Consider the following 106,300-nt stretch of genomic DNA (forward strand, 5'->3'; position numbering starts at 1 on the left):
CAAGAAGAGAAGGGACTCCTCAGCACTGGTGGAACTGATCAAAACGCACTGGGTATGGCTTAAACAATAGGTGTTCCTCTTTCAATACAGTTTAACAAATTTTCACAGTCAGGCTCTGGGTTAGGCTCTGTGGGACAATATGAAGTTGAGTAGGAAAGCTTCTTTGTTTTCTAGAAATTCGAGACCATGGGAGAGGAGGGCTAGAACTAAGTAACTTTCAACTGCACTACAGAACACAGCATATTTAATCTTCATCTGATTATGTTATCTCCTGCATTCCTTCACTCAATAACTCATTTATTCTTTCAACAAGTGTATTCTCTGGCAAAATGGTACCAGTTGAATCCAAGAGGGAAACACACTGGATCCATCTGACACATAATTTTAGAATACAAGCATTCTGTAATATCACTTCAATAATTTTAAGAAAAAAGTGTCTAAAAATAGTTGTTCCTTGTTCTGATGAAACACAGGTGAAAATTCAAATTCACAAAATATAGAGTATGAGGGATTATTAATTAGCATGGCAAATTTTTTCCCTTTACAAAATAATTAATTGCCATTAAAAAGGCATAACAGTGAATGGATGCCGATATTAATTAACTTCCTTAAATAACGAAATCACTGGACAAAGAAACTTAAGGGCAAGTATCCACAGCCACGTGAAGCACCTGGAATTACAACGGAGATAATCAGAACGATGTGGCTTGATTTACAAAATTGGGACTTAAGGACAACTTTTTGGAATAAACCCACTGGACACCGCAAGGAAAGGAACTTAGTTATCCACGAGGCTGAAAGAATGCAAGGGTTGGGGGTGGGGAGAAGGGTAACTGGGATCTGCCTGGTTTTCCCGAGCTTCCTGGGCTTCCTTCAGTCATGCCTTCCGCTTGCTACGTGGAAGAAAATGCGTTTTCGACTAAGGTTTTGTATTTTAACAGCAAATAAAGTTTTTCTGCTTTCTTTCAAGCCACAAGATTACAGCATTTAAAACTAACAAAACATACGATAATTTTCTTCTTCTCGGTCCATTCAATTTTATCACCCTCAGCCTGGGCTCCTACCCTGGTTCTCAGTTTTAATGTCAGGCACACACTTGTGTCTCGACCCTTAACAGCTCCCTTTGAGATACTCTGCTGCCATTTAAAATCGGGTTGCCCTGCTCGTCGTATCAGTGAATGCGGGAGCTGCACTCGGCAGCGCTCTAAACTGCCAGGCCACACATTGTGGAGTAACGTGACCCAGTGGCTCTACTTTGTTCTGCTCTTCTTACAGCGGCAGGGCCACCGAGGCTCCAGAGCGCACGCACAGCGCCCCCCCGTGGTCATTCCCGAGCGTCTCCTCCCCGGTCCGGTCGCCCCCGCGACGAGCTGCTTGGGCCACGCGGGCTTTCCCGGGGTCCACTTGCAGCCTTAATCGGGTCCGAAACTTCGATCAGCGGCCCCCGCCCCGAGAGAGCCCTTTCTTCTTCCCGACCGCTCCCAAAGGGAGGGACAGCCGCTCCCGGGAGGCGATACGTGCCCTCGCTCTGGCTGAGTCCTGCGCGGCTCCCACGCAGGGCCGGGGTCGCCGGGCTGCCCCAGGTCGGCCCCCGCCCTCGCCGGAAGTCCGCGCGTGCGCGCTGGCTGTCCGGGAGCGCGCGTCCGGCGCGGAGGGGCGGGGGGAGCGGGACCGCGGCAGCTCACAGGGTATCCCCGCCCCCGCCCCCCGGCGTTCCGCGGTCGCCGTGACAACCGGAGCCGCGGCAGCGGCGGCGGGCGCGCGAGTCCGGCGCCACCTGCCGGCCGCACCGCCAGGCAGGCAGCCGACGCCCGGCCTTGCAGCTTTCCCCGCCTCCCCGCCGGCGGGGAGGGGCCGGCCCGCCCTCCGCCCGCCCGCCCGCCGGAGAGTGAGCGGCGCCGGGGCCGCCCCGCCAGCCCGCTGTTCCCCGGCCGCCGTCCGGGCGCGCGCAGCGAGCGGGCGCGACTATGCCAAGATGGTCCTGCAGGCGCGGAACAAGCACCGGGAGGCGGCCCCCAAGCCGCCCCAGCCACCCCGCGCCTCGCAGTCGCCGCTGAGGGGGGCGCCAGATGTCGGCGCCGGGGAGCCCGGGCCCGAGCGCGCGCCCCCGTCCCCTCGGCGCAAGGGCGCCGCGGGCAGGAAGGGGCCCCGCGCCGAGCCCGCCCCGCCGCTCTCCGGGGGCGGCCTCGGGGGGCGCTTGGCGGCTGGGCTGCGCGGGGCGCTGGGCCTGCGGCTCTCGGGGCGCGGCCGGACCTGGACCACGCTCCTGCTAGGTGAGCAGCCCAGCGCGCGGGCGCCGCCGGGACGCGGAACTTTGAGGCGCGGGCCCCCCTCTCTCTTTCCCCTCCGCTCTCCTCCGGCTTCCGCGCCGCCGAGCCCCGCCGGTCGGTCCCTGCCAGTTCGCAGCCCTCTCCGACTTTTCCTGGGACATCCTTACCTCTTCCTTCCCTCTCCCTCCCCTAGGCTCGGTCTTCCTCGCTCCCTCCCTACTTGCTCTCTGTCTCTGCTTTAAAAAAAAAAAAAAAAAAAAAAAAAATGGCCCCGAGATCAACAGCTGCCCGGCCTGGCCTCGAATTGGCAGGTCTGCGCTAAAGAGATTGGATGCTGCTGATTGGCGCGGGCCGGCAGCCTTCCAGTTGTCTCGCCTCCTGTCCGGGAGAATGGTTTGCTTTGGGTTGGAAGTGATTCCGCTGAACTCAAAGGAAAAGCACGTCCCCTGTTCTAGAAAGTTGCTAAACTTATAATTAAATTTTGGCGTGCTGTTTTTCTTCTTGGCTGCAGACACCGCCGATGGCACTTTATTTGTGATTCCCTTCCGCACGTCACCTTCCCGTTTGTGTTGTGTTTTGGGCGCCCAAGCTGGGACCCTGCTGACCTGGGAAAGATTGGTATGGAGGGCTCCCCCTCATCCGCTGCCTTGACCTAACGGATGATATGTAATGATGTGCTGAAAAAAATAAAGTTGAAACGTTCACATGTTGTGGACCAACTTCAGGTTTCCCTTGTTTTCTGATCGACATTCTGATAAGGCAAGTTATAGCAGTTTGGATAATAGGCCTAATTTTTCTAAGTCTAAGTCAGCAAGTAAAATGCTGTAACACTGCCTTTCCTATATAATGTCATTAATGGGCTTTGGCTACTGAATTATTTAACTCTTGGTCCTTTCAAATTCCTTTAGTGACCCCAAAGAATTTGGAGTTCAGTATAGACCAAGAAATAAAATAAAACAAATCGGCTTCCCCTGAGATCACAGCCACTCAACCATAAAAAGCCAGTCATCACCGTGTGTGTGTGCCTGTACACACACACACATTTTAATGGGCTCAGAAATGTTGATATTGCTTTTGGGGTACTTTTTTTTTTCTATTGTAGATTCAAGCCTAGCGAAATTCAGTATTTTCGGTACATTTCTCCTTTTTTTCAGTTAGCGAGCTTGAAAAACCTTGCCAGTGTGCAGGTTAGTTAAATTCACCTTGGGGAGGCAGCATGGTACAGTGGATGAGACAGAGGCTCCTGAGCCAGTTCACTGTGTTTAAGTTTGGTTTAAGTTTCAAGTTATTTCCTTTGCGAGCCTTGCCTTCTCTGTGACATGGGATTTTCACCTGCCCCACTTACTCCAGGGCACATCCTGAGGAGCAGAACTAAAAGGGGTGGGTACTGTATGGCTAGACACTTTGTATCTAAAACATATAACAAGTTTTAGCTGCTATTAAACTAAAAGCACAAGCATAATATTGATTTGATATCTGGTGACAGAATGAAGTTGCATTTTTCTTGAATAGATAGCTACTATAAACATTAACCACTTTGTAGCAAAATATGGAACGGCATCACTCCTTCAGGGAGGTTACAGTAACAAATCATAGAATAATATCTGTTGCCATTTTCTTATGTGCATATTTTCTTTGCTTGTAATTTTGTTTCCTTTGAATCTTATATTGGATGGCTTATATTTGGATCTAGTAATGGCTCTTACCTAAGTTTTGTATTAATGTAACAGTGTGACACTTTACTTGGCTCATCCCTTTGGGTATTGGAAAGAGTCACAGTGAAGGTGCTCTCCCACATTTTTGGATGTACTCTGGACACTGGCCGGCAGATGGAGGTTGGATGACCAGACCAAAGTCTAGAGACGTTCTGCCCTTGCTAACCGTTTACATGAGGACACGGGGCAGCTTGAAAGATGATTCTGGAGAATAACCAGACCTGGAATGTTTGGTTCTTTCTCTGGATCTGTACTCTCAAAACTTGTAAAGAGGAGCAGAGTTTAGACATTTTTGAAAGCTGCCTCATTTTCAATCTTCTTCCCTCCCAGAATGAGTGAGAACTGAGCTGACATGATATGGTTTTTTAGTACAGGATTTTGCTATGACAAAAACTGCTTCATTTGTGTTTTGGAAGAAATTTTACAACTTGAGGCTCCCTGATAGAAGCGCACCTTTTAAAGAGAGGCTGAGTAGGGGTCCCTAGTCTCTCATCTCCTCCATGTGTGTGAAGCACTGATGGGGAACTCACTACCTACCAGGATGGCCCTTTCCACTGTTGGGCAGTCTTAAGCCCTGTTAAAAAAATCCATTTTAATAAACATGTTTTTCTTTTTTTTAAGACATTATTTACCATTTAATAGTAACAGTCATAAAGAAGGTCTTTGAAATGTTTATTTTTAGATGTTTCAACCCAGTAGCTCCCTATATCAGCCAGGAGAGGCAGTGGTGTAGTAAGAAGAACCATGACACTGTTTTCGTAACTTTTTTGACCACAACCCGCAGAAAGCAACACAATTTACGTTAAACTGCTCACACTTCTGAAAATCCAACCCTGTATATTTATGCATGTGTCTCTCTGTCTGTCAAACTGTTTATGTCAGTGTCCTGGCAGGAAACAGATTTAACAAGTGGCTTATTTTCAAAAGTGTGAGCAGGTTTAAGGAACCCACAAAGGACACTGAAGCACCCAGGGATTGTCACCAGTGGGAAGGTGCTACCACCTCTGGGCCTGAAGGGAAAGGGAGCTTCCTCTGGAGCTGAACCCAAGGAGAGCTGTGGAGTGGGGGCAGGATCACCCAAGAAGAGTGACCCCAAACACTCTGCCCACCCTCTGATCTCCCACTGGTGCCTCTCACTGGCTCTCCAGTGGTAAATCCTTAGTCAAGGGGCCCAGCTGAGTCATTCTGTAGGGTCAGCCTCCTGGGGCTGGGAACAAGGCAGAGAAGGGAGGAGAATTGATTTGAAAAGGGAAATGGAGACTAAGAGCAGTATGTGCATACATTTAAAATAAAAAGGTCATGCACTGTACTCACCCTATAATATACAGTGCCTTTTGATTTTCTGTTCTGTCCTTTTTCTTAAAAAATGCTGTTTATAAACCATTAAGCTGATTTCACGATCTAGTATTATGACCCACAGTTTGAAAACACTGCCTTAGAGGAACTGTTTTCTGATTATGTACTTGTTTCAAACTCATTGGTGCCTGAGCAAAGCATTTAGCTTCTCTGAGCCTCAGTTTGTACACATGTAAAAATGGGAGACCTGGACTAGACTAGTGGTTCTCAACCTTAGCTGTATACTAGTGTCACCTGGAAACTTAAAAAAAATCCCCAAAGCTAAGCCACACATCAGACCAATTAAATGAGAATCTGGGGTGGGGTGAGGTGGAGGGAAGCATTAGTAGCTTTAAAGTCTGATGTTCTGCTTCCCTTTAGGAGCAGACTGTCTAGCATCACAGAGTGACATTCCTACTTGACAGCAATCCCCTGGAACTAAGTGTATCTACCCCTCCCCTCTTTTAAATGGGGACACAGACAGCCCAGTTTGCCAGAGTTTCTTCTAATCTCTATTGTTTTCCCAAAACGAGCTGTGAGTTGCCATTTATCATCTGATATGTCTGTTATTTTAATTGGAGTAGCATTCACAGGGATGGTGAAGACTTGGGGTGTGGTGAGGGGACAGATTTAAGGGAAAAGATCAAGAATTCTATCTTGGACATGTTACCTTTGAGACATTCATGAGATGTCCAAGTAGAAATGTCAAGTAGGCAATGGGACATAAGAGAAGAGATCTGAGTGGGAACATAAAACAGGGAGTCATCAGCAAATGGGTGGTATTAAATTCATGGGAATTGATGATAGTATCTTCTCCTGATATGGGGTTTACTCTGTGCCAGGCATAGTTCTAAGTATTTTAGATTAACTGACTTATCTCAAATTCATTTAACTATTAAGTCAGTCCTCACCATGACACTGTGATTTTCATACCCATTTTACCAGATTGGGGACCTGAGGCACACCGATGTTAAGTAACTTGCCCAAGGTCACCCCGAGAATGTGGAAGGGCCAGGAATTGAACCCAGGCAATGTGGCTCCAGAGTTCATGCTCTTAACTGCTATGCTTATATTTCATCTTCTCTAGGGTGAGTATAGCAAGAAGAGAAATGAAACCCCAGGGTCCAGTTCAGAGAAACCTCAACATTTAGTGCTCAGTAAGCATTAGCTTTCTTGTTTCTTCCTTCTTCAGGGGAAATAAGGAAGAGAGGGATCATAACTAGAGATAAGGGAATAGAGGTGGAAAAAGAGCATATTGGGGTTGGCTTAGTGGACAAGAAAAGCTGAGGAACCGAGAGGCACAGGGGCCTCTGGCCATCTTGTGGGATGGCTTTCAAACAAATGCTTAGACACACCTGAGCACCAGCCCTGAGGGTGTATTAATACATAGATGTTGGGCCAGTACAGTTCCCTGAAAGCCAGTGAGTTGGATGGGTATTTGGGCTTTTAGAGTTTCCTCTGTTTAAAACCATTTTTTTCTTTCTAAAGTACACTTCTGGTTAACTTTAAAGAATGTTTATAATCACTTAAATATATGTTATTATTAAAATATACAATTAGGAGAGTTCTGAATATGTGATATTCATGAGAGCTCAAATAAATAACAAATGTGATAAGTTTAATTTGTGTAAATATAAGGATATATTACCAACTTGTGATTGATTTTTGGCCCAATATATGGCATCAATACTGAAAGCAGGTAAAATTTTATTATCTACATGTTTGTATTTGGATGTTGCTAAAAATGCACTATAGCTATTTTTGTAAGCTTTACACACTTTGTGTGTAAGATTAGGCTATATTATAATGTCTCTTATAGCTTATGTTAATGAGATATTTACATTATCATAGAGACTACAAGCCTGTGTGCTTGTTTCCAAATGGGATAGCATAGGCTTTATAATTTATATGTTTAGTCTTTTGTTTGTTTGTTTTTAGTGGTACGCGGGCCTCTCACTGTTGTGGCCTCTCCTGTTAGCGGAGCACAGGCTCTGAATGCGCAGGCTCAGCGGCCATGGCTCACGGGCCATGGCTCACGGGCCCAGCGGCTCCGCGGCATGTGGATCCTCCCGATCCGGGGCACGAACCCGTGTCCCCTACATCGGCAGGCAGACTCGCAACCACTGCACCACCAGGGAAGACCTATATGTTTAGTCTTAAATTCTTGTTTTGCTAGTTCATCTTTTACCATCAGATTATACTTTGCCCAAACCATTGGAACATTATTCTTCCAGGGAAGAGTCTGCTAGTTTTCTTTAGTTACCATTCTGATGATTACTAGTCATAAAAGTTAGTAAAAATTACATTTCTTTCTAGGTCAAAACCTTTACATTACTGTTTAATCCCATAAAAAGCAGTCCTGTTTCATAGGAAAGATCAGTTCTCCATGGGTGATCTTTCATAATTCATGAATCATTGAGTACGATTAAGTTTAAAAAGTGGAAGAATTAATTTTTAGAGTACATAAATCTACAACTATTGTAACTTTTATTTTTGTTTTAATACTAATTTTCATTTTCGCAGCATTATTACTGTCTCTCCCTCTCCCCCCCCCCCCGAATACATTTAAGAGCTCATATATCTTCATGTTTTCCTGGCATATTTCCTCATATTTGACTTCATTTTCAAAGTAACCAATTATCAAGTGTGTTTTTCAGTACTTTCACTACACGTAATTGATTCTTGGATGGCATTTTGTATTTTAATCGTAGCAGCAAATGTTAACATAACAGCATAGTCACCAAAATCAGTCACAGAAGTTCTGAGTGATTCATTGTACTGACCAAGGATGGAGGTGATTTTATCTTCTAGTTTACAGTAGCACCAACTATATCTTAAAACACAGTTTATAAATCACTTGGCCAATAACTTTTGAAAACTTGCCATCTTGACAGATTTTTAATTTGAGAATATTGTTATAATTGAGAAGAGTGAGGCTTTATTCATATGTTCACGCCAACTCAAATTTGCCTAATATACTACTGCTCTGCATTGCATTTTCCTATTACTTCCTAACAGTAACCACTGCTTTTTGTAGTGTAGCCTTTCATTGCTGCAAATGTCACACCTCAGAATATTTTCCCCATGTTTTAATACTAATCATAAAGTACTTACATAACTAGCAGAGAGCTACCGTTTTCTACTAAGTTTAAAAGTTTTTAAAAAATAAGACCTGATTCCTCACTCTTCTCATCTTTGATCTTCATGGAAGTTTCATGGGAATCTAGAACTTAAAAGTTAACTCCTGGGGCTTCCCTGGTGGCGCAGTGGTTGAGAATCCGCCTGCCGATGCAGGAGACACGGGTTCGTGCCCTGGTCCGGGAAGATCCCACATGCCGCGGAGCAACTAAGCCCGTGAGCCATGGCCGCTAGGCCTGTGCGTCCGGAGCCTGTGCTCCACAACGGGAGAGGCCACAACAGTGAGAGGCCCGCATACCGAAAAAAAAAAAAAGAAAAAAAAAAAAAAAGTTAACTCCTGGAATTTTATATGTGAGGAAACTAAAGTGGGCCAGATGAATGGTCTAACATCTCTAGTGAGTTCACTGGGTGAAGTTTGGGATTAAAGTTAAGGTATCTTGGCTTGTTAAGCACATCTGTCAAATCGTAGGTTTCAGATCTACAATCTAAGGCAACTGTCACAGATGCTTTAATGGGAAGATGGTCTCATGTGTTCCAAGACCTGATAACTTCTTTAGCAAGAGCACTACTTTGGTGGCTTATGCTCATTTGGGAAATTGCTCTGATTGTTAAATCCTTATGGTCAGCCTTTGACCTATCAGTCTCCATTTTGTCTTTGCATAAACTTTTTTTGGAAACTACTAAATTCTGAATTGTTTTTGATTGTGTTAGTTGGTTGTTTGGCATTGTTACAAAAAAGCAATAAAATAGTAAAAAACAGTATCACAGTTTTCTTAATCATTTAAAGGCTAAGCAAAACATTGTGCTACCTAAGGGCAGTTTGCAATTTGGGGAGAATGCATAACCTTGAGAATCCATAACCATAGCCTTAAAACTTTAAGTGGCTTATCGATTAATTAACTTGTTAAAATCTCTTGCTTAATAATATGCTGGGCCTGGGTGTATATTGTGTATATATGGATCTTTTTTTTTTTTTTTTTCCCTCTAGTGAAAAGATGCAGCTTCTACATTGTTTTACATTAGATTTATTAAAGCTTTACAGTTCCATTATGATTGCTCAGGGGCATTTAATGAGCTAGTGTATTATTTCAGGTGTATATTTTATCTAGCTACTTGTTCTTTAAAAACTGAAATGGAATTTTTTTTCAGCAAGGAGAAAGTTACTTTATGAAAATAGGTAATGTAGGTTACTGTTTGATTTAGAAATATTTGTGTCCATATTATGTGAGGATATGATTTTTAAAAGGAAGTTAGAATTTATTGCTTTAAAAACCCATATGTTGGGTAATTGTATTAAGTATTGCCTACTTTAATATATGTATATACATACTTTTTTTTTTTTTTTTTTTTTTGCTGTACGCGGGCCTCTCACTGTTGTGGCCTCTCCCGTTGCGGAGCACAGGCTCCAGACGCGCAGACTCAGCGGCCATGGCTCACGGGCCCAGCCGCTCCGTGGCATGTGGGATCTTCCTGGACCAGGGCACGAACCCGTGTTCCCTGCATCAGTAGGCGGACTCTCCACCACTGCGCCACCAGGGAAGCCCAACATAAATATTTTAAATGTGAAAATTTTCTTTGTCTATTTCTTTGTTTAGAGGCCTAATTTTATACTGTTTGGGGGCGGTGATATACCTTTTCCAGGTTCTGTTTTCATAATTTCACTTCAAAATAAACCTTTGTCCTTGATTTTTAAATTATTTCTAAGAAGTTTCCTCCTTTATGTCAGTGTACCCTTTTGGTAAATGTGCTTATTAACATTTTTTAATGCTTAAGCTTCCAATCAGAAGGGCATCAGAGGCATAGAACCCAGGCAATCCGTGAGGCCTTGGTTTATCCCAATCATGTGACCTTTGGCCTCATGGGAAAATAAGAGCTATTTTTGCCTCAAAAGGGCTCCTGGATATTTTCGCTTAATATGTGAAAGTGCTCTGTGAACTGAAACTGTTAAAACAGTTGTTAGACTTACTCATTATAAGTGAGAATTTCTTAATTTTTCCCTAACTGTTGTAAGGTATTATTTTGCTCAATGCCAAATATATGGAGGAGATTCAAATTAACTAAGGTCAACGTCACAAGCATTAGTACATAGACCACTGTGAATTCTACCGAGGAGCTATATAGTTTCTTATAGTCGTGATGGAATTTTAAAGTAGTCCTATTTCTCACTTTGAGACTTAATGTCCCTATTAATAAACTGAGTGCATTCCTTTTTTCCCTATTGAAAAAACAAATTAAAAGAGTCAAACCTGCCAAGGCTTTTAGTTTGGGGAGCAGAAAGATCTGAAAGGAAAACAGAAAATAACCATGGAGGCCCCTTGGACAGTGTGAAATCCTAAGTATTAGTAGTAGTAATTGTAGCTATACACGGTCATTACATGCTGGGAATAGAGATAACCAGGTGAAAAGCCCTCATTTCACATTTGGTGAAAATGAGACTGAAGCTAAATAAGTCATATAAAATCTAAGGAATATTTCTTCTTAAGAATGACTTTCTTACCATGGAAGGTAAAAAAAAGAATTCGATTCTTTTTTTTTTTTTTTTTGTGGTATTCGGGCCTCTCACTGTTGTGGCCTCTCCCATTGCGGAGCGCAGGCTCCGGACGCGCAGGCTCAGCGGCCATGGCTCACGGGCCCAGCCGCTCTGCGGCATGTGGGATCTTCCCGGATCGGGGCACGAACCCGTGTCCCCTGCATCGGCAGGCGGATTCTCAACTACTGCGCCACCAGGGAAGCCCCGATTCTTAATTTTAATTCTTTCCCTTTCTTAATCTTTATTTTCACCTGTCAGGATTTTGACATCTTTTCCTTCAGAATATCTTTTGAATTTATATTTGCCTTTTCATAATAAAAATTGTTAAAAATGTAGATTTCCAAGCCCCAAGTGAGATCTGTTGAATCAGGAACTCTGAGAGTGGGGGGGCAGGAATGCAGTCTTAACACGCCCCCCTCCCACAGATCAGTGTTCTCATCCCTGGCTACATGTGAGAATCATCCCCAGTGCTAGATCTTACAATGTTCAAAGTTCCCTGGTGATTCCAGCATGCTGTCAGTGTTGAGACATTGCCCTTAAAAGTGTTTATAAATCACCTGAGGGCTCAGAGGATTTGGGATGGGACCTGAGAGTCTGAATTTCTAATAAGCTCCTAGATGACCCAATTATTGCCAGAAAACATGTGCAACACAAAGCAGCCAATTCTTACATTAAATTTTGTGAACAGCTATGGAGATTTTGCTCCAGTCATTTCTGTACCAATGATAATTAACCTTGACTGTATATCAGAATAGCTCAGGTATTAAAAAAAAAATCCCTGGAGTTTCAGATTTAGGAGCCCTGGATTAATACTCAAACGTCTCTAGTTTTATTTAGTGCCACGGACGATTCTAATGCAATCCCACGGTTTAGATCACCTTGGCTCTATATTGCTGCTTTATGATGTTCTCTCTGAAAGTTGCTCTGTCTCTTTATTGACTAGCTCAGTGCTTCTGAACCTTTTTTATATCGTGGCACACATAGAAAATGATACCGTTTGCGTGACATGAGCAGGTGGTCTCTTCAAAGCGCAGGGTTACTGGCCTGGGGGGGACTCTGGTGGCTACCGTTCTTGATACCACTGGTAGAGTGACTCTGCCCAACTCCCCTCTGGAGTTCCTCGAGCTCTGAGAGCCTGACACACTATATATATATAGTGAGTGAGCCTTCACTTAATGTCTCATTATTGTCAATATCATGTGTATTCTGTATCACCAGTATCAGTGTGGGAATTCTTTTGTGATGTTGGATCAGCGTCCACATACAGCCTTATTGTAACTGTCTTCTTTTCTGGCTATGCACCATAAATCCTCACCTAAATTGTAATCATGTCCTGTAATCCATCCCCCCTCCCCCCCCCCCCCCCCCAATCCCACTTTAATAAATCCTGTGCTGAGAGGGCCACTATTTTTTTTGTTTGTTTTTGTTGTTGTTTTTTGTTTGTTTGTTTGTTTTGTTTTTTTCTGTACGCGGGCCTCTCACTGTTGTGGCTTCTCCCGTTGCGGAGCACAGGCTCCGGACGCGCAGGCTCAGCCGCTCCGCAGCATGTGGGATCTTCCCGGACCGGGGCACGAACCCGTGTTTCCTGCCTCGGCAAGCGGACTCTCAACCACTGCGCCACCAGGGAAGCCCCAGAGGGCCAGTATTGATCTGCCTTCTCAGATTTCCTATAGTTCATAGACTTTGTGCTATTTGCTTGGGTGCCTAATGTGTTCTCTCATTTTATGCACCTAAATCTTCTCTCTCGAAGATTTTATCTTTTAAGGGCCCAGATGCTGGCTTTAATGCCCTCAGTTTCTAGGAAAATGTGTTGTGCATCTAGGAGGCATTTAGGTACTTGTTGGCTTTAAAGCCCTTGATAACACACAATCTTGGTGTAGAAAGAAGGAAGGGGCCAAGCCTGAGGTATATACGACCGTTTTCTCTTTCCCAAACTGGGTCCTAAAGAATGTCTGTTTACTTATTAGTTTACTACATGGAAACTGGGCTTTGATTTTTTTCTAGGTACTATAGACTAGAAACATGATTTTTTTCAATATATTAATTATGTTATATCTGTTTTACCTTCACATAATGGGAATCCTTTGAGCAGTTTGGAATGCTTAGATAATTGTCTTTAGGTGTTTAGGTTTTGACTTAATTGAGTATATTCTCTAATTTCTCTCACATGGTGATAGTCATTTAACAGTTCAACCCAGTGAGGTGCCAGGCACAATGCTAGAAGATGTAGATATTAAGATGAATTAAACACAAGCTCAGCCTCAAGGCTTTGCATCCTAGCATAGGGAGCTGTTCAGGTGCTCTAATAAAAGTGTAATAGCTATGTTGGCAGGACAAGCTTCACAAAATGCCACATTTGAATTCCTTTGACTTTGAAGGATGTATTCGTAGTTTTCAGGCAGGAGCAAAGGCATAGCATCATTAAAACACTTGGTAGGGACTTTCCTGGTGGCACAGTGGTTAAGAATCTACCTGCCAATGCAGGGGACATGGGTTCGATCCCTGGTCCGGGAAGATCCCACATACCGCAGAGCAACCAAGCCTGTGCACCACAACTACTGAGTCTACGTGCCACAAGAACTGAAGCCTGTGCATCTAGAGCCCATGCTCTGTAACAAGAGAAGCCCACGCACCTCAACGAAGAGTAGCCCCCACTCACCGCAACCAGAGAAAGCCCACATGCGTAGCAATGAAGACCCAACGCAGCCAAAAACAAAACAAAACTCTTGTCATTTTAGGGGATCATTGCCCAGAAGTCTCAATGCAGCCAAAAAGAAAACTAAACAAAACAAAAAACACTTGTCATTTTAGGGGATCATTGCCCAGTGCAGCCAAGCATGAAGGGTCTGTGGTGGGATTAACTGGAAAAAGGCCAGAATGTGGACTCCATGGTGTGAGCCATGGAAAGTCATGGGACTTCTTAGACAGGGGGAGGAAATGCTTAAGTCTGTACATTTAGAAACTGACTTCCTTCTCTGGGAAGGATTGTTGGTGTGGAATAGGGAGACTATTTATTGGTGACTTCAACTTCTGGGAAGAAACTTTTAAACTCTGAATGGACCCTTGAGAACAATTGTTAGTAATACTAGGAAGAGGTTGAGTGTGGAACGTGTCAAGGTTGATTTGAAAACCTTGTCCAGTGGATTTAAGAAGAGTTCTTAACTTCTTTTTATATCATTTTGTTACTTGAGCATTAGGGAGGCCAAAACTGTGCAGAATGCTTTAAGTATGGATTAACCTCAATTTAGGAATAAGGTGTATTTTTAAATTTTGCAAGTCATTTTGGACTTACAATATATTTCTCTATATAAATATTGTTTTGAGATGACGTCATCAAATGCCTACAGATGGGAAGGGAGGCAGCTCTGTCACTGTGGAAAGAAACTGAGGCTTGGAATTAGAACTTCTGGGTCCAGGTTCTTGCTTTTGGGGAAATAACCTCTCAGAGGCCCAGTTTTTCATTTGTAAAATGGGAATAAATACAGGATTGTTGTGAGACAGATAAGAGGGCTTGTGAAGGTATTCTGTGAATTAAGTCAAGTACTAGTTACGAAGTACAGGCGTAAGGGATTAAATGTAGAGTAGATGGGAAACTGTAGTCCTGGCTGTGGTTGCAGGAGGGTAGCTGGCAGGTTACCAGAGAGGGGCAAAAGGGGAGAAGCAGCCCACCTTGGCTTCACATTTCCTGCTCTCCTGCCTTGAGGAGGAGGAAGAGAGAAAGGACAGTGGGTCTCCAACTTTAGCGTGCAGAAGACTCAGCTGAGGAATCTTAGGAAAGCAGGTCGCGGGGCTCGACTTCCCAGCAATCCTAACTGGTTGGGTGGGAGGACTTCTGAGTCACCTGCTGGGGCGAGGCGACCTCGGGGAAGGTAGGAGGCTGGGAGAGTTTGGTGAGAGAGGTCTGGGGAATCTGCTGCTGGTTGGAGAGGGGATGGGATCTAGGAGCCCTTGAGGACTGAGCAGAAGAGCGTGGAAGGACCCCCTCCTCCCTTTCTTTCCCTGTTCCTCCTGCCCTCTTTACTGCTGCAAAGCTCTGCGGGCCAGGCAAGGTCGAGAGGGGAAGCAGGGGGCATCCCCTTCCCACATTCAGAGCCGTGGCTGGAAGGAGGGGTGTCAAGAGGGAGCAGAGCTGGGTCAGGACCTCGGGACCTCCACGGCGCCCGGGTTCCAGACTGAATGGGAGGCGTAGGCAGCGGGCTGCACGTAGGCGAGGGGTCTAATCTGCACTAATCACTGGGAGTTTATTTTTGAAAAAAAACCAAAACTATTCTATGCACACGAGTGTGTGTGTGGCTATCCATCAATCAAAGTATATCCAACTTTGGTTTATTATGTGGACATGGTTTAGGATTATTTAATTTCCCATCTTAATTATATGCGTTAATTCAGCAAACATTTGAGTCTGGCTATGTGCTTAGCTTCTTGCTAAGTACTACTATAGTAAAATTCAGTGAAACATTGTTTGTACCCTCAGGGAGTTACATTCTATTTTGTTTATTAAACAAGATTCTAATAACAGGAGAATACTTTCCAGTGAAGAAGCAGCTCAAATCGCATAAGGCTGAAAATTGATATAATGTGATATATAATCTTGTACAAAATTTCTTTAATCAGAAAGTGGAAGGAGTGGCCAATTTAGTTTCAGAGTATTGGTAATTTGTGTGCTTTTAGCAAAACTTAAGAGCCTTTCAGAATTCTCAGCCGCAGGATTGCAATCATTTGGATTAGGTTACAGAGCAAACCTTCTTTCCTTGAACATCTTTTTCTTATAGAATAGTTTTGGATTTTTTTGAAAGTTTTCTTTATCTTCTGATTTTTAAAAAAATGCTGTATTTACCTCAGTACCTTAGAATGACAAGAATAGCATATGTGTTAAACTGGAAAAATTGGTTATCAATTTTGTGATACTCCCAAAAGACTATACACAGGATTGATAATCACTGGAATACATTTAGAGAAAATCATTTATAATATTTTCTGTAGGCAAGAAGGCAAGAAAAGCTCTTTAGGGATACTTGAGGAATTTTTTGTCATTTTATGTCCTTATGCTTAAATTATGCTCACAAGACAGTATCTGCTTTACTTGCTGGGACTTTCGTTTTCAAATGACATATGCATATGATTTATCTCAATTTTGAATAAATTGAAGTATAGCTCTATACTTTTATAAAAAAATTAATAGCTTCTATAAAACATACTGCCTTTATCAACAGGTGAATTGCAACTTTTTTCTTTTGTGTTTAAAATTAAAAAAGAAAGAGGGAAGGGGAATAAGATACTTAGGGTAAGGAGACTCTGGCCTTTGTGTCAGCCCCTCCCTCCTCCACAAGAGGCCACACAGTACAGGGATCTTAGGTCAGAATTCCTGCTTCCAACCTCCTTTTCTCTGTTTATCCACTTTGTTTCTTGGGCAAGTTCCTAAAGTTCTCTGGGAATCAACTTTTATTATCTGTATACCAGGGAAGTTTGGTACCTAACACATCGGATGGTTGCGAGGATTTATTGAGTTAGTTCAAGTAAAGCACTTAAAAATGCCTGGCAGGTAATAAGAATTCAAATGTTAGCTGCTTTATTACTATTATTAAATTGAAATGAACAAAGGACTTCAAAACATTGGGAAGATTATGAATCGACCCTGGAAACTATGAAAGAGGGTCATTCAAATGCCAAGAAATCCAGGAATTGTCTAGTGCTGAACGGATTGAATTAAAGGAAGGTACCAAAAGGCGCTTTGTATCTTCCATCCTTCTGAGAAGTTGTAGTATTCTGAGGAAGTAGAGAGATGATGATCTTAAGAAATCCTATGTATCGCTGCAGAATTGTGAAGGTCAAAGGCTAATTTAAAGGCATAATGTGAAATGCATTTCTGTTAAAGTCAGCAGAATACTGGATGCCCTCTTTTATCAGAATTGCTTAGTATTATTCTAGAAGTTTATTATTATTGTCAGATGGGAAGAAGAAGCTAATAGTAAAATTATAAAACATGAGCAAAGTTATCTTTTAAAAATATTATTTAAAATGGAGAATTGAAGATGATAAACCAAAAAAAAATAGAATTAATAGTTTAATAAATAAGCCCAAAAGAAATACATTACAAAATAAATACACTTCGGGCTTCCCTGGTGGCACAGTGGTTGAGAGTCCGCCTTCTGATGCGGGGGACACGGGTTCGTGCCCTGGTGTGGGAGGGTCCCACATGCCGCGGAGCGGCTGGGCCCGTGAGCCATGGCCGCTGAGCCTGTGCGCCCGGAGCCTGTGCTCCGCAACGGGAGAGACCACAGCGGCGAGAGGCCCGCGTACCGCAAAAAAATAAATAAATAAATAAAATAAAAAATAAATAAATACACTTCAAAAATAAATACATTAAAATATCCAGTAAAGTATAATGAAAACAAAATTTCATGGTCATTAGCAGGAACAAAAAGATGTTAAACTCCCAGGAAAGACTTAATAAGAAATATGAGTTAACTATGTATTATGTATTAGCTCTACTGATAGGACTTTTGTCGACGGCAGTTGAAAAGAGAGTTGAATAATTGAAGTTATATATCATGTTTATGGATACTAACATATACATATATATTATAAATACGTAGATTCTTCCCATATTAATTTATGAATGAAATCAAAATTATAATCTCTAAGGGATTACCAAAGTATAATGTGACAAGTCTTCAGTATGATAAGGTGGTATTTACATTCTATGACAGAAGAATGATTTATTCAGCAACATGATAGATCATTGAGAAAATAAAGCCCAGATTTTATTATGGTGGTGTGAAGTCTTTAAAGGTAAAAAAAACCAAAAAGGGAGTGGATAGTAGATTTGTCAATAAGAAAAAAATATCAAAATTTCAAAAGGTCAAAGTACCATGTACAAATAAATGTCAAATGACAAACCTAGTTAAATATTTGTAGTTTCAATGATCTGGAAAGAGTAAGTCTTTTTCTTTTGTAACCATTAGTATCTTCTAGGTAAAATGCATTTTTTAATTTTAAAAAATATAAATACTTCTTTAAAAATAAGACAATAAGATCTGAGCTGTTTGTCTTTCATTTCTAAGAGTACTTTATAGTTCATTTCCTTAGTAGTTACTTAATCAGAAGCCTGCAATACAGTGAATCTTGTGATACAAGGAAACTGAATGGTATTTTCTGGATTCATTTTAATGTGTTCTTTGTACTTATACAGAAAGCAAACTATTGATTCTCGTATGAGACTGATTTTATTACTAGCTTGTTTTCTCTCTCTTTTCTATTTTCCTCCCCCCCATCTCTTTCTTCCTTCTTCTTTTGTTTTAAATTTGTTTAAAAAATAGTAAAATGTATTATAGAAATTCAGATATTGCAGCATACGTTGAAAGTAGTAGTTCCCTCTTTTTATCCATCCCTGAGGTCACCGTATTTCTTTATTCTTTTGCCTCTCACCATTGGTTCTATTCGCTTTGCAGTTGAGTTTGTGGAACTTTCCATCGGAGGGTTTCTTGTATAGTTGTTGGCAAATAATAGCTCCTCATTTATTTTGTTGAATGAGTGTGTGAATGAAAATTGTAGATATATGCTTAATTCTTTTATAATTCAGTCTACTGGTATTTTAAGCAGAGCCCTGGGACTTCTTTTGAAGAGTCCCTATTCTTTGCCCCGTCCCTAAGAGTTCAAGATTCACAATTCCCAGACTTTACCATGCTTATCTTCGTAATGCTTTTCTGTAGGGTGAAAACATTTTTTAATGCTAAAATAATAATTTACGTTTCTTTTTTCTTGCAGCTGCCTTTGCAGCAGTGTTGCACTGGTAAGATTGTTTTTCTCCTATGGTATATTTTATGCAGATGTTTATAGCCTTCCAAACTATTTCTCATATATATGAATAATTTCAGTTTAAGGATGAATGTATATTATTACATGCAGCACACTAGTCTGAAAATGTAGTTTAATTGATAAATCAGCGCCAGAATAATGCAATTTTTTAATAAAAAAGAGATCTATTATTAAAGAGGTTATATTTGAGACTCTCCTTCCCTTAACATTAATATAGTGTTCATGTTGAGAGGAAGATTCATTCTTTTAATTTTCTGGATAGAAAGAAATATGAATTTCATAAATCAGACATTTCTGAAATGGTAACCTAGTGACATTTATAGTTTAATCTATAATTTTATTTTACTTGGCTTAAAACATCATTATTCTGGTTCATTCTAATTTTAAAATCTAATTTGAATTAGATTTTACAATTCTTGTAGAACGAAAGTTTAGTAGAAATGTAAGATATACTGAGTGGAAGAAACAAATATGCATACCGTTGTGTTTGAGTTTTATCACAAAATGAGTTGCAAATATATAGATTTTTTTTTTTTGCTTTTAGAGTTTCTTTTAAAATTATACTTAGTATAAGTTTCAACACTGTTGCTTTGTTACTCTTTTGTTTTACAGGAGCCATATCACACACCTCTTTGAAAATGATCGTCATTTTTCTCACCTCTCAACATTGGAAAGGGAGATGGCTTTTCGCACTGAAATGGTTAGTTTTCATGTAATATTTTATTATAGTAGTTTAGTAATCTAAACATTTTAAGCTTTCCATCCTGGAAATTTTCAAAGATGTTCCAAAGTAGGAAGAGTAGACAACTCCCCCTACCCATTCTCCCAGCTTCAACACCTGAGGACACATACCCATTTTTCTGTCATCTACATCTTCACATACCCATCTCTCTCTTTTTTTTTTTTTTTTTTTTGTGTGTGTGTGGTATGCGGGCCTCTCACTGTTGTGGCCTCTCCCATTGAGGAGCACAGGCTCCGGACGCACAGGCTCAGCGGCCACGGCTCACGGGCCCAGCTGCTCCGCGGCATGTGGGATCTTCCCAGACCGGGGCACGAACCCGTGTCCCCTGCATCGGCAGGCGGACTCTCAACCACTGCGCCACCAGGGAAGCCCTACCCATCTCTTTTTAAAGGAAACCTCAGATATCATTTCATCTGTAAATATTTTTCATATGTGTCTCAAAAGAAAGGACTTTATTTTGTTAACCACAGTATCATTGTCACACTTGAAAATAATGAACAACAATTACTTAATATCATCAAAGATCAACCAGTGTTTAAATGACCTGGGGGAATGGGCATTTAATAACCATAATTCCTCTGTAAAGAAGAACTTTTCCACGATACTTAATTTGGTTTGTTTCTCAGAGGTACACTTCACATGAAAGAGAGGAGAATGCTTGATTCTTTCTTTTTATTACAACTTTTCAGAAAAATGAGTTGGTTCCCTAGCATCTCCTAGTGGTGACCAACGGAGTTCTGTTGGTACTCCTTTTGGAATACCATTATGGCCTGATAGATTTTAACATATGTTTTAAACTTACCTGTCTTTAGCTGCTGAGAGCCTTTGCAGTTCTCTCTGTATCCTTGACATGACCTCACTAGTATTCTGTAGCTTCCTTACTTGCTGGTAATACAAGACATTTCCTCTCCAGACCTGGAATCATCCAGTTTTCCAAGGAGCCCTAATTCCTTTCAGTAGCACATGGTATTTAGAGACCACAATTTTGGTTCTAGAGGTGCTCACTGATAATATTTTATATTAGATTGGCCATTGTGTCTAGGCCTTTTTAGTAAACAGAATTAGGAAACAGTTTTTTAAAAGGAGAAAATAAATTATTGATTTATATTTCTAAATTCAAATTTAGTTTTAGGTGGTTTTTACTTTTTTGATATTAAATTTGTATCTTTTCTGTTAGCTTGAGAATCTTGGTTTCAAATTACTTACACTTGAGGAATAAAAGTATCAAAGATATTATTAAAAATGATTACTGAAAATAATTTAAAACTTTCTTGCAGTTCTTTTTGACTTGATATATTCCATTAGGGGTGTACAGTAAAATTACTATTGATATATCTTAAAGTTGTTTGAAATCCTCTCCCAACTAGATAAATAATTAATTCTTCTTCTTTTTAAATTTTTTTTTCGCTGTTTAGGCATGTAAAATTTCTTGTTTTTAAATTTTAATTATATAAGATATTTACATGGTTCCAAAATCAAACCTACAAGGTAGGTTGTAGTTTCCTGGGGCTCTAATATCAAAGTACAATAAACTAGGTGCCTTCAAAGAGCAGAAGTTTATTCTCTCACGGTTATGGAGGCTAGAAGTCTGAAATCAAGGTGCTGGCTGTCCCATGTTCTCTCTGAGACTCCTTCTATCTTCTCATGGTTCTGGCAATCCTTGACTTGCATTGGAGGTACAGTCACTCCAATCTCTGCCTCTGTCTTCATGCAGCATTTTCCCTTATGTCTCTGTGTTTAAATTTCCCTGCTGTTATAAGGATACCAGTTATTTTGCATTTGGAGTCCACCTAATCCAGTATTACCTCATTTTATTTTGATTACATTTGCAAGGAACCTATTCCACATAGGTCACATTGCAAGGAACCTTTCCACATAGGTCACATTCATAGGTTTTAGTGGACATGAAATATTGGGGGACATTATTCAACCTAGTACAGTAGGAAGTATTTAAAAAAAACAGTGATATGAGAGCTAAATACCATGGTATCAAGAACCATTCTTTTCCTTTTCTGGGTAGGCAAATCACTTTGATGTTTATAAACCTTAAGCTGAGTTTAGAGTTTGTTAGCTAATGGTACTGGCTGCCAGGGGAGCTCTAGACAAAACTGTGTAGCAGATGGAATTGGTTCATCTGTTTTGCCCTATGCTGCCACTTCTGCTCCCTCATAAGGCTTCTAGTACTTGCTTGTTTTTTGTCCCATGTAGTATTCCAACCTTGATATCTTTCCTAATTAGCATGTCAAAGTAAAAAATTATTTTCCTCAAAACGGGAGTACTACACTGTCCCTCTCTTCCACCCTCAGAGCCCCGGTCCTGCAGGGTACTTACCTTATGCTGAGCTGAGAAGAAGGAAAATAGTCTGTAAAACTAGCTGGCATCTGAATGTAACTTATATGTAATACATCAGTGTGTAGCCTTGCTAATATATTTGTATTTTTACATATAACTCTGGAGGAATGGTGGCTGATAGTACCATTTTGAGGATTCAAATAAGCATTTAGGGGGAAACGTTTTTGGCTGAGGATGATTGCTTGGTTCATGGTAAACTTAGGTACCATAGTAAACCACTCACTCATCCTGTTCATAAGATAGCCTTTACTGACACTTCAATTAGTATGGGTTATAGGGGTTTCTTAAATGAAGTGTGCCGTCTGAGTTATATTACTTTTTAAATGTTGAAACTATTTTTGAAGCTATTTTGAGATCAATTGTTTCAATTAAGACAAGGTTATACTAAGATATGTAAATTTTTTGCAACCTGAGCATTTATTAGTGATCAGAAACCTGTGAAATTAATTGTAGCTGCTACTTTCTTGATTGCTTTATTTTTCAAAAGCAGTATATTTAAGGTTTTTTTAAGCTAATAAGAGGCATAGTGATTATGTACTTTTAATCATAACATGTGCTTATTTCAGGGACTATATTATTCCTACTTTAAGACTATTGTGGAAGCACCCTCATTTTTGGATGGAGTATGGATGATAATGAATGATAAGCTGACTGAATATCCCCTTGTTATTAATACATTAAAAAGGTTCAATCTTTACCCTGAGGTAAGATACTTTTTCAATTGTGATTTTTTTTTTTACTTTTTAAAGTATTACTTATATTAAATGCTGATTCTAAATCTAAGATGTAATTCAATATATTAAATTTTATCATTTTTTAAAGAAAATGTGTATCTTTTCTTGGAAAGGAATATGGAAAAAAGATCATTATTAATTTTGGGGGTCTTTAACTGATTTAATGGGAATGATTAGTATGATTGCATGGTTTACAAAGTATGAAAGCTGTCTAGATTTGGTATGTTTATAGGGATTATAGTAGAGGAGCGCCATTATTTGTACATGTCATTTGCCAAGTAATGTTTCTTCCTTATCTGGGATTCTTCATTTAATTGAAAGCAATTTTCCCCTGTGGGAATGGAAGAAAGGAGCTGAGATAGGAAGGCAGTGATATCAGTAACCTTTGGCCTCTCCTTCACTATCCCTCCTTCATTTGATGCATCCCTAAGCATTCTCCAGGACCAACCTGAGATGTAACTTCCTTAGTGACTCCTTGAGGTTCTCCTGTTAAGCGCACATCCCCTGGGCTCCCCCTTCTTAGCATGCTGATGCTGCTAGAAGGCGTGCTGCCTGATGCCAGGGCCATGGTCTCTGTGGGATCTCAAGCCCGGGCTCAGTACCAGCATGAAGCAGGGCTTTTGGTCATTTCCCATGGAATGAGAGGAGTCCAACTTCCAGATCAACTGAGTTAGCCTGATTGATTAGTAAAGCAATAGAGATAGAGGAGATAGAGACCAATAAATAAGCACCAAAGTACTTATTGAGTACTTTCTGTAACCATGTACACATTTACTTTTATAGCAATGGGATCACACAACACATAACATTTTTTATAAGTGCTTTTTGTCTTTTAAGAATATTTAAAACCATCTTCCCAAGTCATCTTTTCTCAACAGCATCATGTTTTATGGCTGTATATACAATTTACCATTGTTTATTTAGTCCATCTTTTATGAAAACGTTGGTTGTTTTCAACTTTTAAAAGATCTAAAGCTGCAATAAGCATCCTTGAAGCGAAATCTTTACACATATTCTTATGTTTTATTAAACTATAAATATGTTGATGTGGAACTATTTAGTTCAACAGAATATATGCTTTAATGATTTTGGTACATGTTGCCAAAATGCTTTCTAGATAGGTTATATTCCCACTTGCAGTTTTTCTGAAAATGCTTGTTTCCCTGCATCCTTGCTAGTTTAATAGGCTGAAAAAAGTTAAGATCACATGAAGTATTTTGTTCATTGCTGTATATATGTATGTATGTATATTTTATTCAATATTGTATCTTAAAATGCATTTTCACTTTTAAAAATAGTTGCTTATTCATGCCCTTTGTCTATATTTTTATTGATATTTTACAAGAGCTCATTTATTATATGCAGGATGTTAATACTATGCTATATGGATAAGATATTTTCTCCAGCTTTTTGTTGCCTTTTATTTTTGTACAGTATGATGAGAATGTATTTTTTCTGTTCAGAGATGTCATGTCTATGAAGCTTTTAGATTTACGGTTTTTATTCATTCATATATGTAAAAAATCTTCATTCTTAATTGTTATAATTATGTTTTTGAGATTTACATTTTTAATTTATCTGGAATTTGTTTGGATGCTCAGTGTTGGGGTTGGAATCTAACGTTATATTTTTTCAAAGCGGTCGTCTGTGTAACCTAACACTTGGATGAGTGGTCCATCTTCTCCCTGCTTCTTTACTATATCCAAAATTATTATACATGTATGCTTGCATCTGCTTTTGGACTTTGTGTTCAGTGTTACTTTAGGTTGAGGTCCTGGGAAAGAGGATATCTGCACACAAGAAGTGTATAGGGGAAAGCCCTTGGGGGCAACATCTGAAGGGGGATGAAGGAAGTAGGAGGAGGAGGAGGAGAGCTGAGCTGTGATGCAGTCACAGCAAAGGCCTCAGCCAATCCCCTGGGAAGCTCTGGAACTGGGATGACCCTGCAGAGTTGTCCTACCTGAGGCAAGGGCCCCTGGCCTTTATATCTCCCCCTGTTGAGTCGTTAGACATTGGATGCAGTTGCCCTTGGGAGGGGGCATGACCTTTAGTGAATTTACTCTCTTCAGCAGAGGGTAGCTCCCAGAGAGGGACTCAGCTGGGAGCTGTCAACCACCAACCCTCCCAGCTGCTAGGGGAATGAGTGCCTCAGCCTGGAAGGGGGATCTGAGTGGCACTCCACTGCCTCCACCATGGTTACTTTGATCTGTCTGACTATTCTTGTGCCAGCATCACACTATTTAATTATGTAAGTAACAAATCTTGTTATCTGTTAGGACATTTTCTTCAGTTATCTCCTTTTTGTCATTATTCCATGTAATACATCTCAGTAGACACTTGGGATTTTGCTTAGCATTGTGTTATGTTTATGAATTAATTTGAGGAAGAATTCACATCTTGAAAAATTAGATCTATTCAGGAAGACAGAGTATCTTTCTGTTTGTTCAACTCTTTCTTTATGTCCCTTAGTCGAGTTTTATAGCTTTTGAAAATTACAGATTTGCATATTTCTTGTTATATTTTATTCTTACCCATGAGAGGCCATGCACTCGTGAAGACTGACCAGTGAAGGATCTACATAGGGGATTGTGAAGGTCCTTTTACTAGATTTAAAGGGACCCAAGTGGATGGTACAGGAAGGGAAAATTTGATAATTATCAAAATATCTCAAAAATATTCTAGTAAGGAAACAGTTGAGGATAATATTTTTTCTTATGATGTCTCTCTTTTTTTAAAAAAAATTAGGTAGTCTTAGCCAGCTGGTACAGGATTTATATCAAAATAATGGACTTGATTGGTATTCAAACCAAGATATGTTGGACAGTTACCAGAGGAGAAGGACTCAGCCCTATTGAAAGCTGTGAAGGCAAGTTTCTATGGTATTGTCCAGTTGTCTGTTGCAGCATAATAAATTTCCTGCAAACTTAGTGGTGTACAACTTCTGCAAGTGGGGAATTTGGGCAGGGTATAGGATGGTTGGTTGGTTTCCACAATGTCAGAGGACTCTGCTAGACTCAGATGGCTGGGAAGACTGGAATTAACTTGGGGCTACTTCACTTACAGCCAGAATGTAAGTACCTGCATGGTACTTGTACCTGCAAGGGCTGGGCCCAGCTGAGACTCAACTGCGACACCTACATGTGCCCTTTTCATGTAACTTGGGCTTGTGTGTGGCATAGTACCTCAGGATTAGGCTTTTCACGTGGTAGCTCAGGGCTCTAAGTTGGATACTGCATGGCATCTTCTATATGGCTTCTGCCATGGTCTATTGAAGCAGTCACAAGCCCATCCAGACTCAAAAGCAGGGGCATAGACCCCATACCTCTACAGGAGGAGTGTCCATGAATTTGCAGCCCTGTTTTGAAACCACAGTAGCTACTACTCTGCTCTCATCTATGTTCCACACTAGTGTCATGTGTTCATATGGGAGCCAAGGCAACCGTTTAATATATATGGCAACCATTTTCAAAATAAGCACATTTTAATGTAAATTGCCAGACACATAATTTATAGTTAGAACATATTTTTTTCTTTATTTTTAAAGGATTGGGAGACCCTGCTTGCTTTTATGTTGCTGTAATTTTTATTTTAAATGGACTAATGATGGCATTATTCTTCATATATGGCACATATTTAAGGTAAGACTATTCATTTTTAATATATGTTTAAATATTATATACTAGAATAGTAATAGATAATGATTGATTTATAGTTCAGTTTTATAACATGTCATTTCTAATATATCTATTTGTAGATATAAAATTATCTCCCATTTTAATGATTTCACCATTGGCATAGCTAGCCAAATTTAAAATAATTTTAAAGTTTTAAATAGAGCAGGATGGGGATATTTTATAAATATTAAATATTCATAGGCATTTGTGCATAAGCAGTATATACTGTTTACATAAAATATAAGGGAAAGAACCACTCATTATCAAATGGTGTTAATGACTTTTGCTGATGTTAAATAGAAATATGTTCTATACACATATTTAATATCTGACCTCATTTACTTCATAGTTGAGCAACATTTCTAAAACTAAAAGATAGACAAATTTTCTGAGTTTTGTATTTCTGTTTCTTCTTTTTTTTTGACCATTCCTTACATTACTTGCTTGAACTATTTTACCTTCAGAGTATCTTTAGAACTTTCTTTTTTTACTTCTTATTGATTGTTTGCAGTACAGAAGTATAGCGTATGTATGTGATTTTCAATTTGGGTTAATGAGTGTGAATCTGCTATTATCCTGTTATCTTCTTTGCTTTGGAAGTGTGACATTCTTAGTTTAGTGCCTCAAAATTGTCTATTGCATCTTAGCTCAGTGTTTGAGTGTATAGCAGTTGCTTGATAAATATTTGTCAAATGAGGAAGCTATTAGAAGATCAACTTAAAATATATTTGCATAGAGATTTAAGATAGAGCAAAGTCAGAATATTAGCATCAAAGAAAGTTCTTTTAATTATGTAATTGGGGGAGACCGAAATGAAAACTCATGATTAAAAGATGATGTGAAAAATTTTGTTTTTGAAACAAGACACACAGAAATAACTTAACCAAAAGTATCTGGTCATCAGGAGAGGAGGCTGACTTGAAGGAAAGCAAGGCCAGTGTGCCTTGTCTCACGAGAAGCCAAAGTTAGATGAGGTTGAGGGGCTCTATTCATTTGGCTAAGTACTGCCCAGCTGTCTTATGGATAGCTTTATTACATTTGGGAAATTAGATTTTAAGTAAGAGAAGTTAAAACATGGAACATGGAATTATTACTAAATTGCTAATCTATAGTTATGCTGTGTTTTAATTGAAAGAATTTCTAAACATTTACTAAACATTCAGTATCATTTTCGTATAATGCTTGCTCTAACAACTGTTTCAGAGGCTGAAGGCACAATATCTGCCACAGAGAATATGAGGTTCTAGTTTTGGTTGAGGGATTCTTGGTGGTTTGGGCCCTGGCCTGAGACTTTTTAGTCCACAGACAGCAGTATGCTCCCTACATGTTCATTTGTTCAGTCAGCACATAAAGTGCATACCAAGTGGTCTCTTTTTGAGACTGTGTGTTTGGGTTCTGAGAGCATGGTGGTAGGGTGAGGTGAGAGATGGCAGGGGTGGTAGGTGTGTGTCAGTAGAAGATAGACAGCAAGGATAAAGTGCTTACAGTTCTGGAGGCAGGAGACATTTGTTCTGTGTGGAGCAGTCGATTTAGCTCCGCCTTGGAGGGTCAGAGCATTTTGGACAGGTGGAGGAGAAAAGAATCCCAGGGAGAAGCAAAGGTGGAAAATCTGGGATATGGAGGGGTTAGCAAGCAAATCAGTTTTACTGGGACGCAGATGATTGAGCGGGCGTTGTGGAAGATAAAGACTGGAGAAATGAGTTGGGCTGGTTGATGAATGACCTTAATGCCAGACTGGTTTGAAACCTCTTCCAAAGCAAGTGAAGGAAATCAGAAATTTGACCAATAGAGGGACAGGATGCAAGCTGAGCTATGATCTCATGGGACCCTTGACACCCACCTGCCCCCAAAGTCAGCCAGTGACTACTTCAGCACAGAGTCTGTCAAATTGCAGGGCTTTACCTAGCGGATTTAAAAATCAATTTAGTGAGTTAGGCCCAGCAACTTTTTTACATGAAAAAGAAAAGAATACAAATGTAAAAAATAAAGTATACCATTATAAAACAGGTGTTATTTAGAGAAACTTCTGTTTGTTGCTTATTGTATATATGTATGTAGACGTACATGTGCTGAGTTGTGGTGTAAAGTCTAATTTCTTATTGTAGTTTTAGGATTAAAAAAAAAAAATCCATAGACCATTCACTGCTTAGGGTAGCAAGAGGGAGTGACTTTACCTTAAGAGGATTTGGGTCTTTCCAACTAGCTGTCTCTGGTTCTTTTCACAGCTCTGAGGGCTGCATCCTGTTTCAGCTTCACCGCTTTACTGCTTTGTGCCCCAGCTGACCCCTTTGATGTTGTCCGACTCTTGTACCTGGTGGTCTACCCTCTGGAGCTGTGCTTGGATATAGAGACCCCACTAGTGTCACACATTTTCTTTTCCCTAAATAATGTCTTTAGTCCTGTCCAAACACATCCTAAACTCTAGGATCGTCCACCCATCCCTAAATGACACCCAGTTCTTATGCATTGTGGAGCCACTTGTATTCTTTTGACTGTTGCACTGCACCCTGGGGGCCCAGGTGTGTAAATTATACTCCAGTAGTGACCCTGGTTTATAATATGTTGAATCAAGTCTTCTGTCACTTTTTCTATCAGTTTTTTTCATTGCATTTTTAAGTGTCCTTGACATGAGTATTTTTAGAGGTGTCCAATTACTGAGGTAGTTCTTAACGTTTTCTTCCTTGATTGTTAGATTTGTCACCCTTCTAATTTTATAAAGTGGGATAAACCTGCAGACTTCGTAACATGTAGGTTAAGAATAAAGAGGAGGATATCTTCAATCAAGTTTAGAATCTTTTTTATAAATTGTGTTTCTATTGAGAAATAAAAGTTGATATTTGTTTAGCAGATTAGAAATTTATAGGCAGATTGAGTATGACATTTTAAAATCCAGAAGTATATTTGTTTTTAAACTATATATATATATATATAGTTTATATACACACACACACACACACACACACACACACACACACACACATGCACGGGTTTTCTGAAGTCAAATAAGCCATTTCGTTTCACCGGAAATGGAAGTAGAAGGGAAAATAGAAAACATAGCCAAATGGTGAAATGGGGCTGGGCTGCCAACCTCTGACTTAAGGAGATGAAGTAAGATGTTTTTGCAAACACAACCTATTTCTGATCTACCTTTTTGTCTGGAATTCTCAGGATTTTGGTATTTCTTTAAAACACCTATTGTTGATTGTTGTTTAAAAGCTGTGTTGTGAAGACATAGTTACAGTTATTTATTTCATAAGATACCCTGGTATTTCTCAGCCACAGACTAACAGTTTCTGCAGGTCAGTTTCTCAAGACCCCGTGTGTGCAAGTCTCTGTTATGCCGGTGGGAGGGAACGTAGGGGAGTAGTTAGTAGGCTGTTAGGAAAGTCCCCATTGCTTCTTTTGAGGGGAATTCAGTACATTCCTGAGGAGTGGAATCTCTTATTGATAAATGCAAGCTTTTCTTGTTGGACCTGAAGGGCAGATATCATGCAAATAATATTAATCCTTTTGTTCTTTGTCATTCAGCTTGATTTTAGTATTATTCTAGAGTGTGGGATGCTTCTTCACTAGTCTATTGTGCATTGTTAAGTAAGAGTAGATTGGATGGTATGTATAGCTATTAATATTTACCCGGAAGCAGTGGTGTGCCGGTAAATTAATTAACAGCCAACTCTCGGGAAAAAATATACATATACCTAAAATTTATTATAAATTTTATTGATATAAAAGATGTATACAAATAATAACAAATAGAGTTTCTAAACAGGATTTTTTATTCTTTTTGGAAATAGCTCACCAGAAATACTCTGACTAGCTCAAATAAAAGAAGGAGTGTGGTACTGGGATACAGAGGTCTTGTGGTATTAGGGACAGGAGACAAAGTATTTGGGCCTCATAAAAACTGTAACTGGGAACTTGAAAGCCCTTTTAACCAAGGAGGGCTTTCTTTTCCATATCAACTCTGTCTCCTTCCCTCCTCCTACTCCACTTGTTTCCTGTCTCTATTATTTCTGATAGAGGTGTCTATCTGGGCATGTGTGTGTCCCAGAAGTACGTGTATTTCCCCAGTTAGTTGGTTTCATCCTTTTGCCTTGCTTTGAAATTCAAAGGAAGTCAAAACAAACTTTGTTTTTTGAGGGTGAATATTTCTATTAGTGGAAAATTAATTTAGGACAGAATTAGTCCTGAAAGAGGGACGTCCATTTGAAGATGTGTTTTTGTTTTAAGTCTCATCCCCCTGTTGGTGTTACGGAGTTCATCCCTACTTGCTACCAAGTAGTTATTCTTTATTTGTTATTCTTTATTTGTCACCATCCTTCAGTCTTGTCTTTCTTGGTTCCTTCCCTTCTGCCAAGGAATATGTGCATCTCTTACCTTTCCCTCTCAAAGGACAAAATTGAAACAAGATTTTTTAATTGGACTACCCCTTGGGTATCCTTGTCACCCCCAATCTAATCTTTAAAACTCCTGTTCCTTCCTCTACTGCAATCTGGTCTCACCAGTGGTGAGGATGTGGTCCCATCCACCTGTACCACCTGCCCCTTTTACAGTGATTACCTGGAAGCCAGCCAAGCCATTCTTTTGTTTGGTTTTAATCTAGGGATGGTAAAATAATGCATAAAACCACTCAAGGTTTTCACGGAGAAGTGCTGTGAACGGCCTATAGGGACTCTGTTTCTGTCTCTTTGTGCTTAATTTTCTCTTTAATCTCTCACTGATTATGGCTGCCACCATCTTTAGAGTTTCTACACCTCTCATAAAAACTGTAGCTGAAGGATGGACAAAAATTCCTTTCCCACAATTCTTTTTTTAAAATTAATTTAATTAATTAATTAATTAATGGCTGCATTGGGTCTTTGTTGCTGCAAGCGGGTTTTCTCTAGTTGTGGTGAGCAGGGGCTACTCTTCATTGTGGTGTGCAGACTTCTCATTGCGGTGGCTTCTCGTTGGTGGAGCATGGGCTCTAGGCACGTGGGCTTCTGGTTTTTAAATTCTTTCAGCATGTAGCTCTCCGTTCTAGATCATCTGAGCAGATCTTCTTTAGAAATCATTGAGCGTTGAGTAGAGTTGATGACTCTGAGTCCACTTATACAGTCTGGTGACTCTCCAGGCCCTGCTGCCTACTTGCACACTTGTTTGTTGTCCTCCGTGGAAAATAGTTTTACTGAACTTTACCTTTAGGATCTTAAAAGAAACAGCTATATGAAATTCCTTACTTTATGTTCCTTGTGTCTCTGTGATTTGAGTACATTTCCTACTGTAGCACCCACTATCCTCTCTTAGAAAACTTTTTTATGTGTGAAATGTGTCCTACCTGTGGAATTGTATAAAATATTTACATATATTTTTAAACAATAGTAAAGTAAACACCTGTGTACCCATCACTCAAATTAAGAAATGTCATTATTGGAAGCTTTCATTCACTTAAAATTCCTCCTAATTCATTTTCTTCCCTTCTCCCAGGCCTCAGACGAAACGGCATCCTAACTTGTGGTCTAATTTTTTCCTTGCTTTTCTTTATAACTTTACCACCTATGTATATATTCTTAAATATGGTATACTGTTTAGTTTTGAAAAACTGTGGGCATTGTTTTTTTAGTTTGACACATATAAGTTTACTCTTTTTAATATCACTACTTTTTAGGATCCTATTTTGCTCTGTTTTTAGTACTCATATATGTGATTTTGTGATCCGTTAATTTTTCTTAGAATCATTTTGTTGACACATTACAATTGAAATGAAAGGTAGCATACTGTGTGTGGCATTTCAGTTTCCCTGAATGTGTATTTCTTTGATTGCACATCTCTCCCCAATTCATCCTCCTCCATATAGAAGTGTGCCCTGTAGTTTTGGATGGTCTGATGATTTGTGATGTTTCAGTCTGTTTTTTGAAGTTTCTGTTCTAATGGTTTTTCAAGCCAAAATTAATAAAATATACTATTTTATTTCCTTTGGTGATGAATAAGAACATCTGTTTTAATGTTGTCTGGAAGATTTTTATGATTGTTTTACTCATAGCTCTTTGTCTGACAAATATCAATAGGTCCCCAAATAAGTTTATTGAACTACTTTTTTATTATATTCTACAGCTGGGTAAGAGACTTATTAGTGTGTTTTTAAAGTTAATTGTCATTATTTTGTGTGTATGTACATGACGTTGGCTTATTGGCTTTTTGTTATAAAATGCAGCAGCAATTTCTTACCCCGTCTGTCTCCATAACCCATCCATTCCTTTGTCCAGAGAAACCACTTTCACATCTTTGAAATCTCAGCAATTCTACCATGGAAACCAGTAGTCCATACTTACGTTATTATAACCATGTAGATGTTGCTCACTGCTGAGTCAGTTAGGGTAATTAATTGTTTACGTGGTAATAGTTTCTTTCCTGTAGTTAATAATTGCCTATTATTTTGTTCTCCTTCGGTTTCTGTACACTGATTAATTCTAAACCACAACTAAACTCTAAAACGCTTAATATGTATGTTGCCAAATGTATAAAAATTCACCATTTCAATTCTCCCGCCCCTACTCCCTGCGGCCTCCCTCTTAGAGTCCTCTGTCTTCTGGTTCCACACTAGACTGATCACTCTCTAGGCTTGCATGTTGGAACTTTATATTTTACTGTTTCACTTGATTGCTGATTTGACTGATTTTAGTATTTTATTTTCCTCAGACTTTGTTCCACTGTCTTCTAAGATTCAATTTGGCTTTTCAAAATTAAGTTCTGTTTTGCCATCAATCCCTTTTGTACGTGGCTTTTTTTCCCTCTGGCAGCTTTTGGGTTCTTCTTTTTCATGTCTTAAATAAAGGTCATGATGTGGTAGATTTTGTTTCATTCCTTTCATTGGATACCCTGTGGGTTCTGTTCATTTGGACATGTGCATTCTTCTGTTCTGGGGAAAATCTTCTAGTATTATTCCTTGGATGACTTTCTCTTCTCCATTGTCTCTGTTTTTCTCAAAATCCTATTGTTTGGATATGGAACTCTTGGATTGAAATCTAATTTCTAGTTTTATCCCTCCCTTATTTTATCTGTTATACTTTATTGTACTTTCTATGAGATGTCCAACTCTCCTAAAGAGTTTTGAGCTTGAAGTTTTCTTCTGCTTCTTTCATTGTCTCTTGCCTGCAGGTCGCCCTTCAATTTTTATTTGTTTCTGTTTTTCACGCTGAAAGCTTCCTCACAGCCTGGTGATCCTTAGCTTGACATTTATTTTTAAGAATGAGGTAGCCTGTAAAAGCCGGTTGGAAGGGTGTAAGGTGGGATGGGACTAACTGACTAGTGGCTTTTATTATGGAATGAATAGGTCGGGATCATCTTGTAGCTTCTTCATTTACCAGCCTCAGAAGCCTCTGTATACGGAGAGTGGAGGCACATTGGATTCTTAATCACTTCAGTGCAGAAGTGACACCAGGTACCAGTGACAATTGCCCACCCCCACCTCTTGTGGACACTTATTTGTGAGGGCTCAAGTGCACTCACCAAGGCAGGAAGCAGTATTCCCCGTCTCTCTTTTCCATTCCCTTTATTGCATTAAGGGAGCTTTTTGAGGAGAACTTTTAAATTATTTTCTTTATGAAGGTCTCTACATTTAATGTTTGCTGCTCAGTATCTCTGTGACCGCTCGTATCTGTCCCTGACTCTTCCTTCTCCTTTGTATATTTACCTTTCTCTACCTGTTTCTGCTAAGTTCTTCACTGCTTCTCAGCTTTTGTGAGAAAAGCCTGGCCACTCTTTTGTAGACATAGCTACGCGTCAGAAAATGCCTTCCACATGAGGAACCAACCACTCACAGAGTACAAAGAAAATCCAAATCTGGTTTTCTGTTTTTCTCTATTATCTTTGACCATTGGCGGTTCATAGTGGCTTCTTTGATTCCAGAATTTTTTTTAGAACTACTTTATTTCTAGATAGGTTCCAGAAGCCTTGAGGGACTGGAAGATTAGTCTGTATGTCAAACCCCCCTTTTAATTTTGCTTAATAACCCCCTTTCTATACTGAAGTGAGTAGTCATAATTAATATAACCAGTTTCCAACTCTGTCTTCTCATGATCCAACCCAAGTCACCTATGAAGTGACTCTGTTTTTTTTTAGGCTCTGTGGCAGAATAGACTAACTTTTAACATCAATTTCTTACTCCTTCCCTGCCCTCCACCTGTTTGAAGGAAAAGTTGAATTTCTTATTCTGTATGCTAATTTCACTTCCATTGTTTTATTTGACATTTTTTTATTCTTCATTAATAAATCAAGCATTTACTGTTTATGCAGGTTGGATTTTTGGTTAAAAACGTGTCTTAAGTAGGCTGTGAATTGAACCAGCTCAAACTTTTCCAGCTCCATGTTTTGGTTTTTTTTTTTGGTTTTTTGAATGCTCTATAACTTGGCCAGCTAGCGTATCTTTAATCATTTGGTCTAATAGTTGTATATGAATATTTAACAGATATGTATTTCTCTTCAGCATGCCTAAATTGATGAAAGTTATTGGTTGAAAATATTGGTGTCATTTCTACAGAATCTGCCCCCTTTTATGTCATTATCTCAGCAAATGACATATTTTTTCCATTTTTTTAAAATTTAAAATTTTTGGCTGTGTTGGGTCTTTGTTGCTGTGTGCTGGCTTTCTCCAGTTGTGCAGGCTGGGGCTACTCTTCATTGCTATGTGTGGGCTTCTCATTGTGGTGGCTTCTCTTGTGGTGGAGCACGGGCTCTAGGCGCACAGGCTTCAGTAGTTGTGGCATGTGGGCTCAGTAGTTATAGCTCGCGGGCTGTAGAGCGCAGGCTCAGTAGTTGTGGCACATGGACTTAGTTGCTCCACAGCATGTGGGATCTTCCCGGACCATGGATTGAACTAGTGTTCCCTGCATTGGCAGGCAGATTCTTAACCAGTGCACTACCAGGGAAGTCCCTCAGCAAATGACACTTAACCACACTGTTTGTTGTCCAAGTCTAACCCTGAGAAGATATCCATGACTATCCCCTTTAGTTACCTCTGAAATCCAAGTAGTTACAAAATCCCATGTTTCTTCCTTCAGAATATCTCTGGCACCCTTGCACTTCTTTCTTTGTACCCTATCATTCTGCCTCCCTGGGACCCCCTGGCATTCTCTGTCTCTCTGGGACATCCCAGCATCTCTCTTACTAGGATACCATGGTATTCTCTCTCCCTAGGACTGCCTCAGCTCTTCCATCAGTCCTGTCCCCCACAAGGCTATTTGCACACTGTGCGACTGTGACGAGGTCAGTGCAACTGGAGCACAGGTTTTGGGGAAGAAGGAAGAATAGTGAAAGAGGTCTGGAAGTGTATGCAGGACCAGATCCTACATGGCATTTTAGACATGTTTAGGGGTTTGAATTTCCTCCTGAGAACAATGGGATGCCAATGAAGGACTGAGTGGATAGTGTTAGTGTGATCGTATTAATTTATTTTTAATGATGTCATGATGTAGAGAATACACTGGAGGAGGAGTGAGCCTGGATACAGTGAAGCTGTGCAGGAAGGTGCTGCCATTGTCCATGTGGAAGGGGATGGTGACCTGAGCTAGTATAGTGGGGGTGAGATGGAGAGAAGCGGACAGACTCCATGATATTTGGAAGGCAGAGTTCATGAGGCTTTGTGATTGAGTTTTTGGGTTTTTTTCAAAATAATTTTAGGACAGCACAGGTTTGCACGTTGGTGTAATTTTCTCCAGTGGTGCTCAACAGAGGGTTAAGAAGCTAGGTGTGCCTGTGAGGAAGGAGAAAGCTGTGAATAGGGGGGAATGAGCTGGAGTGTTGGGAGATAGCAGCCCTGAGGAGGGCAAGTGAAGAAATGAGCTGAGATGAGCAGGGTTTAATGAAGGGCTCAGGAGCAGTGTCTGGAAGTGACAATAGAGGTGGCTGCTGGCCTCGCCTCCAGGTCTAGAGCTAATATAGGAGCATGACAGAGTGACTCTCACAACAAGGTGAGGTTTCAAGGAAAGAAAAGAAAGCATCTGGGTAGAGGCTGAGGCTGATGGGGAAGGAAGTTTTTCACTGTGGAATGGAGGTCCCAGTAGCAATGACATGAGATGTTGTATGTTTGACCGCAAGGTTCCCCCAAAATGAATGCCAACAGTCTTCTGATTGAATAGTTTTTATGTTTTCACTTACTCTTCAGATACCTTTTGAATCTCTGCCCTAGGAGAGGCTCAGTATTAGGCACTCCAACAGCTGCAGTGATGTATCGAAAGTTCACAATCTAGTAAATAAAATATTCTTTTCCTTGGCCCTGGCAGACAAAGAGTTAAATTAAAGGCATTAATGATTTGCTTATAACAGACTGGCAGGACCAAGCTGAGAACTTTTCTCAGCCTTCCTGATTCTCATTCTCTTTTCACCTTTACTTTCTCTTTCCTTAATGCTCCAAAGTATCCCTGCCTCTAAGTTTAAGGGAGGATGCTCAGCTCTCAGCCAGGCCTGGTGGGCTACCAGGTGCTGACGATTACATCTCAAACTTGAGACTGGAAATTCTCTTAATTGATTTCTTTCCAAAATATTCTCTCATATTCTCTTTCTTAAGCATTTACACAGCAAGAAAACTCACTCCAAGGGTAATTTAATATCATTTTGAATTACTACTTTCGTTTTCTCTTTAAACTTTGCGTGTTTCATCATTCTTTGGTAAATAGAGGCAAAAACCTCAGGGGTTAACACAGCTTACCAAAATGGGGTGATTGGTTTGAATCTGATTCACTGAAAGGTTTGGGAAAGAAGAGACTTATAAAATTATTAAACGTTAGAACTGAAAAGTATTTTTAAGATCTTTCACATTCTCACCCCCTTATTTTATATGTAAAGAAATCAAGGCTCAAAAGATTAATGGGATGTATGAGTAAATGTGGTAAATGTTTGCCAAGCTCAGAATCCTTTCAAATTTGCACAGTAGGAACTTTCATATTTTCTTACAGGTGGTGGAATATTGTAGAAGAAACTTTTTTTTTTAACCACTAGGGAATGCTGAAATATCAACTGATCAACTGTAATGAAAAAAAAAAGTCAATTTAAGTATTCTGATTACTACATCTTTTCTCTTTAGCAAAATAAAATGACCTGTGTGATAGTCATTAAGGATCGGAGGGTAGGAAGGTAAATGCTGGGAACACTATTTTGGATTTATTACAAGTCACATCATTTCCTAGTGATTGTAACTTAGAACATTCCTCATAGATAAGCAAAGTTTATTCTCTCCTCCTGGCTATGCAGGACCTGAATATACCAGAAAGTCTGCCTCCCTGCTTTATTAGTTAAGCAAGGCTGTCTATATAATCATGGAAGATGCTGCACCATAACCTATAGTATATTAGAACACTATATAATTTTGAAGTAAGGAAGACCTTCACAGACAAGACAGGTAATGCAGAAGAAATAAATTAAAATATTGACATTTTACTATGAAATTAGCTACATAAAATTAAAAATTTTTTTCTGACAATACACTGTAAATTATATCAGAAGATTTTGTCACACATGCCAGTAAAATATTTGTATCCCTAATCTTTAAATAGGAAAACAGAGGATCCAGTAGGAAAACAGACAAGAATGTGAACATAAATTCACAGAAGAGTAAATGAAGAAAACAGAACAAAACAAGCCACTAAAATGATGCTTTGTTGTAAAGCAGCTATACTCCAATAAAAATTAATAAAAAAATTTTTTTAAAGTAAAATGATGCCTTGTACAAATAGGCAGGAAGAACAAATCAAAATAACAGTGAGAAAAAAATTTTCGCCCTTCTTATGGGCAAAATGTAAAAGGATCTGGGCATATTGGGTGCTGTGTTATAGAGATACGGACCCCTCATACATCAGTGAGGGTGTGGACTGAATGGCTTCTCTGGAAAGTTCACGTTCCTTGACTTGGCAGTCTCACAAGTCTATTCAATAGAAATAAAGGCACCATTTTTTTTTTACATGTACAATGATGTTATTTTAACATTTTAAAAATTATAACAAGGAATTGAAAAACATTCTTATGACCAATAACAGGAAAAGGGCTGAACAAATTGCAGTGTGTTTGTACTGTGCAATATTTGACATCTATTACAATAAAAAGAATGCCTTGGGTTACAAGTATTGATTAGGAATAATCTTCATAATAGATTAATTAGAAACGGAACATTTCTGAGGGATATTAACAGTACGATCACATTAAAATATATGCTTTTATGGTTATAGAGAAAGATTTGAAAGGATGGACACAGACACAAATGTTTTTACTGATTATCTTAGGTGAATAGGCTTGGGGGAGGGTTGCTAGGAGGAAACCATTTTTTAAAATATATAGACCTCTGGACTTTTTGTCTTGTTAGAATATGTTCAAATTGTTAAAATATATTTATCTATTTAATGTCTAATATTTAAACATCTAATTATTTATTTAAGCCCATAACTCATTCTTAAGCTTTCTAAAGTCTCATCACTTGCTCTGAGGGCTGCGGTTTGCCTATTGCTGGTCTTTTGAAGTAGCCGTGCTGTGCCGCTGAGGAGAGAACTGACTCCCGCTTCCTGGCCTGTACTACTTTTTAGCTCCTTTATCTGTCCCTCTTATTTCTGTGATCCATCACTTCACTACTATCTGGCCAATATGCTGTTTCTTTGCCCCTTTATATTTCATTTGTGCCAGTCCAGGTTAATAACCAGTAGAGTAAAATCACACAGTCCTACCATTAGTGTCTCTGAATTTGTGATCTTGAACATAAGTTGATCCCTTAAAGATGGCTCTACAGTCCTTCTGTTTTCCCTCCTTACCTCTCTCCTTAAATGCAGGTGGTATTTCAGACATCCCCTTGCCCCCTTTCCTCAAGCCTTTAGCCCTGCTACCTGTTCTCTAGAGCAGCAAGTGGCTCTGTGCCCTGACTCTAGGGAAAACGGCAACTCTGTAAACTCCTTGCCACTAAACATGCAAACTTCACCTTCCTCTTGGCTGACTGGCCCCATGTGCTGGGGATCCCAGCCCTTCCTTTCTCCTTCTGGGGGTGATGCATAGGGTGTATGTTCTTGCTACATGGATTATCCCTGCCATCTCATATATCTCTTCTGTGTTTCCTCATTCATACATCCTGAAGAATAAATATAATGGCCTAGAATACCTATGTCTGATTCTTTGTTACTTCTCTGTGTTATACACGTATTTGCTGGATGGATAGAAAGAAGGAAGGATATTTGGGTAAAATAACAAGAAAGCAGCATGAGCTAAAGAGAGTAAAAAGACCTCAATAGTAGAGATGAAAGAAACGATGAAACAAACCTAAAAACAGCCTTACTTTCACCTGCCCAAATGCTTCTGGCCAGGGGAGGAGGAGAATGGGGATGTGTTTCACTCTTACCTGATCAAATGAAGGTTTAACTGTTAGGACTGCCAAACTATACCATTGTGGTTTCTTAGCTAGAGTTATAAGCCAGATTCTTATATTTTGTTATTTGTGTTGTATTTCCCAATTTTTGGAAAACAAATGAATGATAAAACTTTATCTGTAAACTAGGTTTCCCAAGCATGTATAAAAGTAGCTTGGGTTTGGGAAGTACTGAATTAATTAAATCTTTAATGTGCTAACATGCTTTGTGAATTTCCAAGAGCAGGAGACAGTGTGATGATTTCCAGCTTTATGACCATTAAGCATTTTTCTGTACTTGCTCCCATCCCCTCTGCTGAATATATATTATATGCAAAGAAAAATACTTTGAGAAATGCTGAGGGAAACAAATTAATATGTGTACTAAAGGATAAAAAAAAAAGAAGAAAAAGAAAGGTCAGGTTGCATGACGCACAGTAACATGACTATTAAGAATTTTTTATTTCTTGTCAGTTTGTGTTTTTCTGTACATTTTGAAGATGGAAAATGATTTTTAAAAAAATAAAACTTGTTTTGACTAATGATACCTTAGAGGAAATAAGCTGTTTTGTAAATAAGTATAGTAGAGTTCTAGTGTGGCTAAAACTTCTTGTAGTACTGGCAGATTATCATGCTCTGTTATTTCAAGGTTTTATTAGGATTGACCTGCTTTCTGTTATTCAAGTTACATTTTCTTATTCTCTTTTCCAGCGGCAGTCGATTAGGAGGCCTGGTTACAGTGTTGTGCTTCTTTTTCAATCATGGAGAGGTAGGTAGTCAACAAATATTTTCAAAATCTTTAGGGAATTTTACTTCTGGAAATATGAGTTTCTTCTTTAGGTAGTCAAGTATTTTTTTAAATTTTAGGAGATTTTACTAATAGAAATATAAATTTCTTCCTTAATTTCTTTAAATGTTATCTATAGTAGCATTCTTTAAATGTTTGATCTTATTTTGATTTCATTTTTTTAAACACTAGCACTTATCTTTAGTTAACTTTTCATGACCATTATATCTTTTATCTGATACATCTCTTAGTGGCATGAAGAATTAGTGGGTCTGTGTTAATTCTATATATATTAATTCTATATATAAAATTTAACACTGTGTTTTAACTATGACACAAATAGGCTAGCCATGTATCCATTAACTTCCTGTGTCGGGGTAATTTTTTGATGTAGGAGCTATAGCGTATGTTTCTAGTTTAATGCATTTCTATTCAACTTTGATATACTTTTGAGTATCCTTTGCAGAATATTTTATTGTATCTATAAATTTTCATGTATCCAAGGGCTTTCCAAAGAGAACAGCATTGTAAAAAGCATAGACTGGATCCAGGTTACTCTTGTTCAAATCCTGGTTCTTCCATTTAGTGACTGAGTGACCTAGGCAAGCCATTTAATCTCACCTTAGTTTCCTCTTTGTAAATGGGCAGAATGATGTTATCCATTTCATGGGATTATTGGGGAGATTTAAATGAATTCATATGTGTAATGTGCCTAGAACAATGTTTGACACACAGTTACTGCTAAGTAATTATTAGTTTATGTAATTGTTTATATTATTAGTAGTAACATTTTAGATTAAATTTTAATATAAATTCAAGATGCCAGTGAAATCCTTCCATGAAATTAATTATAGTTGTAAATGAATTTCTAGTAATATATCTCTGTCCAGTTTTCTTTCATGGTAAGTTTTGTATGAAGGGAAAGAAAAGAAAGGTCAGGTTGCTTTGTGTGAAGCAACTCATTCCTTTCATGTGTTTCTACACTAAGTGTCTACAGCATTTGAATATGCACATGCTACAAAGCTCTAAGAGTGGTCATGCAAAAACTTAACTGTAGACTCAAGGTTGAATTTTTTATTATTCAGTGGATTACTGATGGAAATTGAACTAACACATGCTTAATATTTAGAATCACAGAAATTTAAAGCTTTATGGATTAGAGCATTTGACAAATGATTGCAATATGACATCAATTAATTGATTTGATCTGAATTTTGAGCAAAGAAAAAAGAATTATTTGGCTCTTTTTGACTGTGAATGCTGCTCAGTGCCATCATTGGACCATAAACCATTTGGAAGCACAGATCTGTGAGAATGACCTAAGAAATAGGAAATAACTGCTTAACAATGGAAGAAAGGAACATTGAGTGTTCACAATGAGATGTTGAGTGGAAAGGGACTGTTAAAAATTTTGAAGCCAAGGCACAGTTTTAAATACTACTGTCTTTTAAGCAGAAATATTCTCAGTGTGAATTAGAGGTTATTAATTCCTGATTTTACATTTTTCTAATAATTTTGATACTCATGTAGCATGAACATCACTCTTGACAAAGTTTTCAGTTTTTAACAATGAAATTCAGACAATTCAGTTCATTTTTCAGGTTGAGAGGGTTTTTTTGATACTTTTCAGCTACTTGGTACACTGAAACATGCTTAGGGAACACTTTCCACTTAGGAAAAGGTAAACTAAATGAGATTAGAATTAGAATTGTGGTTTTACTGAATTAGTCAAGTAGATAATTGTACTTATATCAGTAACTATAGCTTTAGAGTAGAAAAGTAACCGTTTTGAGTAATGACATATTAAAATTTAGAACATAAACTGCAGTTTTGGGTAAAATAATCTTGAGAACTCAAGTAACTAAAAACTATTTTATTATAATTTTATATTTATTTTGGTTTTCAGATTGTATGATTTTCAGACCCTTATTTTCTTCTGATTTTTAAATATGTTGCCTAAAGTACATAGTTTTTATAAGGGGGGGAAGCATCTACTCTGATAGTACCTATTCATGCACTTAATGAACTTTTCCAGAGAGTCAGTATTTGCTTCATGGGAATTTCTAGCCAGTTTCTAATTGGTACCCTTCTTTCTTAGAAGAGTTATTTAAATCATGTGAGTGAGTGGTTTATGTGCCAAAAAATAGTTGTGAATTGTTACCTGCTTTTTTCTATTTCCATTATTTAGTTTGCTCTGTACTTGAGTCTAAGATAGTGTAAGATGTACTTTTAAAAATATTTTTTTCTCAGATGATTTTACAAGGGAAAATAGTTGCTTTAATAAAAGAACTGCAAATTATATAGTATAAATGATTAATCAGATTATTTAAAACAAATTTAAAAGCTTCAAATCTGAAAAATGTGAAAACACAATAAAGGAGCTATTAATTGCTCATACTAATGATCAATAATACTGAGGTTATATATTTCATAATAAAAATTATGCAGATGTTTTCACTTATCAAGCTTTTTAATTAAATGTTGATTCTGTCCCTATTGAGAATTATTGCTAAGATGAAAGCTAACAATTTTGCTTTGCTTTTAAAGCATTTAGATGGGTACATTAAAAAAAAAGAACTAAATGCAATATTTTTTGCGATTTTTGACTGTTAATTTCTTTTCCTTCCTCCCTCCCTCCCTTCCTTGCTTTCCTTTCTAATGATGGTAAGGTTTTGGCCAGGATATTTATTCTGAGTCTTCTGTTTATTCAACTCAATTAAAACAACATATACTGAGGTCCTACTGTATGTCAGAACTTTTAGATGCTGGGGATGTATCAGTTAGTAAGACAAAGACCCCTGTCTTTGTGGATAATCATGTGAAGGTGGGACAATCTTCTGCTTAAGGTGGGGAAGTACTGGTTTATTAGGGGAGAAGCAAGGAGGCCATTGTGGAAGAGCAGATAGTGGAAGGGATAAGGCCAACAGTGAAAGATGGGAGGTGGCGTGTGGAAGGAGCCGATTCTGTAGTCTTGTCAGTCATTGTAAAGTTCATTTGGAGCACATGGAAAGGCCATGGAGGGTTACCTGCAGAGGAAGGACATGATTTAAATATTTTTTACATTAATTTGGACAATAGTGTAAGTGCAAGATGTGTCACTTATTCAGGCTATTGAGTGGTGTGCCTATTTGTGAAACTTACATTAACTCCAAAAGTCCAAAAACAGAGAGTGTGCTAGTCTTAGCTGGAAATGAATCTGTTGATGTAGATTTGAAAACTAGCTTCTAATGTAGTAGAAAACTAACCTGCAACATCTTTCGTGACCTGGCCCTTTCTATGTCTCACCACTCCAGGGCATTTTCTTTTTGCCTCAGTCCTGCTGTCCTTCCTTCCTCTAGTTCCCAGAAAGGACTGTTCCTTTTCCTTCCTCAGGGCCTTTCCACATGCTGTTTCCTAGCCCTACATCCTTCCCTCCCCCTGTATATCCTAATCTGTGCCTAGTTAATTCTTAGTCATCTTTAATAACAGGATGTTTTAGTTTGGGTTTCAGTGGTGTTCTTCATTTCTTCCTGCAGATCTGGGTTTCCATCTGGTATAATTTCTCTTTAGTCTTAAGAACTTTATTTAGCATTGTGGTGAAGATCTGCTGCCCATAAGTTCTCTTAGCTTTTGCCATTCTAAAAACATCCTTATTTTGCCTTCATTTTTTTAAGGTATATTTTTTCTGGATAAGAATTCTGGATTGAAAGCTTTATCTTTCAGCACTTTAAGTGTAATTCTTTTGTATTCTGGCTTCCATTGTTTCATAAGTCATCTGTCACTCTTATTATTGTTGTCCTGAATGTAATGTGTATCTTCTGTGGTGGTTTGAAGCTTTTTTTTTTTTGTCGTTGTTGTTTTTTAAATTAATTAATTAATTAATTATATTTTTGGCTGTGTTGGGTCTTTGTTGCTGCATGCAGGCTTTCTTTCTCTAGTTGCCGTGAGCAGCGAGCTACTCTTCATTGTAGTGAGTGGGCTTCTCATTGCGGTGGCTTCTCTTGTTGTGGAGCACGGGCTCCAGGTGCATGGGCTTCAGTAGTTGTGGCTCGCGGGCTCTACAGTGCAGGCTCAGTAGTTGTGGCTCACAGGCTGAGTTGCTTCACGGCATGTAGGATCTTCCCTGACTAGGGATTGAACCTGTGTCCCCTGCATTGGCAGGCGTATTCTTAACCACTGCGCCACCAGGGAAGTCCCTAAAACTTTGTTTTTATATTTGATTTTTATTGGTTTGATGGTGATGAACTTAAATTTGGTCTTTTTTGTATGTATCCTGCTTAAGTTTCACTGAACATCTTTGTTCCATGGGTGTTTGTTTGTTTTTTTTTTAATCAGTTTTTGGAAACCTTTTAGCAAATATGTTTTCTTCAAATATTTTGTCTTCCCCATTCTCTCTCTTAATGTCTTTGAGCATTCTAATTCCATGTATGTTCAACTTTTGATGTTATCCCATAGGTTTTTTGATACTCTCTTCATCTTTTTTTTTTTCATTTTTTTTCTCTCTTTGTCTCTATTTGGATATATTATTTTGCCATATCCCTGAGTTCATTGATATTTTATTCTGATATTCAGTCTGCTTTAATGCCCATCCAGTGACTTGTTTATTTTAGATATTATAAATTTCAATTTTAGAATTTCATTGTTTTCCTGAGCTTCCATTTCTCTGTTGAAAATTCTTGTCTGTTTACGCATTCTGTCCATCTTTTTCTGTAAATTTTTAAACCTAATTATTATAGTTATTTAAAGTCCTTGTCTGCTAATTCCAACATTCACATTATCTGTGGATTTAACTAGAATTTACCTTTTGATCGTGGGTTATATTTTTGTATTTTGCATGTCTCATAGATTTCTCTTTTATGCAAGACATTTTGTATAAAAGAATGATAAAGCCTGAACTAGATAATTGTTTTTGCTTGTTTTTTTCCCAGAGAGGGATTATCTTTTCCTGTGTCAGGTATGTAGGGTAAGGGCCTGAGCAATTTGATCCCACCATGAGTCTTGCTAAGCTAGGCAGGGCTGTGGTTTTAATTTGTTTTAGTTTACCTCCAGTTTCAAATGAATTAAGGAGATTTCTGCTCTGTGGCTCATCTCGTTTCCCAGATGCTCAGCCAAGGGCATGATCTCTTTGATCTTACCAGCAATTGAATTTAGAGGCGGTGAAGTTTTTAGCTTTTTAGTTTCAGTCCATCACTGAATTCGACTTCAGCAAGTTCCTGGAAGCTAAGCACTGTGTGAGATTGTGACTTCTCTCTGCTTCCTCCCTGTTCTTCACTCTTCTTCACCCCAATCTGAATATCCAATTAACTTAGTACTGTTTGTTGAAAAGACCATTCTTTTCCCATTGAATTGTAGTGGTGCTTTTGTCATTAATCAAGTAACTGTATATTTGTAGATTTGTTTCTAGACTCTCAAATCTGTTCTATTTTTCTATTTATCTTTAAGCCAGTATCACAGTATCTTAAATATTGTAGCTTTAAACGTTTGATATCTGGTAGTAAAAAGTCTCCAACTCTGTTCTCCGGTGTTGCTTTAGCTAGTCCAGGTTTTTGTATTTCCATATAAATTTTAGAATCAGCTTTCCATGATTCCTCCTTCCCCCAATAGATTTACAACCTGCTAGGACTTTAGTTATGATTGCCTTTATCTCTAGATCAATTTAGGGAGAAGTGACATTCTATATCAGATCTTCCCATCTATAAACATAGGTATTCTTTGATTTATATCAATCTTCTTCAATTTCCTTCAGCAATGTTTTATGTCTTGCAAATTTTTTATTAGATTAATTCCCAACAAATGTGTGTGTGTGTGTATTTTTTGGGGGGAGGGGTGCTATTCTCTGCCCTTTTGATATGTCCTCAGTGTTCTCTCAACACTTACTTTCTTGCACAAAAAGGTGTTTCAAGATCACCTCGTACTGTCTTGCCCCCAGATGTGGAATCAGCTATTTTCCAAGGAATCTTGGATCCTGTTAGTGGAAAATGGTAACTAGAGACCACAAGTGGGGTGCTTGATGTGCTTATTACTGCTTGGATGTAATCACTTTTAGATCCTTTTAGCAAAAATCATTAATTCATACTGATTCCTCCAATAATTCTAATCTAGTAATCTAGTAGTATAAACCCTGCCTTCTCCCACTCCCAGGAGATATTTGTATCTCCTCCCTCCCCACAATCTAAATGTATTTACTTACTTGCTTTATTCTATAATATACACAAAATAGATTCAGAATTAATATACTACGATTACCAATAGCAAACCTACTAAGTAAGGTTTAAGATTTCATTGCTATTCTTTTTTTTCTTAAGATTATATTCTACTAAGGGGGTACAGAGTTCAAAAGTAAAACAGCTTAAAATATACCTAGATTATATTTGCTTCTCTGTTATGTTACCATTTAATACAGTTAGAATCATTTGTTTCAGTTTATATTTATACTGCCTTTGTATCTTGATAAATACCTTCCTACAGAATTCTGATTGTGTTGATAACCTTGAGAAGTTTAGTTTACAACCACATGGTAAAGGTGGTAGAGTTGGTATTGATAACATCTTGTCAGCTTTTTATATTTTAAATAAGTAGGGAATGGTCAGGTTGCGTCATTGCTATAAAGGATAGAGTCATGAACATGTAATTTATTGCTTATCCAACAAAGCTGACTGATTTCACAGAAGTTCTATGCAAACTTTATAGTAGGATATGGTGATATCCTAGAAGTTCAGAGACAAAAAAAGGTAATTGTTTCTTTTCATAGAACCAGTAGAAATTCTTTATTAAGATGGTAAAGCTTAATAGCAATTATACCTCACTGAAACATTGATTTTCATGTGAGCCAAAATTGTATTACAAATTCAAATTGTAACTGACTGGTTATTTGGGCAGCATGTCAGTACATGGTACAGAAAGAGACAAACTCCAAGAAAGCTACCTGACTTATTATCAAGGTGCAGTCCCGTCAGCCTCACAAAGCCCATGCCAAGCTAAGGGTCTACCTAAACAATGGGACTGCTCTAAGTAACATCAGATAGAAGATGTTCAAACGATAGCTGTTGCACCTAGCGTTATTATGGTTGACATCTGGATAGTTGAATCCTTAATCCTACACCATTCTCAGAAAAAGAGTAGCCAAACCCATGGTGGTCAGAAATCTTTTTTGGAATCGCTTGTAAGTATAGTGTTTAAAGCAGTATTATAGCTAACATAGCAGTGCAGCAGTCAGAGGTGGGATAATTTGTTTTAAACCCAAACATTATACCAACAAGTTACAATTGATCCTACAAAGGTTAACTCTAGTTAAAACTCTTGAACAAGACTTAAACATGATCTGTTTGATACTAACTATAACTTATAATTGAGTAGTCAGTTCTATTCCTATTTTTAAATTGTGAAGAGAAATCAATTAGATTATGCTAGATCTCTAATAGTATAAGTAAACTATTTGAAAGTAGAGGTTGAAAAATGAAGCTGTTTATTGCTAAAATTCTTCATTTTTGATTATTGAATACATGATTAAAACATTCAGCCTTCACCAAGCAGAAAATAGGTTAAAAGCCTATTGTCATCACTATCTAGGCAGTGTTATGTTGCAGTATTATTCAGTGCTATGAAATGTGTGCTAAAAATTATTTAGTGGATGATGACAGTTAATGGATTTAGTGGGTGATGATGATGATTTCCTCCTTTGATTCCTACATTTGAACCTATAAAGAGAACTATAGATTTTTATTTTCTATTTAAAATTATAGTTAAATAAAAAATACTTATTTGTTGAAACTTAAGGTATGATTAAAACAAATCTGTTTACTATTCTCATATTATATGGTGTCATCTGGAATGGCAATTATGTTAGTACCAGATCTAGTAAAGCACCCTGTGTTATTGGAGAAACAATAAGAAGCACTTTCACATACATATGAATTCATTCCCTCTTAACTTTTTAGAAGGAGAAAACCTTGCTCTTTGTTACTAATTTATAATTGAGCCTTCTTATCCTTACTTTACAGAGGATGTAATCCAGTTTTAGCAAACTGAGTGACTCCTACTATTAAGAGAAATGAATTTCTAAGAGATGACAACATAGTTGTATTTGGTAACAAAATAAATATGGGTGAACAGTCTGTACAAAGAAAGTTTTCAAATTGTGTATTACATAGTTTAAATATCTTCTTATTGGTTTTTGCATAGAGATTGGTAGACTTACAAATTTTAGTTATGTATCTCTACAGTCAATCATACTGAAATCTCTAGTTAATCTAATAAACTAACAGATTTTTAAATTTGCATTTCAGTAACAACAAATATACATTTTTAAAGACTTATTCAATCTTTTCATATTCTCTTGTATGTACAGTTCATTTATAAATAGATATTTATGTTAATTTCATACAGAATGGTGAGTTTTGGTAAAAAAAAGAGGAATAAATTGGCTCAGACTTTCTATAGCAGTAGAAGAAATATCTAATAGTCTGAGGTAGAGCTAAAATAAAGGAAAGACTTATTTCCACTGTGGTCTTTGTAATACTATATAGTCTCTAAAGTAGCCCTGCTTGACGTGAAAGATGTAATGATTTCTTCTAGTGTGACTAGCTTAGTAGTAGTAATATCAAATTGTTTACATTTAATCCAGGGCAGTTTTCTTTAAATTGAAAGATGGACTTATTAATATATTAAGTATATATGCAGAAACATGATGGAGTCTAATACTGGGATACTACATTATTTAATTAAGTCTAAAGTAAGCTTTTCAGAAAGGTTGATACTTGACTATTTTAGGACTTTTGTGATTTTATTTGATCCCCTGTGCCGCTTTTAAATATTTTGCAGCCCAGGGTGGCTTGTTCAAAGAAGAAGTAAAAACAAAAATGGAGTGCTCCTTTTAAGCAGCATTGTCAATAAAAATACTAACAGTGATGACCACAGGGAGTTTTGAAATACTGGTTATGGATAGTTTTGCTGAAATTCATGTGAAAGAAGACAAACTATAGTTCATTTTCAAAACCAGTTCAAATGTAGTGTTTTTACTTTTGGCAGAACATTTTCTTGCTGGTGCTTTCCCTACTTTTAGGCTACAGTTGAAGTTTTTTAGGACTTCGTTGTTGATAATTCATGATGTTACTGTTGCTCAAGATCTTATGCCATGTGTATCTTCCAGTTTTGCTGTTGGTAGAAAAGTTAGTAGCTTGTTTTCCAGCACACCGTTAAGTTGTAGAAAAAACTTCATAGCAGCTTTCACTTGGTGTTTCTTACTCAACAATTTTAGCAAAGATACCATATACTATGAATTTTTTTTTCAGTGTACCCGTGTGATGTGGACACCTCCTCTCCGCGAAAGCTTCTCGTATCCATTCCTTGTACTTCAGATGTTGCTTGTGACTCATATTCTCAGGTAACTTTGTCTTATCTTTAGTAGTTGTTGTTTGTTTTGCATTGAATAAGTTAAGTTAGAATTTTTTAAACTTCCGGTATAAAAAGTGTAATAAAATAATTAAATTGATGCAGTTGCTAGGTTGAATTCATAAAGGGGTTTTAAGAGTATAACTTCAAAATATTTACTACCCAAAACATTTTCTTGATCTGCCTTTTAGTCTTGTTTCCTTTAATTAGTGGTCCACGGGTACTGCTCAAGGAGCAGCAAATCTGCTTCCACTTCTTCTGCCATCTCTACTTTCCCAAGCCATTTTCTGCCACCACAGCAGCCTCCCAAAAATAGAAAAAAGAGGGAAAGCTGGTGGCAGTAGGGTGTATCCCATAAGCTGTAGCCCTTCAAAGCAAAGAACGGTTCATAGAATAGGTGCATTAATACACGTAGTTCTTCTTTCTGTGTTTGTTTAGCATCCCTGAGAATTGGATAGTAGGGGTAGAAAGAAACCACATGAGTAGACAAAGGTATGCTAGGATAATTCCTGCTAGAAACTCAGGATTGGATTGAGCCCTCCCATGTTTCTCATTACAAGAGTGAAGAGAGTTGGACCGAGAACAGTTCCCTCCCCTCGTTATTGACAGATATCGAATTTAGGTTGATGCTGCCTTGTTTCAGAGGGTGAAGATAAAACAAAATGGGGTCTATGAAAGAACAGGACAAAGCATGATGAAAATCTGAAGATGACCCAGACTAAGAACTCCTTTCAGTGATCTGCGGAATTCAGGAGAACTGGTTGAAGTCTGTTACATCAAACCCTTTGAATGATCTATTTCCCCTGATGATCTCAACAGGAACAGAGCCATTACATGGCTTTGTCTCTTATGTAGGGTTTTTAGACCAGCCTTTCACAGAATGTGGGATGGGTGGCAGCTTTTGTATTAGCTTTTAACGTCTCTGCAACTCCAGCCTGATTGCTGTCCCTTAAATTCCTCTTTTATTATGAAAATTAAACTTCTTTAGCATCTTCAAATAAGATGAACTCTGAATTCATAACCTTTAGCTCTGGGGCACTTTGATAGAGGTTTCCTTCTCAAACACTTCAGGAGGAAGTGTTGTGCCATATGAGTGTCTGATTCATCACTGCACGTGCTGTGTTTCCACACCGGCGTTCTTGATCTTGGCTTTTTTTCTCCAATACAATACAATACAATACTGTATTCTCCAATACAGGATTTTCTCCAATACAGTGGACTGCCCATCAATCTCTGCTTTCTGCTTTTCTTCTACCTCTGCTTCTGTCTTAAATCCAGTGATGGCAAACTTTTGATTCTTCTCATATTCCCTTGCTGATGTGCTGTGATCTGAGCAGCTGTGTATGGTGCTGCTCTACCTGCTAAGTGTTGCTTCCCTTAATCCATCCCGAGGGGTGTACTGTAGAAGGTTCTGCTACTTTGCTATTGCTGCTGTAACAAATCACCACAAACAGATTTATCACGTTACATCTTACAGTTCTGTAGCTCAGAAATCCTAAGATAGAGGTGTCGGCAGGGCTGCACTTCTTCTGGAGAGTCTAAGGAAAAACCAGTTTTCTTGCCTTTTTTTAGCTTCTAGAGGACTGCTTGCATTCCTTGACCTGTGGCCCCCTCTATCTTCAAAGCTAGCAATGGTGGATTGAGTTCTTAGCAGTCATTTTACTCCAACTTTCTTCTTTGACTTTAAGGACCCTTATGATTACATTGGGCCCACCTGGATAATCCAGGATACTCTCCCTATTTGAAGGTCCGCTGATTGGTAACCTTAATTCCCCTTTGCCATGTAGTGGGTCTCTTTGGAGGCTATTATTCTACTGACCACAGTGGAGCTACTCTAACTCCTGTTTCTTGGCTTCAGGAACTGCTTTCTGTTAGGTTCTTTTGTCTTGTTTGTCAGGTGCTTTTGTGTTGAGCTCTTTATGTTTTCTTTAGCCTCCTAATCATTGTCATTTCAGCCTCATCCACCTCCTCATTCTTGTCTTTACTTTTGGTTTTTATAAAAAAGTGTTAGGTAAGGGAATTTCCTTCCTTCAAGGACTTTTATCATTCTCTTTGTTTTTCTCTAGTTGACATCTTTCTTCTGCTTTCTTGGCAACTGCAGTCCTTTTTGCTGGGGAAAAGCACATCCTCCTTTCCTGGAGTTGTGGTAAACTTCTTACCTTTCTTCTGAAGGATGACAGCCTAATTTCTAGTGGTCATTTAAGTCTTCTGATATTTCATCTTTATTACTGAATTCTCTCTCTTTGGCAGAGCAGCCATTTCCTCTAGTTCTCGGTTTCTACCGAGAGTTGACATCTCATGATGTGGGGCGGTGGAGAGGTGAATGCCTTGAGTGAGCCAGGAAGAAGCTGAGCAATGTTCATGTGGGCTGCAGGTACTAAGGATACTGTTATAAAGCTAGAATAGACTTTTCCTCATGCTAAACATCATTTACAAATAAAGTTAGAAAGGTATTTTATCCTAACAAATAGGTTTTGTCCAATTTTGAATTTTAAGTATTTTTAGAAATTCAGTTTTGTATAAATCACGTAATACCAGCCACAGTGAAGATGTTAGGCATGTTGGGGACTCACACTGGCTCACTGATTTAGGAGAAAAGTACTTCTTAAAACGAGCATGAGAGATAAAATCACCTCACCCTCCTAAAAATCCCTTGCATACAAGTCAGGACCAAAGCAAAGCCTCTAAATGTGACTCCAGAAGGGCCCCTGCCATTGCCTCTTTTCTGTGTCCTACCTGTGCAGGACTCAACTTTTATCTCATATCCTCCACAAAACCTCCCTCAGCTGCCCAGCCTGTATCCTGAATACTTGCTTGCTTGTCTGCAGAATACTTAGCACTTAGAATCTGCTACTTCTGTGATTTTTTTCATAGACATCGTTCGTCTCTCCAAATGAATCTGTTGAATGCAGCTTTAAATATGTTTGGTTATGAATTCACCAAAATGTAGTTTGAAAAATCTCAGTGGGTACACTGACCTAGGTGCTGTCTCTCTCCTTGGAAAGCTTTGTTTTTTACAGTTATATTGGGGATTTACTTTTCATAGGAAATTGTTGTAATTGAGTGTCAGGAGGTATAATTTCTAATCCATTGGTTCATTTTATATCTGGTTTATGTTATAACCAGATCATGTTTCGAGATTCTAATTTGCAGTGGTTTGGAGCTATGCTAGAATATTTTCTGGTTAAACTTATTTATTTTATCTTTTTAAGGGCTACAAAACTTTATAGAGGAAGCTTGATTGCACTCTGCATTTCCAATGTATTTTTTATGCTTCCATGGCAGTTTGCTCAGTTTGTACTTCTTACTCAGGTAAGGTGCTTATATTTTTTAAATGAATTAAGCTTAGTGAGCTTGATTATGAGAACTCATTTGTCTAAAATTATAGAACTGAGATGTTATGTGATTCTAAGTCCTAAAAAGATTTTTAGTCCATATTTTGAAAGAAATTTTGGGATAGGGAAATATATGATTTATTTATTAATGGGTGTTAATTATTTACTTACTAGTAGAATACATTTATTGAACTCAAGTTTATAAGAATGCTTATCTTTTTTCTTCAATATCAGTTTGCTTAAAAGAGAACTAGTGTTATAACATTAAGTATTTCTCTTAAGGAGACTGTAGTATTTATCTTAAGTAAAATGTTTTTGTGAATAATAGTGGACTTGCTTACACATAGGATAAATACACATAGAATAACATAGGAAAAATAACTAAACAATTTATGTTTTATATAACTCCCTTACCAGCCTGTAATATATTTATCATCTTTCCACGTACTCTTGTCTGTCTCTTTCCCTTCAAATAGAGGTCTATAAAGCAAGGTAAAGGTCGCTTGTTGAGAGAGGGAGTAAAATGTGTGCTCATTTCTCCCTGCCACCACTGTTTCTACTTCTTTCTTATACTGGCCATATTCATATTCATATAAAGCAGTATAAGGGTTGCTTTTTAATGTTCTTTGAGATGTCTTGCTTGAGAAATGAAGTCAGACCTGGATTTGTGTCCTAACTATCTTCACTGGCTGCTTCAGTTGGGCAAACTGCTTAACTTTTCTTAGTTTCAGTTTTCTCATTTATGAAGTAGAGAAAATGAAAGACCCTACTGTATTGGGTTGTGTTTAGGATCAGATGGGGTCATGTATGTAAGAGTCTTAACACATTACCTGCTACTTAAGATATCAAGTTAGCTGCTTCTATCATTTTTTGTAAAGAGGCTCTATTTGTACTTCATTCTTTCTTTGATCTTATCTTTTAGACTCCTTTGTCTTCTTTAGTTTGAGGACATTTTAAATGTTTCTGGTTTAAAATGTCCCTGAGGGTCACTCCTTAAGATTCTACCCTGTAGGCCTGCTGTGTATTGCTTAGCCCCTGGAGTGGAAAGGGAGAGTTCCTATCCTTTCACTTATTGAACATGGCCTGCTTTTTGTTTTTGTTTTTGATTATTTGGTGGGGGAGGGCGAGGAACTGGAGGGAGGTGCATGGAGTGAGGGTAGGCAGTACTGTGCTCCTCTGTCGGGCTTATGTTGAATAACAACACACTTATCCACAGTTATATCTGTCATATCTGTCACCCTTCAGCAGTGCCATGTTCCTCATGGGGAAATCTGGGTCAAGGGAGGCCTTGTTTTTCTTGCTACTGGGAAAATTTGTTGTAGATAATTTGGAGACAAAAAACTTGATGAATGGAATTTCAGTTACATGTTTAAGTTTCAGCTGTTTTGCCATTAGTTTAAACCGTATTTGTGTAGTGGGAGAAGCGTGGAATTTAATTTGAATTGCTTTTTCCATGAAGAAAGGTGGAGAGGCATTGTTTGACATAATAACTCTCTATACTTTACTGAGGTAAATTATTTAATCAATTAATTCATATAATCAATTAATGCATATAAATAACTCCAGTAATCTTAGAATTCTTGGTAAATACATACACAGTTTTCTTCAAAACTGTTAAAAAAGTTAAAAATACCTTTGTAGTGAAAGTACTTCTAGTTTGAAATTTGATAAATTTGATTATGCCCAACACTTGAATAATTGTATAAATGAAAGAAAACACTAATGGAGATACTCATAAAGACTGACTAGCAAGCAGAACTCAGTGTATTTTTACACACACACGCATTATATAATATTTTTTAGTTTAATGTGCCTTCCCCAATTATGTATTGTCACATGTTATAATTAAATTTTTATACTTTTTGATTGAGCAAGGCACTTTGTAATTGTACATGTTGGCAATAGAGTCACTCTACATTAAAAGGAGTATTGTTTGGATAATCCGTAAAGTAGATAATTTACATGGTTAATTGAGAGAGATGTGAAGGGAAGAGAAAAATCAACTGGTATGTGCTATATTAATATGTTGACCATAATAAATAATAAATTAGCAGGTAAGAGGGAAACTAAAGAACTTACTTTCAATATAAATTTGAGGCAAAATAAAGATAATCTTAATTTTTAATCTATTCATTATATATATTATTTTAATTTTTAATATAACTTCTTTTTAAATTTCAGATTGCATCATTATTTGCAGTATATGTTGTGGGATACATTGATATATGCAAATTACGGAAGATCATTTATATGCACATGGTAATGGTTTAAAATTTTTTTTTTTTACCATTTACCTTAACCTTAAAACAAACTCCTGCTTAGTATTTCATTTATTCATGGTTGCAACTAGTTTTGACATAATTCCATAACTAAAACGAGTGTTATTCAAAAACTGTGATATAATTAACAGAGCTTGTTTTAAATAGGCCACCCAGAAAATTTAATTATCTGATTTGAGTTTGTGCCCAACTTATACATTATCAGTAAAAGAGGTAAGTCGTGAAAGAGAAACATGGAATTGTATATTATCCAGGAGCCTTCTGTTAAAATGAAGTGGAATATTCAGTTATTGAGTGCAAACTATCCAGCCATGTGGGACATATCAATGAATAAAACTGCAAAGATCCCAGCATATATGTGGATTACATCCTAAAAGAGTAGAGGAAGAAGACAGAGGATAAATAATAAACATAGTAAATGGGTAAATTATATAGTATGTTAGAAGGTGGTAAGGGCTATGGAAAAGGACAAGTCATGGTACCCCAAGGAGGTCAGGCTGGCCAAGTGTCAAGGGATGGGAGATTGAGGTGTCACATGAGGAGGTCAGAGGAGGTCTTATTGAGAAGGGAGTAGTGGAGCAAAGATTGGAAGGGGGAGAAGGAGTCAGCTAAGTAGGTGTCATGGAGAAGAATATTCTAGCTTGATGAAATAGCCAGGGCAAAGGTCTTAAGGCTGGATGGTTGATTTTGATGAATACTGATTTTTAAAAACATTTGTCTTCTGTGTCATTATTTCTTACAATTTTGATATTTTCTTTTTCCTATAATTTTAAGGTAATTACAGCAGCTGTTGTTTTGTGCTGGTCTCAGCCTATCAATAACAATGTTGTGGTTGGACAGGCACTTGTGGTTCTTATGATTGCAAGATGCCCTTCAGCAATAACTATCAGGAAACTTTGAAAAAAACCAAGGTTTATTACTTACAGGACCTGGAAATTACACAGCACACCTGGGACCACCCAGGTTGTGGTGTGTGGGGGGAAGCATGGGAGAGTTAGGGAACAAGCATGCCCTGGAGTTCTGCCTTTATTGGGGTCCAGGATGGGGGCATAGGATTTTTTTTTTGGTGAATTTAAAACATACCAGTGGGAATTTAAATCACAGGAAGAGAAAAAACTGGCCCAAAGGTCAGTTGTTTAAATTAACCAAGACCTCTAAAACAAAGGAGCCTCAATGGAGGCAGGTAGCCTGACCCTTTATCTAGTCATGTGGCTGGCAATATGTTTATTCAAGAGATAGCCATGTTTGGAGTGGATCCAAATAAAAGCTTTAAGTCAGACACTTGTATTACAAAGAAGAAAATATTCCCAACTCTCAGGGTTTATACTACAGCCATATATTTTTTTATTCTCTAATAATTGATACTTATAAATAGGACATTTATAACATACAGAGAAGTTATGAACAGAGTTCTAAAATGAACAACCATGAGTCTACCCTCCAACTGAAAAATGGAACCATCATTACTTTGAAGCCCTTGTGTGTCCTGAACACATCCCCTCACTTCTCTTGGAGATAACCACTATCCTGACTTTTAAAATTATAATTAACTTGATTTCCTTTATGACTTTACCATCTACTTATTCCTTAATAATGTATTTTTATTATTAAATATTAGTATTGTTTTTAAAGTTTATAAAATGGTATCCTTTTTGTGAGACATATGTTTTCACTCAGATTTTTGAAATTTATAAGCTTCTGGAGTTCAGACATTTTCTTTGCTTTATGTTTTGCATTGTATAAATAAAGCATGATATATTTATCCATATTCTTGTTGAAAGACATTTAGGTGTTTTCCTTTTATGTATAATGGTGTACATTCTTACACATATCTCCTGGGGAATATATATTGAGTTTCTCTAGGGTATTTACATAGTAGTAGAATTTTTAGGTGGTAAATGAAATACATGTTCAACTTCACAATTTAATGTTGCATTGTTTTTCAAAAATGATTAGACTACTTTGAACAGTAACATATAACAGTTCTTGTTATCCTATATCTTTTTTTATTTTGTCAATTTGGAGAGTATAAAATGGTATCTTATGGCCTTAATTTACATTTTCTCTGGTTTTCAGTACAGTTGAACATCTTTTTGTATGTTTATGGGCCCTTTGTGTTTCCTTTTTTGTGTCACTCCTATTCAGATTTGTCATCAATTTTTTTCTTATGTCCAAGGAAAAAATGGCATCTGTTTTATTCACTGCAGTGTAATCCACTATTTTCATTATTTGCTTTGATGCTTGAATTGTTCCCAATTTGGCCAGCTACTTCCTGCTGGCTTCTTTGTTCTTTTAACATGTCCTCATTATGCTTTGAACACTTTTTCAAAGAAATTAATAAAGACTCAGCTTCGGGCTTCCCTGGTGGCGCAGTGGTTGAGAGTCCACCTGCCGATGCAGGAGACACGGGTTCGTGCCCTGGTCCGGGAAGATCCCACATGCCGCGGAGCAACTAAGCCCGTGAGCCATGGCCGCTGGGCCTGTGCGTCCGGAGCCTGTGCTCCGCAACGGGAGAGGCCACAACAGTGAGAGGCCCGCATACCGCAAAAAAAAAAAAAAAAAAAAAGACTCAGCTTAATCAAATGCTTTTCTGCATCTGTCTAGATGATCCTCTGTATTTTTCCCTCTAATATGTTACTGTGGTGAATTACATTAATTGATTTTTTACATTACGAAACCATGCTTTTCTGGACTAAATAATTTTTATATTAATTATATTGCTGGATTCATTTTGCTATTATTTTGTTAGGGCGTTTTTTTTTTTTTTTTTTTTGCGGTACACGGGCGTCTCACTGTTGTGGCCTCTCCCATTGTGGGGCACAGGCTCCGGATGCACAGGCCCAGCGGGCATGGCTCACGGGCCCAGCCGCTCCGCAGCATGTGGGATCCTCCCAGACCGGGGCACGAACCCGTGTCCCCTGCATCGGCAGGCGGGCTCTCAACCACTGAGCCACCAGGGAAGCCCCTTTGTTAGGGTTTTAAATCTCTGCTCATGAATTGTATTGGGCAGTACTTATCCTTTTTTAGACTTGAGTTTTTTTCTGCAAACTGTTTAATATGTTTTTTTTTTTTTTACATAGCAATAAAAATTCAAGTAATTGTTAAGCATTTAGAGTCTGTCAGTCACACAGTCACACAGGCAACTATTGATGAGGACTCTGACTCAAAGTTATAGTTATAAAAGTACTAACATTACACAGGTTTAGTTTGTAGTAGAACCTATCCTGGGTAAATGATATACGCTTTATGATGTCACTTACTGACTATGGAACTAGTTACTTATTATCCATAGTTGCTTTATAAACTCCTAAATCTCTATAGTTAAAAAGGAAAAAAATATGGAACTGTTTCCAAAAATTTTTCCATTTTTTATTGTGATAAAATACACATAAAATTTACTGTCTTAAGCATTTTAAGTTTACATATCAATGATATTAAGTACATTCTTATTGCTATGCAAACATCACCACCGTCTATCTCCACAAGTCTTTTCATCTTGCAAAAATGAAACTCTATACCCTAGAGAGTTATAACTCCCTATTCTCCTTCCTCCCCCCAAGCCCTGGAAACCCTTATTCTGCTTCCTCTGTCTATGCTTTTAACTACTCTAAGTACCTCATATAAGTGGAATCATGCATTATTTGTCTTTTCCAGAATAGGTTACTTCGCCTGGCATAATGTTCTCAAGATCCATCCATGTTGATGCAAATGGCAGGGGCTTCCATCTTTTTTATAGCTGAATACTGTTTTATTGTGTATATATACCACATTTTCAATATCCATTCATCCATGGATAGAAACTTAGCCTGTTTCCATGTCTTGGCTGTTGTGACTAATGCTGCAATGAACATGGGAGTGCAGATATATCTTTGATATCCTGTTTTTGTTTCTTTTGGGTATATACACAGAGGTGGATTTGCTGGATCATATGGTAGTTCTATTTTTAATTTCTTTTTTTTGAATTTTATTTATTTTTTTATACAGCAGGTTCTTATTAGTCATCCATTTTATACACATCAGTGTATACATGTCAATCCCAATCTCCCAATTCATCCACCCTCCCACCCCCCCGAGGCTTTCCCCCCTTGGTGTCCATACGTTTGTTCTCTACATCTGTGTCTCTATTTTTGCCCTGCAGATTTCTCAGGGAACTTCCATACTGTTTTCATAGTGTACCAATTTACATTCCCACCAACAGTGGGGAAAAGGGTTGGTTCCCTTTTCTCCACATCCTCACTAATACTTATCTCTTGGCTTTTTGATAAAAGTCTTTTTAACCGGTGTGAGGTGATGTCTCATTGTGGTTTTGACTTCCATTTACTAATGATTAGTGATATCGAGCACCTTTTCATGTGCCTGTTGGTCATTTGTTATGTCTTCCTTGGAAAAACCATCAATTCAGGTCTTCTGCCCATTTTTTAATCAGATTTTTTTTTTTTTTTTTTGGTACGCGGGCCTGTCACTGTTGTGGCCTCTCCCATTGCGGAGCACAGGCTCCGGACGCACAGGCTCAGCGGCCATGGCTCACAGGCCTAGCCGCTCCGCGGCATGTGGGATCTTCCCGGACCAGCGCACGAACCCATGTCCCCTGCATCGGCAGGCGGGCTCTCAACCACTGCGCCACCAGGGAAGCCCAATCAGATTATTTTGGGGTTTTTTGCTACTGAGTTGTAAGAGTTCCTTGTATATTTTAGATATTAACTGTATCTGGTATATAGTTTGCAGATATTTTCTCCCATGCTGTAGGTTGCTTATTCTTATCATTGATTGTTTCTTTAGCTCTGCAGAAGCTTTTTAGGTTGGCCCCACTTGCTGTGATTTTGCTTTCATTGTCTGTTTTTAAACTCATGCATGACTGTTTGCATTAGGGCTGGTTTATGAGGGATGGGTAGTTCCATCAGATAGTTTGTCAAGTTGCATTTGTTGTCCAGGTGGGGAGACAGATTCCTAGTGCTCCCTATGCTGCCATTTCCCCAGAATCCTCCAGCTACACTTGCCTGATTTTGACATCAGATTTATTCTAGCCCCATAGAATTAATTGTGTTTCTACTTTCTCTGTCTGTGGTAGATTTTTTGTAAGATTGGGAGGATATTCCCTGAAAGTTTGGCAGAGCTTGCCTGTTAAACTATATGGACCTGTTTTTATTTTTTTTTGTGGACAGATTTTAAATGACTGATCTAAGTTGTTTAATGATAATAGGATAATTTAGATTTTTTTCCTGAGTCATTTTTTAGCACTTTTATGTTGTTAGGAATTTTCCCATTCATCTCAGTTTTAAAATTCACTGACATGAAGTTGTTCACAGTGTTTTCTTATTTTTTTTAATCTGCTAAAATATAGATACTCAAAAAAGATATAGATACTAAAATAACTTGTAATATCTCTTTTATTATGTACCTTCTAAGTTCTCAATTTTCTCAGTATAATACTCAAATTTTATTCTTCATATTTAAATTAAATGATGTTTTTGAGCACCAGTTTGTCAAACATTTCCTAGGCCCTTAGCATACAACAGTGATAAAAACAATTTAAAAAAATCTCTTCCCTCGTGGAGCTTATATTCTAGTGTACATAGACAGAAATAAATCAAATATATAAGATAAACAGTATGTTAAATGGGAGTAAACACTATTATGGAAAACAAAGCAGACAAGGAGAGTGGGATTTACTGAGTAGGTAGGGGAGGTGGTAATTTAAAAGAGTGGGAAAAGAAGGCCTCACTGAGAAGGTTACATGGGGTTAGATGAGGGAGCATCCATTAGGTTAAAAGAAGCAGCAAGCATAAGTGCTCTGAGGTGGGGATATACTGGTATGTTCTAGAATCTGCAGAGTGTGGCTGGATTGGAGTGACAAGGGAAAGGGTCATTAGAAATCAGGTCCCAGAGGTTAGTGGGCAGACTCTATAGGGTCGTGTACATCTTTGAAAGGTCTTTGGTTTTTTCTTGAAGTGAGAATCAAAGCCCTTAGAGGGTTTGAGCAGAGAAGTTACCATAGTTGGGAATGGAGGTTGTGCATATTGTCCTTTATATCTGACCTGTGACTAAAGCAGTAGTGTTAAGACAGCCTAGGAAGAACATCAATTTCCTAACATTAGCAATAGGAATGGTTCATAAAACCCTGTGACTCTATCCTGATGCTGCATGGCACTTATTTTGTGTGGTCCTAAATTGGTTCGTGTAAAATAGTTCTACTTCCTCAAGAGGTACCACTGACAATGTTGCAGATGCTGCAGTTGCCCTTCAAACCAGATGTGTATTTAACTCTGTGTTATATAACTGCTGGTTCCTTTAGCCAAGATGCCAAGTCCAACTTTTTTTTCTCCAGTTAATCACATCCTGGGATTGATTATAAATCCAGTATTGCATGTCTTGTGTGTAACTGTTCTAAAGAATCTAATTTTATGTACTATATGTTTCAGAATAGTATACATTGCCATGTAATGTAAAAAAGAAAATCGACATAAATAATGCAGCCAACTATCTAAGTGTTATACCGACTAAAACAATAAATAAACCTTGAACAGTGGAAAAAAAAATTGGGGGAGTGGACCCCAAATATCTCTCCAGACCCTTGACGCATCCTTTCTTAATACTACCTTTTATTTCTCTTGAATACCCTTAGCAGTGCTTTGCCTGATTCTTGGTTATGTATCTGTTTATTCAAAGTGATGATATTTTGCTAGTTTTTGCCAAAATTGATTGGGAAAATTTTAAAGTTGGTTTTAAAATGTGGCACTTAAGGAAAAAGGCTATTGTTATAAAATTTTGAGAATTTGGTTTCTTACCCATTTGAGATAGGCTGGGACCTGGTATCTTCTACTGCAGTGCTTGCACCTGGGCAAAAGTCTCCATTGAGCAATAAGTTACAAAGAAACTATAAGTGACTAAAATAACTACACCATGCACAGTTGGAGCAATTATGAGCAACAGGATACAAAAAGGCCAGAAATAAACTACAAGTTTTTGAGGTGCTGGGAGCAAAAAGCAGGATACTGCACATGATTCCTGCACATAGCACCTCCAAGGGCATGGACAGACCACCTAAGTTAGGCCTCCTGCCCAGCCCATGGGTCCACCCCCATTGTTACCCCATGTAAGGATCCAAGCAGCTCTTCTCCGGGAGTGGGCAAGGGTACCTTTTTCTCGCTTTTGCTCCCTTGTGCTGTAGCATGAGCCCTGATTAAGCATTGCCTGAAATCCTCATCAGGCCTCTTATCAATTTCTATTGGTTAAAGAGTCCAAGGACCTGGGCAGTTAACATTTAGTAAGCATATAAGAAAAAAATAACATGACAGTAAATTTATTCCAAGAATGCAAGATTGGCTTATTATTAGAAATTATGTTAACATAATATATCTCATTAATAGATTTTAAAAAGATCAACAATGTGATCATTTCCTTTGATATTGTAATGACATTTGATAAAGGTCAACATCTGTTTCTGATTTTTAAGATCTTAATTAAATGAAAATAGGTGGATATTTCATTGAACTTTTAATACATACATATACTTTAAACCAAAAGCTAGTATCACACAAAGTGATGAATCAGTAGAACTATTCCCATGAATGCCAGAAACTTGACAAATATGCCTACTGCCACTCTTAACATTGTTGCATAAATATTAACTAATAAAATTGACTAAAAAAATAAGAGTTTCAAAAATAGGAAATAAGATGTAAAAGTATCATTGTAAGTATGCTTTTGAATACTTTAAAAACCCAAATTAAACTAACTACTACTAGAAACAATGAAAGTTTATGTTCACTTATGCATATTTAATGTAACTTTTCTAAATATAAAAAATCAGAAAATATGAAAAGATTTCTGATACAATAGCAAAACAAGTAATATACCTTGAAATAAACTTAATATGCAGGATCTATATAAAGAAAGCTTTATACTTCTACTGACAGAAGACTTAAAGATATGGAAACAGGAAATTCCCTGGTGGTTCAGTTGTTAGGACTCTGTGCTTCCACTGCAGGGGGCACGGGTTCAATCCCTGGTCTGGGAAATAAGAACCTGCAAGCCGCGTAGTGTGGCCAAAAAAAAAAAAGAGGAAATGGAAACAACATGTATTATTTTCAGATGTAAAGATTCAATATTGGACAGATATAACTAAAATATAATATAATGTACATTTGTAGAGTAAGGCAATTATAATAAAAATGTCAATTTTTGAAACTTAGGCTGATTATAAAATTCATATGGAAATTTATATATGTGGATCAAAAATAAAACTTCTGGAAGAAAACATGGATTATTTTATTTTTAAAGCCTTTCTAATAATGGAGTTAAATCCTGAAGACTTAGAGGAAATGAATGAAAAACTGACTAACATAAAAATGTAGAAAGAAACTATAATAGAGAAATACTACAAACAAAGATAAAAATGAACTGGGACAATATTTATAATATGTTTGCTTGGTAAGGAGCTGTGTTCTATCATATATGAAGAGAGTGCTTAAGGAAAATACCAAAGCCCAATAGAAAAATGGGTACTAGGAATAGACAATTCATACACACGCAAAACACTATAAGCAGTAAATAGAAGAAAAGATGCTGTGTCTCACCCACTAATAAAAGAATGGAACAATGAAACAATGAGGCAACATTTTTTTTTTATTAGACTGGCAAATATTTGAAAGAATAATACACAGTGTTGGCAGGAGTGCGTATCAGCAGGAACTCTCATGCCCTGTTGGTGGAGAGTACAATATTTTGTATGGCAATTTGTCAGTATTTTCTCATTTTAAAATATGTGTATTGTTGATTCATTTATTCCATAATAGTAATTTATCCCATAAATAAATGTGTTGACATGTACATAAGATACATAAATAAGGCTGTTTTTCATAGCGGTGTTTGTAATAGGAAAAACAAAACTAACAACAAGACAAAACAAAACTGGAAAGCACTTAAGTTTTCAGAAGTAGTCAGAGGACTGGCTAAATACATTATAGTACATCTCTAAAGTAGAGTACTTTTTTCCGTTATTCAACAGAATGAGTTAGATTGGTTTGAATTGATAGGTAAAGCTCTTTGAAACAAACTAAGAGTAAAAGCAAGCAATAGCATAGCTTCTGGGCCAAGTTTCCATTTGTGGTTTTAAAAAATTATAAACTGGCAACTTCCCTGGTGGCGCAGTGGTTAAGAATCCACCTGCTGATGCAGGGGACACAGGTTCGAACCCTGGTCCAGGAAGATTCCCACATGCCACGGAGCAACTAAGCCTGTGTGCCACGGCTACTGAGCCTGCGCTCTAGAACCCGGGAGCCACAACTACTGAGCCCACGTGCCACAACTACTGAAGCCTGTGCACCTGGAGCCCATGCTCCACAACAAGAGAAGCTACCACAATGAGAAGCCCACGCACCGCAACTAAGAGTAGCCCCCGCTCGACACAACTAGAGAAAGTCCACGCACACAGCAACGAAGACCCAACACAACCAAAAATAAATAAAATCGATTCTTTAAAAACAAAAATTATAAACTGGAATTTGTACATGTGAATGTCTATAAAGATGCACAGAAAATTGGTGGTGGTGATCTCTGGGGTTTTGAAGTGTGGCATAGAATTCGGGCTGTTTTCCTTGCATATTCTCTTTTGAACAGTTTGAATTTTGTTTATCATGGGCATGTGCAATTTTCAGAATAAAATCATTTTTTTTTGTTTTCTGTGTATTAATTATATTTTTCTTGGATTTTTCCAGATTTCTCTTGCACTTTGTTTTGTTTTGATGTTTGGAAACTCAATGTTATTAACTTCTTATTATGCTTCCTCTTTGGTAATTATTTGGGTAAGTGTTCCTTAAGTAAATGTCTGTTTTTGAAACTAATGGTTTACCAGTTTCTTTATCACTGGCTTGAGATTCGTGAGGGATTTTCTACAAGAACTGTTTCAAGTGTCTTACTGAATACATCTGTATGTGATAATGTATTTAAGTTCTCATTTCCAAAGGAACCCAACAAAAGTTAATACTGGAAAACATAGTGCTTTGCTTCACAGTCCTAATCTGTCCTTTCCTCATCTTTTCTGTCACCTAACTTTTGGTCCTAGGGTTCATTTTAGAATGGTTTCTATGCTTTCCTCTTTTTCTTGTTTCCTCCTCTCTTTTCAGAGTTCATCCTATTCCTGCTCCACTTTCTGACCCCCTTTCCTCCCTCTGGCATCTCAAGCAGTCTCTCCTTGTTCCACTGTGATCAGAGGCTTAAGGCCTTGTATTTTTGGGTTTTTCCCCTCATGTCTATTTGTATGAATTATTCAGATAGTTTAAATCAGATGATGATTCAGTTATATTTTACTAGATCACTACCAAGAACAGATTTAGATTATAGGGAGACTGTCTTATAGAATTAGAGCAAAAGGTAAAAGGTTATCTAACTCTTTCTGCCACTTTTGGCAGGATGACTTTCTAAATATAAGTCTCTCTAAATTTAAGGACTTCCAGAGGTGGTTACTCCTTTTTTTTTTTTTGCCAGTGGGTTTCTCCATTACAATGTTTTGCAAACCTAAGAGGAAAGAAATTATTCCTTATATTTAACATGCATGTGCTTTAGTATTAGGCTGGTTTTTTGAAGATGAAAGCACACTGCACTGTCTTAACTGAAATGTATTCTACTTCTTGAATAATCATTTAAGTAACTCAGATCATTTTGTCTTTCTTGATTTCTAGAACCCATTAACAGATTTGGAATCTGCTCTTTCTTTGTCTGATTTTACAAGTAATATTTATTTAAGATCCCATTTCCCAGGAGTATGCCTCTTCCCAGTCTGGGCCACCACCCTTTTCAGGTTGTGTGACTTGAGTATACTTAGGCACAGAAATTAGCAGTTAGCATGTGGTGATGCTGTGTTTTCAACAATGACAGAAAAAAAACCAAACAAAAACCCAGTAACTGAGTTGCTGTGCTGTGAGATTAGTGATAGTCCTTAACAGTCATGAATTTTGTTTGTAATTAGGAAATGTGTCAATGGACTCAGTTCTATATTTAAATGTGTACATGGGGAAGCCCTGCTATTACTCAGAGTAAAGTACATGACTCTTGTTACTTGTGTACAGTACACAAGTACATTGAATGGAAGATTTCCTATCAGTAAATCTAATCTTAAGTACATTTTGCAGGAAATTTCTCTTCAGTTCTATTGAGCACCTACAGTGTGTCAGGTTTCCTACTAGGTGCTTGACACTGAGGTGTGTCTTAGGTATGGATTAAGCATTATGCATATTTCACGTATTTTGGTGGATAAAAATAAATGATGGCAACAGGTACAGAATATAGCATGTTTTTTCATATTTAACTATAAAAACACATTTGCCTGTTTTTATTTCTAGTTATCACTTTGAAACCTTAATCATAACACATTTTGTGTTCTCAGATATTCAGAAACTTCTGAAAAGATTTAATTTGGGTTCATGTATTTATGTTTTGACCTCTAAGCATATTTTTGCCAGGTCTGAAGTAGATTTAGATCTGTATAGGTACTATACTTTGGGAGTCTATTATGTACCTGGAAAGAAATAAGATTTGATAGGGGAGAAGTATTTAGTTGATCTGTTAAAAACTCATTTGTAGTTTATTCAAGGAGTTAATAATATTTAACTTAAGGAAAATCTTATAAGACACCTGTCTAAAATTCTGAAATTATTATATACTTCTTGGTTCTTAGGTAAATCAAAACTAGTCATAGAAATCAATCATAGAAATTTACGTGTGGAGATTCTGTTTTCAGCTTTACAAAGTGACTAACTGATCTAAAATACTCTGGCTAAAACAGGGCTTCTTGAAATCAAATGAGCTTGTGGTGATTCTATGTGAAACACTGAAAGTGTGCTAAATTTAGATTCTTGAGAGTCTTATTATTTAGAAGTATTTTTTTGGTACCTGAATATGTGTCTATAAGTATTAACTGTATGCTATGTTATTTTCTGCATGCAGGGTTTACTGGCAATGAAACCATGTTTCCTGAAAGTAAATGTATCTGAACTTAGTTTATGGGTAAGAATCAATCTATTTGAATGTATATGTTTTTCCTTCTCTAAAATATGTCATTGGTTTTATGTTTTACTTTCAAGGAACTATCCTATATAATGCAGAGGATCTAACAGTTTTATAACATATTAGGGCTCAATTTTAATGTACCAAATTGCTCTTTTCGTGAAGCAAGTTAAGATTAATATTGGATAGGTAGTTAAAGAATTTCAGTTTTATGTATTACTCTTGTTTTTTCTGCGGAGCAGTGCATATGTAAGAAACTGTTAGTAGAAGGGGAATTTAACTGCAATTGCTGTATAAATCTCCTATAAAATTTTGACAACAAGGTTGTGTATTTTTTTCTTTTTGATGATAGCCCCTTGATTTTGGAGTAACACTTTTAATTTAAGGTGCATTTTTTTTTGGCATTTTCTCTTGGATATAGAGATAATTACTTCACGTGTGATTAAAGCATTTATTTTTTTCTGCCTAGGCTATGTCTGTGCAATGGCTATATGATGCATCAGTTTCGTTTTGTTTTGCTATATTTTTCTTTTGTAGGTTATCCAAGGATGTTTTTGGTTATTTGGAACTGTCATACTCAAGTATTTGACATCTAAAATCTTTGGCATTGCAGATGATGTAAGTGTATTTTTGCTTAAACTTGGAAGACTTGAAATAAATCAAACAGGCTAAGAATGAATTACTAGAGTTGTTAAAGTGCCACTATTTAAGCCAAATTCTAAGGTGAAGTCTATTCACCTGTTATTTTATCTATTTACTATAATAGAGAGTAAATATGACTATGTCTATAGTCTGTTCTCCAAAATTAATTTCTTGACATAACTCTCATATTTTATTGGTCTTTCTATATCACAAAGATTTAAAAATTTTAAAGTAAGAAAGCTCTAGAGACTTAAGCTCAAATTTTAAGGCCTCTACAGTCATTTTTCTCTGGTTTCTTTATAATCCCCTTTTGTAACAGATAAAGATGCCACCTTCAGAGACTCTTAATGAATAGATCATATAACTTATTCTTTTTTTCTTCCAGTTTTCTAGTCAATACTTGTGAAAGGTTTGTAGGTAATTTAATCCAAGTTAGTCTTATTAAGAGACATTTTTATTATTGTTATTGGTTTTGCTTTTTTTTTGTATTTGGGTAGGAGAGAAAATAAAATGAGAAGAATTCTGCTTTATTAATGTAAAAGATTCACTCTATCTATAATTTTGTTTTGCCTATTTTATTTTGATGTTTTGGTAAGCACATTAATTAAATTAAAAGAGAGAGCAGGACACCAACCAACATGGAAAGAGTAAAGTAAGCCACATATTTTTTTCTGTAATTTATTTTAATTGACGGTCTTTCTTCCTTCTGTAATAGATTAAAGTTGTGGTTTTGAAACTGAGTTCTGTGAAGTTCTGGGACTTCAGGGACTCTTTGGTGGGGTCTATCTACTTCTCAGTCCCCCTGCCAGCCCCTCTTCACCCAGGATAGTCTTGCTTTAATCTCTTACATAATGGACATTTATACATGTTTTCATATGAACAAAGGAATTGTTTGCTTAAAAAAGATTGAAAACAATGGGCTATTAAAGGGGTGGTCTACAACCTGTGGAAGATATTTTAAAAGTTTAAAACTATATTCTAAAATGCATCTATTTATACATTCATTCAATGTACCTGCTATGAGCCTGGTAGTAGAATGCATCCTAGAGATACAGAACTGAATAAGACATGGTCTAGTGGGAGACAGGGGCAATTTCTAGCAACTGTAATACAGTGTAGTGAAAGCTCTGATACAAATAAGTACAGAGTGGGACTTCCCTGGTGGTCCAGTGGTTAAGACTCCATGCTTCCACTGCAGGGGGCACAGGTTCTACCCCTGGTCAGGAACTAAAGATCCTGCATGCCACGTGGCACGGCCAAAAATAAAATACAATAAAATTTTAAAAATTCAAAATGTATTTTTAAAAAATTCATTAAAAAAATAAGTATAGAGTGCTGCAGGAATACACAGGAAGCGTCAGAGAAGGCTCCTAGGTGTCAACTGTGAAGATGAGCACTAAGTGGTGATTGAGTCAGCCAGGATGCAGAGAATGAGCAGGAAGAAAAGGGAAAGAGCCCAAGTCCTGGATTTATGGAATCTGTCTACTCACTGGGGGAAGACAAGCCAGTTAAAGTATTAATTCAGGTTAAAGTGACTATTGTCATTTCTGTCACAACCTGATGTTGCACCAGGGCCAAAAAAAAAAAAAATGCTGTAAAAAGTTATTTCCAAATCAGAAATAAGTTAGTTGCAGCTTTAGTATTTCTAGAAATCTGTAACATTGATCAAGGACATCAGCTCATAAATTCTTAATTTTAACATTGGTCAAAGGAAGAGAATGGCAAAGCCACACAGCTCTTGAGAAGCATTTCCACCCACCCTTCTCTGTTAATTAGACACACACTTCCTGTCCTTTAGGAACCCAGCGAGGCATTTCTCGATCTATCCTGGATTTCCCATCCTTGCTCCTATCAACATTTTTCGTGGTAAAATCCAGGGAAGCTCAGTACTAAGTGCCCCAAGGTTTTTATTGGGGGCTGGTAACATAGCATCCTCTGCCTAGCACGTTATCAAAATTCCAAACTTCCAGAAAGAATGTAGGTGTTCAGTGTAAGCCACTATTATCATTTAGGGTGATGGAAGCCTTCTGGAATTCAAGTTTCCTGATGCCAGCTAAAGGTCAACCTTGCAAGCAGGTTTTTCAAAGGATCCCCTTCAGACCTACTATGTTAACTCTCATCTGAACAGCAAGTTTGTCTCATCTTTTTCTTTCTGCCATGCCCACCTTGGATCTCCCATGAATATGCATACCACCTCCCAGTCAGTCATAGATTTGTAGAGAGCTTGAGCTCTCTTGGATCCCCCAGCGTCTGTGGACAGCTTTCCAGTGCACCAGAGATGTGAGAACTTGTCTCCCGTCATTGGTTGTCTCCTTTTCAGAATCTCTGTAAAATGTCTAGCTAGTCTGCCAGTCTACTGTTCACCAAACGAGTACTGTAACCCTAAGCTGGCAGAACTGTGAACTTCCACTTTTCATTTCCTCCTGAGTTTGCTGCTTTTACTGATGGTGCATAGATTTTTTGCTCTCTGCCCCCAGACAAGTCAGCTCCTTGCAGTAGCAAAGGTTCTGCATTTCATGGCCAACCCCCACCCCGCGTAGGACCATTTGGCTGACCAAGCTGGGGGAAGCAGAGGTGATGTAATGGTGGGTGGGAGCAGCCAAAGCAACAATGACACAGACTCCCACTATTTCCACCCAGAGCTTATCAGTTTTTCTGGGTTTTTTTGGCTGCTTTGGGTCTTCATTGCTGTGCATGGGCTTTCTCTAGTTAAGGCAAGCAGGGACTACTCTTCGTTGCAGTGTGCGGGCTTCTCATTGCGGTGGCTTCTCTTGTTGCAGAGCATGGGCTCTAGGCACGTGGACTTCAGTAGTTGAAGCACGCGGGCTCAGTAGTTGTGGCACGTGGGCCCTAGAGCATGCAGGCTTCAGTAGTTGTGGCACATGGGCTCAGTGGTTGTGGTTTGCAGGCTCTAGAGCGCAGGCTCAGTAGTTGTGGCGTTGCTCCACGACATGTGGGATCTTCCCAGACCAGGGCTCGAACCCGTGTCCCCTGCATTGGCAGGCGGATTCTTAACCACTGCGCCACCTCGGAAGTCCCTCATCATTTTTTTTTGTGAATGCATGCTTCTCCATTTGTTTTCCTTTTGATCAATTACTTGATCCTAATATGGTTTTTGACAGTTTTGTCCAATTTCATAGTTACTGAAAGAGGGGATTTACTAACTTCTTCCTCTGCCATATCTGGAAGTCCCCATATTCATTGATTTTTGAGTGTTGATCCAGCCTTGTATTTCTCAGATAACCTCACTTATTTACAATGTATTAGTTTTTCTAAATATTGCTGAATTTGGTTGGCTAATATTTTTAAGGACTTTTGCTGATATTTGTGGGGATATTAGTCTGTAGTTTTATTTTCTTGTAATGTTTTTGCCTGGTTTTAGTTTCAAGGTAATGCAGCCTTCCAGAATTATTGGGAAATGTTCAATCTCCTATTTTTAATGAGAATTTATATAGAATTGATATTATGTCTTCCTTAAAGGTTTGTTAGAATTCAACAGTGAAGCCCTCAGGATCTGGAGTTTTGTTCATGGGAGATTTTTCTACTACAATTCCACTTTCTGTAGGAATCTATTGGTGTTTTATGTCTTTAGAGGAAACTCGCCCATTTCATATATATCATCAAATTTTAAAAAATTATTGTAGAATTCAGTTAGTGAAAAATTCTTATTGAAATTTTTTGCATATATGTGAATTATCTTTTATGCTCTTTAATTTTCCTTATTTGGATTTGGAATCAATATTATATTAATCTATAAGGACCTGCTTTTTATTTTTTTGCTATTTTTTCTACTTTCTATTATATTAATATTTTCAAAGTACCACTTCTTTAAAGTCTTCCTTGGTTTTCTTGTATTTCTCTTTGTAATTGAATTCTGTCACCCTAATTTCTTTTCTTCTCATTTCTTTGGGATTGTTCTGTAGCATTTTCTGATGCTTGAGGGAAAGTGCTTGGCTCTTGTTCACCTCTCTTATTTTCTGATAAATGCATTTTAAATCTATAAATTTCCCTCTAAGTAGTACTTTTTTGTGTGTCTTACAAATTAACTATTTTGCAACTTTCTTTTTAACCTAAAAAGTTTTATGTTATTTAGTTTCTAGCTGAAAGGATTTTTAAAGCCATTCCTAGTTACCATTTTCCAATTTTGCTGTATTTATGATTAGAAAAAAATAATTTGCATTATATAATTTCATTGAGATTTATTGTGGCATAGGATGTGAAAATTAAAAAAATTTTTACTTGTGTTTGAGGGTAACATATAGTCTCTCTTTGTGAAGTTTGTATTCTCTGTGAGCTTATTAATATTATTCAGATTTTATGTTAACATTTATCTGCTTTTTCTACTTTAGAGGGAAATATTTAACATTTCCAATGAACACTGTCAACTTTTTCTTCCTACAGAGTTTTTCAGTTGTTCTTCTATACACTTTGAATCTATACTGTTAATTGCAAATACTATATGTTCATGATATGTATAACCTTGCTTTGCTGTTTGTTTTATCAGCATATAATGTCATTTTGTTTGTTGTCTTTTTTCATATATTTTTGTTTGAATTTAGTTTTGTGAGACAGTACAGTAGCTAACCCAGATTTCTTTGGTTCATTTTATCTGGTATATCTTGTTCTCTTCTTCTGTTTTCAGCCTTTCTGCATACTTTTAAGTTTGTCTTTTGTAGACAATATGATATTGAATTTTTCCCCTTAAATCCAACTTGAGCATCTGTCCTTTAGTTAGTGAATTTAACCTCTTTACATTTATGGCTGTTATCATTATATTAGGACTGACTTCTTTCATTTTATTTGAGATTTTCCAAACATTTTACTTTCTTTTTAGATTCTTTTCCTTTTCAGTGGATAGGTAGTTTGTGTATGCTATTTTAGACCTATGTACTCTGCCTATTGATTTCTTAATCTTATCAGAAGACGTTTCTTCCCCAGGAGACACAGCATTTGAGATTCTTCAGCATAACCCATCACCCTTTATAGTTCCTACTCACTCCCTGACCCCCTACTTCATTTAGGTGTCATTTAGGGTTTTAGTCATGATGTGTTTCAGTTATAATTTATCCCCTTTCCTATGGTTCTTGCTCTTCTTGCTCTTTTAGACAATAATGAATTGAAAGTTTGGCAAATGTTTTCTCATTTGTTAAATGAAAACAATTCCAGCTTCCTCACATGTCTTCTTATGGGAAGTAAGTTAGGTGATATAAGTGTGAGCACTTGGTGACATGTGAAGAATTACACAGTTGCTGATTGTGAGGCAAAAGGTGTGTTTTATTCCAAGGCCCGCCCATTTTCTACTTCTTTCAAAAAGTCTTTTCCAACCCCTTTTCAGAAATCTGAATTAACGTTTGCTTTGCTTTGCTCTGTCACATGTTGTCCCTTTGTGATTGACAGATGCCTGTGTGTGTTACCAAGCCTACCGGCTACTGTGTAGTGTATTTCACCAGGTTTAACACCTTGAGCAGGGAAAACTCAAGGATAAAAGCCTTTGGAATGTTGATGATGGAGCATGGATGGCAGGGTGTTGTTGGAGCTATCACTTGTCAGCAGTAGAAGGGAGACTGTGAAATTGGAGGGTCCAGAAGTAGCCAGGTGTGGGAACAGCGAGCTCTGTCATGCAGTGGAAACTATTTTTAGGTACTATTAAGATTAAAATGCATTACTACAATATATGGCATAATCTAATGGTACCTCCCTTTATTCCTTACTAGGCTCATATTGGCAACTTATTAACATCAAAATTCTTCAGTTACAAGGATTTTGACACTTTATTGTATACCTGTGCAGCGGAGTTTGATTTTATGGAGAAGGAGGTAAGATGTGATTTCTCCTTTCTTTCCTTAGGTATTGGTCCATTCATTTTTCATAAAGGGTGCTCCTGTTATTCAGATTCTTACCTCTGTGCTCTTATCTCAGTTTGAAGGAAAAGGAAAACCTGGCAGCTTAAAGGAAGGTATTCCTGTTTACATTAGTACAGCTTCCTGAAATATATGGTCTTTTCTTATTTTGATAATTTAGAAACATGCATTCAGTCTAGCAATAGTTTTTAGGATGAGTAAACACAGAGGCATTTCAAGTTGCCTCTTTTTAAGGAGAGCATTAGTTCAGTGAAGCTCTCATGCTTTTAAGTTTCCACTCACTTTGTCGTTGTTCACTTGAATGATCTCATTGCTTTGAAATATCATTGAGTATAAGATTTTCATTCCAACATTTTTGTTTCTAAAACTGTATTCAGGTGTTTAGAAGGAAACCAGAGAGTAGTTTAGTGGATATTGAGACAGAAGTCTGTGATATTACTTGATGTTCTTGAACAAGTGACTCTCATTCTTTGAGTTGTAGCTTACTGGTTTCTGGTAGTATGCTACAGATAGATATTGTGAGGATGAAAGGAGATACATAGGAAGGTACTTTGATGTTTTAAGATATTTTATATTAAATACCGTTTTGCAATACTTTATGAACTAGTTTGGTTCAACAGACATGTTGTATATATGTGTCTTTTTTTCACACCACCCATGTAGCCCCGATTTATGATGATATTTTATTATCTGTCAGACATTCTTCTTCAAAGCTGTGTGTGTGTATATATATGGAAATGGCCAACAGTCCTCTGTTGACACATTCATTTTCCCCGATCCCCACTGGGTCAGCCCATGTCCTAAATTACAGACCAGTGGAGGAGAGTGCACCACACAGCAGACTCTTACCAACCAGACATTCTGAGTTGAGCGTGTCCTGCAGATGTACTGTTTACTCCAGTGACCTATCAGTCTTCATTTCCTGTGTTCTGGCAAATGGTTTTGACACATAATGGCTGATAAAAAGTGTACAAATGATAGTGTTGAACCTGCTGAAAGAAACTAAGGAAAAGTATCTTGCAAGGCTTTAAAATGCATGCTTATAACAGATCAAGACTCTTTCAAGGAGGTGGTAAAGGAAGTAGAGTATAGACATCAACAGAGAAATTAGGACTCAGTGGAAATCCTTTAACATTATTGAGGATATACATGCCATTACAGCCTGAGAGTATGAACCATCAGTTATGGGATAGAAGAAATTGTTTATTGAGGCATAAGATGCCTTCAGTCAATTTGAAGAAAATGGCAAAGCTGTGTCCAGCCTGCCATTCCTCATCTCCATAGGTATCTTCACAGGGACGATGATGTAGAGACAGAGCATGGTGCCAGTTCAGAGAGGGCATCTCTTGTATGGTACGTCCATATAGTGGGGAAGAGGGAACAATTTAACATGGTATCATACCGATATGGAAAGACACTTACATTGACCTATAATTAGCACACATAGAATAAAGTGAAAGAGACCAGAATTTTAACAGTGTTTTTTTTGGTGGAGAGCTAATCAGTGATTAACTTTTTTTGTAATTTGCATCTTCTAAATTTTCTATAATAATCATATTTTAATTGTATTGTGCTACTAAAAAAAATGTTAAAACAGTGAGGGGGATCTTTGCTTTTTAGATATGAAAATGGAAAGCAATAGTATTTAAAGTACAAGGATACCAAAACAGGAACATTATGACCAAAAACAGACAATGCTGGATAGACCCATGTGTATTTACTTAGCTATGTTTATGTGTATGTACTTAGTATGAAGTGAAGAGAGCACCACATAATATATCAATAAATGGATAAAAGATGCATTGTTTCATTAATATTATTTGAAAAATTGAATTGGGGTGGGGAGTCAGGTTAAAGCCTTGTATCATATTATATATACCAAACTTCATTTCAGTTAATGTGTTAAATATAAATGAAGCCTGAAAAATTAATTTGAGAAAAATTTCAATGAATATTGACTTCATTATTAATGAGCATAATACAAGTGCAAAACATATATGAGAATGATTAATAGATTTGTCTGCATGTAACTTAAACATCTGTACATTAAATATTATAAAAATTAAAAAGAAAATGACTAACAGGGATGATTCTTGCCATAAATATAATAAATGAAACTAGAGATTAATATAGTTAGTATAGGAGCTTGTTCAAATGAATAAAAAAAGTTACCAAGGCCTCTCACCCTTTCCCAACACCAAAACCACATCCCCCTCCCCCCTCCCCCCACCACATGTGCAGAAATGGGCAAAGGATGTGAACATACAATCCATCAGGGAGGAAATGCTGATAACTGATTAAAATGTGAAATTCATTGTCTCCTTTATTTTTTCTCCATTTTCTAGTTTTCATAATGAGCATATGTAACTTTTATGCTTAGAATAAAATCAACAATTACAAGAAATATTAAAATAAAACTTAGAACTTACAGTTCTAATAGAACACACACACACGTGCGTACATCTCTCACTGTGTGGTTTGTTTCATTTGCATTTGTTCTGTGCATACCCTCTCTCTGGTGTATCTTTTGGCATTGAGGAAGTTTTATAATTTTGTTTCCTTTATATTAATACTTGTATATATTAACCTTAGTCCCTTCTGTTGGTTTCCTCCTGAGAGTTACCCTGAACTTAGCTAATCGTTTCTTGCCCCATGCCTATTCCTACCCATTTCTAACTTATTGTAATACTATAATCAGGGAGATTATTTTACTTCTTATATACTCTCCCCCTCTTACCCCATTTTTAAGAGTCCCATTGTATCTTCATTGTCAGCATGTATAACCTCTCATACTCTTCTGTCACCTTTATATCCCCGTTATTGTCGTAGTTCTGTAGGTCATTGTTTTTATTGTACACTATGAGTTGTAGGATAGAAGAACACATTTCTTGGCTGTATGAAGATTACTCTCCAGTGGATTCCTCAGGAAGGGCTCATGGGAGCAGTAATCCCTGAATTTTTACATGCTCAAAATATTTTATCAGTGGCTTTTATGTGTGAAGGTCAGTTTGGCTAGATACAAAATCTTTGGCTCACCTATCTTTCCTTGAGAAGCCTAAATAAATTACTACCTTCTGGTCTAAAGTGTTGCTATGAAAATCTGATGCTAATATGATTTTCTTTTTAAAAGAAATATTTAAAAAACACCTTTTAAATAAACTTTTGGAATATAATGTTAAAATTGTTTGAACTCCTTATTAAATTTTGTTAAATACTTTTAACACAATTTTGACATACTGCCTTTTTAAGCTAAACATCTGTATCTTACTACTTTTCTTATATTTATTGTTAACTGTTATTAGAAATGTCTAACTTTTAAAATAATAAAATAGTTTTAGGGGACTTCCTTGGTGGTCCAGTGGTTAAGACTCTGCACTTCTGCTTCAAGGGGCATGGGTTTGATCCCTGGTTGGGGAACTAAAATCCTGCATGCCATGCAGTGCAGCCAAAAAAGTAAATAAAATTTGAAAGTTTAAATCTATAAAAAAATAGTTTTAGTTATGATTTTTGTGTAGGTTAAAGCATAACATAAAAATTACAAAACAGAAACATATTTATGTATTTTAAAATAATAACATGCAAATGTTTATAAAGGTAAATAGTAAAATGAAAACATAAAAATTCTCTTTTTAATGGAATTCCTAACTCATGAAGAATGCATTTTGTATAATGAATTATGAAAATTACTTGTCTAATACAGAACAGTGAGAAAATTGGACTAAGGAGAGGGAAATCAGAAAATGCTACTTACTGTATACTTTGTAGAATTAAAATGTACCAGCATTTTTAATATGGTTGAGGCTAGATTTCTCTTTATAAACATATTGGGGAAAGCATACTTCATTTTCCTTAATGATGTAAGATTATTTTTCTGAAGGAAAGTGTTGGTAATAAGCAAATCAATTGCAATTTAGAAATTTCAAGCCCAGGATTGTTTAAGACTGTGATCTCAAGTTATCGAGAGGTGTATAGAATTACAATATGTGGGGCTTTTTTAGTAAAAAAAAATTTTCTGTAGTTTTTTATCTGTTACCAAAGAAAACGTTAAAATGTTTTTATTCCTCTTATAAACATTAGTCATTATTGTGTGAGTGTGTATCTGGAGATAATGGTTATGATTTTTATCCCAGGTAAAATGCACAGTAAAGCTCATGCCATTTAAAGGAGTTCTGCTGACCCTAGGTGAATAATAAGTTATGCTCTCTAGTTAGAAAAGTAATGTGCAAAAGTGAACAGTAGTCTTTCTAGTCATGTTTTACTCTTTGGGGACTGTATTTGTTAGTGTTTTCAACTCAACATTTTGCGGAAGTTTGTTTCTATGGAAATGCATCTTCATTTTTACAATGGGAGTCAGTGGGTAGATTGGACCCTAGATGGGTGAATGCTCATGTTTCTTTATTAACATGTTTTAAAATTCACTTGGATCATGATTTGAAATTTCATTTAAAATAATATTTTCTTCTAACGAAACATCTCTTTGAATTTCAGACTCCACTGAGGTATACAAAGACATTGTTGCTTCCAGTTGTTCTTGTTGTGTTTATTGCAATCATTAGAAAGGTAGGTCTATCACTTAAGAGCACTTTCTCATAATAGAACATTTTCTTATTTCTTCATAGTAGTTACATATACTAGGCTACATGTTAATCTAATACAATATTTTATTTAGATTTATTGAAACACATTCTGTATTTCCTTTCTAATAGCCTTTGATGAACATTTATATGTCTTAAAAACATTGTGCTAGTTGCCAGCATAAAGTAGACCTAGGGAAAGGATGCTCAAGTTTTGATAGTCATGTATTTTGAAAGATAGGATCAGAGGAAACATATTGACCCAGATACAATTGTTTTTGCTTATGTAAATTATTACTGACTCACTTTTAACTTTTATGTAATATTTCTTTAAAATATTTAATATATGCCTTCCTAAGTCATTTGTGCAGTATTCATTAACTTCTGGACAGAGTTTATTATTAATCAAAAGGAAAAAATAAAATATTAACAGTGTATTACTAAACTTGATAAAATAGACTCCCAACTTGACTTTGATAATGAAATTTTAAATCCAGATATAAATTAGGCCAGGGAAGTTCCAATCTTCAGTAAAGAGTGATGTAATAGTCCCTCTTTTTTGCTTTTAAGAGTTGGTGAACTCTGTAACTACAGGTGTTTTAAGAGAATGAATTGGGGTTAGTCTGTAATCAAAATGATAGACCCTAAAAGTTTTGTAGCTATTATTTTTGTTTTAGTACAGTGTCATATATTTGTAGAATATTCTGTACTATAATTATTATTTACATCATATGTTTATAATCTCCCAAAACATTTCATATACCTTATTTCAATTGGTTCTTCAACAGCATTGTGGGGTGTACAGATATTATTATTTCCATTTTGACAAATGCAAAATTGGAAGGTCTGAGAGGTTACTACCAGCCTCACATCATGTCTGTTAAAAAAGCAAGGGAAGAGTGAGAATCAGACTGTACCTTTACCCCATGCCTCATTGAGCGTTGTATAGTATTCAGCTTTGTAGTCTCACAGCCCTTTTTAAATCTTGTCAGTTTATGGTTAGTCAATTTCTGCTGTATGCCAGGCTCTGTGCTCTTTGCTTCCTTTGCTTTCTTTATGTGGGTGGGCAGCCAGTAGGTAATAAAAAAATACTAGATGTTGGCAATCCAGAATGTATTAAAAAGATAGCAACCTGGATGGCTAGAGATGATGAAAATGACTAGATTCGGGTCAAAGAAAGTGGGATGTTTGATGTAAAGAAGAAAGGCTTAAATGGAAAGAGGATAATTCTTTTCAAAGACTTAAAAGGCTACCACTTGGAAATAAGATTATACTCATTTTGGCTCCTTAAAATTATGGCCAATTTTAGGAGTTAGGGCTTTAGACCAGCATTGATCTGGACTGATTAGGAAAGTGTTATAGGTTTAATCAGCAGCTAGGTGGTTCTTCCAAGGGCTGAATTAAAACCTATCAGGCAATGTCACAGAGGACATCCACACTGGGGACAGGATTTCAGATTAGATGACCTCCCAGTGACTACTAAATGGGAAAGCACAGTGTTTAGTTAGTTGTGCTTATCAGTCTCTGAGCCAGTTCTCCAGTTATGTGTATGTAGAATTAAGGAGAGGCATTGCCAACAACTTGGGCATGGTGGAATTCACTTAAAGGTGAATCGGAAGCCAAAAGGTCAAGTTTCAAGACCCTTCTTAGTTGTTGTCCACCTTTAGGGAGATCATTTAATCCTTCTGAGCCTGTTGCTCTTTTTTTTTTTTTTGCGGTACGCGGGCCTCTCATTGTTGTGGCCTCTCCCGTTGCAGAGCCTGCCGGACGCGCAGGCTCAGCGGCCATGGCTCACGGGCCCAGCCGCTCCGCGGCATGTGGGATCTTCTCAGACCAGGGCACGAACCCGTGTCCCCTGCATCAGCAGGCAGACTCCCAAGCACTGCGCCACCAGGGAAGCCCTGTTGCTCATTTTTAAAATGAGTATAATAAAACTTATCTGAACAAGGTTGCATATAGATATGATGAAGTACTGTACAAATGTAAGATTTTGTTGTTGTAATTACTATTTTCTGAACTACTTCTTATCTCCATACTTCTGTATTTTTAAGTAAAAGTTTGAAAGTTTAGAAGATACGTTATTTGACATTTTCTTTTTCCCATTACAGCTATTATAAAATGTTTAAAAATCTATTTGCAGATTATCAGTGACATGTGGGGTGTCTTAACTAAACAACAAACACATATAAGGTAAATATGCCATTCATGATTTTGTTGCCTCCTCTGTTTATTATGTAGTTATTTACATTGTATTAATTTTAAGTTACATGTTGTACACTCAACATTTGTTAATTGGTGTTTCAATTGTTGCCATCCCCCTTCTCCGCTTTTCTCATTATTCCCTATTTGTGTAGAGCTCAGCATATCACTTGTTCATCCCTAAATCCCATCCAGTATGATCTGACTGTAGCCCTATACTAATCTATACTTGAAGGATACAGCTTTGTGCTTCAGTTTGGCAGGGGAAACAAATTACTCTGTTGATGGTTTTAGGACCAATGGACAGCTTTTTGAGAGAAGAGCAGGGAAATGTAAAAGTGGACCCATACCTCATTTTTACATAAAAGAAATCACAGATGGAGCAAAGATTTAAATATAGGGAAAATAATGAAACTCCCAAATAAACCAAGAGATTATTTTTATAATTTTACGATTAGAGAGGCCTTGTTAAGTATGACATAAAGCCTGTAAGCTAGAAAGAAAGATTGACACGGTTGACCAGATAAATTCTTTGGTTTTGAAAAATACTGTAAGCACTGTTCAAAGAAAAATACAACTTGGGGAAAATAGTTGCAAATTATAACAAGGGCCTAATGACCATCACACATAAAGAACTGCTATAAATTAATAAGAAAAATACTAAAAACCCATTTGAAAAATGAGTGAAAGACTCAAATGGGCAATTAAGAAAAAAAAAATTCCCATTTTCCCTTTTCCGCTACACTAATGTCCCACAGATTTCCTTTCTGCTCTTTGACCATGACAAGTAGTTTCCTGCCTCGGCAGTTTTGCAGTGGCTGTACCCTAAGTACGTAATTGTGCCTCCTGCTTTCTGCAGCCTGGCTTGGCGTGACACTCTCCTTTAATCCTTGCTTAAATGCCACCTCCTTCAAGAAGCCTTTCCTGATCATCATTTCTGAGTAGATCCCTTGTCTCCTTGCTTGTTATTCTCCACCATCACACCCTTTTTCTTTCTCTCTGCATTTGTCACCTTGTGTGCTTACATACCGATGTGTTGCCTGTATCTCCTGAAGGGGGATGGGGTCATTTCTGTTCAGTTCAGTGGTTTATATGCAGTGCCTGGCACATAGGAAAGAATAGTAGTTGAATGAGTAAAGACATATTCATGACTTATAGATACATGAAAAAGTGCTCCACCCCATGGTAAAAATAAAAGTGAAAGCCTTTTTACTTATCAAGTTCGTAAAAATTAATAATACCCAGTGCTTGCAAGCATGGGAGGAAGTGGGTGGTAGGGCAGTTAGGCAATACAAGCAAAACATACAGTGGGCCTGTCCTTTAACTGCAGTTTCACCAGTGCAAACGTGTCCCCTAGAAATGTTCATGGAAATGCAGAGGTAATGGTACAGAGATACCCACTGTGGTAGTGTATGTAATGTGGAAAATGAGAACAACCAAAATATCCACTAGTACGGGATTGGTTTACTTATGACCCAGTCATAAAGTGGAATTTCTTTATGGAAATATTTCATCACACATTCTTGAATTTAAAAATTACAAGACATATAAATGATTATACTTTTGTTTAAAATGTGAAGATTTTTAATGTGTATTTGTACATAGGAGGGGTATGGAAGGATAAAACTTATAACTGTTAGGAGCATGGGATTAGAGGATGGAACCAAGGAAGTTTTAATTCTAATTTCATTCTTTTGTGGGATTTTTTGGGGGAGTAGAGATTGTTGAATTTGTGTGTCTATATATTTTCTTTTATAACACACAGCCTTATCTATTGTTCTTTCACCTCCAACCAGTGATAAATTATTGCATGCACTCTTGAGACAATCCTTGTTCTCGTTTAGAAACAATTTACTCTAACTGTGCCCTTACTTCTACCTGATGCCTTTGAGGGCCAGAAAAAAGCTTCTGGTATGTAATGATAAAATTTCTCTTCAATTGAGATGAAATGTTTTTAAGAGCTCAGAAAGGGGCTACCGTTACAACTATAGTATGCACCTCTGGAAGAGAAAGGTGGAACTTTTCACAGAAACAAAACAGTCTTTTCAATAATAACTCAACTATAGAAGTAACTATAGAAAAGCACTGAGCTTCACGGGGCTCTCAATTCAGGTAGGATCAGAGCTTTTTGGAAAGGAGAATGGCACATTGACATTTCACTTGGCATAAGTACCAAAGTCATATGCCAATGTAAAAAGGGGAGAGGTAGGACGTACATTTTAATTCTCAAGGTGTGAGTATCAGTATCTCCTTTATTCAGTGAGCTAGGGGGTAAAGTAGGATAGAGATAGCATGATGAAGTAGAAAATATATTGACTCTGAAACCAGTCAATATATAGACCTGGCTTCGCCTCTTACTACCTCTGTGACCTGTTTTCCTTAGCTGTCAGTTAGGATAATAAATAGTTGTAAGATCAGAGTTAATGGAATGTAATGATCATATTAATGTTTTAGGTGCTTGGTAAATGATAACTGATAATTTTTACTTGGCATGAAAGAAGAATAAAGGAGGATCCATTTCACTTCCTTCATTTGCCCAGTAATTTTACTGTTTGCTAACACATCAATATATTTGAATGCAAGTCCTCAAATCACGTTGTGTGCTACCTAGATTAGGGGTTAATTGAATCATTTGCTCATTTATTCACACAAAAAAATTGATCTCTATGTGCTAGGCATTGTTTTCTAGGTCTTAGAAATATATCAGTGCTTAGGATAGAGAAGGTATATGTTATCAAGTCGCACATTTGTGTCTCTGATCCAGTCTTCTCCCTTGAACTCCAGATTTATACATATGATTCCCTGTTTGTCATTTCTACTTGGGTGTCTAATGAGAATCTCAAATTTTGTGAACACAATACTGAGCCTCAGCATGTGCTTTCCTGTCAGTACCCTTCTCCTGATCTCCCTCATCTCATTCTCCTCCTCGCTCTCTCTTCTCCCTAATCATGCCGTCTTTGTTGTTAGCCTATCAGGGAGCCTGCTACCGTGTGAGGCTTTGCCATGTCTCTTCTGTCTGCCTGAAGTGCTCTTCTTCCCTGAGGGATCCTCAGGCTCAAACTCTCAGCTCCTTCAGGCTTTGCTCAGATGTCACTCATATGCCATCCCAGTCCCCCAGCACTCCCTGCATCTTTTACCCTATTTCCTTTTTTTCCCCCACAGTATTTATTGCCATGTGATGTATGTTTATTTGCTTTTTGTTTGTCTCCTTCAACTTATATGTAAACTCTGTGAGGGCACGGATTTTTTTCCATCTTGTTTACTGCTCAGGGCTCAATGAAATTGAGTGGATGGATGGATTTATACCTGGTCCTCCTGAAGGGTTCATTTTAGTTAGGAGAGATATATGATAATCAAATAAACCAATAAGTGAAAACTGTGTTTTCTGTGAGAAGATAAAACAGGGAAATGGAGTGGTAGTGATCAAGGTAAGGGACACTGAATATGGGAGTCAAAGGTGGCTCTCTGATGTTTTAAGGCATAAAATTAGTCTAGTATGACTGGAGCACAGTGATCAAGAGGGAACCTGGTAGAAGATGAGTTTCCAGGATGGGAGGTGGGGAACCAGATTAGGAGGACTATGTGTAGCATGGTAAGGATTTGAGAGTTTACTTTAATTACAAAAAACCCCATAGCCAATTGGAAACTTTTAAGTAAGGGAGTGGCATGTCTGGATTCCCATTTTCAAAACGTTTCTCTCACTGCTGTGATGAGACTCAACATGGGGTCGGGGTGCAGGGAAGAGGACCAGAGTGAGATGTGGGGAGGACATATGGGCCTATAAAGATGCATCCTTTCTTAGGAAATTAAAACTGTCAAGCAAAGGTAAAGCTGGCATTATGTGGCTATTTTTATATTCGAGAGCTGCTGCTGAAAAAAAAATCTTGTGTGTGGCTTCCTAAATTGTCTCTAAAGCAGCTAGAATTTATGGCGGAGCTGAGGGACTGCTGGGGACAGGAAGTAGGGGTATGGGACTGTGAGGGCTGCAGAGTTTCTTTTCACTCCCTGCTTTGCCGGGTTATATTACCAGTGAGGTATCTGATACACAGCCAGCGAGGCTTGTTGGCCTAATAAATATCCATGTAGTCAGATATGTGGGATATGCAAAATAAACTGTTTTAAAAGACTGTAGCACCAGTTTTGGTTTATAAACTTTCATTTATTTTGATTTACCTGTATGTGTCCTGAGGGAATATTACAGAAGTTGTAAAACTCATATTTGTAAGATAAAAATGCGCAAGATTGAAGTAAGGGCTTCAGTAGTGATTCAATAATAGTATTTCTTTTTCCATTTCAGAAAACACCAATTTGATCATGGAGAGGTAAAGACTTAATATTACCAAAATTTGCCTTGTTTTAATGTTTGTATATATTCAGATTTTTCTTTCTAGTTCCATTTTCTAACGTTATTGGTAAGTCACTAATCATCTTCAAAATAGGCCTGTATGTGTTTTTATGAGAATACTACAAACATGACCATTCATTTGTTAGAGCAATTAGGTAGGAAACACATTTGGATGGCTCTGATCATCCTCAAGATAATAGCAGTTCATTGCTGGAGACCATTTAGATACGTATGCACAGTGTCTTTCGCATGATTAGGGATCACTTTTCTCTCTGCTCACCTTGCCCTGAGGCCTCAGAGATGTGACTGGTTGCTGTTCCCATCTCCTGGTGATTCAGCCTTTTTTTTTTTAAATTGAGGTATAATTGACATATAATATTATATTAGTTTCAGATGTACAACATAATGACTTGAATTTGTATATATTGTGGAATGATCACCATGATAAGTCTAGTTAACATCCATTACCAATAGTTACTTAAATTTTTTTTCTTTTTTTTCTTGTGAAGAGGACTTTTAAGATCTACTGTCTCAGCAACAGCATGGTGACTATAGTTCATGATACTGTATTTCATATTTCCATCTGGTTCAGAAATGTGGGCTTTATTAACCCCAGGCTTGATTCTGAGCAGAATTATAGGACCACTTCCCTTAGGGACTCTATAGTTTTAGCCCTCTAATAAAAGGGACAAGTTTGAAAGTGAATTTTAAGACTTTCAGAAATCAAAATATTGATTATAATATTAACTATTATTAAATATTATTTCAGAAATCAAAATATTGTTACTAAGAAAAAGTACCCTTTTCTATATATTCACCAATTTAACAATATATTCTTAAACTTCACAAATAGTAGGAGTAAAAATATTTTCTCTTTCTTGCAGCTGGTTTATCATGCATTGCAACTGTTAGCATATACAGTCCTTGGTGTTTTAATTATGAGACTAAAACTCTTTTTGACGCCACACATGTGCGTTATGGCTTCCTTGATCTGCTCAAGACAGGTGAGATGATTGTTATGTTGGCATTATAGCTGCTATGATAATTTTACCCCAGCCTTTGTTATTGAGTGGCCCTAAAGTAATATTAAATTACCCAAAGTTCTTTAAATTGTTTATAATTAAAGTTCTTCATGGTTTTGTACTAATCTTTCCTAAGGGGTAAGGGCCAAAGCAGATCCCTTATCCTTTTAACTTCTAAAATAGTCCTTGGTGTACAACACTCATTCAGTGCAGGCTGAATTCATGAATGATAACTACAGATGTTGATAGAAAGCAGTGATCGCACAGGGGCCCACACTCAGAAGGACTCTGCACCTAGATTGATGCTCTGCTGTTGCTGTTTTGAACTTCTTAAAAAATGTCAGACAGGAACCCACATTTTTTTTTGTTTTTTGGCTGCACCACGTGGCATGTGGGACCTTAGTTCTTGACCAGGGATTGAACCCGTGTCCCCTGCAGTGGAAGCATGCAGTCTTAACCGCTGGACTGCCAGGAAAGTCCCAAGGAACTCACATTTTTATTTTGCACTGAGTCTGGCAAATTTTGTAGGTAGGCCTGGCCGTACCCAAATCTGGGAGTAGAGCAAGTTGACAGAAAAGTTTCTTAAATCATGTCCCACCTATATTAGGCTAATGGGAGAATTGTTTTGATCCCTCAGGTTATTTATTTATTTATTTATTTTGTGGTACGCGGGCCTCTCACTGTTGTGGCCTCTCCCGTTGCGGAGCACAGGCTCCGGACGCGCAGGCTCAGCGGCCATGGCTCACGGGCCCAGCCGCTCCGCGGCATGTGGGATCTTCCCGGACCGGGGCACGAACCCGTGTCCCCTGCATTGGCAGGCGGATTCTCAACCACTGCGCCACCAGGGAAGCCCCCCTCAGGTTATTGTTTCTGGAACTTTTCCTTAGAATTATTAGTCCTGTATCTGGGATTCTAGTAGAGACTGTATTCTTCTCTGGGAAGTTGGATGCAGGCTGGTTTGTAATAACAATTGTCAATGTATTCTTAATTTGGTTTCAGCTATTTGGATGGCTCTTTTGCAAAGTACATCCTGGTGCTGTTGTTTTTGCTGTGTTAGCAGCCATGTCAATACAAGGTTCAGCAAATCTGCAAACCCAGTGGAATATTGTAGGGGAGTTCAGCAATTTGCCACAAGAAGAACTTATAGAGTGGATTAAATATAGCACTAAACCAGGTAAAAAAAAGGTCATATTATTTAGCTATGGTTTTCCCTACAGTTTTATGTACAACTGCACAATCCTCAACCCAAGTTAATTCCAATCTTTCTAAGCAATCCTGCTTCTAGATTATCCAGAAAGAGAGAGATGTCAGTCTTGCTTATGTAGTTTGCAAAGGAAATGTTACATGTATTTTCTTAGTAATCTATTTTACATAAATTCTAATTTTTTTCAAAGTATATCCAGAGTTTTGCATGGCACAATTTAAAATAATTTATGTTATGCTTATTTTCCTAATTAATGTTTAACCTTAGCCCTTCACATTCCTTCTTGAAATGAACTCATGGAATGTGATATTTTATTCATGTATAGAAAGAGAGGTTTTTGTTGTAATCTGAGATTCAAGTGACTGAGTATTAAATCATCTTCCAGAATTCCTAGGTGCTATAAAACTTCCCTAGTCAATTTGTTACTTCTTTCCTAGAAGGAGGAAAATACATTAAAAACAAACAAAAGAAATGGAAATCCTCAATGATGAGACATATGATGAGGCTTTATCTTCCAAGGAAAATAGTTTATCCAGCCTTGGTTGCTGACTATTAGCTACCTGACTTCATTCTGGTTCTGTCATTGAATCTTTATCATGATTCGGGCCTCAGCTTTTTCACCTGGGAAGTAACTGAGTTGACCAGAAGGAGACCCCTTGTCATGCTCACCAGGTGTCTTCCTAAGACCTTCCTTCCTGCTTTGCAGATGCAGTGTTTGCAGGTGCCATGCCCACAATGGCAAGTGTTAAACTCTCAGCACTTCGGCCCATTGTGAATCATCCACATTATGAAGATGCAGGTTTGAGGTTAGTACACAAATATCACATTGTTGAAAACAAATTTTTCTTACAAATAGTGAGTGAGGGAACCAGCAAAATAATGAGAAGTGTTTCAAAAGGATATGGTGAGCTGGGGTTTATAGAGTTTGGGGACAAAGAATGCTGAGATAAGATGGCTAAGTTCAATACAAACTGTTAAGGCCCCATAGGACAATAAAACTACAGTCTTTGGGGTTATCTTCTCTCCAAGGCAGCAAAAATAAATCACCCCATGTCTGTTTTATACAGGTTACAGGGCTCCAAACACCCAGGTCCTTATTAGTTATCATCACCTTTAAGTTCCCCAGAAGATTGACTAGCCTATAGTTTTTATTAAGGTTTTCTTATAGGCTATTTTTCTTGAATTCTGAGGAGTCAGTTGAGATGGAATCCCATTCGAAGAGGGTTTTTTCTGATTTTCACCAATATAGCCTACTAGAATGATCTTGTTTTTTTGTGTTTTTTTACTAATTTTTCATAAGTTAGAGGGTTGTATTCTCTTTGTAAAGGAAATAGATTTAATTTTCATGCAATTTCTAGGTTGATCAGCTAGTCATTTCCTAAGTAATTGGTGAATCCTTAATATTTTGTGTAACAGCGAGACATACCTTTTATAAATAGCTTTTTCATTAAAAAATCAATTTTAGCAAACTAATTTCCAGAGCAATTGTGTTGAATAAGTTTAGTTTTTTGTATTTTGGTTTTTTTTAAATTAGGAATAAAATGGAGAGCCATTTAATGCTAATTGTTTGTTCTCAAAGTTAGGACTGTTGTACCTTTAACGTAGTCCTGTAGTTGTGTCTATGTAGCTCATACTCTTATTTGTGATAGAGTGATGGAGAATTTAAAACAAAACCAAACACTCAAACAAACCAAAAGACTAAGTTTGGAAATGAAGGGATTCATTAAACTGAACTTTTTCTCTCAGGACTCTTGTGCTACCTGTGCTTTTCTCGATTGACCTCCCCAATGCCCCTCAGCAGGAACTCCTGTGAAGAATGTTCCCTTGACCTGATTCTTCTGTAGAGTCTTTCTTCTAGTTCCATTCAGTGCTTTTGTCCAAATAGGTTGATTGCATTCTTTTGATCTTGAAAATCTTCTGCCTAATTATTTTTCTTTAGAGCCAGAACGAAAATAGTATATTCAATGTATAGTCGAAAAGCAGCTGAAGAAGTGAAGCGAGAATTGATAAAGTTACAAGTGAATTACTACGTTCTGGAAGAGTCCTGGTGTATAAGAAGATCCAAGTGAGTACTCAATACAGTATTTTATATTCAGAAGACATTAAAATTAATCCAGTCTCATGGCAAGTGCTTTACTTGTTGTATGTGTGAGATGTATATAATAGCAAAGTATAAGCAGAAAAAACTTTTTTGATAATTATTTGGAGTTTTTTCTTTTCTAGTCATGTTAAACATCTATTTATTTTATAATGATTTATTTACATGTGCACATTTCCTTAAAGGTATTGGCACTTGTTGATAATTTCCCAAATTTTTCATATTTACCTTTGATGTTTTTTTGAGAAACTTTTATTTAAAGTTGGATATATTTTCTTTCAAAAGACTTGTGCAGTCTGAAACCAAATAATGGAGAGTCTCATTATAATGAAGTCAGGCAGCTTTGTCCATACCACATCTCTGCACCATACCATATCCTGTGATAGATGGGACCCCCGCTCCCAGCATCAACTCAGAGTGAACTTCTTTCTTTCTGTTTTGCATCTTATTTGAGTGGGAAAATAATTAACCTTATGGTGAACCATATTCTCTTGGGTTTATAATTTTAAAAAGTATCTATTTCCACAGAGAAATTCACTAAGCAGAGTAGAGCAATAAGAGTAAGATTTTAAAAGCAAATGTGAATTCTAAAGTTGACTATTTAGAAATGTTACACTTGGGTGACTAGACAGCAGATGATAGCTTGCTATTAAAATACCAGAGCAGGGTTTCCCTGGTGGCGCAGTGGTTGAGAGTCCGCCTGCCGATGCAGGGGACACGGGTTCGTGCCCCGGTCCGGGAAGATCCCACATGCCGCGGAGCGGCTAGGCCCTTGAGCCATGGCCGCTGAGCCTGCATGTCCGGAGCCTGTGCTCTGCAAAGGGAGAGGCCACAACAGTGAGAGGCCCGTGTACCACAAAAAAATAAAAAATAAAATAAAATAAAATACCAGAGCATTCACCCCATGAGGAATACAGAAAGGAATAGTTTTATCAGAAATCAAGGATATTTTATGGAATACTATTATTTTTAAAATTCTCACTACTCTTTAAGTAAACAGAAATCTCCAGGAGATTGGTGTATCTGTGGCTTAATCATACTCATTTACCATGTATTTCAACAATACACAAGGGTGTTAAGATGAAATGATTAAATATTGACTTAGGAGTAAAAATAGTTCTGTGACACAGTACCTATCAAGCATTGCCCACAAGGAAACTCAAATAAATTTTTATTGTTGAATGATTTTCCATTGAATATGTCACAGGTTATTTGAATTTAATCAGAATCTACAGAAAATGTTATTGAGTCATAATTTAGAAAATGCTTTAAGTCTTTATGAACGTAAGAATATATGTGAAACTTATATACATAACCTTTAACTTTGTTATATAAATTTAGGACAAAAAATCATGAGCATCTCTCATAAAAATTTGATGAAGACACTGTAATAAATGAATGGTGGGCTGACATTTGCAGTCAGAAGGACTCAGTTTTTTGGCAGAGATTTCCACCAGCATTGGGATCATCTTTACTGCCTTAGGGTTTAATCTCTGACTCTCCAGTTCAGTGATGCCAGCCTGAAACACCTGTAGGTTACTGGAACATAAAAATTATTTCATGACCTTTTTTCCCCAAGCTAATGATGAACCTTGATTTAAGATTCTTCATTTTTTCCTAGACTCCTGCATAGTGTTTTGAATATGTGGATATTGCAGAGGCTGAGGTGATTCATTCTGGAAAAAAAAAAGGGGGGGGGGACTTCCCTGGTGGCGCAGTGGTTAAGAATCCGCCTGCCAGTGCAGGGGACATGGGTTCAATCCCTGGTCCAGGAAGATTCACATGCCGTGGAGCAGCTAAGCCCATTGATGTTGATGGAGCTAAGATGTTGATGGAGCTCCTTGGATTTGCATAGTTGTAGTAGTCTCATGTTCTGATGAGCAGAGCACTGGTTTATGTACACAAGAAAGGATCAAAAGACAAATTTAGGAAGTATGGCAATAAATCTTGCACACTAAACAAAGTCAGCTGTAAATTAACTGGCTTCTGATCATCTCCATTTAGAGCTCACTTACAGGCATTAAGACTGAGAGTCGAGATGGGTGGAGGTGTGTTCCGACTTCCCCCGCTTTGGACCTTGACTTGCCCTTGTATTTGTTGCAGCAGGAATGGGGAGGGAGGAAGCTGAAGAAGTGGCTTCCTCTCATGTGGTTTCCCTGCTCAGTTACTGAAAGAACACTATCTACTGCAGGATTATAGGTCTCAGGAAATCTTAGACAGGTGCACTCTGCTTAAAGCTGGAGACAAAACACAGCTGTGCTTTCTGTCCTGACAGGGAAGCAGGTGGAGGGCTCAGACAGAAGAAGAAAGGGAAGCAGGACTAATACTTAGCACATACCTTTGCAGTAGGAAGAACTGAGTTTCTGGCCAGAGAGCTCTCTGCCAGAATTGGGATCTTCTTTATTCCCTTGGCCCTCACTCTCCAATTTTTTCTGTTATGCCAGCCTGAGACAAGCTGTATGTTACTGGAAAAGAAAGATATGGCAGAACAGGGGGAGCAAGTGGGGAATTCAAATAGGAGAAGAAAGGGAAGAGGGACTAATATCTATGTGGAGCTTAAACTGTGCTCGGCACCTCGGTGGACACTGTATTTAAGTGCTCTCATTTACAAAGTGGCTTAATTGTATGCTTGATTATTCCTTAAATATCTGATACCCTGTGTTCAAATACAAGTAGGGAAATGTACTCAGTGTACTCAAGTTGTAGATGAGTTGTGGTTTTTTTTTGGTTTTGTTTGTGGTTTTTTTGCGGTACTTGGGCCTCTCACTGCTGTGGCCTCTCCCGTTGAGGGGCACGGGCTCCGGACGCGCAGGCTCAGCGGCCATGGCTCACGGGCCCAGCTGCTCCGCGGCACGTGGGATCTTCCCGGACCAGGGCATGAACCCGTGTCCCCTGCATCGGCAGGCGGACTCTCAACCACTGCGCCACCAGGGAAGCCCGGTTTTTTCTCTTATAAAGAAAAGTGAAACAACTATGACAAAACATAAGCTGTTGCAAATCTCTATAATTTTTCCTTGATTTTTCTGTTTCTTAATATTTAAAAAAAGCATAAACATTGTGAAATTCCTTTCACCTTGTTTTTATTGATATTTGGAAGAGTCCAGGCCAGTTGTCTTGTAAGAATGTCCCACATTTGGATTTGTCTAATTTATTCCACATGATTAGATTCAGTTTGACAAAATTTGGCAGGAATAGTACATAGAAGGTGTGTACTTTCCATTATGTCACTTTGGTAGGTACCTATCACTTTGTTCTATTATTGGTGATGCTAACTTTGATCACTTGATTAAAGAATGTTCCCCAATTCTCTCCATTTTAAGGAGACAAATCTCCTTTATCATCAATAGCCTTTCACCAGGTAGTTCTTGCATCCACTTCTTATAATTCCCTGAATCAGTTATTACATTGAGGATTATAAAATAGTTAGGTAATATAGATTTGAAAGTAATATATCAGTTACTGATTAGGTGATCTTTGATGTTACTATTGTAATTGTTTTGGGGCACCATGTACTGTACCCATATAAGATGGCAAACTTGATGGGTGTGTGTGTCCTGACTGTTCCTCCAACCAGCCATTCCCCCCATCTCTCTCCCTCTCCTTGGGCCTCCCTAGTCCCTGAGACACAGGCCAATTAATAACCTTTCAGTGGCTTCTAAGTGTTCAAGTGAAAGAGTTGCATGTCTCTCACTTTAAATCAAACATTAGAAATGATTAAGTTTAATAAGGAAGGCATGTCAAAAGCCAAGATTGGCCAAAAGCTAGGTCTTTTGTGCCAAACAGTTAGCCACGTTGTGAATGCAAAGGAAAAGTTCTTGAAAGAAATTAAAAGTGCTACTCCAATGAATACATGAACAATAAGAAAGTGAAACAGCTTTGTTGCTGATATGGAGAAAGTTTTAGTGGTCTGGATAGAAGATCAGACCAGTCACAACATTCCCTTAACCCAAAGCCTAATTCAGAGCAAGGCCCTAACTCTCTTCAGTTCTACGAAGGCTGAGAAGGTAAGGAAGCTGCAGAAGAAAAGTTTGAAACTATAGAGTTTGGTTCATGAGGTTTAAGGAAAGAAGCCATCTCCATAACATCAAAGCGCAAGGTGAAGTGGCAAGTGCTGATGTAGAAGCTGCAGCAAGTTATCCAGAAGATCTAGCTAAGATCATTAATGAAGGTTGCTACCCTAAACGACAGATTTTCAATGATGAAATGTCTTCTGTTGGAAGAAGATGCCATCTAGGACTTTCATAGCTAGAGAGGACAAGTCAGTGCCTGGCTTCAAAGAACAGGCTGACTCTCTTATTGGAGGCTAAAGCAGCTGATGACTTCAAGTTGAAGCCAGTGCTCCATTTATCATTCTGAAAATCCTAGGGCCCTTATGAATTATGCTAAACCTGTTTTGCCTGTGCTCTATAAATGGAACAACAGAGCCTGGATGACAGCACAACTGTTTATTTACAACATGGTTTACTGATTTTGTTAAGCCTGCTGTTGAGACCTACTGCTCGGAAAAAAAAGATCCATTTCAAAATATGACTGCTCACTGACAATGCACTTGGTCACCCAAGAGCTCTGATGAATATACAACAAGATTAATGTTTTCATGCCTGCTAATGCAACATCCATTCTGCAGCCCATGGATCAAGAGTAATTTCCATTTCCAAGTCTTATAATTTAAGAAATATACTTTATAAGGCTATAGCTGCCATAGCTAGTGATTCCTCTGATGGATCTGGGCAAAGCCAATTGAAAACCTTTTGGGAAAGGATCCACCATTCTAGATACCATTAAGAACCTTTGTGATTCATGGGAAGAGCTCAAAGTCTCAACATTAGCAGGAACTTGGAAGAAGCTGATTCCAGCCCTCATGGATGACTTTCAGGGGTTCAAGATATCAGTGGAGGAAGTAACTGCAGATGTGGTAGAAATAGCAAGACAACTAGAATTAGAAGTGGAGCCTGAAGATGTGACTGAATTGCTGAAATCTCATGATAAAACTAATGGGTGAGTAGTTACTTCTTATGCATAAGCAAAGAAAGTAATTTTTTGAGATGGAATCTACTCCTGGTGAAGATGCTGTGAAGATTGTTAAAATGACAAAGTATTTAGAATATTATATAAACTCAGTTGATAAAGGAGCAGCAGGGTTTGAGAGTACTGATTCCAATTTTGAAGGAAATTCTACTGTGGGTAAAACACTGTCAAACAGCATTGCATGCTACAGAGAAATCATTCATGAAAGGAAGAGTCCATCAAGGTGGCAAACTTCATTATTGTCTTCTTTTAAGAAATTGCCACAGCCATCCCAGCTGTCTGCAACCATCACCCTGATCAATCAGTAGCCATCAACATCAAAGCAAGGCCCCTTGCCAGCAAAAAGATTCTGAAACCTTATCACTGAAGGCTCAGTGATGGTTAACGTTATTTTAGCAATAAAGAATTTTTAAATTAAGGTATGTAATTCTACTGCACACTTAATAGACTTCAATATAAACATAACTGTTATATGCACTTGGAAACTAAAAAATTCATGTAACTCACTTTTATTGCAATGTTTGTTTTATTGTGGTGGTCTGGAACCAAACCTGTGATCTCTCGGAGGTACGCCTGTATAATGTTCTGTGTCAGTATATTACCTCTGACTATGTGCTTGATACAGTCTCTCCCTTAATCCCTTATGTCATGGGTACTTCCCATTTTTCAAATGTGGAGAGTGAGACTGAGTGAACTACCCAACACCAAATTCTTGGTAAGTAGCTGAGGCAGAATTCAACTGAGATTTCTTACCCCACCACCTGAATTCATGTATATTATATGTCTTTTCTTTCTTTATAGTTACCTTCGCTGTGTTCACCTTGTTCTCAAGAGGATTTATGGTAGCTTACATAAATATAAATAACTATGATAGGATTAAAAAAAAAACTAAGTAGAAAAAAATGACATGAGAGCAGGAAAATAAAGTGTTCCTTTATCTGCCATTATATAATGTACATTGATTTTTAATCTGCACATTAATTTTTCTAGGCCTGGTTGCAGTATGCCTGAAATCTGGGATGTGGAAGATCCTGCTAATGCTGGGAAACCTCCCTTATGTAACCTCTTAGTAAAGGAGTCCAAGCCTCACTTCACCACTGTATTCCAAAATAGTGTTTACAAAGTCTTAGAAGTTATAGAGGAATGACCGCTGCCTACAGAGAAGTCCACCAGTAATGGTTTTCATGTTTTGTTAATAACTCATGCCTTGTTTTTAATTCAAATCCCCAAAACTTTTATAAGTAACTGTTTTCAAATGAAAAACATCTTATTTGGTCAATTTGAATGTCATTCTGACTGTAAAAATACTTATACGTTTATCAGTTGGTTACTATTTCAATGCACCCCTTAAAATTTGCTATGCAAATAAGTATATACTTGACTTAAATATTTGTCCTAAAGTGAGCAAAGCTACCTGTATAAAAAATATGATGGGTCGTGACAAGGGTGATATGAAAATATAGTCACTTACGAACTGTTTAGGGGCTCATTTTACAGTTCGTGGACTTGATGCCACTTGCTTTTTTCTCTGCGTTTTGCTGTTGTCTTTTGAACATTTCAGCTTTGCTGTTGTCTTTTGAACATTTCAGCGATTATTAAGTTCCTCAGTCAAATCAGCCCCTGTCATCAACTTCAGTAAGAATAGATGGGGCAGACGTGGGTATTTGCTATGTAGAACTCTGTTTCACTTCTTCACATTCTTTTGTTCTCTTTTGCTCTCATTAATGAAGCATTTCCTGCCTGTTATTAATCCAAGCTCTTGGACCTAGTCCTTAAGACCAAATTCCTGTTAACTACCAACCATGTGGCATTAGTGTGTGTGCGTCTGTCTGTCTCTCTCTTTCTCAATATTCTTTGTCAAATAAGTGCTATTTACACATTTAGTTGCTTATCAAGTACTTATTCTTGGTTTAAAAAATTTAATGACAATTGTGTATTTTTAGTATTATTCATTTTTAGTATTGTTCAAATGTTTATATTTTAATAACTTTAAACCACTTAAAATTTTTCATGTATAATTGTAGTCTTTAAGAAAACTATTTTGAACAACCACAAATATAATGCATCTAGAAACTAATGTATATTTGAGTAGACATAATTTATAGTGGAACAGTAGACTAGTATGTGGTAATTTTTCTTTCACTATTAAGATACAAAAATATATGACTAATTTTTTTGTCAACTAAGTAAATGAATAATGATAAGTGAATGGAGTTTTTATATTTTACTTTTTAAATTGCCTGTCTTTAATAAGACAAAGGCTTAAACCTTATGTTATAATTTTGGTTCCAAAAAGCATCATTTCAGTATGAGGAATGAATATATTCAGCCTTCCTCTTTGTTTTTTTTCTTTCCTGTTTATTTTTATTTGGCAAGTTTTCCAACCTGCTTTAAATTCCTAGTATGAATTTTTGTTTCTTAGAAGTTAATTTGTGTGAAATGAGATTCTTCAAAACAGTGAATCCTCATAGTTTTGAGAAATGGTTTTAAGATTTAACGTTCTAAGCCAACCATGACTCCGGTGGACTACATGTTTAATTACACAGTGTTCTCTTTATTAACCACAGGCAGATTAACCTCATTGTGGATTGTCCTTGAGACCTGAGTCCTCAGGGATGGTTTCCGGTGCCCACTCCGGGGAGCCAGTGAAGAGCTGTTCTCTTTCTGCCTTCTCACCAGAGCCCAAGGACAAGCCTGGTCTGGGGGAAGCACTAGCTTGCTTAGAGCAGACAGCTGCCAAGACAGCCTGGGCTGAGGACTGTGCAGCCCCCAGCCTGCCCCACAGCCCGCCTTTCCCAGGGAGCCTCCTTCCAGCGGAGATTGTCAGTGTCTTCAGGTGCCTGCCCCCTCTTTCTCACTTACCGGGTGACTTATTTCTTGGTCTTTTGCCAGTCAGAAAACATGGAAGCATCTGGGGAGTTGTGGATTAGGAATAGAATTTGAGCAATGATGAAGCAATGCAGAAAAATGTCAAGTGGGCACTTGAGGTCGAGGAGGATGAGAAGGCACCATGGGCAGGAAGAGCAGAAGTGTGTGCTCTGCTTTATTTGCCATTGTTTCTCTCGTAAATATGTTTTGTACATCCAGCAGTTACAATTTTTTTAAAAAAATTTTACTTTTAAAGTTATTCTCTATTCTTCCCACCTTTCAGTAATTCCTTTCCCAGTAAGTTCACATGTAATTATTTGAACTTCTACGTAGGAAAAACATTAAAATACTGTTATAACTGTTTCATATGCTGGGAAAAGATAAAAGTAATCAAATTAGGTTTTTTTTTTTTTTTTTTCAGAAGACTCCTTTTGTAACAGTATTTATTGATGTAACTCCACCAGCAAGCTATGAGTATATTTTAGGCCAGTCAGTTTAGAACAGAGGCCTTGGGCTACACTGCACACTCAGCCTTGGTCACATCTGGTAGCAGCCAGTGCTGTAGATTATTAATATCTTTTATGGCAGCACAGAATAGTGGTAGGTTTGATATACATGACAAAATAGTATTAAAGCTCAGTATTTTATGCATTTTTAGCATTTAAAACTATTTTGCTTTAGTGTGAGGACGGTTAGGATGGGCAAGGAAGTGATAAAATAGCTATTGCTATGACTTAAGAAAAAACAAAGTTGGGGCAGTATTTCTATAAAAAGATAAGCCTCTAAAAATGCTTAGCAGAAACAGCGTAGTGTTAAAATAGAACAATGATATTAAGGAGAAAATGAAAGGATGTATCAGAAATAAAGTGATAATGCATAGGGGAATTGTATTTTTATGAATTTTATGCCAGTTTACATGTACTATATATGTTAAATAAAAAAGATCATGAAAAATGTAGAAAGTGTTTTTTTGATTGTTATTTTCATTTCCTTCTTGGCTGTGGACATGTTCAGCCTCATTCTGTAGTCAGATAAACCATGAACTGGTTTGTGACAGATTGCAGTCCTGAATAAATGGGAAAGGTTAAAGGTCCATGAAACTACTTAGTCCTCTTCATCAGTGGTGGTATAGGTGTTGAGGTTCCCCATACTCTTCTTATATTTATGGCATTATACACTAACATTACTTTATCATTTCCATCAAGGGACACAATCATTCTTTAAAGCCATATTTTGAGGATAATTCCAAAATTGCTGAAACCTTTTTTTCATGCATTAGATCTAAACCACAGTTTGGTCTCATGACATTTCCTAAATTATAGCTCCTTGTATTTGCTTGATATAAGCATCAACCTAGTTTTTGTTTGTTTGTTTTGTTTTTAATCTGCTTGGAGGAAAGACAGTTCAGCTTAATTCATGCCTGTATAATTAATTTTTTTACACAGTAACACCTTCATTCTCTGACGTGTTTTAGGTCAGTTATTCTCAAATATATTGTGCATCAGAATCACCTGGAGATCTTGTTAAAACACAGATTGCTGCACCCCACCACAGAGGTTTCTGATTCAGTTGGCCTAAGGTGGTGCTATATGATCTGAATGTTTGTGTCCCCAAAATTCATATGTTGAAATCCTAATCCCCAAGGAGATATTAGAAGGTGGGACACTTGGGGGTGATTAGGTCATGAGGATGGAGCTCTCATGAATAAGATTAGTGCCCTTGTAAAAGAGGCCCAAGAAAACTCCCTTTCCTCCTCCACCATGTGAGATCACAGCTACAAGGTGCAACCTATAAGCTAGGAAGTGGGCTCCCACCAGATGCTGAATCAGCTGGCACCTTGATCTTAGACTTCCACCCTCCAGAACTGTAAGAAATAAATTTCTGTTCTTAATAAGGCACCCAGTTTGTGGTATTTTGTTATAGTAACCCCAAAGTAGTAAGTCAGGTAGGGCCCCCTAATTTGCATTCTAACCAATTCTCAGATAATGCTGATGATGTTCCTGCAGGGACTGTACTTGAGAAAAGTGGCTCTAATGGATGGGAAGAGACTATCTGGAATCATGGCCTGTAGAGGGTGCTCCATTCCTGACAGCACTTATCCCACCAGGACAGGCTAGAGGGTCCCCATATTGGGAACTGAATTTTAAGGAGTCCTTTCTTTGTCTCTTAGGGAGCGTGCTTCAATGGAACTTGCAAGGAACAAAGAATAGATAAGGTGATTTTTAACCAAGAACAGATAAGGTAATTTTTAACCAGACACTAATACAGCTCACTTGCATTGTGTTTTCTGAATAGGTGGTATGGGTCATTTAAGTATTTTGAACTTGTACACTAGACTGGGCTTAGACCTGTTTCTTTTCAGTTCAGAGATGGAAAAAGAGTGAAATCATTTGAGATCAAATTTACTTTTGTAAAATTACTTTGCCTAAAAGAAAATAGATATATTCAGTGATGTGTGTGGTTTTTAAAACTTCATTTTCCACTTTATTACTTTTGTTTGGCTCCAAAAATCCTTAATCGTCTCCCTCTATTAGGGAGCAGTTAAGGATCAACTCTGGTTTACAGATCACCTGTTTCTCTCTTCTGCCTTCCCTTTCTCCTTCCCCCAACTAGACCTTTCTAATTTAAATCAGTAAAATTGTTCCCTGTGCAGAAAAAGAGGAGGTGCTTTTGAACTTCATTACATTCTTGAATTGATCTTTATTTCACAGTACTGTATCAGTACAAATACATTTTTACATTCAAAGTTAAAAAGGACATTAAGATATAGAAAAGTCTTGAAAACTCTTTCCTCTTACCTTTCCTCCCATGAGAGAGATTTTAAAATTCCGAATGAATGTGAGAGTTGAAGACTTTTTCTCTTAAGATTTTGAGTCATTGTAGTGTAATTAAAAGGTAGATTTTTTTTGCACAGAGATTAAGATAGTATTGATATTGGCTCTGCTTTCAAAGCAATGTTTTCTGTACTTTTAAATCTAATGCAAAATTCTAATTAAGTAATGAGTTGTCAAAATGACTTTCACATAAATGGTAGCACTATCGAGTATTCTGTTTATGCAGCATGTGCATTTAAATTCAGCATAATATAATTTCATTGATTTTTTTTAAAGTAGCTGGACTTTTTTTCCCTGTATGCAGATTTAATACCTTGAAAGAAAGTTGAATGTAGCAGAATTATGCTCATTCAGTTGTTATGCTGATTGCTTTTAAAGCTTTAGTACTTACCATTTCTAAAAAAATTGAAAGAAGCGAAAATAAAAAATAACCGTTTTTGAGAAGATGTGGCATCAGACCATGAAAACTGATTTTTTTAAAAAGGTGCCTGAAGGCCAGCCCTTCAGCTCAGCTTTATGGACACAGCTAACATCTTTGGTTCTGCCCCCCTGGGTGATGATGCCCCCTCTGGTCTTCACTCTTGGTATCTGCTTATTAACCAGAGTCCAGATTCAGAGGCCTCCCTCTTGCCCTAGAACATCCTCTTCCTTGGAAGTGCAATTCGGTTATTCACTCCAAATCTATGATGAATTTGGCTTTTTCTAACAAAGAATCTTTATGGCAGTCGTCCTCAAACTTGTCTGTACATTGTAAATAATTTGCGAAGCTTTGAAAATACTGAAGCCTTTCCCTCACCTCTACAGATTGAGATTTAATCCGTCTGGGGTGTGTCCTAAGATTTGGAACTTTAAAAAAAGGCCCAAGTGACATTTTAGAACCAGGCCTCTCTGCCTTACGTCTGTATGTCCACCCTTCCCATGTCTCTGCCCAATCGAATTAGAAACGGTAAGCAAGTTTCTCTCACACAGTCTCCTTTATTAATAATGATTGACTCTTTCTACTTTATGAATAATGGAATGTAGTGTTGAGTAGACTCTCTAAGGAAAGAATTCTGTGTTTGGTTAGAGATGAGTGCCATGGTGGCTGTGGGTGGCGGGAGAGTGACAGCATAGGTATGTATATGTATAAACCCTGATTTGAGTGCCAGTGAGAAATAGGGATATAGCAGCCAACAAACAAAAAACAAAAAGGAATAAAAAGACTAATTTAAAAATCACTGACAATTTAATATTAGTTGTGGAGAATCAGGTTTCTGCTCTTTGCTGATTTTTTTTTTCTTTTTCGTGGAATATGCTTTCTTGATCAGTTTTCATTTCAAGATACAACGCAACTCAAATGTCACCTCCTCTGTGAAGCCTTCCCTGACTGCCTGTCTTTTGGCTGAGTGAACTGCCCCTACTGTCCATACTCCTATAACCCCTAAATTCCACACATTTAACGTAACTTTTTCTATTGCATTGTGTCCTGTCAGACGGGACCTATGTCTTATTCCATTCCAAATCCACAGTGCCTCCTAGCACCATGCCTAGCAAGTGGTAACACTTAATGATTTTTTAAATAAACCATACTTTATTCAACAATGCAGTCAATTCCATTGTAGATGGCACTAAAATTTATTTTTTAAGCTAAAAGAAATGGAAGATTATGTATTCCAACTGTGGAGATGAAATAATAAGGCAACGTAGTATCTCCAGATTAGATTAATATCATATATAGGAGAAAAATGTCCTTGATAAACAGCTAAACAAAAATGAACCTCACAACATATCCTAGCTAGCTACCTTGATACATTCAGAAATGGCTGGTAACCAGATAACTACTGGGAAGCAGTATGGCAAAGATGGATATGTCTGTCTCCAAAGGAAGGATTCTCTTTGGCTTAGTTTGGGTTGTATGGCCCAGGATACTATGATAGCTGGTCCTGGACACATTCACTGCTGGTCAGGAAGCAGGGAACTCTGATTAGGAATTTAGTTCAAGTCTGGGAGGAGGGGATTCCCAAAGGATGGGGAGAGACTCACGTTGTCACTAGATGAGGATGTTAGACAAAACAGATGACAGCAACCATACAATTAATATTACCATAATTGAGACAACTAAATTAGAATCCTGGATCCATTCTTTACAAACTTTTTAAGGTAAGACATGTTTATTTATTTGAGAAACAGTCTTTTCACTTTTAAAAAGGATATGCCTCCAAGGGTGGTAATTAAAAACAAGAGAAGTAGACAAATTCACAAACAGCAGGAAATTTTAACATACCTATCTTAGAAATTGATGTAATAAGCAGGCAAAAAGGTCAGTAAGGATATACATGATTTGAGTAATAAAGTAATCTTGATGTAATAGTCATATATAGAACAACTACACTGAACAAATGAAACATACACATTCTATTCTAACATGTGGGACATTTTCAAGAACTGACAAACCATGAACTCCAGGGAGGCATAATTTTTTTATTTTTTTATCTATTTTTTTCACTGATGTAACCTAGAACAGTACCTGGTATATATGTGTGCTCAATATTTGTTGAATGAAAATAAATTGATCCTGCGTGGAGCCAAATAGTGATTCTTAAAAAAAAAATTAATGATTAAAACCCCTTAATGTGAGAAATCAATACAAAATTTAAAAAACAGTTTTAAATACTCCATGAATCAAAGAAGAATCTTATGATGAAAATTTGAGGAAAAAAATAGAACAATGGTATACTACAAACTACTTGAGGGATATTATAATCAAAGCAAATCTAGAAATTCGCTGTCTTCCTATTTAGTCTAAAATGCACATATTAAACTAAAAATGAATTCAAATGTCAATGTCAGGAATATAGACAGAACAACAGAATACTCCCTCCCCAAACTGAAGGAAATAACGAGCAGAACTTGATGAAATAGAAAACAACGATATCAAAGCCAAAGTTGGTTATTTGGAATAATTCATAATTGAGAGAAAATAAGAAGGCATAAAAATTAGGAATGGCAAATTATGGAAGCAGCAGAGAGTAAGTGGAGGAGATGTTATGAAAAACTTTGTCAATAAATTTGAACACATAAATGGTTAAATTCCTAGAAAAATACAACTAATCCAAAAAGAAATAGTAATTAGGAATAGTCTTATCCCTAGCAAAGAAATTGAATTAATAATATTTTAAGATCTCCCCTCAAAGAAAACAACACATCCAGAGAGTTTTGCAGACCTCTACTAAACACTCAAGATACCGATTATATCAATTTTGTACAAACGCCCAGAGAATAGGAGATAAGTGAACTCCAGTTTTTTGGCAACTGTAACATTAAACAACGAGAGCAGAGTAGGATTAATGCAGTATAGGAAAATTACAGGTCTATTACATTCATGAACAAAGATGTAAACAAGAACCAAGAATGAATTGAACATAAGTTGTAAAGATACTAGTTTACCTCAAATTGACCTATATTTTAATCAACATACCAATAGGGCTTTTTATAGAGCTTGACAAGCTGAATGTAAATTTTTTATGGATGAATAATCAAGACAAATCTGAAGAAGGACATGAAAGGACATTTTTTCCTACCATCTAGAAAGATTTATCACAACAGCAGTAAAAATATCAGTACAGGGATATGGAAATTGAAGAATAGAATAATAGATAGCTCAAAATAAATGTGCATATATTTAATAAATGAAGCTGACAATTGGTTATCTATATGGAAAACAATAAATTGTTTCCTTACCTCACATCATACATAAAAATAAAATTCCAGATAAGTGAAGACCTAAATATGAGAGATAATACTATAAAATCTAGAATACAATATAGGATAATATCTTTATGTTCTCAAGGAGAATTTCCTCAAAGAAGGACTTCCTAAAATCCCAAAACAATAACTTTTAAAAAAAATTTTATTTATTTTTGGTTGCATTGGGTCTTCGTTGCTGTGTGCGAGCTTTCTTTAGTTGCGGCAAGTGGGGACTACTCTTCGTTGCAGTGCACGGTCTTCTCATTGCGGTAGCTTCTCTGTTGCAGAGCATGGGCTCTAGGCGTGTGGGCTTCAGTAGTTGCAGCATGCAAGCTCTAGGGTGCACGGGCTTCAGTAGTTGTGGCATTCAGGCTCAGTAGTTGTGGCTCATGGGCTGTAGAGCACAGGCTCAGTAGTTGTGGCACACGAGCTTAGTTGCTCCACGGCATGTGGGATCTTCCCGGACAAGGGCTTGAACCCATGTCCCCTGCACTGGCAGGTGAATTCTTAACCACTGCACCAACAGGGAAGTCCAAAACACTGACTTTAAAGGAAAGGAGCGATCAGTTCACTATGTTATGGTTAATTACTTCTATTCACTAAAAGACATGAAGAGAGTGAAGCAAGCCATGATGTGTAGAAGATATATGCAACTTGTCTACCTGACAAAAGATGAGTGTACAGAATAAAGAACTCCTACAAAGAGTAAAAATAATGAAAAGAAAAACTGGCCAAAAACGTGGCATTTCCTGGAAAAGAAATGCAAATGGCTCATAATCTTTAAAAAAATCCAACCTATTCATAATCAGGGAAATGCAAAATGCAACCACAATGACAACATTTATAACTTCAACATTGGTTAAAATTTTAAAGTACTAGGAAAACGGTGGGACAACACGAAGTCTTCTTCCTTCGCAGTAGAGGGTAATTATTTTGGAAATATATGACATTTCCTGATAAATCTGAGATTATACATACTAAGACCCAACTTCTCCATGCCTTAGATTTATACCCCAGAAAAATTCCTACACATGCATCAGGATACATGCCTAAGAAGTTTATTGCCAAGTGTTCATAACAGCAGGAAATCAGGAAATCACTTGCACATGTGTCTGGGGTAAATAGAATGGATAAAGACATTGAGATATAGTCATCCAGCAGTGTCCTATTGAATATGTAAAACAAAAACAGCTGTAGGCAACAACATGGATGACTCCTGGGGAAATATTTTTAAGCCAAAAAAAAAAAACTAATTTGCAGAAGAATGCATGTGATGAGAGTTCATTTAGAGAAAGTTCAATAACATGTAAAGTTAAACAACACATTTTTAAGGGATTAAAACCTGGTAAAATATGAAGAAAAACAAGTAAATTATAAGTAAAATTAGGTTAGTGACTGTCTCTCAGAGAATGGAAGGCACAAAGGGGTCTTCAAAGTTGAAGTGTATGTGTTCTTCTTTGAAATTGGGTAGTGGGTACATGGACTTGATTTTACTATAATTATTTATACTTTATGCATATTTTATAATTATTCTTCAACAAATATTCAATATTGAAAAAACAGACACTCTCAGATACTAATACACATGAAAAGAAGAGCCCATCATAGGCGTGGCAGGTGGTTGAGAGAAAATCCTCAATTTCTCTGGCAATCACAATTTGTAAATAGTGTTTCCCTTGGTACCTGGCACACCATTGGCCCTCAGTTCAATATGAAGGGAACAAAGGGAGGAGGGAAACAGGTGTCTCATTTAAAAGGCCAGCAGCAACCATTTAGGATGATAAAATCTGTTACTGGACTCAGGTTCAGCTGCTCACTGCTCAAAAATCAACAACCCAGAGGCAGTTGGTGGTGGAAAGGAAAGTTGCTTTTAATCAGAAAGCCAGCGATCTGGGAAGAAGGCAGACCTGTGTCCCCCAAAACGAACTCTGAAGTTTCTGCTTGGCTGTGAAAGTTTTAAAGGGAAAAGGGGAAGGAATCTCAGTTAATCATTGAGATATGGGGTCAGAGGAGTCACCACCCCACCCCCACCCGTTGTGTGCAAGCTCCTCAACTTCTTGTGATCTTCCTCTAGATGTTACCTTGTTCAGTTTGTTCACACCGTTGGTTTGCAAGATTACTGAAGGTGAAGCTAGGGAAGAGATCTGGTCATCTGTTAATTACTTATTCTTCATTTCTTCTTCTTTGATCTACAGAAAGAACCAACAGGCTAGGAAACGTATTGTGTGATCAGAAGATTTGAAAAGTGTGCTAGGGCTGGAGACGAGCAGAGCACGGGAGTGCCTGAAACCAAGTTTAGTCACAATATAGCTTTGCTAAAGGGACAGGGCAGACAGTAACACAATCATAGTAAGGGACTTTAACACCCCACATTCACCAATAGACAGATCATCCAAAATGAAAATAAATAAGGAAACACAAGCTTTAAATGACACATTAAACAAGGTGGACTTAATTGGCATTT

At 37.5% G+C, this 106,300-nt stretch overlaps 1 protein-coding gene across 3 annotated transcripts; it reads left to right on the top strand.

Moving 5' to 3' along the window:
- The first annotated feature begins 1,901 nt into the window (after positions 1–1,901).
- On the top strand, positions 1,902–98,233 carry DPY19L1 (dpy-19 like C-mannosyltransferase 1). Of its 3 annotated transcripts, none has more exons than XM_067042356.1 (23): positions 1,902–2,273; positions 18,756–18,780; positions 19,419–19,506; positions 22,467–22,604; positions 25,380–25,500; positions 26,179–26,272; positions 40,374–40,431; positions 49,719–49,810; positions 53,031–53,130; positions 55,335–55,412; positions 65,149–65,235; positions 67,376–67,435; positions 67,973–68,053; positions 73,792–73,893; positions 78,427–78,498; positions 80,653–80,702; positions 85,009–85,033; positions 85,941–86,060; positions 87,078–87,252; positions 87,989–88,088; positions 89,222–89,347; positions 95,399–95,586; positions 96,976–98,233. In XM_067042356.1, exons 1-22 carry the CDS (start codon positions 1,976–1,978, stop codon positions 95,553–95,555), a joined length of 2,247 nt encoding a protein of 748 aa, XP_066898457.1. In that variant the 5' UTR covers positions 1,902–1,975; the 3' UTR covers positions 95,556–95,586; positions 96,976–98,233. The 3 variants fall into 3 exon arrangements, with proteins under 3 accessions (XP_066898457.1, XP_058930012.1, XP_066898458.1); XM_059074029.2 differs by having other exon boundaries at positions 95,399–95,580; XM_067042357.1 differs by lacking the exon at positions 65,149–65,235 and having other exon boundaries at positions 2,163–2,273; positions 95,399–95,580.
- The last annotated feature ends 8,067 nt before the right edge of the window (positions 98,234–106,300 follow it).

The sequence above is a fragment of the Kogia breviceps genome, chromosome 9 (assembly GCF_026419965.1).
Source record: "Kogia breviceps isolate mKogBre1 chromosome 9, mKogBre1 haplotype 1, whole genome shotgun sequence".
Taxonomy (NCBI): Eukaryota; Metazoa; Chordata; class Mammalia; order Artiodactyla; family Physeteridae; genus Kogia; species Kogia breviceps.

Excerpts from the sequence above, each read along its gene's own strand:
- DPY19L1 (XM_067042356.1), top strand. The coding sequence starts at position 1,976 with ATGGTCCTGCAGGCGCGGAACAAGCACCGGGAGGCGGCCCCCAAGCCG. Across the intron at positions 87,253-87,988 it reads TAAATATAGCACTAAACCAG|ATGCAGTGTTTGCAGGTGCC; the intron begins GTAAAAAAAAGG and ends CCTGCTTTGCAG. Across the intron at positions 88,089-89,221 it reads TATGAAGATGCAGGTTTGAG|AGCCAGAACGAAAATAGTAT; the intron begins GTTAGTACACAA and ends ATTTTTCTTTAG.